This window comes from Telmatherina bonti (genome assembly GCF_933228915.1).
Source record: "Telmatherina bonti genome assembly, chromosome: 14".
Lineage (NCBI taxonomy): Eukaryota > Metazoa > Chordata > Actinopteri > Atheriniformes > Telmatherinidae > Telmatherina > Telmatherina bonti.
The window spans coordinates 28,930,246-29,074,424 of NC_136612.1; the positions used below are offsets into that span (position 1 = coordinate 28,930,246).

Sequence of the window (144,179 nt, forward strand, 5' to 3'; positions counted from 1 at the left end):
CCCAGTCTGCCAATCCAGCGGCACTGTCCCCGATATCCATGCGATGCTGCAGAGGCATGTCAGCCAGGACAGTCCCACAGCTTCCAGAGCCTTAAGGAACTCGTCCACCCCTGGGGCCTTGCCGCCAAGGAGCTTTTTGACTACCTCAGCGACTTCAGCCCCAGAGATAGGAGAGTCCACCCCTGAGCTCCCCAGCTCTGCTTCCTCATCGGAAGATGTGTTGGTAGGATTGAGGAGGTCTTCGAAGTATTCCTTCCACCGACCCACTACGTCCCGAGTTGAGGTCAGCAGCTCCCCACCTCCACTGTACACAGTGTTGATTCCCCCTCCTGAGCTGCCGGATGGTGGACCAGAATCGCCTCGAAGCCATCCGGAAGTCTTTCTCCATGGCCTCGCCGAACTCCTTGGCAAGTTTTTGCCTTGGCAAGAGCTGAAGCCGTATGCCGATTAGCCTGTCGGTACCCATCAGCTGCCTCCGGAGTCCCACAGGCCAAGAAGGCCCGATAGGACTCCTTCTTCAGCTTGACGGCATCCCTCACTGCTGGTGTCCACCAACGAGTCCTGGGATTACTGCCACGACAGGCACCAACGACCTTACAGCCACAGCTCCGGCTGGCCACCTCAGCAATAGAGGCACGGAACACAGCCCATTCGGACTCAATGTCCCCCACCTCACTCGGGACATAGTTGAAGCTCTGCTGAAGGTGGGAGTTGAAGCTCGCTCTGACAGGGGACTCAGCCAGACGTTCCCAGCAGACCCTCACAACACGTTTGGGCCTGCCAGATCTGACCGGCTTCCTCCCCCACCATCTGAGCCAACTCACCAGCAGGTGGTGATCAGTTGACAGCTCCGCCCCCCTCTTCACCCGAGTGTCCAAGGCATGTGGCCGCAGGTCCAACGATACGACTACAAAATCGATCATCGAACTGCGACCCAGGGAATCCTGATGCCAGGTCTACATATGGACACTCTTATGTTGGAACATGGTGTTCGTTATGGACAATCCATGACGGGCACAGAAGTCCAATAACAAAACACCATTTGGGTTCAGAGGGGGGGGACCATGCCTCCCAATCACTCCCCTCCAGGTCTCATTGTCATTGCCCACGTGAGCATTGAAGTCCCCCAGCAGAACTATGGAGTCCCCAGAAGGAGCACCCTCCAGCACTCGCTCCAAGAACTCCAGAAAGGGTGGGTACTCTGAACTGCTGTTCGGCGCATAAGCACAGACAACAATCAGGACCCGTCTCCCCACCCGAAGTCGGAGGGAAACTACCCTTTCGTCCACCGGGGTAAACCCCAACGTGCAGGCACCAAGCTGGGGACTGTTGAGAATGCCCACACCTGCTTGGTGCCTGTCCTCATGAGTAACTCCAGAGTGGAAGAAAGTCCAGCCCCTCTCGAGGGTACTGGTTCCAGAGCCCAAGCCATGCGTCGAGGTGAGTCCAACTATATCTAGCCAAAACCGCTCAACCTCGCACACAAGCTCAGGCTCCTTCCCCACAAGAGAGGTGACATTCCACGTCCCTAGAGCCAGCTTCTGCAGCCGGGGATCGGACCGCCAGGGTCCCCGCCCCTTGCTGCCGCCCAGCTCACACTGCACCCGACCCCTATGGCTCCTCCCGCAGATGGTGAGCCCATGGGAGGGGGGTAATTTCTACACTACTAATTTAAGGCCTTTAATTACTTTGCAAAAGAGAGCAATAAGAATAATTAATAAAAATTCTCCTAAAGAGCATACAACAGAATTGTTCTGGAAGTCAGGATTGTTAAAACTGCAAGATTTGGTTGTGTTGAAAACATTAATAATCATGCATTAAGCTAAACAATTCTTACCACCAGGGCTGCAATTTCTTTTTATTTTAAATGATGAAACAAGTAGACGTAATAGTGATTTTTAAACAACCTTTTACAAGAACTACACTCAAACAAATGAGTAATTCAGTGGTTGATGTAAAACAATGGAATGCACTTAAAAGCGATTTTAAAAGTTGTTCAAATCCTCCTCAATTTAAATTGAAATATAAAGAGTGCATACTAAGACTGTATTAAAAAAACTGATTAAAAAAAAGAGAAAAAGGGAAAAAAAAAAAAGAGTATTTCGTACCTGTGTTTTGTTCTTACTGTTTGCCGTAGATGATGCCATCCTGTTGGTTTACATTGAAATGAGGATGGGGTAGGGTTTATAAGATTAATTCTTCTTCCTCCTCCAATTTTTTCTACTTTACATAAAATGTACTACAGTGGTTGTGTAGTAGTTGTAACTCTGGAGAATATTTTCTGGTGTCGTTTTTTGGATTTGCCAATGTATTATGGAAAAAAAGAGAATGATTTTATCATGATTTTAATTGAGATCGCTGCTATCTTTTGCTACTTTTTACTATTTAATACTTTTACACCATCTTTAATGTGTTTAATGCTTTATTTAAAGGCCTTTCAATTGTCTTGTTAATTAAATGTGCTAAATTTTTATTGCCTTATGTAAGTGTGATAAGATCTATGCAAACCATGCAATTGCCAACTCTAAGACTGGGGTTACTTTGTTGTGCACACTTGAAAAAACCGTTTACTAGAAGAGGAAGAGCAAGCTGAGATTTTGCAGATCGCATGAGGTGCAGGTATGATCATGTGTTTCCTATCTATAACTGAAAATGAAGACTACAAGCCTATCTTCCCCCCGGTACACTGCAGTGTCTCTAAATAAATGTAATCCTGTTTTGCTCTGTAATACTGTAGTATGTCGAATTAATTTTTGGAATTGATTTGTGGATTTTTTTAAGAATCAAAAATTACTTGGTGATGCCTATCGTGGCAGTAATCCCAGGACTTGTTGGACACCTGCAATGAGGGCCATTTTTTATACTTGAAAATGTCACAAGAACTTGAAGTGACAAGAAATCTTACAATAGTGATATATTTATTGCAGACAGTGGGTTTAATATAACAGTCATTGATCAGGAACACAAAATGTTTTCATTTGAATTTAACACAACATTGGGGCTAGAGCAACTGAAGGTATCTGCAGAAGAAATGTGCATATGCACACAGTTCAGCCATATTTTTCTGTTTAGCAGATCTAGTGTTAGACGTATTTCAGAGTCAGATAGGTGGTAACTTACTTGAGATAGTGTTTGGTGAAATTTCACATGCCAGGATAAACATAGTGTCAGTGAGAAATGTTATCAAACTGATTACACTTCTTCATATCACTTGTTTCATTCTTGCCAAAGGGGAGGTATAATGCTCACTCTAAATTTGTGCTGATTTATTTTCATAAGTGAATACCAGAATAGTTGTAGCAGCAAAAACAACCACAAGTGGTTTCACAGTAGCTCGGACACTTTCCTAAGATGCAGAAGCAAGCGTGAGGAACAAAACCGCTGTTCATAACTCTGATATGCTATTAAATGTTTGAAACACAACAAAGAGGAGACGATTAACAAATATGTGCTTTGAATATTAAAGCTACATCTGGAAAAGCTGACTTGGTCCTAAACAAGACATGCAGCCACGCATAAGAAAATACATTTTATTTTCTCTTGGAGGTGATTTAAAAATGATTATAATGCGCTTCTAAATGCATTTTTGTTGGGTGCTATACAATGTTTTATGCCACATAACTGCAGCTACAGCAGGTTGGGATTGTCCTGCTTCAAAGTGAGGTGTTACCAACTGGGTGTGTTCATTTCAAACTCAGTACAGTCTCCTGGAGATTAACTGCATTTATCAGTACCAGAACAGTAAGGAAATGACATCATTGTCCTCTTGAGACTTAGTTAAGCTGGCTGGAGCCTCAGAGGCTTCACACGTGTTCAGTGAATACAAATTGCTGATAAATTTGGTCTGCTGTGAATAAAAAATGTGGATTATATTAATTACATTTGTCACAACAGGAATTATAATACATTAAAGGAAATTGACAGACCTAATATGAAGTTAGTTAGTCGTAATACTTTGGTATCAGATATGATATCTAAGGCTGACCACAACTCTGTGTGGCGCTTTTTGCCTGCTATGCCTAAGACATCTCATGCCAAGGAAAAGAAAGGAAGACTCGTGTTTTAACTTCTAAAATGTGCATTTTTGTTGTATAAATTTGTCCTTGTTAAACCACATGGAGATGTTGCTCTTGGCTTCAGGTCGTCAGAGAAGAAGCGCTTTTGATTACAGTACTAAGATTAACTTCTTCAGTCCTATGGATAGATGGACGGGAAAATTCATATTAACCAGCTGCTCACGATTTTACGTATGTACAAATATTAACACTAAGATAATTCATTAAAATAAATTAGAGTACCAAAGATTGAAGAAGTGACTGTTGTGGGTCTGATGGCTGAGGGGACAAAAGATCTCCTGAACCTCTCAGTCCTACACTGCAGGGTGTTATGGAGGGGGTTTTTATTATTATTGTCCATAATGCCCTGTCGTTTCCTCCTCATCTGCTGCTCCACCACACTTGTAATAGGGTCCAGCTCCCTACGCAGCAACCTTTCTTCTCATTTAGTCCAGATGTCTACACTTATTCTCCGTAGTGCTGCTGCCACAGCAGACAACAGCATAGAAAAGCACACTTGCAATAACGGTGTGATAAAACATCTGCAGCATGTCACTGCAGACACTGAAAGATCTGAGGCACCTGAAAAAGAAAAGGCAACTTTGTCCCTTCCTATATGATGTGTCTGTGTTGGAAACCACTCCAGCTTCTGATCTAGATCTACACGCCATGTATCAGTAGTTTTGCACAGTATCCGTTTCCTCTCCATCAATGCAAACTGGCTCGCTAGGTGTTTAAGATCTCCAGAAATCCACCACAGATTCTTAGTTTTAGTGGTGTTCAGGAGAAGACAGTTCTTTTTACTACTGATGTAACTAACAATAAAGGACACCGGTTGCTTCGGGGGCTTTGGACCTGTTGTATTTCAAGCAGGCTATTCTTATTTGTCAAATGAACCACTTAAACGATATGGTGTTGAGCTGCAATTGTATAAAATTTTAAAAGGTCCAACTTAACATTCAAATCTGTGGTTTGGTTGTTTCTCTCTCATTTGGCCCATGAATGACACCTCCACTGGTACACATCATGAGCTCTGAAGCAGTTTCTAGAATAATTTAGTGATTTGCTCAAGCGGTGAGCTCTTAGGTCGTTAAGTCCCCGCACCTTCCTCAGGGGGGCAGTAATGGGGTCATGTGGCTGAGGAACAGCTGATCCCTGTACATTCCACAGCTGCTTACCATGAGGCCTGGTGCCCTCATACTTGTGTGAACTATTGCCACCCTGAATGTCTCAGAAGCACCCACAAGCATAAAATGAAGCAGACAAAAGGCTTTAGTAAAAACACACACAGTTTGTCCAAACCTGTAGCCCACACAGTATATAAGAACCTAAATGATCTTTTAGTAGGGCTCATAAATTATTTAAACATCCTGTAATGGCTGTAATGGACATGAAAGCTCTCCACAGAAACATATTACAAATGAATTTTTGATGAATCAGACCAAACAAACAAGCAGGACAAAGTGTAAAAGCTGCTGGTGCACCTCGCCAGTTTCTTACTCCAGTTCCCCAAAGCTGAAACGGACACCAGGTTCAGCTGGTTCAGCTGACAGAAAACCTGTCAGGAGCGTTTAACTTAATCTAAACAGCAGATGCTGCAGTTATACATGTACCTTAAAACTGGTTGATGTTTACAAGTATGTAACCTCTAGATTTTTAATTTCATAATGCCAAAGGAACTTGGATTGACAGATTTATTTTGTGAATCTTTAACATCTAAATAATCACTTTAGTTTTGACTGATTAATAGCCACTCAGGTTAGACTTCTCACAGCTGCTACATCCACTAGATGGCAGAAAACCCATGTAAATTAAAATGTATGTTTAGGTTAACAAATCCCTAAATATAATTTTTTAAAAACATTTCACGTTTGAAAATAGTTGAAAACTGCTGTTTGCATGTGGTGCTCTGAGATGATTTACTGGACAAACCACACGGTCCTTATAATAACAGGATTATAACTCGTTAAGCAGGAAATAGAATTATAGTTGGCAAATAAACCAGAATCTTGACAAATCATTCATATGATTCAAAACAAGTTTAGCAGAAAACAAACTTAAAGGTTTCTAAGCTGTGGGAACTCTGATACAACTTTGTCATTTTTCATTTATCCGAGGGTTTTATGTGACCCACCAGAAGATGCCTGTTCAGCCTAATTTAGTCTGCAGTCTGACAGTCACGACCAGAATTTTTTTGATCAAATAAATAGGTTATTATCAACTGTCTAACTTATTTTTAGGATGCCATAAAATATTTTTATTAAAGCTGCAGGATTGTGGCTGTCAGGGACTGAACTTAGAGATCCCCTCCTTTTATTAGCTTATCTTTAGTTTGCTTTCTCCATGTTAAAAGTATTCAAAGCCTCATGACAGCATGGTCCATAATGTTCAGTCACCATTGTCTCTCATAGGCCTGCATACTAAAGAAATACACTATTACACAATGTCACTCCCTTACAACACGGATTAATATTCTATTCCAGTCTTTCTGCTGAAGTAGTTTAAACACAATAGAACATGAATGAGACTTTCTGTGACTTTATGTACACTTTTATTGTCGGCACTTGACAGGTGGCACAGTCAGGCAGGACACAAAGAGCCCATTCACTTCTTGGTCTCCTCCTCTTTGGACAAGTTCTTGATGATCTCTTCCTTCTTGGCCTGGAGACGCTCCTCTCTGCGCTTGCGGGCCTCCTTTGTCTTGGTACGACGAGCCTCAGCCTGATCACTGGACAACAAGAAAAGAGAAGGTTGTATTCAGTAAGACTGATCCTAAGCTGGGAATATCCATGTAAAAATAAATACCAACTATTTAAATCGTTCATTCAAATCAACCGAACATCTAAAAGCTTTGTAAATATGACTCTTCACTGACTGGATCCCTAAATGTTCCTCGTTCCTCCAGTGATGCAATTAAATGTGAAAGAAGGTATTTTACCTCCAAATGAAAAAGTCTGATTCAGAGATGTGGAGAAGAATACTTACGCCAGGAGCTTCTTGCGGGCCTTGTCAGCCTTCAGCTTGTGGATGTGCTCCATAAGGATGCGCTTATTCTTGAACACATTACCCTTGGCTCTCAGGTAGAGGCTGTGATACCTGAAGGAGTAAAAAAGAGGAAAATAAATGTTATAAATAAATGATGGCTACTTAAAAGTAATAAGTGGAAACATTTCACAAATTTGAACTTCAATTCTGTTGAATTTGTGCTTAGCGACAAAGGTGAGACTTGACCAAATAAACCCAGTGGAAAAATAATCATGTTACCCTCTTATTTTCTGTTAAAATTGATCATTGAAGTAAAACAAAAACATACATGTGCCTGTCAATCTTCTTGGACTCCCTGTAGCGACGCAGCAGCCGGCGCAGGATCCTCATACGGCGCATCCAAGACAGCTTCTCCGGCATACGGGCATTTGCTGTACCCTTTCTCTTACCTGGGTACAGAGATTAAGAAAATATTAAGTTAATAGGCAGACATGCACTTATTTCAGATTAATTTTGTCATTCAAATTGTTCCTTGCCATTAACCCCCATCTTTCTCAAAGGTGTGTCTCAACATACCGACTCCCATGTGTCTCCCCTTGCGACGTGCAAGTGTGTTCTTGCGGCAGCGGGCCCTAGAGTGGACCGTAACAGGTTTGCGAATGATGAGACCATCCTTTACCAGTTTACGGATCTGCTGGCCTGGAAACAAAGTGTTGAGTTACCAAACTGCGTAAAATGAATAGAACGAGAACACCAAAGAATATTTATCCCTACAACTTTCACACTAACAAAAAGAACAGAGGAAAAAGTTTCTCTGCTTATTCTTGTCCAAACCAAAGAAAAACAATGTTTTTGGCAAATAGTTGAGATGTTAAGAAAAGGTAATTCAATTCAACTTTATTTATATAGTGTCAAATCACGGCAATGCCATCTCAAGACGCTTTACAGACAGAGGGGAAAACATAATGAAAGCCTAATAATAGTGTCACAACAGTGAAATGGTTCAAATTTGAAACAGTGGCGTTATTAACCCCTAATTTGGTTTTACATATGCAAACCATTTGGTAGAGATGGCTGAGGCAGGTTTTTTTTTTTTTTTTTTTTTTTTTTTTTTAAATTAATCAGTTACTGCAAATTTACCTTTACCACATGGTAGACCCACACATTAAAGGGTTACAACCAATAACCAGTATGAAGGTGTCAACAGAAGGAGATTTTATTCAACTACGTAATGTCAAACTTCAAGTCAAATGTATATCACTATACTAATTGGATCTAGGCTTTTATAAAGGTTTGGTCCAGGACATCTCAGCCTAGGGTGTCAATATTACAGTTAACAGTACAGTGAACATCTGAATCCATCATTTACTTCAATTATGTGCAGAATAAGATGTAATAAACCATTAGCATTAACACAGCACATTAACATTAGATTTAGATAGTTCTTTATTTCAGCCAAAATAAAACAATTTAATCAACAGGTTAAAAAAGTAGCAATTATTATAGAGTCCGAAAAGGAGCAGGATGAAGCAATGCTCATGTATTCCTGTCCCCCTTTACAATTATGATCTTTTCTTCCTTGCAGTTGTTAAAATAATCCCTTAAATAGTCCGTTTTCTTCTTTTTTTAATGGAAAAGTAATAACTAAATGCAAAATATAATAAATATAGACATGTACACACACATACTCGTGTACACATCTGCATATATACATACACATATACATATGCACATACACTCCCAGGCACAAAGCAATAACATGTATACCTTTATAGGTGATCATACACCTATCTATACACCTATCACATATATATTTATGTACATATCCACATCATACAACTACAGATAAACTTGCAGTTGCACATACCCCGACACATGTGCATATACTTACATACATTCAGTTTTATTAAAAGTATAACTTTATATACCTATTTATCCTATTGGTTTATACGTTCATTTACATTTTCTAAATAACTTTTGACTTTTTTCTTAAAATGGATGATGGAGGAATAGTCTTTAATCACTTGCTTTTGGAGGACTGTGATGAAGCCTTTGGAGCTGGACAAAGCAGCCACGGATTTTACCAGTGTGTAAAGAGAAACCAGTTCAAACTGGTGCAATACTTACGGGAATTGGCGTTGGCGATCTCATTGGTCTCATTGGGGTCCAACCAGACCTTCTTCTTCCCGCAGCGCAGGACGCTGGAGGCAAGCCTCTTCTGGAGCCTGAGCATGCTGCAGGCCAAAAGAGACAGACACTCTTTCGGTAAATATTGGTGTGTTGAACTGGAATAAAAAATGTTGCACCACTAAAACCAGTATGTGTTAGCCGTTCAGTTACTATCCAGCCGGTGGACTGCCAACATGGCCGATCCGTCAGCTACATCGTGTCATTTAAAATCACGATTAAATGTAGGGTTTGGGGTTCAGAGCGGCCAAGTTATTGTAGAATAATAATGCAGAATGAATTCGGGTGTCGTAATAAATAAGATCTAGTGGTCATGTATGTGTTTAAACTGTTTATTTGAGACTTTTGTTGAGCCATTAACATCACTCCTACCTCATGGCTGCTACTTCAATAGGAAAAGGAAGGTTTGGGGGACGGACTGGAATGAACCATTTTACAGGAGAGTCCAACTGAGATCATAAAACAACTTGATGGAATACGCGCCATATTTTATGGCTCTCATACTTGTTCATACCACAAAATGTAATGGATAAAAAGATGGATGGACAGAAAGTAAACCTGTAAATGTTTTTTTTGTAAGTTAACTTCGATAAAGCCCCCCCATAGAAATAATGGTAATAACCAGTATCTGAACAATGCATTGTGGGTAAAGTAGTGGAGTTGTGTAGTCTGTTGTTGAACCGCGTGAGGGCGCTGTTGACCACACAAATATCAGTTCTGCTAATTAACAGGATTATGTATGTTTTATGTTGCGTTAATGCTGAGTGTTATATCAGTAAAAGTAAGTTCCTTTTTGTTGTTGTTGTTGTTCATATTTATTTTTATTGTATCTATATTTGTGTGATTAATCAAAATCCAAAAAATGTAATTCTACCAGCTCTTTTGCAGAGCTTTTTGACGTGAAGCTTTTAGATTTGCGATGGAGCAGCTCTTCAAACATGTAATTAAACTGGCCCAGCTTGTTATAAGTAAGGTAATAAACATAAATATAATAGTTAGAATAGAATGTTTCAATGTTATATTAAAATATGTAAACACTAAGAAGGTTATATCTTATTAAAAATGTCATTCTTGTCTGTTTTCATATCTGGTTAGTGTTGATAATAATACGTATTATTTTTTTTATTTTTATTTTTTTAAAACGCGCTTAATGCCTCAAAAATATGTTTTAAAAAGAGAATATTCTGGCTTTAAAAAGGCTTTAAAAAGCAAGAATATTCTCTGAGCTTTACCTGTACCTTTGAAAGGTGTTTTCTTTTTTTTTTTTTAAAGGAAACTTTGCAAGTAATTGAAGTGCATGACATCAAAACTAAAAATATCCAAATACAAAGATAATGTCTAAAAAAATGCTGCTCTTCTACAGTAAAAACAAAACAATAAATAAATAAAATATTTTGAACAGCTCAGAAAATGTAAAAAGATTAGAAAATGGTGCTTTTGCATCTTTGAGTGGCCACTACTAAGAGAAAAAAAAATGTGGAAACAGTGTGCTGGTGTAGTAGGTGGGTACTTATGAAGAATCATGTAAAAATAGGCAACTGGTACGTTGCCATTTGACCAGCTACTTGTAAAGGTCTGTTTTTTTTTGCACCCTTAACCCTCTAAAGCAGCAGTCCATCACCATAGCAATACGGTGTGGGTGCATGAGGACCACTTGTGTGACTTCTTCACGGCAGGTAACCAAGAATACCAAATGAAATCATCAAGATCTGGAAAAGCGTTCAACAGCTTCAACTGTAGTCTCTGCAGAAGAATGCGTCATCCAGCAGGACAGCTGCACTATAAAGGCCATAAAGAAGCAAAAATGTATGCTGACCCATTGTCCTTTCCTGCTTCCATCATGCTTCTTTGGTTTTGTCATCATCTTGCAGTGTTACATGAAAAAGCAGCTAGAAAATTAACTTCAAGCTTTGGCTGTGCAGCCAAAACATAAATATCTTACCTGAAGAAGCTGTGAACAAATAACTGCAAAATGTTGATGAAGTATCTGGTTTGCATTATGAGGACAAAGTACCCAAGACCAGTTAAATCTGAGCCTATTTCTCCAACATGGGATCAGAGCCATACTTAATGAGTGTACATAGCTGTGTTTTGTCTTATTACTGCTGAATACTCTGTTAACTTGTTGAACTTATCCCTGACACTGATGCACTCATCTTGATTTTTATGCAGTTTATTCTCACATCTTGGTCTGATCTCGCCCATTCAACTTGTTTAGAAATCAAATACAATGAAAATATCAAAATATCCACGCTCTAAATTGAGTCATGCCTTACCTATGGTGAAAGGTCATCCATATCTAGTTTATTTTCAGTGACCATCCAACATACTGGTGTGCCAATTTAACCACATAACCACCTCAGCAGAGATGAAAAGTTCCCTATCCTTCAAAAGACGTATGAATCACTGCTGTTCAGAAACGGTGGCAACAATATGACCCACATCGTACAACATTATTTAATTGCTCAGATGTTTTAGTAAGGCATCAGTGTCTTCTGAATCTGAGGTCACTTCGTACCACCAGTTTCAAGGAAGCAGCAGCGAAGACACTCAACACATAAAGAAAGAAAATCAAGTGGGTCATAAGGTTACTATGGACCCATTTTCCAGAGTGGTTTAATTCTCGATTTACCAGGATGTGTCTATGATAGTGTCTCTGAAGTGACATCTACAGATGATTATTTCATTGTTCATGAGCTATAAAGTAATTATTTAACTGCACAAAGAAGGAAACGATAGTGTGAGAAAAAAAAAGTCTAAAACAACATGAGGAAATAAAAAGGTATATTTACATGATGGTATTGCTCATGGTGGTGACTTTATACCTATTCAGTTCCTGCAGTTGTGAAGACAAGCATCAGTAAAAGGCCAGAGACATCATTGTACACTGAAGACAGTCTTCTCTGACTCATCACACTCACCTTGGGCAGAGAAATGAAAAAGAGCAATCCATCTGAGAATAAGTGAATTGTGCTGCACATAAGGCTTTTTCTCTAAAGGAGTACGTCGACCAGCTGCTGCTGCTGCAGAGCCGTACGGACTCAGAGAAACATGACTCTTATCAATGTACACTATGATGATGAATCACTGCTTTACAAAAAAAAAAGAAAAACTTTGTATGATGCTTCCTCCCACTAGTTCACCGAAAGATTCAGCTGCAGCAGAGAAGGAGGAGGTTGTGGGTGCTCTGTCCAACGCCATCAGCTCCGTTGGCAACGTCACACACATTAGATGTCACACTATGCTTTGTAATTTCTGTGAGGAGTGGGTGATTGCCTTTTTAGTTTATTTAAATTTGCATAATCCATATGATATCATCAGTGATTTAGGGCTTTGTAGTAATTCAGTTTCATTTGCTGTTTTTTGTTATCAAAGAATCAGCAAACTTTCTTGAGGATCAGCCACCCTGATGTCCCAGTTTTTAGCTTGGCATGTTGAGTGAACATGACAAATTTACATTATAGAAGTTAACAATTGCTTATCATGTTACTCTATTTTTTGTTTTTTATTTGTTTTGTTTTACATAATTTTACACAATTTTCAGTGTGTTTCTACTTATGGTTTCGGCGTCTCCTTGACTTTGTTGTTTACACTAATTAATTTGTAAATCACTGTTGATCAGCCAAACTGCACAAACTGATTTTGTATTTTTTACGGCATAAAGGAAAGCAGCAGATCGAAACATGCTTATATCTGACCAACGGCAACAAGGCATTTCTACCAGCATCTTTGTTTTGCTTTAGGCGGCGATGTCTTGGAGTATAGCTAAGGGTGCAGCATAAATGCTGTCTAGTTCAACAACTTATAAACAGTTGTTCACTGTGATCACTACACATGAAAGGAGTCAGGTATCATCAAAGTTTTTTTTAATTGTATCAAATGCAAATGACAGTAGGTACAATGTAAGTTCAGTCTCTTGTCCAATGATACATTTAAATGTGGGCTCAGCAAGATGGGGATCAAAACATCGTCCTTGGATTGATGCACAGACTCTCTATCTCCTGACTCATTTTTCTTTTGTCCAGCTATAATAAATCTTGCTATATCTTGAGACTGTGTCATGAAATGGCTCTAAGAGTCATGGAAGGTGCCAGAAATGTTGTCATCAATTCATCAAAATAGGCAAAGATAAAATATCACCTAACTGGCTTGTGCAACTTCGGTGGCAAATAATGACAAAAAATAAAAAGTAAATCTGCTTAGAAAATTTCAGCAATTTAAAAAAAAATGCTCCCTGAATCAAAATCAGAAATTACTTTATTAACAAGTAAATGAAATTAAATGAAAAATACTTTATTAATCCCCAAAGGGAAATTCAATGAAACGATCAAATAAATTCATAAAACGATGCGTTCAAGGAGCAATAAATGAATAAATACACAAATCATGCCCAGTTTGTGAGTTTTTACCACATTGACACAATTTTCTTTTATTTTTGAGTAATACTCACAAAACAGTGTTTAAAAAATGTCCAAAACCTTTGTTTAGACATCTTCCTGAAACTTAAGATATTCTTGCTTTCTCCTGTTTCTGTATCCGGACTTTTCTTATATCGCTTTTGTCTGTACAGTTTAAAATGAACCAGCAAACTGTCCTCCGAGAAATATCATGATGTTTTATTTTTAAACAACATAGAACATTTCATTGATTTTAAATGTTTCTCTACATACATTAAGGCCAATGTTGGTATATTTACCTTTTATTCAGTAAGGCAGAAATCTGGGAGCTGTTCAACAACTCACTCAGAGGCCTTTAAACTGTACATATTGATAATTCCCTATATTTTTTCAGGACACCAGCAAAGCTCTGTCTCTGCTGGAACATTCAGTCAGCCCTAATCCCATCCACAGTGGGGTCAGTGTTAGGTCAGTTGTGGACCTGGGTCCCCGGAGAGCCTGTGTGTTTTGCTTAAGGCAACATCAGCATGAGTCTCCTCTTCTTTAAATCTCATTGGCTTTGGACACAGAATCTCCCTGCTGCTGCAAAAAGCTTAAGATAAAGCTGAGCTATTCTCCCCTTCCAATCAGCCCTGCAGGAACTCGGGTTTTTGAATGTCAATGTGGAGAGAGCATTGGGCTGAATGTCTCCAGCCTTCATCACTGGAGCTCTGCTGCTTCCCCATCACTCAGTAAGTAAAAGGTGGCGTTTATTCAACGGGGCGTGGACCTCGGCTCCAGCTGGAGTCTGTGGAGCACAGAGGGGACAGAAACGACGTCAAGACACGCAGAAAGCCACAGAAACACACCGGAAGTCAAAGGACTCTGCTTTCAGAATTAAATCAGCCTGATTTCTCTCATGGACGCTGTTTTCAGCAGTTTGCTGGATCCGATTTTAAGTAGTTTCCCCGACAGTTCTCATGTAAATTTGGCTTTTTTTTCTTTTTTTTTTTTCTTTAGTGTTTGTAACCTTTGTCTCTTTATGTCATCCTATACTGGATGGAGATCAGGGTTTAACAGGATTAAAGTAGTCTGCTTATTCCTCTTGTTTTAATTTGCCCTCTGTTCTGCTGAACAAATTTATTTACTATCGATCAAACGGTTCTATCATCATATCCTGCTGCTGAAACCCGTCTTGAGGGAAACACAAATTGATGCAATTATTACTTTATTGTATTATTTGTTCTTCTAGGTCTAAGTCTCAACTGAGTCCACACTTGATAGGTTCATTAAATTGGTGAAACAAGTTTCCTTTCCATGAGTTTTACTTCCATAACCGGATGCGTGTTTGCGTCATTCCGCTATCTTGACTCTGTGTTCAGGCTCGGTGCGCCAGTGTGTAAAGCTCCAGGCAGCTGTTGCCATTATTTTACCAGCCAGCTCACATACATCAGCGGCCTTACCCTTCCTGGACAGAACAGAAAAAAAGAAGATGAGACAGTCGGCACCATCATAAACACACGAAACTGAAATAGATTTTTTTTTCTCCCCAAAAAAGTGAAATCAAATGGTACAGAAAAGTAGTATGTCCAGGACGCCTTCGACCTCAACCCAGGAGATCCAAATGGACATGTTTGACCATCATCCACACACCCAGGTAAGACCACAGACTTAGGTTTTTGTTTTGTTTTGTTTTTTTTTAAAAAAAAAAAGGGGATTAGATTTATTAAATTAGATGATTAAATTACGCAAATTAAAATAGGAAACACATTGTTTTTAGTTCTGATCCATTTATGCAACAGATGCTTTTCAGCAGCAGCAAAGCTGCTTCACTTGTGAATTAACAGGTTGTTCGACAAGCAAGTCGCCGAAAATGCTTGTGAACACGGAATATAGCATTTATTTAGTCATATTAGCTGTTTTAAAATAAAGAATAATAATAATATGTTGTATGTTTCCTGTGTTCGACATAACTGCGTCTCTGGTGTGTGTTGTCTGTACTTCTGTCGGGTTTGAGTCGCTGCTGTGATGTAAGGATTGTGTTTATGATGTCTGACCAACAGCTTCTTAGGAAAACCACACCTTTATTTAATCAGACTGGGATTAAGCTGAAAAACTGTTCTAAGATAAACAGATGGAGGAGATTCTGCTTTATGTTATCTGTCACAGGATGTTATGCTTTTCACTTATGTTAGGGAGAATAATTGTTTTGTTTTTTTTTAATTTAAAGACATGAAATCTGTTTTCTTTTCTAGTTGTAAACTAGAATAGAAATTTCTCTCATGCTGTTTCCACTTTTTCAAAAGTTGACACAGTTATTCACAATTTCATTTCTCCTGCCTTGATAGTGTCAGTCTTTTTATAGCCACAAGTAGGTTCTGGCTTTTTAGAAGTCGCTTGGACGTTTTTGGGCATGTTTAGTCATAAATCTGTAAATGGATGAAAAAAAGTAAGATGAGAAAATCTAGAACAAACACACCCACGCTGAGCTCAGTCATTGTCTCTCTGGAGAAGGAAAAAAAGAAACATCTCATCACAGACTACCAGCGCTTCAAACCATGCCAAGTCCTGCTCTCTCCTCTTTACTCCCACTCTTCCCAGCTCCCTCTCATCTCCTTCTTCCCCCTCAGCTCTTATGATTCCTGCTCCATCCTTTTGGAGTTTGCCTGCTGCTCTCACCATCTCACCTTATCGTATCTGTTTTTAGCAGTCAGATCTTCATCTGCTGAGAGGCTGCAGTGAGAAACAGATGGACAACCTCCTTGTGCCAGGCAGCAGGGGTTGTATACGTGTGTTTTTATGTGTGTGCTTGGCACTTCTGATCAATCAAACAGAAAGCTCATGTTGCCACGCAGGAGGTCACACTACTGAATGCATTTGTAGAAAGTGCAGCTATAATATCCTGTAAGGGAAGATCAGATTTTTTTCTGCTCTGACTCAGAAGTAGACATTAACATTACCCGAGAACTCATCCAAATTCAGCGCTTGAAGGTATCTTAGATTAAAGATTGTACCTGCTGGCCAAAGTTAGATTGCAGATCAGTGTGAATATCTGTGAGCAGAATAATGTTTGTAGGATATTCATGAGCACGCTGCCAAGACCCCCCCTTTTTTTTTTTTAAAAGCCCCCTGTTCACTAAAAACACCCTCTTTAATTATACTGTTAATCTGGGAGGATGTTTACCAACAGGAAACCTCCCCGCCCCACTTCCCTGGCATTTCTCTGACCTTTCCTGATCCCTTACAGGAACCACCACCATTCAGTTGCAGAGGGACCACTAAACATGCACACTTAGATATGAAGCGGTACCCAGACACAGAACTTCCAGTAAAGCATAAGTTTACTTCATCCACTGATTTCCTGTGAATTTGGTCTTATTGCAGTTTCTTAATATGGATATTGCATTATTTGTTCTTTTTTTTTTTTACATTTCTGTTGCTGAGATAAAACATCTACAAAAAATTATGGTTTCACATCCATTTCACTGCATCTCAGTTGAATTAAATTTGTTCACGAGCTATAAGGCTAATTTTTCAAACACTTCACATCTTCAGGTCTTAGAAAATAAAACGGTGAGCGATCCGCATTTTAGATGAAATTCTCTTAGTTTTTTTTTTTTCTTGTGCACTAATTCATATTTCAGATAAGAAATGATAAATAGTCGTCTAAGTTGGTTTAAAGAAAAACACATCACCTAACACAACTAAATGGCATCACCACCTTAAGCATGTTTTTTTTATGTGTGATTTCTATGGTTTTAAACTGTTTGAATGTCACTTGATGGCAAAAAAAAAATTATGCAAAAAGTTTGGAATCAAGGCTAAATGTGTTTCCTGAATATTTCAATTAATAATTCCTGTAAATCTTAATGAACTCGAAGGTTTTGGGGGGGGTTAGAACCATACAAGTTGTCTTGTTTTTACACAGTGAGTCTGAGAGCAACAAAGAATCCTCTCTGAGGAAGAAAAAAGGGAACCTTTATATAACTAAATGAATAAAAAAAGGTGCTGTTAAGGTTCTAGCAAAAGAAAGAAAGACAATCAACTTGATACATTTAAAAGGAAAAATAGTAAACTAACATGGAGACCAACAAGAAGTGAGCCAGGATCTTCGGATTTAGACATTATTCTGTATCTCTTCAATTATTAACAAGCCAATAGCTTTGATCTTAATTGTGAACATCAATATACTATTAAATTGGAAGATGTGTTTTAAGACAAAGCATGTGAAATAGACATGCAAAAATCAGCTCCTTTGTTTGGCAGTGAAACTTGACCCCATTTTCCTTTTTCGAGTTCTGTCAACAAGAGCTGCGCAGAAGAAATCATCACCTTTGCCACAGATCAGAATATGTGTCCATTAATGCAGCGGTGCAGCATCATGCAATCTGCGGTGTGAAAAGAAAGGACTGAACCAGTGTAAAAGTTAGGAACTTTTCTTTGACACCACTGTCTCACTAAATTTTGCACATGGACACAAACAAACTGGTCTCCATTTTATTTGGTTGATGAAATGTTGCTACCAGTGCACAGCATTTTTTTTTTTTTTTTAGAGATTTAATGCAAGTGGTCACAATTGCCAACAGTGATGTCATGCTCTGCTTTTGCATTAGCGTCTCACTGAACACCAGTAGCTGCTGTTGGGTATATCACTGTGATTCGGCTGAAATCACAGTTTTCCTGTGAGAAAATCAGAAAAAGAAAGTCTGCACAGCAAAACGGGTTGGGAACAGAACCTGCTGTGCTACAGGAGGTTTTGGACAAATTCAGATGAATGAATGGTCTTTGTTTTTGGAGAGCAGCAGCTTGTAACAGATGTGGTTCTCTTTTATCTGTTGTCACTGAAAACCTCTTGGCTGCGGTTTGTTTTTAACATTTGCAGCAGCAAGTGCAACAGGCAATGTTTGTTTAAAGGCAGGCGCGACGGCCTCATTCATCTGAAGACCTCAGTGTGCTCCGCTGAGCATCGTGTGACAGCAATAACAAAAAATACTGAGTAGACAGCAATGATTAGGGTTTGCTTGTGAATCCGTTACCAGGTATCTGCTGCAGGTATAAGAAGTGTGCAGCTTCCCCTGTGTTTACATAGGTGTGCATGTTTGTGTGGGAGATTGTGGGTCTGACGGGTGTACTATAAAAAGCATATGTGACAAGTTGCGGATGAAGATAATTGCTTCTCATAGTGTGAGTGATGAACCAAACGCTGTACAGATTGTTGCCGTGAGGTGACTCATACATAGTTGAAGTGCAGCTTAGATATGTTTAATCTACTGAATTTGATTATGAGTAACATCAGGTGCAGGAGCTGCGTGCAAACACAACTTAATGTGCATTGTTTTCAGACCAATACACATGAAGCTAAAAAGCTTTGAACCACAGAGGGGGTATCTGGACTTGAACCAGAGACCTCTTGATCTGCAGTCAAATGCTCTACCACTGAGCTATACCCCCAGCTGTCTATACCTTTTAGTGACAAATTTTTATATAATCTATTACCTGCCCTTATTTCATGTTTGAATGGCCAGTTTTCTCATGGCTAACAAATGTGATTTGTCAGCATTGTGTATCCATGGCAATGTAGGCTGCATGGGCCCACATCACCATGATGCAACGCGTGGCCTCTGCCAAACCCAAACAGGCCATTTTCCCGAGCTCACATTACAAGTCCCAGTTTGCATCAGAACATGAAAAATGTCATGTGATGAACGCTGTTCATGAACGCAGTGGGTTCGTTTTCTCTAGTTGACTTCCTCCGTGGTCTGGAACTCTTGCTGCTTTTATCTCTGGCTCAATCTTACAGCCTGATCATGTTCCGGAGCTTTTACCAACGCTACTGCAAATGTGAAGAGCGAGCAAGCTCCCTGGAAACAAGATTTTCTGAAAAATATGTTAAGTTAATTATTGGACAGAAGCACAATTAAACCGTCTCTGTTTTTTCTCTATCTTTCCACCCCCACCCCCCACCCCCCCTCTCTTGCTCTTTGACTTTTCAGGGAAAGTATGCCAAAAGGAAGAGCCGATTTAAGCGCTCAGATGGAAGCACCTCCTCTGACACCACCTCAAACAGCTTTGTCCGACAGGTAATCTTTTCCTTAGACTGCTAATCGGAGCACCAGACGTCAACTCTGCTCCCATCTCATTCAATGAAAAATGGTTTAGTTCACTTTAATTAAAGTGAGGGCTTTCAGTGCCAGGAAGTCAGTGGCTTTGCATCACATTGGAATACTGTACATAACTTCTTTGTCTCTGCAAAGAACATGTTGAGAATGATTATATCAGCTAAACTTTCTGGAAGGAAAACCTTAAATTGCCCAGTAGAACTTTCTAATCATTAAAAACAGGTTAAATCTGCAGCTTTCAGTGTAAATTCACGGCCTTTTGGTTTTTTGAGCTGAACTTTTGATAAGCATTGCTTCTCAGACATGAAAACTTCCTGTTTGTCTCTGCTATTTATTGTCACATTTGTACTGTAGCTATAGACCAGGTCCACTCAATTCGATTCTACAAGAGCCGCGGCCTGGCAGCTTTTTCTGCAGTTATCCCTCAAATGTACGAGTCATTGCGCAGAACTTCATTGGTTGTTGGATGCTAGATGCCCGAACAAGCAAAGACGTCATTTCAGAATGACGTCTTTTCACAAAAACTGCAACAATCAAGGAGTATCTCATATTGAGTAATTGAAATCGGGTGTGTTGAAGCAGAGAAACATTGAGAATTTTCTGGGCTGTGGGCTTTGTAGGGCTGAGTTGAACATGCTGTAGAATAAAGATTTCAGCTTTTCAACTACTAATCTAAAGAAAAAAACAAGCAAAGTGATGCCCATTTGACATTCTTAATATATAGTTTTTCCTTGTAATAAACATGTGATAATTGGCTAAAACTGTCATGATGTCCTCACAATACAACATGAGACAGGAGGAAATCTGATTCCTTATTGTGCTCCTGATGCCATTTGCAAGAATCCACCGTGCATTAATTAAAACCAGTTAGAGCCAAGAGGAGTGTCTAATTGCCACTTTTGCAGTTTCCATGGTTACAAGCTCTTGAGTGCAGAACAGCCTGTATTGCTAAGAGGGGATTTTGAGGAAGGACTGAAGCACAGCAGAGAGGGATAGAAGAGGTCTGCAGTTTTTTTCTACACAAATTTTAAAGTTCATGCTTTAACAATTAAAATTCATGGTCATTATAACATAAAACATGTCAGAATTTTATTTCTAAAACACACCCACACAGCTAAAACCAAATTAAATGGTGATAATGCATGACGTCTTTGCACAAAAACTGCAACAATCAAGGAGTATCTCATATCGAGTAACTATTCATTCATTTCTGTCAGGTGTGTTGGAGCATGGAGACAAAAAAAAACCTTGAAGGATAGTGGCCCTCGAGGACTGGAGTTTGACACCTGTGCTCTAAACATTTTAGTCATGCAGTCAAGCCAGCTGAGAGTTTAGTTTCCTACATATGTTTTACTGACGGTAAAATCTCAAAAACTCACAAGGCAATCTTTAAATAATAAACAGGCTCCAGCTCTGGTGCTACAGAGAGCGGAAGGGATTTGTTTTTGCTGCACTGGTGGCATCTTCAGTCCTCGCTGTTATTACCACGTCACTTTCCATGCCAGATTGCCTATTTAGATAATACGGGTGCCAAAAACCCCTTTATTTTCCTGTCTTTAAACTAAACACACCTTTGCTGTCACGCTATTTTGCAACAAGCAGCTCACAGTCTTTGCGCATTACATGGTGTTGATATGATCACCAATAATTACTGAATCTCCTGTGGCTACACAGCAGATTTAGTTTAACACAGTTGAACGCGTCAGTAGAAATCCTCCTCCCCCCACAGCTACTGATAAAAACCATTTCTCAGGTGTTTAAACCCATCCCACATTTAGCCCATCTGACCTCGACCTCTTCTGCTGTGTGGATATATTGGCTTTGTTGATCAATAGGTTTAGACAAACCTGTAAATTGTCAGGGGGCAGAGATGAATTTTCCTAGTAATGGCTGAAGAGGAGGTTTGGTTCAGCCATTACACACTGGTGACCCAGGCAACAGTCCTTGTCTGGACATGACATTTCTCAGAGCCACGCTGTGTCTCAGTTAACCGAGCTTCCCCTTTTCCGCCTGACCTCTTCATTTGCGAGAGGAAATGATGTGCCCCGCGCTGAATGACATTTACTTGTTCGTCGCTGGTGTTGCTTTAATAAAAAAAAAAAAAAAAAAAATCTTACCGCTGTTGGTGAACACAGGGATCTGAACTCTCCCGTGGCTTCTAAAGGTTAGCTGCATTCTCACCTGCATATATCCCCCTCCCACTGCCTTGTCCTTCATTAGCTCAGGCTGGAGAAGAACTCCACGTATTCAAGTCTGTAGGGTGGGAGGAGTCATAATCTTTCTCGCCGTATGAGGGCCATGTCACTTGTTGGAAGAATTAAATATGCTTCCATGTCCAGTGTTACTGCTCTTCATATTACTCATCTTTGCTGGCATTGGGAGGGTCACTGCATTGAGGCTTTTTCCATGTGAACACAAATCATCATATAGTGTAGGATTTGGTCCATATAGCTGATATTAGCAGAACAACTGAAAGCAGGGCGCTCTATAGGCTCTACAGTCTCACACACGCCTACGCAGGCGCACACTCATTCACTGCACACACAAACACACGAAAGCCACAGTCAACCAACGGTAGAGCCGGCTGGTACACTCGGCCTGGTTTCCATAGCAACCGGGCTACTGAATCTCCTTGTGTGCAGGCACAGTGGGATGGAGAGACGAAGCAGTGGATGTTTCGATGGGTTTGTGTTTGCTTCTGAGTGTGTATGTGTGTGTGTGTGTGTGTGTGTGAGAGAGAGAGAGAGAGCATGTGTGGGTGCGGCCTACGTGTTTGTGCTGTGTTAGTTTGTGTGTCATGTTCAATAAATACATACTCTGTCTCCAGGTGTGCAAAATCAGACTGAATGGTGCTGCTGGGTGAAGTAGACAGCAGGTTTCCTGTTGTTTTAGGCAAAGTTGTTAGAGAAACAAAAAATTGATTCTCTGAATCTGTGAAATCAGCAATTACACATGAAAACAATCATAAAATCACCATCAAGTAGCATAAAATCACAGTGTTAGTTTGGAAAAACTCATATCAGGTGTCAATAGATTCCCTAAAAGATGAGGCCCACACAAACAGTCCTTCAGAAGACCTAAAAGCCAAACTCAGCTTGCAAATTAGACTAAAAGCAGCTAATGTGATCTATTTAACAATTTGAGTGGAAATCATTGATAAAAACAATGTGGGTAAAATTTGCAATATGGATACAAACATGGAAGTCAGTATATAAAGCTGAGGTGGAAAAACAAAACCTCTTGTATTGGTCAAAAATAAAAAAAAATTAAAAAAAAAAAATTAGGACTTTGATATTGTTGTTCAGTAAATAAAGGGATTCATATAAATCCTATTAGAACAGAAGGAGCCATTTGTTGTCCTCAATAAAGAAGTTCAGGATTTTAAGGGTTGATGTGTTGAATTTATTTAGACTCAGTTGTTCCCTCCACTGGCAGCTTCAGGAGAAGATTGATTGTTAGCAGTTCTGTTTTTTCACATTTCACAGCCGATTGTATCGTCAGCATCATTAAATATAGGGGAGGATGAGGCTGCTGGGGTTATGTCCACAAAAACTATTGGCTTTGTGTCAAATGTCGCCCTCTAGTGTTCAGATTAGACCGCTCTTCCATGGTCACCATCAGCCTTTCAGCCACAGGTTTCTGATTATGTACTGCCCTCATTTTTGTACTTTACAATTTCGTACAACAAACTGATCCCCAAAGTATATCTTACAGTTAGTGTTGAGGAAATAAGTAATATTTATCAGAAGTACAAGAGGTTATGGATAACATATTTTGAGCTGCAATATTAAACAAATACTTCAAAGACTCAAACCATCAAGCACCAGTTGCTTCAAAGTGATTATTTTCTTTTCTTGTTGTACTGAACCACAACCCCCCCACCCCCCACCCCCCACCCCTGGTCTTATCCCCTTTTCTAGAGTAGAGACATAAAGATGTTGGTAAGAATGAAATCAGGACAGAGGCCAAGAAGAATGGCACAAAAAGACTGGAGGGGGGGGGGGGGGGGGGGGGGGTTTCCCTGGGTACTGCCCAGTTCTCTCCCACGTCAGATGGGTCATCAAACGGCTGACGGGTGCATACCAAGCCTCCTTCTGGGTCTCAGTGCGTTCACGTCCCTGTTTCTGCCCAGCCAGGGCTAAATATATTCCCCCAGTTTGCACATGTAGCACAAGTCCTGCAACCTGACCCCCAGCCAGCTCTAGCTCCCTTCCTCTACACAAGGTTCACGTTCCTCTGGGTGGTGGAGGTGAAGGGGGTGGGCGTGTGTGTGTGTGTGTGTGTGTGAAGTGGTTGGAGGTTAAGAGAGCGGTCTCTTAGTTTCACACATACAGCGCTCTTTTCTGGCTTTCTCTCTTATCATACACACTACACACACACATTCACAAACATATACTTGCACTTGTTAAGCTGACAGGCAGATATTTCATACACACACACACACACACACTCAACACTGTAACTCTGTCCGTGGAGTCTGGCGTTGACTCCTTGGTTTGCCGTGGTGTGGCAAACGTGGTATGGAGAGGACTGAGAGGATTCAAAGGCCCGTAATGGTAAGAAGACTGGAAAAGTCGCCAAGCCGTGCACGTTTGGCCGCATCTGACTGTACTGGAAGCATGTTATGAAACTATGTGGAAATGAGTTTCTTGCCTAGTGTGTCAGAGAAATTAGTTTCAAGCTTTGGTTAACGTTTTTGCTTAGAAATACGAGTGTCTGTCATGTTCTGATGGTGTTTTCCATCCTTCTCTGTGACTCTGTACTCTCCCTCTTCCCAACATACTGTGTGATTCCATTTTGGGTCGGGCCACAGCTGCTGGAAAGGCGCTGTGTTTTTAATTAGACTTCCAGTCCCACTGGTTGCCTCTGCTGCTATGTGCACTGTCTGTCCTATCACAGCATTGTGGCCATTATAGGGGGCTTCTTTCTACGCTGATCCCCCTGTCACTGACAAGCCTGGGTTGGATCTGATTGTCATGACACTGAGACACAAGAATGACACAAAGTCCAGTTTCATGGTTTAATTTCTTTCATTTGGCCATTGTTTATAAATTCTGGTTCCTGTTTAACATCTGGAACAGTTATTTTTTTATCCACTTATAAATCTGAGCTGTCCAGTAATGAGTTGATTAACATAACTTTAGAACAAGTGATTGAAAAGTAACATCACCAGTTTTATACTCAGTATTTCCAGCTTTAACATAAAGTTTTCTCCACTCTCACCGAGCCTGAACGCGGCAGTGGTGCGAATAGTAGGCAGAGTCATTTAGATCCAGCATCTCAATTACACAGTGAATATGAACACAACGGGGTTTTTTGCATGTTAATCTAAAATTGTTAATAAAGTTAATGACTGCTGAGTATGTTCATGCAGCTCATTAACCAGCAAATGATTGCTGATAATATTCCTCTCCCTGGAACACCATTGTCTTGTTATCAGTTAACAACACAGTAAACTATGTTCCCTCTGACAGAACATGACTGTTTTGAGGTGATGCCTTCACCGACCAACAAACATTTTTCCTTGATTTTAAGACGTGAAATTCTCCTTTGTGCTCATCATCCCCCTTAGTGAGCTTATGCCTAGTTGATGGAGGAGACTGATTTCCATGGGGGAGTGGTGTTTGTGTTTTTTTTCCCCTGACTAATCCATAGAAACCAAAGCATCCACCTAAATTTAACATAATCTTCAATGAACATATGTCACCTATCAGTGAATTTCTATACTATTAGTTATCTTAAATCATAACTAATCTTTTCTACATAAAATGATATTGATGTTGACTCAATAATTCAGATATAAACAGCTAAATAATATTTATAGTTGGATTTTGTTACCAAAAAGTCATTAAAACTGCTTGAACTGCCCCTGCTCTTGGATTCCCTCCTGTGCTTTGTGAAAATGGGGATTTCAGCTCAGTCCAGTACATGACTCATCTTTCTGGTTATTTCCACAACGTCCAGCTGGTTGCCATGACACTGCCGTGACAGAAAAAAAGGAATATGGTCACTTGAAGCCACCAGCCAGAGCTTCAGACAGGAAACCTGTCCTTTGTACGTGTGGCCGTCCCGTGGGACAGATATTTCTTCTCTTCCCCTTTTTACGCCAGCTTCTTCTTTCTTAATCTGGGATGTGCATATATACAGCAGAGCTGAGGATAGATTGAGACGATGTTTTCCTCTTTTCTGTAGCGTGTGATGACTGCGCATCTGAGGAGACATGGAGATAAACCAAGAAAAGATAACAAATGTTCTCACTTTTGCTTCTTTTTTAAAATTTTCACTTCATCTGAAGTGAGAAGTGTGAATATATTTTTATCTGTGTAATTGTCAGGGCAGAAGGTTGCAGTATGTGTTAGCTCTCTGGTGGTAATCACTTCTTAGTCATGCATTGCAAAGTCTGACAACACCTCCAGCGATGTTCTTGCGGCTTCTGCCACTAACAGCTTCGAATCTTTCAACTCTGCCCTGTTACGTGGGACAAATACAGAGACGGTGTCAATGTTTTGCTATGCTTTCTAAATAACTGAAATAGAAGAATGATTACAAAACTATCCTGCAAAATTATTTTTTTTCATAGTCTTGTTAAAAAAAAAAAAAAAAAAAAAAGCTTTACTTCATCCAGCTGCTCCTTTCCTTCTCATTTCCTTTTATTGTTGTATCAGGGGAAAAAAACTGCTGAACTGGGTTCCTTGCTGGAGGGTGACCCTTTTCAGCTCTCATTATTTAAAACATTTGTCTTTTGCCATCCCGCCCTCACTCCTTATCCTATTACCCCGGTCTGTTCTGTTGCTCCCTTTTCCTGAATCCATTTATTCAACATCAGTGTTCAGGAGGTGTAAATCTATCATGGTGGCAGCCATTCTGCAGAAAATGGAGTAAACAGTTCATCACCTTTTGCCATTAGATTTAAACTTCAATTTAAAAAAAAGAGAAAAGATAGTTTCCTGTTTGAAAAGGCGATCGAATGCCATCGTGTTGTGCTAGACTCAAACCTCCATGGCTTCACCTCTGTAACCCTTTCCTTGCGAGAACCAGAGAGCTAACATGCAGCTTCCTTGCTGTTTGTTTTATTAATTTATTTGTACTTATTCTTTGTTTCTAAAACTTCTCTCCATCCCCTTCCTCTTGCAGCCCCTACTGGGTGCCTGTGACAAGCTGCAGTATGGTTACTATGACACTGCTGAGGTCTCTTCTGTGGCCCGACCAATAGGAAAGCAGCTCTGCCATCAGGTGGCCTGTAGTTATTTTGAACAGGAGCTGAATGTGAGGTGAAGCAAGCAGCTAAATTAGAGACACAGCCAAATGACATAAGATAGAAGAAGAAGAAGACGGCATGAAAAGTCTCAGAAATTACAATGTGCCGTTCATGCGTGCGTTAACTTTGTCAGCACATTCTGCTGGGTTTCAGGGCAGAACAGTCGATTTTACTCACTAGTTTTTACTCAGTACTCTCTCTCGTTCTTCTCTTTCAATGTGGCGTGAATCGAATAGATGGGTGATTCAGAGATACAATAATAGACGTAATTGTTGGTCACCCTTCCTACTTCATCTCGCTCTGGCTGTATCATCACCTCTGGTAGCAAGCGGGTTAGTCCAAGATTTTCTTTTATATGTCATTTCATCCTTTTTTTTTCTCTAAAAACCATCCCTGTGGGTTTCCCGTCAACCTCCTCAGTGCTCTGTGCAGGGATGCACCTGCATGGTTCACAACATGACTCAGTCACTAAGTGGGGGCTGCTGTTGTTGTCCTCATCAGATGCTGTATGACACTCGCAGTATCAGTCCTCCTACTTGAGTGGGATGTCGACCATCACTTTGAGTGCTTGGGTAAATGAAACAGGAAGTGGGAATGGTTGTGAATGCTGGAGGATGCGCCGAGTAACCAGCCATCACCGTGGTAATGGGGAGTGTCTACATTCAATGCACTGTTGCCAAGTCACTGAGCGGCTCGATGCGACAGGTGGCAGAGCTAGAATCAACAATAGTGTTTGTCGTTTCATTTCAAATCATGCAGAGACACATGGATGGTAATGAGAGGCGTAGAAAGGATTAATCACACGTAAATGCATGTACAAACACTCACACACACACACACACACACACACACACACACACACACACACACACACAAGATGTTTCACACATGACCAGTTTTTTCTCTGAATATATTTATACACATGAATTAATTTGAGTATTTATTCTCTATAAGATGCTTTTTTTTTTTTTTTTTTTTTTTTTAAAGATTTTTTTATGCACTTCAGCGTTTTGCTTCTACTTGAAAGTCATTTGTAAAAGGAAACATGGCCAGCGAGAGAAGATATATGGCCCGCAATAAAGACTTTGAGCTGAAATCAAACCCGAGGCGCTGCAGTGACACAGTATGCACTTTACCAAAAGGCTTCCAGGATATCTTTAGAATCAGACACAACAAAATGCAGATATTAGAGTTTAAATGAAATCTCTGTGCTTACAAGAGCGATTTTGCAGTTTAGGCTCAAGATGCTCAGGACAATTAGAGGAAGTGTTCGAAACTGATGGCTCAGGCCATGTTCCAGACCATCATTGTCATATTTTCCAATAATCTTTACCCAAATCCGCCCTCGTCTGCATTAAAGGTTTGCCTTCCCACAGATTCCACAAAAGCATTTCTTCCAGATCTAAGGGAGAAAAAAAACAGTAAAAATACATTTTCGTCATTAAAGAAACATTCCAGGTCATCTTTTAAGCTACATGTCTACATCTCCCATGAACCAAATGTATGCGAGTATAACACTAAAGCGCCAGACCTTCCCTACTGGTCTTGGGAGTCACCTTTTCATGGACCTGACCCAGAATGTTTACAACTGAGCAACACATATTTCTGTTCCTCAGAAGTACTGCAACAAAGCAAGACTTTACATGGAGTGGTGTTGATTGTTGCAATTTACGCAAGAATCCACAGCTTATGCATGTGCAACATGAAGTAAAGTTGCTTTTTACTGACTGAGAATGAAGAAAGTTGCATGGTTTAAAAGCTTCAGTTTATTTCAGTAACACTGCAGCGGTACTGAGCCCTGCAGCATCGACAAAAATCATTCATTTTATGCTACTTTTCTTTTTCACATCATGTCTGTTACATAACTGAGCTCATTGAAATATTTGCAAAAGAATTCACCAGAAAATGTGACTTTGACAAATCTGAAACATGTGAATGTGTAAACTGATGCAGAACTCTACTACGGGTCGCTGAATACAGGCACGATTTTACGGAAACATCAGCAGACCTATAGATATAAGGTTTTTTCCTCAGCTGATAGTTGTTATATATAAGCAGATTAGCTTATCAGTTGTGATTTTCTGATCACAAGTGGAGGATCCAAGTAGAGAAGCATTTTAATACCAGAAATGTTAAAACTTGGAAAGCCCTCCACTAATTAATCGTATTATTATAAATATTAACCTTAATTCATTCATTTGTTTTCTACACCGCTTAGTCCAATTCAGGGTATTATGAAATGTTAATCTCTATTAAAGAACAAACTCACAAAAAGAGCCAAGAAGGTGTATGAAATGGATTTATATTTGCAGTCTTATTTGTTTTTTTAAAACGTGTCACAACAGCGATTTCATCTGGAATAGTTGTGGAGGTCAGTATCTTTCTTAAAGATGCTCAAACATGTAGACTAGTGAGGCAGAGGATTACCAACCCTCCAGTTAGTACCAGACCCGCTCTGTTTCCTGAATCACAGCCACCTCTGTAACCAGAGAAAGTGCATATCCAAAATAGTCCAAACATGTGACCAAGCAAGCTAATAAAATAAAACTAAAAAAGACAGATGGCATAATTTTATTTAAAAAATAAAAAGAAAAAAGAAAATGGAAAAATAAAAAACTCTGTGCCTTGACCTGAAAATACATCTGTATAAAAGAAAGCTGCATTTGTGCAATATTTACTGGTTAGAAAAGAGTTAATTCTTTATCTATAATGTTGTGGTTTTCAGTAATAAACATCTTATTATCATCTTGACAACATTTGTTATTAACCCTGGGTACTGCTAAACCATGCGGTAATAAAGACTGAAAGGTGGATTATGGCTTAGTTTTCCTTCAAGAGGCCTGAGAAATAAGTTTAAAAAAAAAGAAAAGTAAATGATCATGACTTTGTTCAAATTTCTGGATTTCTTTTTAACTTTATGTACAATAATTCTGGTTCCTCTTCTAACGTCAACGTTTATGTGGCTTCTGTTTTAAAGTCATTTACAGTAGCAGAGTTTGAACTTACTCTTCTATGTTAACCTGCAGTGTCAAGTGTCAAGTAGGGGCGCTAGTTCTTCTGATCAGGGTCCAATGGGAAACATTGCTGCATACAGCTGCACATAAGCAAGATGTTCAGGTTTGAAGTGGTTTTCTGTAAAACTTGAAATACATAGAAAATATCTTTGTCCCCTAACTGGAAAAAGTTTTCATACTTGGTCATATTTGACTTAAATTGTCTCATAAACATTTTGAAAATGTATCAAACTTCAAATTATACTGAATTTAGGAACTTTTTCTGCAGTGATGCACTGAATAAAACGGTCTGAAACACATTCCTGACGCTGAATCAAAGTTCTGAAACAAATCTCTAAACAATGCCGGGCAACAAACCAGAGACATCTGTCGTTCTCGCTGAGTGTGAATTTTCAATCATCATTACATATGGTTTGTGTCATCTTCATGCATTCTCACCTCTATTTTAAAAACCTACACCTAATGACTCACTTCTTCTGCCTAGCACATTCAGCTGTTCACATTCCTGTCAGTACCTCCCACAGAGTGCTGAACAGTCTGTCATTTAGAAAAAAAAACCAGCAACAGGAGAACAAGTGGGATTGTTATATAAATCGAACAGTCAAACTCTTCAGAAGTCGAACGGTACATGCAGGCTCAGAAGAGCTGCAGGGCTTTATTGTGGCATGAGAGTCTAGATCAGGGTCAGCAGGAGAGTGTCAAGTTACAGTTCATGAGTGGTGGATGTGTTGGAAACTGTAGCCACTTCATGAGAAATTTATATCCTTACTGATATTATAAGCGGTCGTTAGAACATTTTTTTCCTCTCTGTCCATGTTCCTGTACTTGACACACCCACGTGCTGAATCTATTGTCTCTTTGCATAAAAGTTTAAGACCTGAACAGCTCTGGAGCTGCAGTGAAAATTGTGTTCAGTTGTTATACATCCTTTCCACCTGCAATTACACAGAGTCAGCTTACATGCAATATGAAGGCCAGGGGGCCCCTTTTGTGTTTGTGTAGGTTTCACTTATCGAAGCAGTCTTGACAGCTCAGGACCGGGATGTGTGTGTGAATGTACAGTAGAATGCAATCCAAGACAACAGCAGTCGAGAAGGAATAGGAGATGAACGAATGGCTCATCTGGTCAGACTTTCAGTACGTGGAGCTCCACAAGGCGATTTATTCTTGTGTTCTTCTCTTATCAGTTTTTTTTTTTTCATTCTTGTGTATTTCAGGGCTCTGCAGACTCCTACACCAGCAGGCCGTCGGACTCGGATGTGTCCCTGGAGGAGGATCCTGAGGCTTTGAGGAAGGAGGCTGACAGACAGGCTCTTGCCACACTTGAGAAAGCAAAGGTGTGGCACATTGCTCATCTGTGGCACATGAATCACATGCACAGCGTGCTTATTGTTTACGTTGAAAACTTTGACACTGCTACAACTCTTCAGGACCCCCTAAATGCCACGTTTCTGTTTTTTCTATCACGGCTTTCAGACCAAACCAGTGGCATTTGCTGTGCGCACAAACGTCGGGTACAACCCAGGCCCCAATGATGATGTTCCTGTGCAGGGCATGGCCATTTCCTTTGAAGCCAAAGACTTCTTACACATTAAAGAGGTTTGAACAGCCAAACATGGTATTTTGAGCGCTTGTACCATCATTTAAAAACACAGCTCTCACTCAACTACAGATTTTTATTAGACAGTAGTTTGTGAAATTCAGAACTTAAATTTCATCTAAAGCTAGCACACTTTCAGAAGACCCTGGATGGTGCCGGGTGGAGGATTTCAAGATCGGGGCTTCAGGCTTCTCTCCATTTAAGCAACTGGCAGAGATAGTGGGTGGAAAGCCAACAAAGGTTCATGCTTTGCTGCATCTTACTGCACATAGCCAGGCTATGAGTGGGTGTTGGCAGGAACACAAGCTGCAGTGCAGCGACAGATAGGTGATCCAAATACAGTGGAAATAAATAAGTTTTCAGAAATCCATATTGTGGCAGCCATGTGAGGACCAGAGTGTAACTTTGTGCTGATTACAGAAATGAGTGTTTAATTCGTGTAACAAAATACTAGTGGTAAACTCTACCGAATGTGTGGGACAAAACTAATTTGTTTACTGCTGCCTGGTGTGTTATGCAGAAGTACAACAACGACTGGTGGATTGGCCGTCTAGTGAAAGAGGGCTGCGAGGTGGGCTTCATTCCCAGCCCAGTCAAACTGGAGAACACCCGTCTGCTGCAGGAGCAACGGATGAGACAAAACCGGCTCAGCTCCAGGTAAATATGAAAGGTGCTCTTTATCTACAGTGTCAGTAGTGCAAACATGAGTCATTCTTCATCTACCTGGCAATGTAAATCATCCTGAAATAGACAAAAGCGCTGCCATGACTCACTTTATTCCTCTGTGAAACTACAGTATGTACACGAGTCTCTCTAGCCTCTGTCGATACAGAGTCCTGGGTTTTCTGTATTTATTATAATGGTTTTAATAATATTTACTATGACCTGGATTGATATGATCATCATGTTTATGATTGCAGTAAATCAGGAGGAAGTTCAAGTCTTGATGTTGCTACAGGAACCCGCAGGCCCACCCCTCCTGGTACAGGTAAGATCACATGGTCTCCCCTTCCAGTCTCATCATTTCTAAGCAGTTCTGACAGTGAAAGCGAGGGATATTAAACTAACGCCGGATATTTAGATGAAGATATTAATTGTCTGGTTATTCAGGCATGATGATAAATCACAGCGTGTCTCAGTGGATTGCTGTGTGAGAGGTCTTAGGAGGTCTGTCATTAGCACGCAGGATGCGACTGAAATAGAAATGTGAATAATCCACGTTGATTAAACTTGTTAAGCATGTCTGGCTTGTGTGAGTGTGCATCTGGGGTGACACAGAGCTGCCTCTCGGAAGTGAAAATAGGGGAAAACAAATATCTGGGATAGGCTATCAATGGTGTGAACTATAGAATCACTGAGCTGAAGTTTATAGTGGAAACTACATCAGTCTGGTACATCTGAAGATGCTGACCTGACTTCAGGTTAACCCTCTGGTAAATAAATTATTTAAAAAAAAAAAAACAATCCCACATTGATTTCACAGGCAATATTTTACTTCTACAGACATGCACAGAGACACTTTCTTTTGTCTTTAATGTTGTTTGACTTTATTTTTGGTTTATATATCATTCTTATAGAAATATTTATTAAATAATATATTGTTGTTTCTATATAGTAGAAATATTCTATAAAAAAATGACTTGTATAATTTTGTTGTCTTCAGTGAGTGGCAGTGTGTTGGGTTACTCTCCTAATGTCTACTGAAGTGGCAATACTGCAAACAAAGGGTCAAAAAGTTCAAATTTCAGGAAACGTATTCAAGTTCTGAGCATTAAATATGAAGTCACCTTCAGAAGTCTGCTTGTTGTGGCTTATGTTACAGGTATGTAGATTTAATCACAGTTTGAAGCTGCCAGTCTCTCCTGTTTCCAGTTTTTTGTGGTGATGCTGACAAGCTATTGGCCAAACTTGTTATATCAATGTCTGCCCTTATATTCAGTCCCTAAGTTAATCTTTAAAATAAGATTCCTGTCATACCAACCCACCAACAACAACAAAACCCTACAGTCCTTCTTAGCTTGGTTCCTTTTTTCCCTCCATCTACATTCTCTCAGATTCATCGCAGCCCTTCCTCTTTCCACACTTTTTTCACATCAACACTTCAAGTTTCGTTGCTTTCACACTGAATTCACTTTCTTTGCCGTTCTTATTACACGCTACATCTGTGCTTTGCTTCATGATTATCTGATGTGTTCTTTCTTTAAGCTGTTTAAATCATACTATTTCTCCCTTTTCAATTGCTATCTTGCCATCTCTTTCCCCCGTGTGGGTTTCTCTCACATCCTTCCTTTTATTCATTCTCCCCCCTTTTGCTTTTCCTTTCTTATTTCTTCCCTGTCCTTTCCCTTCTCTTCATGCTGCTCTCTCCTCTTCATCGTCTTCTGCGGTCTCTGTTCCACCAAACCACCCCATCATCAGCTCACGTGGACATGTCCACGGTGGCCTTTGACGTTGACCCCCTCGACCTGGATGCTGAGGAGCCCCCTGAGTCCCAGGGTGACCCTCGCTCCTCCAAGGGCATGTCAGGCAGTGTAACGTCCCCCCAGGCCAACGTCCACCGACTGCCCTTCTTTAAGAAGGTAACATTAGGGGCCTGACGCTTATCTTCTAAGCCCCCTTTCCATCCTGCACTTGTTCTGAAAGATGTGGTCAGGTGTCATTTTTCCTTCCCTTCCCAGTTTCTCACTAATATTTCTCAACTTAACTATCCTTCACACTACTTTAGCCTCCAAAGCTAACCCCATTTGGCTCCTCAGGTTTAGGTCTCGAAGGTTTTGCCGACATATGTTTGGATGTGTGGTTCTGTGCTTGATCAGCTGGGAGAGGCATTGAACTAACAGATACTCTCAGTAATGGCTGTTGCTTGATATTAATCAGAGGCAGCCAGTCTTCTCTAATCAATAAACAGCTCCTCTCCCAATTTTTCCCCCTCATCCTAACCTGTTAATAAATAAATGTGCTCTTGTGTTTTGTGCTTTTTTTTTGTCTCCTGTTGCTTTTATGTGGAATGACACTGTAGGTGGCCCAGCTAAACAGAAACAGAAGTCGGTGAGTGTGGTTTGCTCTCATCACTAACCTCTAACATATATTCTTGTTGCTCTTCATCCTTCATTGTCTCACATAGTCCCTCTTGTGGTGGCTTGTGGTGGTTACTCAGCTTTTTATGGTTCCAAATTTACCAGAATATCCAGAGAATCATTTGTAAGTCATGGTGACACTTATCTCATGTCCGTTGAGATTGTATCGCAGCTGTTAGTGTGAAGATCCAGGTGCAGATCTGTCCTACACGCTTTTAGTCAGAGTGAGGCTATAATGCATCCTGACATACTCTCATTTTAATTCACGACGGCTGCTTTGAGTGGCACCAGCGCACATTCTGTTGTTTTTTATGCATAATTCACACTCAACGTATGATGTCTGAGGGTTATTTTCGTAGTAAGCAATATGAACAATAATATAGCTGTAGGAATACAGCATCAGCACAATGTTGGAGATGATATTATATCTCAGCAAAATGCAGCTAAGAAGCTATGATCAATATTTATTCACACATATATGTATATGTATATGTATGTGTATATATATATATATATATATATATAACAACAAAGTGGTGTAAATAAATAAATAAAACATGTGATTTGTCCTAACATACACCCAAAATCTGGGATAAGTTCACAACACATTTTTTAGCCTTTAGGTTTAAAAATGAGCAGCTGTCCTGCTATTTTCAACCAATTACAGCAGACAAGGACATTTGGAAACACTACATAAGCTTCTGACCTTAAAATGCTGTGCTTCTGATTTGTTTTGATGGCACACTGACATTCATTATGCATGTTGGAGCTGTTGCTACCCTGCAGCATCCTGCAGCTGAGAAACCACACTTCACAAGTTTTTTTTTCCCCCAAACCGGAGCATCAAGTGACAGCTGTGTTTTGAACTGCGGCACCAAATCACACACCAGCAACTGGATATCAACATGCGGGGCGTTTTGAAAGTGTACCATGGCTTATGCAGCAAAGAACGAGAAAAAGGGAAAGATCTAGAGATATGGCAGTAGTCAGCTTTGGACTGACTTTAACTGGCTAGAGAGAGCTCAGAGAAGAAACAGGATGCAATATGGATGCCAAATTAACCAAAGTAAGAGAATCTGCCAAAGTTCTGCAGATTTGCAATACAGACGCACTATAGAACTATCACTGATTATCTCAGTACGCCTGCTACTGATGACTAACTCGGCATCCATCTTGCATACTACCTGTAAAGTGAGCTCTCTCCAACCAGTCAAAGAAAAGCTTATCTTGACTCTTGTCTCATCTTTTGATCCATCCCTCTCTCTCTTGCTTTTCCTCTCTTCCTCCGAGCGTCTTCTTGAACATCTTTGCTGAATCAGCAATGGTCTGTGTTCAGAACAGCTGAAGTTTATATCCATTTGTTTGCATGTGACTTGTTGCATAAAGCAAAACTCAGCTACAACGTTGTTTGGAAAAAAACATTGTATAGTGCCGTTTCTAAGTGTGGGGATACTACTGGGCAGCAACTGCTTCAGAAACACACATAATAGATGTCATTGTGCGATAAAACGAGTCCAGAGAGCAGCACTTTGAGGTCTGAAAGTTACATAGTGCATCTTTAAATAGACAGGATTCAAAATTAAACATTTCCTGGCCCCTTTCTGCAGTGTTCTGCAGTATGACATGATTTTGTTTTGGTTTTTTTTGTTTGTTTGTTTGTTTCTTTGTTTTGCACAAATCATATAAGCCTCTTCTAGTATTTACTGAAAAGAAAAGAAAGTTTATTGTTTTATGGTTTATTTAATTTAATGCAGTATTTAATTTATCCCTTATAAACATGGAAACTCCCATGTACACTATCATCCCTGCTACCTATCATTATGAACTGTCCTCTTGCTAGTCAAAAGGAATGAGTAGCATTCTTTTGTTAAGTAGTCCAGCTTTGCCCTCTATTGACAAGAGCAGTTTTGAAGCTTTTAAACTATGTATTTTTAGCTCCTGTGAATACAAATGAGGTGAAATGAGCTTCCGTTGTTCAGCTTTATATAATGTAATGTAGTGGAGCAGGTCACTGCAGTGCTTACTGCTGCCTGAAGTGCTGTACAGCACACACAGCGGAGTGGGCAAGCCTGGAATACAAATCTAAAAACAAAAAAACAAAACAACCAGTTTCATTGTTGTCAGACTATATAAGACGTGACTGTTCACTTGAAGCAGGCAGTGCATATGGATCTTGTATAAATGAGTCATTCCTTACAATATACAAATAAGCCTTAAATTCATGTCCAGTATAGACTGCTTGTCTGTGGGTGTTTAGGAAAAAAATTTGACATTTAAAAACTAAACAGATCTTTCAAAAATTCCAAGTTCGTATTTTTTTCTTTATTCACTATTTCTTCCGTTCTTACACATAACATATCCATCCATCCATCCATCTTCTGCCGCTTATCCGGGGTCGGGTCGCGGGGGTAGCAGCCTAAGCAGGGAAGCCCAGACTTCCCTCTCCCCAGCCACATTTGCCAACTCTGCGGGGGGGATCCCGAGGCGTTCCCAGGCCAGCCGAGAGATATAATCCCTCCAGTGTGTCCTGGGTCTTCCCCGGGGTCTCCTCCCCGAGGGACGTGCCTAGAACACCTCACCAGGGAGGCGTCCAGGAGGCATCCTGACCAGATGCCCGAGCCACCTCAACTGGTTCCTCTCGATGCGGAGGAGCAGCGGCTCTACTCTGAGCCCCTCCCGGATGACTGAGCTCCTCACCCTATCTCTAAGGGAGAGCCCGGCCACCCTGCGGAGGAAACTCATTTCAGCCGCCTGTATACGAGATCTCGTTCTTTCGGTCACGACCCACAGCTCATGACCATAGTGGGTCACATAACATATAAACATATTTATACACTGACACACAACAGTTATCCATAAAAAATGTTGTTTTGTTTCACCATTATTATTTGACAGTTTCCACCCAATCTTGATGCATAGAAAATAATCCTTTTGAAAATGATGCTTTTTGTGAAGAGCTACAGCACAGTCACGAGAGCTCTTCTGACACCCTGGCGTCTGGTTTAATTATAGACTCTTTAATTATGCGTGACTGCAGAATTAGAAATACAGGCCACTGCTCTCAATTCAAAATTGATCCTTTCTACTGAAGACTCACAAACACTCAATAAAACAAATGGACTATGACATCCTAAACTTGCCATCCATCAATGTAACCTCTCACATGAGAGGAAGAGGACGGAGATTTATGCATGAGTGTAACTGTGACTGCAGATCTGTGTAAGCTTTGTGAGCGTGTTCGTGCAAGCACACAACAACAACATGACTCAAACCAATTCTGGTGCTGTTCTTTCCTGGCTTAGATGGAGCATGTCCCTCCGTACGATGTAGTTCCCTCCATGAGACCCATCATTCTCGTCGGACCGTCGCTCAAAGGTTATGAGGTGAGGAAGAAAACCTATGCTTCACACCAGATGCTTCTTCCACAGATCGTTTCTAATGTAAGATGTTGTGCTGCAGGTGACAGACATGATGCAGAAAGCACTTTTTGACTTTCTGAAACACAAGTTTGAAGGCAGGTAAGAATGAAAGCTCCTTATCATCATATGACTTACAAATGGATGGATGTGTTTGTATGAACCCTGTAACATGCATGCTCTTCGCTCCAGGATATCCATCACACGGGTAACGGCAGACATTTCTCTGGCCAAACGCTCGGTTCTGAACAACCCCAGCAAGCACACTATCATCGAGCGCTCCAGTACTCGCTCCAGCCTGGGTGAGACAAGCTACTTTCTTTACCACTGGATACAAAGCTGAAAAAAATGGCATTTAGATGAGACTTTACGGAAGACTGGCAACCTGTATAGAGTGTACCCTGCCTCTTATTGCAGGAACAAGCTACAGCTTCCTCTTGACCCTAAATTGGACGTTATAAATTGAAGCGGTATAGAAAATGAATGGATGACATTAGGATCTTATTAAACAAGTGTACAATTAAGAACTGTGGAGAGAATAACAGGAAAGTAGACGACTTTTCTGTTCATCGTGTTGTGTTGCTGAACATCATCCACTATATGTGTTTCATAACTATATCGTTTTAAGTGTTTCCTTTTTAGTTGGGCTGGTAGATAAACTGAGACCCAGTTCTGAAATGCTGGAATTAAAAAGAAGTGTAACTGAGGCAAGTGAAAACAGGGTATCTGGAAAATGTGGGCTTACGTCAACATACCAAATGTTGCAGACATTCGATTTTGCATACACAGATATGCTTTAGTCTTTGAAAAAAATTCAATTTTACCAGATTAGTTTTGAGTTTACCATAAGGCTCATTTGCTATTTAACAACAAAAAAAACTACATTTAGAATGCATCTGTAACTCATTTTATTTAGTCTAAATAAAGTTGGAAGTTTATTTGTTATTTGATGCACCTGTTGCACCACCCAGCCACAGTCCTTGAATCCATCTTTCAGTCAGCGAGGTGAAAGTAGAAAAGAACATTTGCTTTATAATTTGACATGACAAATCTGAGGACGTTCTGGACACTGGTGTGGCTGGACTGATGGACAGAGCATGCACCTGAAGCATCAATGTATCTCATCAAAAAAAAAACCTACAAGCTTTTAAACCTACATTGATTAAGTCTGATCTGGCCTCCTCTCTCTTTTCATCCTGTCTTTTCTGCCCTTCACCCATCCTCCCTCTTGCTCTCCCACCACTACCCTCCTCCTCTTCTGTCTTTTGATTCAGACGTACTGGGTACGTATGGTCTGCTTGCAACAAAACAATGAAGCATCTCTGCCTCCCCCCCTTTTTTTTTCCTTCTAACTGTATTCATCATCCGCTCATACATTGTTTGTCTGCCTGTCTGCTTGCCTGTCAGTTTCTCTGTTCCTCATGCTTCCGCGTGACAGCCTGTAGTTTTTAACATAAAGGAAAAAAATGACACAAAAGCCAAGCAGGAAGAGATCCGTGGGAGGAAAGAAAAGCCGCTCTATAAATGTAAACTGGATTGAGCAGAGAGATCTTTCAAATGCAGCCATTCCTGTTAAGATGTGACCCATGATGCTAAGCCTTCTCTGTGTGTCTGCAGTCGTATCTCAGGGTAGCGTCCATGGCAGCTGGACCTCACCTCATGAGCTCAGTCTTCCCATGGTGGGAAGGAAAGTTTATCTCTGCAACTTAATTCAAATACACAGAGATTTTGCAGCACTTAAAGGAAACTTTGCGTGCTATTTCTTCATATGAGTTAAAGGTCAGATTACTTACCAATCTGCAGAAGCCCTGTTTGGCCTCCATCTTTATTTCACCATTCTTCCACCGTCTTGACGCTGCTGAAACGTGTGCAGGCGGTGCATCTGTGGAGATTGCCTTGTCCCTGTTATCTCTCCCTGCCGCTGGATTGGCTGCACACGCACCATGGAGGCCATTATGTTTGACCAGGCAGGCGATTCATATTCTGGTTTTCACTTCTTAATCTCTGTCCCTACATGTCAATGGGCTGATGAAATGAGGAGCTGTGTTTGAAATGCTAAGTGACAAGCTCTTGTAGGCTGCTGTGAGAAACAATGAAAACAAAACGCCCAAGTCACCAGACTTGAGTTGCTCACCTGATGGAATAATTACTGCCGTGCTTAGTAGTGCTAACAAAAACTGACGATCCGTGTTTTTTTCTTTTGTTTTTTTTTCTTTTCATGTTTGTTTGGGTTTATTGGTGTCATTTCTGTTTTTAGTGAGAAATTGTGCCCTTATTTTAAGCTATTCTAAGTACCACAGGCAACTCATTTCTAAGTGCCTCCTTCCTTCACAATTTTAAATTAAAGGCAATCCGAAGCACTTAAGAAAATCTGAAATGTCTGGAGGTGGCAACTGAATGAGTATGCTGCAGTGCTCCATTTCGCTTTGCGTAAATGGAACTTAACATGTGGTCCAATCGAATTCATATGCTTGGAAGTTTCATTTCCTTCTCTTTTTTTTCAACTCAGGCATGCATGAGAAAATACTAACATGTCACTTATGTATTTATGTACAAAGCAAAGGAGGAATGGCTTATTGTAGAAAGCTGCATCTCTTCAAATGCTGGCTGCTTCTTGTTCTGGTGTGTTCATGTGTTTTGTTTTCTGGGTCTCCAGCTGAGGTGCAGAGTGAGATCGAGCGTATCTTCGAGCTGGCCAGAACCCTCCAGCTTGTCGCGCTGGATGCAGACACCATCAACCACCCCTCTCAGCTAGCTAAGACCTCCCTCGCACCCATCATTGTCTATATCAAAATAGCTTCACCTAAGGTAGGAAAACCAGTGACTTAATAACAAATCTTCTATTTTCTTAAATAAACTTTTTTTTTCGCTTTTTAGTTGGTGATCTTTCAGTAACACCTTTTTCTTGGATTAGTGGTGGCTGTTGAATGAGTTGACAGTGCTGTTAATTCCCTGCAGGTTCTCCAGAGGCTCATTAAGTCCAGAGGGAAGTCCCAGGCTAAACATTTAAATGTGCAGATGGTTGCAGCAGACAAGTTGGCTCAATGCCCACCAGTGAGTTCTGCCTGCAGACCTAATGACTCTTGGTTAAAAAATTCCACCTCTGTAACATAAGCTAATAGTTGCAATGTGGTGCTGCAGGAACTGTTTGACATCATCCTGGATGAAAACCAGCTGGAGGATGCCTGCGAACACCTGGCTGACTACCTGGAGGCCTACTGGAAGGCGACACACCCGCCAAGCAGCAACCCTCCCAATCCTCTGCTCAACCGCACCATGGCCACGGCCGCCCTGGCTGCCTCCCCCGAGCCCGTCTCCAATCTGCAGGTACAGGTCCTCACCTCCCTGCGCAGAAATATGGATCTGTGGCCTGACATGGACGGCGCCATAGCCAGTGAGGGGAAAGAGGAAGAGCATGCTCTCTGAAGTCCAACAGAAAGGAGTGGCACTCCAGCAACTTGATCCAAACTCGGAAGCTTGCTCTCTTTAAATGAGAAGGAAGAGTGTAATAAAACCCTGTTTATGCTGTATATAATAACACAAGACGAAGATTCACACAACTACACCTATTTAGGAAATGACACATTTGCTAATGAGAAGCCAATTCCTCACACATGAACAGCTAGTTTAAGAACACCTACAAGTAAATCTTTTAGTTGTATCTTAGCAGTCAGCGCCTCCTTCTGTGCACTGTTTGGAACTGTGAAAACACAACTCAAAGCTTTGGACTTGGTGCCTCTGCCCCCGAGGCCCCTTCCCTTTCACAAGTAAAATAATATCTGCTGCCCCCACCCTGCCCTCGTTAGCTCTGTGGCCTCGTTTCTCCAGCACTTTTTCTTCTCTGAGAGGCTGAATCTGGTTTGCTGTCCTCCTCCATGTTGCCATGGTACCGCCCCTGAAAACAGCAAGTCATGTCCGCCTCTTCAAATAGAAAGGCTTAGAGTTTAGTGAGGCTGTTTTTTTCTAACACTTCGTCTTGTTTAATCAGTTTATCATAAAGACTAATCACTGTTGTTTCTACATCAGTCCTTACTGGCTACTCATTAGCCGTAATGAGATGCAGATTGTCAAATATATTCATGTCTGTGACCGCATGGCACCACAGGGATGTCAAGTATTTTTACACAAGCAGTTATGAGACAGCACCAACATTAAATGCAAAACAGAACATGACTTATTCATGTTTTAAATTAGTTTGTTTTTCTTAATTTATGTTTGACAGTTTTAATGTAAAGATCACCTGACACATTCATTTGATAATTAAAGGGGAAATTGCCGCCTTGTTTTGCTTTGAGCTCGATCAGCCAGCAGATGAAACTGTTGAACTGGTAAATGTTCTGTTTAGCATGATGAAGGAGGAGTTGGGTTTGCTTTCATTTGCACAGAAATGGAATAATTTTAGATTAACAAATTAAAAGAACTAATCTGTTTTACTAACTGAGTAAATACTGGACATGTCACTATTTGCACGTTGTGTATGCTAATGTTTGTGTACAAGGTGCAAATTTTGAATGTGCTTTGAGGACACATGTTTTTTTATAGTCTGTTTCTTCTTTCTGTTTGCTAATCCTGCTGACTAATTTACTCACAGTTTGGTTTGCTGTTTGTGTCTTTGCATGGTTTTGTTTTTTGTGGCATGGGTGTGACTCGCTGCAGGGTCCTTACCTGGTGCACGGAGAGCAGAAGCGGGAAGGGGGTCTGTCAGAGTGTGGTGGGAGCAGCACTCTGCATGACTATCAGGCAGACCTGGGAGGAAAGCCTCAGCAGCAGCAGCAGCATCAGCAGCAGGCGTACCTGCGATCATCTCGTGGTCAGCTACGAGGAGGGAGCGGGCGAGGCCTGTCACGCCAGGACACCTTTGATTCCGAGACCCAGGGAAGCCGGGACTCTGCCTACACCGAAGCCGGTGACTCCTGCATGGATATTGAGACTGACCCTTATGAAGAACCAGAGCCCTACCGAGGGGGTGGTGGCAGCCGCCTCCACCTGGCGCAGCATCATGGCCGACAGGCCTCTTGGGAAGATGAAGGTGCTGAGCCGGACCAGGAAAACCTGAACCACCCTCCTATACCAAGCCAGACGCAGCCGCATGGACGTGCCAAGCTGAGGGAACGTTACTGCCAGGACCCTGCAGACACAGGGGCCAACATGAGCCGTAACAAGAACCAAGATGACTGGGGGAGGGACGTGTACATCCGCTGAGCACTCGTGTCACCACAGAGACGAGGAGGCTACAGACTGAGGACAGAGGAAAGGGGAGGGGAGGGAGAGGAAAGTGAACTGAAGTGTGGGTTTGGGGCCATGCCAGTCAGGCTAACAAAAATCTGTTTACATCCCAGTACAATGTAAAGATATACATCAGCTGCCAGATGCCATTCTCATCAAGTTCTTCTAAAAAAAAAAAAAAACTTATTTACATTTCAAAGAAATGATATTGTTCTGTTTTTGTTTCCTATGTTAATACTGCATGAATATCATGGATTTCTATTCTGACAGCACAAGGACAGTTATAGTTACGATCGTGAACCTATATGACCCAATCTCTCCTTTAGTTGTAGAGTGTGAAGGCTGGTGGAGCTGTGGTCTGTCATGTCTGTCCTCTGCAGTCTTAAACAGGGTCTAATATCACCGTTCCCATGTACAGTGTCAGGGTTTCTCTCTACCTTTATCGTACTCACTACTTTTGTGGCTTTCAGGGTTTCTTCCCATAAAGAGATCCAGAAGTTTTGAGTCTTGCCTCCACTCTATTATCACCCAGACCTTAAAAAGCTGGTGGAGAGGTTGCCATATATTAACAAATTTCGATGTTGCTACACTAATTTCAGCTCAATTGCAACAGTTACACTCCAAAGATGTTTACTTCTTCCCTGAGCTGGATCAGCCTGTGTATGTATCTGATCCAGTCCTCATATTTCTGTTTTCTTCATGGGTGCTGGGGGGCACCTGCAGTATTTGCTCGTGGTGCAGATTGAAAGCTGTATTCAGTGCAGCAGTTGTAGTTGTGTGAATGATGTGTCCTGCCTTAGTCTCTCCTACATAAAAAAACAAAAACAAAAAAAACACCTTTATCCGATCACAAGTGCCGGAATGTCTCACCAAGCCATGTCCACCACTGGGTGGGATGTCTTAACTCTTGCTACGCTGCTTTTCATACCATGTCTTTGTCTTTTCGTGTCTCCAGCGCGTTGATCATGTCGTTTTCTTTGCACCAGCTTCACAGTCTGTTATTCAGGGCTAATGGTGATAGAAAAAGTACTTGTGTGTGTGTGGTTCATCACTCCCAACTTCCACTTAAAGTAAACTGCTAGCTTGTCTGATATTAAATACCACTCTCTTCTTACTCCTGATTTCTGACTGAATTAGTGTTGTTTTGTTTTGGTTCTTTTTTCTTTCTGTGGACATTTTGCAACTTTTTTAAACTCTTCAGTTCTTGTGAAGTAGTAAGAGGAGCATCGTGCAGGGAAGGGGGGATAGGATCTGCTATGGTCTTCACTTGGTTTATCTATAATGGAAAATCCATGAATGTCTTTGGTGGGCGCTTCAGCTCACCGCTGTCTTCAGTTGAATAAATAAGTATTAAATAATGATCAGTAAATAATGTTATTGTTGAGTTATCGCAATTGTTAAAAATGATGAAAACACATGTATCATTGGTGCCTGACTGTAGCTACATTTTGCTTTTTCTGCCTTTCATTTTTAATCTGTGGATAAATTCGTATTTTAATTAAAAATGTAATCAGAAGATGTGTTTGTGTCACTTCATCTAAAATGGTAACACAGGGTTATCAAACCCAGCTTTCTAGATGCAAAATCTGCACATGCATAATTTTCATGCACCCAAACTATGCTGATGTGTCTCAGTACACTGGTTTATTTGTTTTATGCCAAAGGAATTATGAGAACAAACTGATGTAAACTACTCTGTTTTTATTCCAGTCTGCTGGTAAAAACCATCTGTCTTGTCACTGTGTTTTAATGGGTATTATTTAGGATAGCAAGAAAACACTTCCTAACTTCAAATTAAAAACATCTCTTTATTATTTCTTATGTGTTTACAGGAACTGATTATTTCCAAAGTTCTTTTGTATTCTGACAGAGTTAAAGTCTCTGAACAATTGAACCTAATATACTGAAGTTGGAACTAGCAGGATGTGGTTTTTAGATCTTACTCAGTTTCTCGTAATATCATCATCATTATCTGTATCTGTGCCTGCACTGGTGGAAATGTCACATTAATGGTTTTCAGTTGAAGCTTAAACAAGACTTTTATCAGTTTTATTTAATAAACAATCAAGTTAACTGTTATATCAAACAATGAAGTCATTGCAACAAATATTTTTAAAATTATTGTTATTATTAACAGTAGTATTGTCATCGTCATCATTTAATTGATCTATTAATGGATCAGTTTATTATTGCCTCGGTTGCCCGTACTTGCTGATTTGCTCTCTACAACATCAAGAGAATCAGACCGTTCCTGACAGAACACACGACTCAGCTTTTGGTTCAGGTTCTGGTCATTTCACGCTTCGATTACTGCAATTTCCTACTGGCAGGTCTGCCTGCATGCTCTGTTAAACCTCTGCACATGATCCAGAACGCTGCAGCGCGTCTGGTTTTTAACCAACCCAAACGAGCTCATGTCACTCCGCTGCTAATCACACTTCACTGGCTTCCGGCCACAGCGCACATCAAATTTAAAGCTTTGCTTCTGGCTTACAAAACAACTCAAATGACTCCTGTCTACTTTCACTCCTTAATCCAGATCTACACTCTCTTGACAGCTACGTGCCACCAGTGAAAGACGCCTCGTGTTACCACCAATACATGGGACTAAATCACTAGCCAGACTCTTTTCCTCTGTCGTACCACAATGGTGGAATGATCTCCCAAACTGTGTCCACTCTGCAGAGTCCTTGTCTACTTTTAGGAGCAAGCTGAAGACTCAGCTCTTCAAGAAGCACTTCCACACTTAGTTTCGCCATATTTGTCTGAAAAGTTTGAGAACTTAGCCCAGTTTTTTGCAACAAACATTATGGTATTAATACTTTGAATTTTAACATTGGTAATATTGTGAGGTGGGAAGGGAGAAAAACAAAAACAAAAATAAAGTCTGTTGCACTTCATGTAAGGACCTGCGTCCAACTGGACGGGGCCACTAGCACTTTCCTATGACGTCCTACACTGTTTCATTTCATGCTTGTGTTGATCTCACTCATATGTCAGTCGCTTTGAATAAAAGCGTCTGCTAAATGACTATAGAATAGAATAGAATATTGTATTTGTTTTGGTGAAATGATCATTTTCATAGTCTGGAGTAATTTTTTTATTGTAATTGTTCAGGTCTTCATCTTGGGAAAACATAAATTATACTTAGGTTTTAGAGAATCTCACAGCCGTTTGACCAAAATAAGAAATATTGCAAAAAATTATGTAAATGATTTAACATTAAATTTTAATTAAATTGGAACACATCTCACATTTTTATTAAGAATACTTAAAGGTAGATATATTACATATTTAAATAAATGTTATAACATTTATGGGAATTTGCCGAATAAGTAAGTTTCTGGAAATACCAGAAAAGTCGGTGATTTCTGTTCTGTGTTGTTTTGGGTTTTGTTTTTTTTTTCCCTCACTACCGTGTTTTTGCTTTCTGTTTTCCCATGACAGTTCCTAAATCATACAAAAGGTGGAAACAGTTTCACTTCCTTGTCCATATATGGGCTGGAAACGTGCGTATGTCCCCATTGCGTCATCACCCACTCGTGCCGTCGGTGTGACAGAGAATTGTAAGCTGCTTTCAGGTACTCCTGGCCGAGCTCAGACATTTAAGATCATCAGTACGTCAGTGAAACTTAAAAGTATTGGCAGGTCAGTTTTTTTTTTTTACTCATTTTATGTTTAAAAACACAATCAAGCATACATTACCATGTCAAAAGAAAAAGGTTAGATGAGTATTTATGAATAATGCTGAGAATCAAATCCGGAAACCAAATTATTAGAAGCACAGTGAGTACTTCTAGACTATTTAAAGAACATGTTTGCCAAATGATAGGTAACAATAATAAAGCTTGATAAATAAAGCTAAATATGGCACTTTTCTTAAAACATCTCTTACACATTTCTTTACAGAAAAATAAAGTAAAGTAAATATAAATCTAGATAGCAGTAAAAACAACAAGAAATAACGGCAGGCAAACAAGAAAATAAAAAATGTATAAAGCAAACTAATCAATACAATCTGAAATTTAAGAAAAATGCACCATGGAAAAGTTCTAAATGAGTGATTCATAAGAGATCTCTGGTTTCACTAGCATTATTTGTACTAGAAGCTCATGCTACAACTTTTTCCCTCCCAGTAAAACATCTGTCATCTCATCTAGCCTTGTTTCAGGTACAAAAGAGACTCGCCTACTAGAAGTACTCAGCGACAGTGCGAGCTTGTACAAGACTGGAGTGTAACACGTAACTGGATGAGAGGCCAATAAGAGCCTTAAAGGTCAAAATGCAAATCTTAAAACATATTGTAAGCTGGTATGAAGAAGCAAACATCAGTAGCCAACGCCTGCTGTTTGTTGCACTCCTGTTATGTTCATTTCTCAGAAACAGCAATAATATTCCAGTCAATTTGACGAGGGTCATATTTACAATATAAAAACCTGAAAAAATTACTATAAACATGGTTTATGCCTCATGATTAACTATTACTAACCATTTGATTCAATATTTAATACAATGTAAAATACATAAACATGAAGGGAGTAATTTCAGCTAATATTAGCATAAATTAGCCTCACTTGATGGATGAAGCAATCTTGAAAAGAGAGAAAAGACTGCTGTGTAAGTAAACCTGGTGATAAGTGTTGCAAAGGCTTTATCTAACGAAACTAAATATTTCCCACGGAACCTAAACGCATCAGAGCTGTGAAGTACCCAGGAGTTTTCTTCATTAGAAGCGCCACCCATGAACGCGAGCGAGTTAGAGATCATTTGACGCCTTACCAAAAGTTGTCTCTCAGTCAGCTGTTGACAGAGACTGAAGTCTGTCTTCCAATAGACACCTTTTGTGGATTTGTTTTGGTTTTGTGGCTACGCTTTCAAACACTTGTTGCACATGGGGTTATTTCTAACCAAGATGATGGCTGTGTTCGGGGACGCAGGTACGGTCGAAGAACTTTATTTCCTGTGTTTCTTTATTTGTTTTATTACCAGGTAAATCCATTTCAGGTGAGAAGATCTCTTATTTACTATATTAAGAGATTGATTTCCTAAATGAAAGTAAAATACGTGAAAATAGTCTCTGTAATTCATTTAACTTCACTAAGTTTTTCAGATTGATTGTAATAGTTTAGGGTTACTAAAAGGTCAAACGAAATGCTGCGTTTGCATTCCCGCATTGTTGTGACATTACATTCTGCTTAGTACATTGCATTCACGTACCTGTGGTAATCTTATCTGAGTTTGTACTGTGTGGTGATGCTGGTAGGCACATGCGTTATGCAACTCATCCAGTTTGTGCTCATGTAAAATCAACATGTTTAACTTTCCTTCAGAGCACAAAGTCATCATTGTGGGTTTGGACAATGCTGGGAAGACAACCATCCTCTACCAGTTGTAAGCAGCCTCATTACTTTTTGTGCTTTTTTTGTATCTGTTCTTAGTTTAACCTTTTCAGTGTGCTCAAATGTGTGTGTTTTTTCACAGTCTGACAAAAGAGGCCGTCCACACATCACCAACTATTGGAAGCAACGTTGAGGAGATTACTGTTCGTAACACTCACTTCATGGTTTGGGATATTGGAGGGCAGGACAATCTCAGAGCCAGCTGGTACTCGTACTACTGCAACACAGAGGTACAGCTTATATACATTTTACAGGTTCAAAACTCCCAATAAAAGTCATACTAAAGCGGATTGGCCTGCACATAAATGTTTTTGATGTAACTGATAATTATCGAGTTCTGAAATTGTAATACACAGTATAGGGTATTCTTCAGTAAATAATGAAACTGAAATCTTTGCACTGATTGAGTTTTTGCACACTGACCTTTTGTAACTGGGTTAATAATTAACATTATATTGAGCATGTATGATGGGGATTACCAGATGTCTTGCACTCCTTCAATATAATTTGGTCCCTGATAATGTGGTTTTTATGTAACATACAGTATACTACTGCCTTTTCAGATTGTCATTCTGGTTGTGGACAGCACAGACCGTGAAAGACTGACTGTAACCAAAGAAGAGCTGCACCGAATGCTTGCGCATGAGGTATTTACCCCACATTCCCACCTTATTTCAATATCTTAATATACTGTATTTGTCACAATGTGACTTTAACTGTATGGGCTACATTATAATCTAATTTTAAATAGGTGCAGAGCGTTTTATGAATTCATTGTTTAGCATTTAACCACCATTATGTGAAGGCTACCTTGACGTGAAACTCTTTTGTTAATCTACAAAGCAGTTCATGCCCTGGTATTCATGATTTGATGTTTAAAACACTCCTATGACTCATTGTGGCACAAATGTAGAGGCAGCATATCAACTCATGACAGACCATGATGAGGAAGTCGACTGTGTGACTCAGCGTCTTTTAAATGTTCCGCTGAGGTTGTTGTTTATCACTGTCAAAGTTTATATTTTGAGGTTTCAAATGGAAATATTCCACATCTACAATACATCACATCATCCTTTAATTGTTTTGTTTCTTGCTCTTTTTTTTTCCATAGGATCTGCAGAATGCAGCAATTCTTGTTATGGCTAATAAACAAGATATGAAGGGCTCCATGACAGCAGTAGAGATCTCCCAATACCTCACACTGGACTCCATTACTACACACCCGTGGCATGTCCAAGCCTGTTGTGCCTTAACAGGAGAAGGGTGAGAACGCACTTTCTATGATACCAGTTCTTGTTAAATACATCCTTTGTATCGCTTGCGGTTTCTCAAAATACTTCCTTCTTTCCTTTCTCTCCCTACAGCCTACCTGCCAGTCTAGACTGGATGAAATCACAAGTTGTGGCAAACTGAAAACACCTTTCAGTGGATCAAACTTCCTCAAACTGAGCCAACCTCTGCACTACAGAGGCCACATTGTCAGTATGATTTACAGTGTTTCAGGCCTGTGTGATAGCACCTACGATGGAGCCTGCCTGCCACACCTAGTGTCTGTCTGGGAGTCTGCAAACAGCTGCTTCCCTTTGCTCTCAGCCTCAGGGTGGATGAACAACAGAGGCACCCAGACGATTTACGGGTTCAAGGATTTTTTTTTCTGGTTCTCTCGTCTTAACGAGATGTCCAGGGAAGACATCTCAATGGTTATTGTCATCTGAATACATACCCTGTGTACAAAACTAATGGAAAATGCCCTACACGACCAGTAATATCACATTCCATTTGTATGCGTTAGAGTTCCTTCATGTCACTGCAGTTTATTATGAGTCAAAAGCTCCCTGCATTAGTGAAATGCTACATTGTGACGTAAAAATCCTTCTCTCATTACAAGAGCTGTCAACGTTCTAGCATTGAAGTTAAAAACAAACCTCGGTGATAGAGTATCTGGAAAAGAGAGCGATTTATCACTAAAGAACATATTTTACATTTGAAGACTTGTAGTGTTGGTTAATGAATGTGAGATTTCACTGGAACTTCACTGGAACCTGAACCAGCACAGCCCTATTTTGGCATTTGATTGTTCATTCATGTCAGTTTTCCTCAGTATACCAAGCCTTGATCATCCGTCTGTCATGCCACGTTTTGTCTAAAAGTCACTTTTTGATCATAATTGTGTAGCATTACAAAAAAAAAAAAAAAAAAAAAAAAAAAAACTCTATGAAAGACATTTGCACAATAACATAATTTTAAAGGTACTCAGTCCTTCCCTTTCTCCAGACCTCTGTATTATTGTACAAAAAAGTTTACAGCACAAGAATAGATTAATATTTTATGCTAGATGTTAGCATAAAACTTATGTTATGTTTAAGTTGAAAGAAAAAAAAAAAAACCTTCAGTCATATACTGTATATTACAGAAATGATGCCAGCTGCTAGAATGTAAAATGTACATGCTGTATTTTGTAAATATATTAAATAAATATAATTATATGCTATATTTTTGCACAGGAATTTTTGAAAGAGTGAATGTGAAAACAAGATATATTACTCTGTAAATCTTTTTTGTGACCAAATTATTTATTAATATTTAAACAGAAAAAAAAACAATGTACACAATTGTAAAAACACACACACACACACACATATATATATACATATATATATATATATATATACATATATATATATATATATATATAATATATATATATGTATAATTGATTTATGAATGTGCATAACGAAAAATAATAGGCTAGATGAAGAAATACATGAGAGGGGTAGTCATTAGCTAAATAAGGCTTTTTGATTCTCTAAAATCTGTAACGAGTTGAATAACGTTTTTTTGTAGTCCCTATGATAGCAAAAATCTGTAAATATGCTGGTGGTTGTTAGGTTTCTCTTTCTTTTTGTAATTTAACAACTGCACGCTAATTCTTGCTCGTAACTATGTATTTCCGGAATTAAATGCAGTCTTAACAGTTGCATAATTCCATTAATATTATGATCAGGAACGTTTAAAAGAAAATCATACAATGAAGGGAATAAATACAAAGTTGAAAAGGGGGCATCCGGATTTGAACCGGAGACCTCTTGATCTGCAGTCAAATGCTCTACCACTGAGCTATACCCCCTCGATCATACAGCGCGGACCATTTATATATGAACAGTCAAACAGGTGTTATGTTTTTTTTTACATCTTTTTCCTGAAATTCTTTTTCGTGTTTCTCTGTTGTTATAGTTTTATTTATTTTTTGTTTTTATTTATTTCATGACGGACTTTGTATGTCTTTATCTTGACCACTAGGTGGTGAAATACGTTCCGGTGTTACTGTTCCTGCATTTAGACTCCTCATTGCACGAAAACCAAAAGTTTAATTTTGGGTTTAACAGGACAACCCACCTACAATAAATTAAAAAAAAAAAAAAGAAAAAAAAAAAGACAAGTAAATTTACCATGCTATTGCTGCATGCAAAAGAAGTTAGGAAACATCAAGTTTAAGAGCTGTCTTTAAAGTGACAAATAGGTCCGATTAAGTTGTACTCCTTTGGTTGAAACATGTCAATTCCCCATAAAGTTTTACTGATTTTCTAAAGCTGCTCGCTTAAAATATGTGTGGACAAAAACATGCCAAATAGACTCTGGTAGCTTAAAGGTCAAAAGCCAAATCTTAAAACACATTGTAAGCTGGTATGAAGAAGCCAACATCAGTAGCCTACACCTGCTGTTTGTTGTCATGTTCAATTCTCAGGAACAGCAATAATATTCCACTCAATTTGACCAGGGTCATGTTTACAATATAAAAACCTGAAAAAATACTATAAACATGGTTTATGCCTCTAACTATTAGTAACCATTTGATTCAATATTTAATACAATGAAAAATGCATAAATATCAAGGGAATAATTTCAGCTAATATTAGCATAAATTAGCCACACTTGATGGATGAAGCATTCTTGAAAAGACTCACACACATCTGTATAAACATTCATTTGTTTACATCGTCACGTGACAGCAATCTTAACTCTGGATGTTTGACGGGCAGAAAGATGATGTTGTTAAGTTGAGTCAAAGGTGTGGTTTAATGGACAAAAGACCAAAGAAACCATCAGGCGCCCAGTTCAGAAAGCGGAGAAACACTAAAAAGATGCAGGTCTGTATGAGTGACTTTACCTTGCATGTTTGAAACAGTAGCATGTACACTATTGATTATCCTCTTCCTAATATTGCCACTTCACCACAGAAAACTACTAGTTTTTGGCTTTGCTGCAGCAACGATTAAAATCTGAGTTATGAAGTCATGCAGTAAATTTCACCAATAAGCTGGTTTGTGTTTACCACACAACATGCATGTGTAAGTTCACATGTTAGTCTGATGATGGGTGGTTCGCCCATGGCGCAAAACTAGAGTCCTCTGTATGTCTGAACAGGATAAACACACTCTATATTTCACCAAGTTTTAATAGGTAAATATAAATATAGTTGCCAAGGAAACCATGAGAAAGTGCAACAGGGAGGGAGGAAATACAAACGTTTCATCCTTCAATTCTCTCAACAGACTGTGCTTTACTAATAAGATGCATCAACAAGTCATTCATGAAAGTGGCCTGCTGGATGCAGCCTGTTAGTTGGACTTCTGACGAGAACATCTGGAAATAACTGCAGTGACATCTTCTGGTTGAAATTATGAACAATCAAATGCAAACAACAAGTGGAACATGAGGATAGAAACGTGTTTTGTGTGCTTTAAGTCAATCAAAATGGAAAATTGTAACCTTAAAAAAATACTAATCTTAACAGTGCTTCATTTTTCTCTGTAGGTTCATCTGTCCCATTGATAAAATAAAGTCACAATTTTAAATTCCATCTTATCAACACAACAGAAATATTGTCTTATTAAATATTACTGTCCTGCTGCTGCCATTCAGTGATGAATTGCAGGGAATTAATTACTGACATGAATGATTGCTCACAATTTACATTAGCTTCAAATGACCTTTAAAGACTGTCAGTGCATAAAACATGGCTTGTGAACTTCAAAATGATTTAAGGTAGTGTGTCTCTTTGTAGCAAAAAGACTGCAAAATTAATAGGCCTTGTAATGCACATATGGATATGTCAGCATTGTCAGAGTGTAATATTTAAAGCCAAATTCAGTTGAGCGGAGTCTCTTTTGGCAGATAATACTTATTGCTGAGTAAGTATTTATATTTTTCCTTTTGTAATTTCTATAAAATTCTCTTGAACTATTGCTTTATTTTTTCCTACCTCAGAAATCAAGATCACTTTTGCCCAATTTTTTCTGCACAGTAATATGTTAATTTCCAGCAGAATCAGCAAATATGAAAGGTTTGTGTTGTCTGTTGTTAGTAATCATGTCCTTCTCCCTCTCTGAAAACTGACACCTGCTGCTGTGATACTATATCTAGCATTTACAATCCGGATTATGGGAAATGATTGCCTTTCCATCTGTAAGTTCAACAAACCCCAAGCTGCCTTGTTCTGTGCCAAGGACTCCGTGTTTGCTCCCAAAGCAGATAGAAATGATGAAAGTGGTGGCTATGAGAGGTGGTGGAGTCCGCCACAGAGCTTGTAAAGTTTGCTTTTTGTCAGTTTTACATGCCATAAAGCACACGCCTTTTACATGCCCACTGGAAATTAAACTGCAACAGAGACTTTTCTGTTCCATAAGACCTACAAAAGGATGATGCTTTTGAGCATGCCAGCTGGAAATTAAATTCAAGCTGACATAACTTTAGATTCATTTAGATTGATATGAATATTCAGTGTCAGAAATCTTTATGTTCTTGCTGCTTGTTTGGTCAGAAGGAGGCGCAATACTGCTGCTTGTCGTATGAACTCATCGTTACTCTGTGATGCTGTGATCCCTGGTAGAAAAATATCTTACAGTTTACAAAAACAGTGAGGGAATAACTTCATTTTTAGGCTGTTGATGTGGCATGAAGATGGTAAACATTCTCTTCTCCCGTCTAAAGTCTCATCCGCTGATTCTTTTGTCTTTGGGATCACTATGGTAACAGAGGAACACCACTAAGGAGGAGAGAAGGGGTGTAGTTCGAAGCTGGGTGGTGTGTTTCTAGCAGAGACGGTGGAAGTGGGAGAAAAAATTTGTTTTTGGAAAGAGAAGACGAAAGAGAGGAAATCAGGAGAGAAGACTGAAGGCTTTTTTTTCCCTAACATGTGCTGTAGTTTGGTGATGCTTTTTCTCTTTCTCTTCCAAACAGAGCTGCTAAAAGTTTGGGCTCATCAGCAGACAGGTGAGCCGTGTGTTTTTCCTGCTTAGCCTTGCGTCTGCTTATTGCCTCTTCTCTGACTCGTGCAAATATGCTTAACATTTCAGATGCTGTTCAATTTGGTTTACAGCATCTGAATGTTATGTCTTTTACTGGATATATATCAAAATAAACTTATCCAATCCAATCCAACTCTACATGTAGCTGATCAACCTTATTTACTTTAGCTTTTTAATGATTCTTAAAGCTTGAAAGATGTGTTGTAGTTTTCATAGTTTGTTTATTGCCCACTTGTGTTCAAGCTAAAGGAGTAGTTATCATCCTTATTCATTTTCAAGCAGATGCTTCAGCGTGTGCCGCTCTGTCTTCTACTATATTTTAATGTGCTTTGAACCACAGGGCTTCTGTAGGAATCTTTATGGAGCAGCAAATAGGCACGCCATGCCTTTTACACTTTACACACAAAAGTGAATAAAGTAGTTTACAATAAAGTGCACAATAAAAATACCCTTTTCCGCACGCATGCAAGTGAGTTGAAACAACAACCACAAACAGCCTGTCCCAAGCTTAAAATTAGATTTGGACTTGTTTTTCTTCTTGCCTCGCTGCTATAGTCTGGTCATTTTCAAGAGGCTGTGACAGACATAAAAAATGATTTTTTTGGTGTTTGTATACTGCTTTTCTTCATTTAAATGCTTTCTTTTGCAAAAAAAAAAGTGTGTGGGTGGTATTTATAAAGAATTAAATAAAGCTTGTGTCACTGGGATTGATGTTGATGTCCTCTAAAAGAGGTGTTTTAATCTTTCCTTTCCTCCGATAAGTAACTTCTGTTCTGACCAAAAAAGCTGCCTGTGATGAGAAGAAAAAAAGTTTGCTTGAAAATTTTTTGTAACATTTTATTTATTTCATGTTCATTTATTAAGATAATGCCAGAGATTATCGCCCAGTTCTTCTGCATTGGGAAATGTGTTGCACTGAAAACTGTGCAGGAGGCGTTTGCAACATAAGGGGTCAGCCGTCAGCACTGACCCAGTGCAATACTCCTTCCCCTTTATCATTTTTTTTATCGGCCTTGGCACTCAACAGTAAATACAGTTCTGTTTTTAAAAATGGCCTCGGTCCTACGAGAGTCATTGACACCATCTGAGCTAGATTGTAAAAACAAAGAGCCTCGAGCTGAAAATGAATTATGCATCCTGTAATGACCTGAGGAGTTTATTCAGAGCCTGAAAGTGATCCAGACATGCTGGATTAAACAAAAAACAAAATAAATGAAAAAGACAGAAACTGAGTTAAAGCCATTGTTTTGTAAGATGAAACCACTGTTAGGATGTTGTCGTCTCTGGATCCCACATCGGCTCTTACTTGTACAAGACATGTCCAATTTGATTTGTAATACAAAAGCATACATGTGTTTTAGGAATCTGCAAGACCGAAAACAACTCAACTTGTTCTATAAATTCTAAAACAACTTGGAGCAGCGTTAGTACGGGAAATAGTTCTGCACTAAAACATGCCTCTTTCACTTATCAGACATTGAAAAGCAAAAATAATCTGTCTCTTCCACCCAGAGTTGCTTTCTCTTGTAAAAGAAGTGACACAATCAGAACACTTGTGTTTTCTTTACAAAGCATGGCTAAAGAGTTGTCTTTATAAGGGATGCTATGATTTTTACATGGTTTCTTCTCCTTCTTTTCTTTCTTTTAAGTCTTGTGGTGTTATTTTTTGAAGTGGGGTCCTTGATTATCATTAATCACCATTGTAATGGCTCTAGTTTGTCAGCAGCTTGGTTACTGGCCAAAGTACACACTTTCAGTTTCTTCAGTCTCACATTCTTGAGCATTAATGAAAGACTGTGAGTTCAGTTAAATCTGTTCTTTGTTAGATATAAAGCAGTCGATAAGACATTAAGACAAATGCTTCTTAATTTAGGCAAAACTCATTTTGGCAAAGTGAAACAAGGAAAAATGTACATCTGCATTGTAGCCACACTAAGAACTCTAGATGTTTATTGTGGATGATGGTCAGGAGTCCCTGCCAGCTCCTCCAGCCTCTGTTCAGGAAGGGTGCGTCCACTGTAACCGGGCTATGCTGACCACTTACAGAAAAAGGCAGCTAAATTGAGGTTCGGTAGCTCCTAAAAGAGCATGCAGAGGTCAGTTTTTCAGCCAAAATAGCTGGCCTTTTAGTGCCTGTGCATTTAGAAAATTTCTCTGTCACCTCAGTAGTCTTTTCTGCATGCTTATCTTGCTGTGCCTCGATTTGTCCAAAAATCATTTATATCTTTTGATCTAGTCAGTTTCAGCAATGTCAGGTCACAACCAGACAGTCTGAGAGGCTATATTGCTGTAAATGAGGATCAACCCTGTGCTTTTTCCTAAAGGAAGAACAGATGTACAAATCACATTTTTACTTTGATTCACCACATTGGTATTGTGTTGCAATCCTCTCCCAGTTGCATGTGTGAGATTTCATTTTTTTCTTTAATTCATTCTTTCAAGTGGCAGTTTTATGATGCAGGCAAACTGTTTGGTATTTTGGCAAAGAAAGAAATCTTTAAACACAAAAGCATTTCAGTTAAAATAAAATCATATTAATTCATTTCAATCTCAGCCAAAAAAAGTTACATTTTGACAATATGACAGTGGAACAAAAGGCTCTCTGAAACCTGCATGTTATAGTTTACATATTTGTACATACATCTGCATTATAACTAATTTGACACACATTATAAATTTGGAGCAAATGTAAAAGACTAATAATTCAGTCTCATACTAAATTCACTTCACTTATGTTTATTGGTTTTCCTTGAGCTTATAGAATTGGGCTTGCATTTGAATGATTTCATTTTCTGCCCCTGAACTCAACTATTTGGGGGAGTGCTGACATTAACAGATCTGTCACAACCTCATATGGAGCATCTGCACACACCCCAGTTCTCATAAGCCAGAGTGTATCTTCTGCACAGACCTTCTCAACTGCACAGGAATTGTTTCTCCTCTTACCTCATGGATGACTTAGCAGGGTGGACTCCCTGCTTAATCTAGGTTTGCGGTAACATATTAACTGTTAGAAATGCTTTGACACGCCACTTAATTAAATAAAAGGATGAAGAAAACCAAATACAACTGCCTCATGAGATCAAGACATTTGGGTCTTCACTTCAATGACTTGTTATAGATGTGATGACTGTGGAAAACATCAGTATTTTTAACCGTGTGCATGCAAAGTGATGTTGAAAGCAGGCCTTGCCAATGTCCCACAGTCTGAACTGTGTGGGTTTGGCACAAGACACAGGACCGCGTTTTGCTGCCACATTCAGGGAGAAATACAGGCAAGATCAGCTAAAAATTTACTGGGGAAAAAGAGCTTCAATGGGTACTGGCACCCATAGTAGCCCGCAGAGGTTCATGGAAATGGTGAAATACAGAATATATTATCTAAACTAATATCTCTAAACTAGTGTTAGCCCTTTGACTAAATTGCTTTGAACTTATAGTCTCAACTGGGATGCCATATATTTAATAATGAACATCTGCTAGACTGCAGCTAATTTTACATAAACTGTCAATAACAAGGAAGAATTGTGGGAGGTATGGCCGCATTCAAGGAATATCATGTACTTTGCTCATGCTTGGATAAATCAGCTGCTTCAGAAACAGCTCAATATTAGGACAGCTGCTTTTTCAATTCTGATTTCCCTTCATACCCACTCTAAACCCAACTTTCTATTGTCTACAGTGCCGCATATCGTCGGAATAATGTCGGAAACCAACTTTGATGCTTAGTGGAACTTTATGGGGATGGGGTCTCGCGATGTGTTAGTTAGCATTAGCGTGACCGGCAATGAGAGACAAAACATGTGCATTCATTAACAAACAAAATGGTTAACTTCAAACAGTTTAGCATGTGTTTGAGCTTTGGCTTTCTGAACGAACAACTGGAAGTCCGACAGGGTCACCTTGCTCAGTTTTAATCTGCTCAGTTGATGAGACTTCCAGCATTAAACACCGGAGCAACAGAGACAAACTCTTCGCGGCAGCCGAGCTGACCACGGCGCTACAATCACGGTGTTTCACGCCGGAAACTGAGCACGACGGGGTGATTTTCCAGGCTTTTTTTTTTTCCTCCCGAAGACACTCGCAACGCTGCGTTCTCCTGTAGTCTGCTGAAAGCCTGGAACAACAAAACAGCACACGATAAGTACAGGAGAAGACCCTTATTTAGGGTTAGATGAGACACCCCGCGAAAAGTCTGCGTCGCTCCGGGCTTATATAGGCAGCCTGTGACGTCACTATAGTGTCCCATTTGACCAAAAAGTACAACGTAACTTAGGTATATTATTTTTCTCATATCAACACCTGATTTTCTTGTTTTTGTTTTTAATTAAACCTCAGATCTTGCTCATTAAAATAGTCCATTTTCAACAAAGCTGCTTTAATTTGATTTGAGTCGTTGCAGCCTTATATACACTATAAGCACTTGTCAGAGTCCTGCAAACAACAGTAAAGTTTCTCAGTGTATTGGCTTTATACTGTAGACAGTTAAATACGATTTGATTATTTTCCAGAGTTACATTTACTTTTAATTGATATTTGAAACAAGGTTGTACTTTTAAATTTAACTGATTACATTAATCTTAAACAAAATATAAGTTGTCTAATCTTTTATTACACGACTTACATTTACCACAAGACAATGTTGAACGTTTTTTCAAAATAAATGTCTTCCAATATTCGTAAGATCAACATTTTCCTCAAAAAGAAAGGTTTTCCAGCAGCACAAATGTTTGCATATCAATAACAAAATAACTCATTGGAGCTCAGTCAAGCCCCCTTTGTGCAGATGGTTCAAATTAGGTTGTGTAAGGACAAAGATGTCCACAAGTCAAGATCCAATTGTCAGTATAAACATACCAGCGCACATCCATTTACCACATTCCATATAAATCACAGCGTGGTGAAAAAATAAACATCTAACGTAAACTAGGAAAATGTGGGTTGAAGGCATCAATTAAAACACCCAAATCTGTAAAAACAAAGGCTACCTACCTCAGTTTGCTTACCAGATAGTTTTACTTTGCTTGTACACTTTGACAGGTATTTCTGAGTACCAGTAAATAATCTTTGAATTATTTCTGCCTTGATTCAACAATGAATGCAGCTGACAGGGATAAAGTAGACAGATTCAAAAGCAAATTGTAATTCCTCTTTCTGCCAAAAGACTCTGCACAAAACCACAACTGTATATCAGGAGCAAATAAAACCCAAATTAACCCAAAATCTTTTGCAAATATTTTGCTCTCAGTTCTTGGAATTATTTATAAAAGTACATTTGTATTTTGGGATCAGATATCGTCCCATTTGTCAACAAGATGCTAACCTGTGCAACAGTGAAAGCTGATGTGCATTATTTTCAACAGAAGAATGGTACAGTGTGATCCCACAACAGCATGAGGAGCCGTCTCTTGGTGATGGAGCCCAGACATCATCTACAGGCCACACCAGGAAAAGCAGAGCAGCTCTGGGTGGAGGAGTGACAATCACTACACTTCCAGACAACATGACACACGTCGTGGTGAGAGTTGTACCGCAGTGCTCCTTATGACGTTAATGGTTTAAGGCATTTATTATGACTGGCCTGAAACCTGAGGTATTTGTTTTAGTTAGATTTAAACACTGCCCTCTTTTCGAAAGAAACAGTTACACTCCACCGACTTGGATAAGCATTAAAGAGCATATGACTAAAGCATTTTCACTATGAGCTCTTGATGACATGCTTTCTGGACACATGTTCTGTCTTAACAACCTCTGAGCTTATGAAAATCCTGTCTGAAAGGAGGATTCTGGCAAATACTACACGTGGCGAAGCTTTGGCCCTGAGGATCCGCAGTCCCAGGACCTGTGGGTCGACATGAGTGATGTCCAGCACGGCCAAGTCAGAGTGCATGGGATTTTATCCAATTCATACAAACAGGCCGCGGTGAGTTTCGCACTCAAAAAGTATATTTAACCATTTAATCACAATAAAGTAAATTTTTTTAATCATAACTCACATCAATCATTGATTACTTGTGTGAGGCTAGGGATAAATACATGAAAAGGATGGCTTTCACAGATTTTTAATGAAAATGTAAGAATAAGAATTTCCCTACGTTACTGACCATAATGAAAACATGAAAGCTAAGAGTAAATTAAATTAAGTTCATCATCAGATTTCTTATTCAGTATTTTTTAAATATGTGTGAGACTGTCACATTGATTTGGGGTTGGTTATTGATAAAAAAAACAATTTGGTAAAGTCAGTATTTATCAAATTATTAGGGGGCACCCAGATTTGAACTGGAGACCTCTTGATCTGCAGTCAAATGCTCTATCACTGAGCTATACCCCCACACAAGAGGTGGTGGGAATATTATAATAAATGATGATGAACTGTACCCATGACAGCTCTTGTGTGAACAAGAGTGAGATTTACAGGCTTCACTGTGCGTGACAAACAAAACTCATCCACTTCCCTCAATCAGACATGTTTTTTTTTTCCTGCAGTGCAAACAACAAAAATCAGTGATAGTTTCAGTCGTCTTATTAGAAACTATTTATGTTATTAAGCCATCCCTAAGCCATGACATTAGACTTTTAAAAGATAATCTTTCAATATTATTCAAATCTAGCAAGAAACTTTAATCACCTTTCTGTAATCACCTAAATCCCACCTCTAGAGTGGATTATGTGCAATTTCAATAATTCAGTCATGGAGGTCATGGCAGTCCTGAGAGGTTCAGTTAAAGCAGCTGTACTTCTTCTCTAGGTTTCTTTCATATATTTAATCTTTCACATAAAATACTTCTTGTGTTCAAACTTCCCATGAAGAGATTTAACTAATATGTAAACTGCCATTCACATTTGAAGGGCTGTTAAGATCACATGAATTGTCATTGTCACTGAGTTGTTTAGCTGCCAAACCAAACTTTTTTTCCCCCTCAAAATCCAACATATGAATGTTTATGATGAGATGAGAGTCAAGGATGCATTGTAGGTGTTGGATTAGACCTCTAAAAAGACCACTACCCTTGTTCATAGAGAATTTTCCAGTTTAACATAAAAGATTTTGTTGACACAAACAAAACCATCTACCCTCTCTGTCTGAATTTGAAAGAAGAAAAAATCTAACTAGTTTGCCAAGTTATATTAAAGCAATTGACTTTATCAAGTTACACTGAATTTATATCTCAAGGATCGCATACATTTTAACTGGTTTTGAACTTGTTACTTTCCATTTTCTCAATACAACATGATGACCTGTACATATGTTTTATAAAGAGTATGCATGATCTGCTTGATTTGCATCAAGTGTGTTGAAGCAAAGAGGCATCTAAAACCTGCAGGGCAGTTGCCCTCAAGGTTGGAGTACCCTGCTCTGTAGATTCAAGGTCTTGCATCAAAGTGTGATAATAAATCTGTCCAATAACAAACCCTTTTTATCACAGACATTTGGTCAGTTTTTGTGGTTGACTTCATTTCAGCAGCTGTTTACGGAAGAGCATGACCAAAAAAACAAATCCCTCTATGTTCATGAAGCAGCTTTTAACATATATAGCACATCATGTTCAAGCATCTCTCTTTCTCTGTGTGTTTGTTTGTATCTATTTCTTTTGCAGAGGGTTGTCCTGTCTTTTGACTTTCCTTTTTATGGACATTACCTGAGGCAGATCATTGTAGCAACAGGAGGTAAAGTTTGGTTGCCTAGCAGATGCTCGAGTCACCTTTCCTCCATATGTTGAGAGCGCAGAGGTGTTTTTGTATCAAGGTTAACATCTTTTTCCTTATGGTCATTTTCAGGGTTTATCTTTACCGGGGATCTCACCCACCGTATGCTGACCACCACACAGTACATAGCCCCTCTAATGGCTAATTTTGATCCAGGCTACTCTAAAGAATCCACAGTGCAATACCTGGATAATGGTATGACACCACCTGATGTATTAAACATTTTAATGTCACTCACATTTTCTGACTGTCTGATTCTTGTTCGACTTGTTTTTAGGAGAGGTGTTTGTGGTTCAGTGGGAGCGGGTCATACTTCCAGGCAGAGAGTCAGAGGGTGCCTTTACATTTCAGGCTGCGCTTCACCAAACAGGGGAAATCACTTTCAGCTATAGAGACGTGAGACCCATCTCTCCCAGTGGCTTTTTGTACCAACCTAAAATCTTATTCAAGCACAAATGTCATCTGTTCACCAGATACCTTTGCCATTAGATGTGATCGGATCGGCTGAACATCCAGTGAAGGCCGGTTTGTCTGATGCCTTCATGGTCATGTCACCATCTTCTCAAGCAGCGGGTTGTTATTAACAGTTATTTTTTCCATTTTGATACTGTCATTATGTCTTTCCATGTGTAAAAATCATTTATCTTCCTTTCAGATGCAGCTCAGAAAATAATCTATGAATACCATCGAGTTGAGCTGGACATAAAAAAGATTACCAGTTACTCTGCAGTTCAGTTCACACCACTGCCTAGTAAGTAAATGTCCAAATGTGTGAAGCTTGAATAAACCAAAGTTATTTGTACCATTTAACATAATAATATCTGCATTCAAATGTTTAATTTACCTTCTCTCCCTCTGTTAAGCTTGTCTTCAGCAAGACAGCTGTGAGCTCTGCCTTTCATCCAACAAGACTTCTGGCTGCAGCTGGTGCAATGTTTTGCAGAGGTGAGCAGATTATTCTGCAACCCCAACATAGCTTTGCCATGTAGTTTCACCCAATTTTATATGAATGTTGTGTTTCAGGTGTTCAGATGGCATGGATCGACACAGACAAGAATGGTTGGATTTTAGCTGTTCGGAAGAGGTAAAGTTCGAGAACTAATATCACACTATTATTTGTTTTGGCTTGTTTTTATTATAAGCTCACTGTTTTATTTTGCTGTGGATGGGCAGAGCAAAGATGCAACCTGTGATGATTACTTCAGGGATGACAATTTCACTGGTTCACCAAAGATAGGTGATGCCACCTCTTTGACTCCGCTACAAAAAGACTGTAAAAGTTACGGTGAGGACACATGCAGCACATGCTAGATATGAAACATAGTCACACTGCAAGACTCAGTTTTGTTGCTCAATAAATGATGTAATGTGTAACTAAAGAACCATAATCATTTCTTCATTACAGATGATACTGTACATGACATCTTAAAGACTGGCCACGGTGAGTTGGTGTGCTGCTCATAGAAACTACACTGCTCTAAAAAGATAAAGGGAATGCATAAAATGCCCATTTAGGAAGCAACACTGATATTGAATTAATTTAATCTGCTTTTGTACAAACTAAGCACACAATGGGTGGAAATGAGAGGAAGACAACTGCTATAAAGAAATGGTCCTGTAGGTGGTGAGCACAGATCATTTCCTTGTGAACTGGAGATGGTGTCTGTAAAGCCACAGAAGTTAGTCAGGCATTGAAGCTCATCCAGAATGGCACATCGATGCTGAAATGTTTCATTCATCAAGATCGAGGGTGTGTTGCTTCAGCGTTCGCTTTATTGTTTTGAGCTGTTTATTGCGATCACGCCTTATGATTGGATTAATAATGACATGTTTCTGTCTTGGCTACAGATGTGGAAACAGATTCTTCTACCAAGAATACAGGGATGTCTAACGCCGGACTGATAGTTGGTATAGCATCTGCTCTGGTGCTCCTTTTGGCTCTACTACTTGTTGCTCTTTGTATCAGTTGCAATGCCACTGCTACTTTACCACTTTACCAGGTAAGCCACAGAATACCACCTGATCTTGAAGTCGACGCTCGGTCACATCATGATGTTTTGTCATTGTTCCTGCCTCACAGAGACGCAAGTGTTACTGGCCTTCCTTGAAGTTTCAACAGCAGCAAACTGGATACACAGAGGTGGAGGGAGAAGGTCATGAAAAATACAGCATTGTTGAAGCTGGACCGTGCTGAAGGCACAAATGAAAGTTAATGGATCACAATGTCTGAATTCAAGCAATGTGTTTGAAATGGCATTGAAAGAAGATTGCATTGTTGGAAAAGTTTGAGTTCAGTGTACTGAGTGATACATGTATGATAATGAAATGTTGCATTACCAAACACTTGAGTACATCACTTAATTTTGAATTTTAAATAGGTCTATATGTCACTGCTGATTTTTTTTGTTGTTTTATTTTTTGCTTTAACACCAAACATAAAAACATGGATATAGGATGTGGTTTAAACACAATACAAAGTTCCTGAGTTTAGGATATTATGAAGTGTTCATGCTTTACCTTAAAGATGTGATATTTTGTGTTATTTGAAGCTGTAGCAGGAAATAAACATAAAAAAAAACAATGGCCTGGAGGTACAAAACAAACGTTAGATCATTTGTTTTTGCTCTAGCGTTGCATTAAAGTAAATTTCTGATATTTGGTTTTGTTGTGTGTGTGTGTTGTGTTACTAACATGTTGTTTATCAATGTGTTTTTATAAAGGTGTTAATTATAGTTGTACATTCCATGTTTTTAATGAAAATGTTTTAGTTTATTGCATTTTACTTTATTTTTGTTTTCCATTATGCGAGGAGAGAATATCTCAGAGTAAACCCCCAGCAGGTGTCGCTCCAACCAAATATATCCGGCAGAGCTCAAGTAGGCCATGCAGTGAACGTGGCAGATGTGTAAAAATTTGATTTGAGAGCATTGGATTGGTAAGGCCACAAAAAACCTGCAAAATGATCACATGAGTTTGCTATGCAAGCACAGATGGAGCGAGGACAGATACACTGGACATGCACGTGCACATGGCTCGGTTGGATTTCTTCACAGTTGACACAGAACTGCGCTTGACTTGACACGTACAATAAATAGACAGTTTACTTCCCCATTCTCAATATTATCATTATTCCAGGGAAGAAAAAAAAAGATCCTCCCACACTTCATCTTCCTCTGTTCGGATGTGCGCGCGACAGGGAGGGGAGGGAGAGGAGGAGGGCAGCGGGAGCGCGCTTTCCGTGTCTGGTTAGTGGACTGACAGCCAGCTGTGCGACTATATCAACAATCTCCTGGATTTGCTACGTACAATTGTATTGTTGTTGGTTTGCGGCTGATTATAATCATACGTTATAGCTGTTTCTTAAAGTTAGTACTCGAGAGCACACATCTAAAACCAGTTTATCGGCGGTTTCTGTGCTAACTAGCTAGAAGAGCAGTCCTCCAACATGAATCCGTTGTGTAGCAGATGTAATCTAGTCGTTTACCCCACGGAAAAAGTGAATTGTCTGGACAAGGTAAGAGCATAAAAACCTTTCATTTTGTTTAATTGCTATTTCAAAATACTTAAAACAAGCCGCTGTGTTTTGAACTAAAGCCGAAGTTATTTTTGTATCCTTAAAACGGGAGCGTTCACAATTTTTTGTGAATGAATTGAACAAGCCAAGAGAACAGGTATGTCGTTAGCTTGGCAGGCTAGCAGCGAGCTAACGCCTGGAGAACCGATGGCACAACAGCAAGACGTAAAACCGAAATCACGCAGGATGGTATAAATGATGAACCACTTTGATAATTTGTGTTTTCAATCTTATTTAAAATTAGTTCTTTTTTTTTTTTTTTTTTTTTTTTATTGATTTACCCTAAAGCATAGCTTCACATTGCTTCCGACAGCCGAGCCTGGTCTGGGCCTGGCTGACACCTCTGCTTTCAAGACGACTGATTTATTACGTGTAATCTAAACCAAAGACGTACTCCGAGAACATTGTATTTTCCTCTCTGTGTCGGAAACTATGCAAAATCTAAACAGGATTTAATATTTTTCTCTTCGTGTACAAAACTGCCCACGAAAACTTGGGCAGATTTGGACGGGTTTGTGTCCAATTCACTGATTAATCCAAGTCTGGGATGATTAGCTGCACACGGTGATTTGGTTTTACCCAAAAGCACACGCCTAATCTCTGTCAAGGTGATAATCTCATCAATTTTGGCCAGTGTTTGTGTGGAGGTCAGTAATTCACAGGGGAGGGAAAACCCCATGTAGCACGGTGCTGCTGCACATCCTGTTTGGGTTTCCTCTCAAACTTTAAGAGACAAATCTGACCATACATTAAAAAATTGATTTTATTAGAATTTGATACAGGCAATTGAAATGTAACTTTGCAACGAGATAAAGCATACATGCAGCACACTTGAGGCTACCTGGGTGGGGTCTCTTTGCTTTTTATAGGGATGGCTGGATCTCTTCTTCTTCTTTTGTTAAACCTAAGATGTACTAGGAGCGAGCAGATAATTTGTGTAATGGACATCTCAATGACTGTTGAAAATCAATCCCTGTTGAGATATGCTTATCTTTCAGGCCTGACAAACTATAGAAACCAAATCACTTCATCTAAAGTAACATCAGCACCTGACTAGATGCATTACTTCTCTACTACATAAATATAATTTACGCTTTTTCACTGTATTCTGAATTACAATTGATTTAGCTCAGAAACCATCTTCCTGCAGAGGCCATGCAACATGAAGAGGCACATTAAACCTGTTCATCTAAGTAATGTTGGAGTGTTAGATGGCCGGTATTGATAAAAATCTAATTGCCACAAGTGCAGCCTGAGTTTGCTGTGGAATCTTTCCCTGAAGCAGATTGCATTCCAGCAGACAGACACTCCTATGAAATGTGCTCTGTCAGAGGCCTGCTGTACTATCTCCCCCTTTGAACCAAGCAAAACAAGGTAGGCTACCGTGTATCGTCGCTGCCTTTCTGCATCAGTGTTCACCCATTCAGATACAGCAAAACACCCTCCCCTTTCCTTCCTTTGCCTTTCGTGTTTGCTTAAAGCAACCGAGGCTACGTTGGCTTAGCATTTTTATATGTGCTGTTCTAGCTCAGGTGAAAGTTTAGGAACTGGGGGAGCATTATAACATTGTATAACTATACCTGGCATTATCCTGTGAAAGCTTGAGACGGTTTGCCACAGAGGCTTGTTTGTGTGTCTGCTGCATTCCAGTGTGTATAACAGGGCTGGGCGAAGCAAGAGGAATGGGTTAGCTGTACACGTGAAGACAGGAAGTCAGCTTTGGTTGAGGCTCTGGTTGGTAACAGGCTTCTCATTTTGTTTTCTTTTTGCACTTAAAATACTAACCACTGGTGAAGAGTTTGAAAGTCATATGCAACTCATTTATCATACATTTTTTATAGCTTCATTTGAGGGTGGATCCTAAAGCCTATCAGATAACACTTGCAACAAGGAAGTGTTTTTTTTTTTTTTAGTTTTCTTTTTGTATTTGTTTGTTTGTTTTGTGTATGTGTCACTTTAAGATTAATAGTCATTTGAGCACTTTGGGAGGACAAGTATGTATCAAGATAAATTGAGTCTGCAGAGTGGTCAGGCCTGAACTCATTTCTCACTGAAACACTTGTCTTGGCTGGAGTGTCTGTGTGTCTACTTCTGCTATATGCTTTCTGCATTTTGTATGGACCTCAGGTAAAGATACTCTGCTCTACATCTTTGAGCAGATGTATTCATATTTTACTGTGGCACATGTCATTGTGATGTAAAATCACTAGGTATTGTACCTGAGAGGATTATTTGCTTATATTCAATTTTCTTTGAATAATTTGTGAAGCTGACATGCATAGTCTGGCTGCTTGCCTTAAAAAAGTATGAAAATAAAACAAATGTTTCTTCTGGCTCTTAAACTTGTTTGTTTGTTAGCTTGCAAATATGATGATGAAAAACATCTGGAGTAGTGTTTTGGTAGAGGAAAATTTATTTTTCTCAGACCACTTTTATGCAACGCATTGTCTCCCACTTGGCAACAACTTTGACTGGCAAGTCCCAGCCTCATGCCACTTGCAAAATGGAAAACATTTTCAGTCATATTCACAAGCAGGAGGCCATACAACCATGTATTTATTAGTTTTATATGGACTCAGTTAAAACTCTTGTAGTACTGAACTATCTTTCACATATATGGCAAATCAATGTTCTGTGCATTTCGTAACAGTTTGGTTTCTGTTATCTGGCTGCTGAGTATGATTTCTGTAAGCCTAAGTTGTGTTAGCCTGCCTTCAATCCCAGGAAATCATCAGCAAGGATCAGGTCATCTTTGAGTTATAATACACAATGCAGTCTTTAAAGTATGAAAGACCTTATGTCATGCCTCCCATGATTAAATCAGTTATGCAAAATAAAAATAGTTCTTATTAAAGATCCATATAATGCGTTGCGATGGAATTAGTTAGTAAAATGTCTTTACTGTGTTTGCATGTACAAGAAGTAAATGAGTATTTGTTTTTGTACTCTGTTATACCTTTGTTAACACTTTTCACCTGATCTTAGTTTTAGTGGAGTTTGTCTAGTAAATGGTCTCTATATTTAGTCAGGTTATTTTGAGAGCTGAGTCATGTCCAAATGCCAAAGACGGTGAAGAATTAGTGAAGCCACAATAAGTCCCCTCCCATTTGTGACTCAGTCTCAAACAAACAGCACAGTCAGAATCACTTGAGATGTTGATTCAACAACCAGGTACTTTATTTCATATTTGATCCTGAAAAAAAAAGGAACAGTAAAGATTGTTTGCTATCCTGATCTTTTACAGCCTTATTTGATGTACCTAAATTATGGCTTTAATATTTGCATAGCTGTGCACTAAAATTCAAATATTGTAAGACAAAGAGACATTTATAGCCTGCACAAGATATAGGATCACATTTTATAAGAATATATGTCCTGACAAAGCAGAAGTGTCTGGATGTTTCATTCCACTTGTCTTTCTCACTTGGCTTTTTTTTTTGTGTCACTGGATTGGAAATGTGTAACTAAGTACACATAAAATATAGAGTTGTTTGAAAAGTTCATTTCAAACCCTGCTGTAACAGAGCATATCTGTTCAAATCACTGCCTGCCTGCAGTTAGCAATGAAGCCCTGGAGACTGATTAAATAAATGGCATTAGGTAGGTTGATAATTAACCGGCATTCATTAATGAGTTGCTTTTCCCCTTTTAGCACCAGACAGATGTTGGTTTCTTTTGGCACACTAGCTTGGAAAATAATTATTTTTCACACTCTGCTTGTGTTGTGGTCTACTGTTTATTTATGGGTGTTTGTGAATGTTTAGTTTTATGTAGTCACCACCTGAGTCTTGAACCATTGCGGTATTTTACACTGTTAGCTTAGCCTGTTGGAATACTGAAAGCATAAAAAAGTTGCTGTGAAATTAACTGATTTTTGACTTTTGATTTATAAGGCACAGATTTTCTCAGATTTTTATGAAGTACCAATCACCAGAGGACCAGAACATGCAGGTTCATTTAACTTTGCTTCAAGATTTGAAGGCATTATTCTGATATAAAATAGCATACTATCAGAAATGTCCAATGATTGGGTGGAAACTATAATTCCAGCATCATAATTTTATTTTCTTTACATTAGTAGGATCCTCTTTTTTTTATTTTTCTTCCTCTCTTTTACCACCTCAGTCAAATGAGAGTAATTGTTTGGTTCATATGTTGCTATGGTTATTGGACCAGCACGATTAGTAATTTGTCCTGTACATGTTACATGCTCACACTGTCATAGGAAGTGGTTAACAGAACATGATGATAGACTTTTAACACTTTAGGCCACATTTTAGATTTTTTTGTTACTGACTTGTCAGAGTACCCAACAGTTCTGAAGGATACAGTGGCATGAGATTTTTTATGTGATAATTATCACAGACTTTATCCCAGAATGTCACCATTTCAAGGCATATCTTAATTGTTTCTATTGTTTCAAATTACATTGACCTTAAACTACTGATATAAAGGTAGGGATATTCAACTTTAGGTTAATAATGTAAAAAGTTCCTGCTACACTGATTATTATGTTATGAAACTGATAACGGTCTGATGATGCCAAAATGTGAATAGTATGATGGAAGAGTTTTGTTTAAATACAAGTTGTCTTTGAACCAGAACATTTAGTGGTCGATAAATTAATCAGTTTTGTTTGTTGTGTGGTTAATCTCCTTATGAAGAGAGCAGTAATACAGTAGCTATGTAAACATTGAGCAATTGTATATGTGCATTCAAAAATGTCCCCCGTAGAAGATTGTGTGCATTTTAGGTACACTCCAATATCATACAAAAAGCTGATCATCCCTACATTTTCTTTAGAGTAGTGTATGTGTTAAACTTGACTTTTTTATATATATATAATGGAACTTTTAAAAGCTCTTCAATTTTAATGAAAGTGTGAGTCAAAAGTTCACAAGTTTGACCAGCAACAGTGGAGGAGGTGTGAGATCTGTATGCAGCTCAGATGGTCTGTTCTTTTGCATTTAGCTCTAATAATATGGATAAACACGTGTAAAACTATATATCTGCAGTTCTAGCCTCTTATTAACTGTCCTTCATTGTGAACTGAAGTTTTTTGGCATCCCTTGTTAGCACCGGGGTTCTGTCCAGGATCACGGTATTTCTTTCTCACTGAGCGCGAGTATCGTGGCTGACTGAGCATTTTTGCTGTTGACTGAAGTCTTGGGTCATCACTAACATACAAACAAAATTCACAGAGACATATAACCTACATACAGCACTACACGCGTGTGTGAATGTACTGTAAATACTCACATACACATACAAGAAGAAAATACACATGTGCCCTTGAGCTAAGCTGATGCAAGGATAGAGAGTTTTTTTTTTTTTAAATCAGTGTTTTATTTCTAGGGCTGCTGCTCTGCAGTGTCCTCATTTTCCAGCTGACTGTCAGATTCTGTCTTGGTATCCAAGAGCCAGGGTTTCCTGGAAATGGACAAGGCTAACAGCTGGATGGCCTCTGTAACATGCATTTATGCGTCTCATCTCTGTTTGTTTCTCCCTCTGAATAGATATAATTTAAGTCTCTATGTATATATTTGTGAGACACTGTTGCATATTCAGGATCCCATGGCTCAGAAATAGATCTGTTGTTTATTTATGGAATTAAAATGCATCCCATAACATGTCTCTGGGGAACCATCTGTGTTAATATTTTATTATTATGTGCATATTTGACTTAAAACATCAACCACTTATTCACAACACAGAAAATTATTTGCAAGCCTTGTATATTGGCAAATGATGTATGATTTACCTTTACAAGTGAGGGAACTTTGCTGCAGGTATGGACTATTTCTGTTATGACTTCTAGGACAGTATTTATGCTTGCTTTGTTTGATTCAGCAGTGAGTTATCTTTATTTCATGAACACTGCAAGGACCTCTGCTAGTCTTAATAGTTACCTTGTAACAATAGTTTTACTTAAATAAAACTATTGAAAGGAGAAAAAAAACACATTCATGTTTTTTCATTTCAATAAAGCAAACCTGGCAAAGTTTTCAGGTACTTCAAAATCTTGAGTAGATATTTTATCCTGGTTCTGTACTGCTAATGAATAACCAATAGTCATAATCTCGGGCTGTTTCCTTCAGCATGAGGCACCAAATGACAGAAGTTTGGAGGCTGTTGTAATGTTTCCTCTGCTTACTTTAAATTGTCCGACCTTGCAGAAAAGCACTGGTGTGCTTGTCTTTGCTGGTTGCCCTGTCTTTAGCTCCAAGAAGTGTGCTTGTGTTGTTTTTGTTTTAGTAAAGATGGACATATGAGGTACTTAAACGTACTCACCCTCATACTACAGGTGGTTACCTTTCAGAAGCCGGAGAGGACAGCAATATGCATTTTAGCCAGCTTAAAAAAAAAATAAATAAAAAAAGGGGGGGGGGGGTGAACCTTCAAATAATCTAATATTTTTTATGATTTATAAATCTGATCACCTGCTGAAGACGTTTAACATATAAAGTATCTATTCACATTCTTCAAATGATCACTGCTCATCCTTTCACATACCTTCTTTAGTTGTGAAGTTGCAGATGCAGTACCAACTTTTAACATGAGTCTAAGGGAATAAACTGTACAACATACTGAGATAAAATTTAAAAGACCCTTTTTTTGGGCAAATTTGAGACGGATTAAAACGTCTGCATTGTCATTTTTGCTGCTGTGAAAATTCTTCCAGTGCTGTTGGCATTACAAGACCTAAATGTTGTAAATTGACATTTTAATGGTTCAGATGAACATCTGGCTGTTTTAGATTAAATTTATGAACACAGATCTTTTCGTTTTGTAATTCCTGATAGAGTTGGAGAAACACACAGTAAAGTTTCTCCTTCCTACACACAGCAAAGGAGAAACAACTTGCCTTTTTCACATGAGGCCAGAATTGTTTGAATTGATCATGGCAGATCTTCAGATCTAACTAATGTTTCCTGAGAAAAAACATGAAGGACTAAAAGTACCAGCTCATTTTGTCCAAAAGATGGTCACAAAAAATGTCAGCCTTTTGACTTTTATGCTGACATAGGGTGAGATTACACCACATTTTTAGAATCAGCAAAAGTCAGCAGTGTCACTTCAGCACTCAGCCAGTGATGCTCGAGAATGTGAAGCTGTGTTGCTCCGAGCAACCATACTGCTGGAAAAGACGCCAACAGTGGCAGTATCAGCATGTCCTTTGTTCTTCTCGGCACCTGAGTCCAAATTTTCCGCCTTATGATTAGTTAATGCCAAAAGGATGTTTTGTTTTCAACATTTCATCAAGGACATGTGTAACCTGTCACCTAAGGTCATGTTTTCTATGTAAGCATGGTGGTTGAGGAGGGATGCCCTGTTGGAATGTGAGCTTGCTGGTTTGTAGAGGCATAGAAGTTTGTTAAACAGTTGAGTTCAGCAGTGTTTCTTTCGATAATAGGTCCAAGGTCAATATTTATTTTGGAAAACACCTGGAATTTCTAAGCCCATCCCAGTTTTATAGACACACCTGTTCCTTAAAGACTCATTACATAACTTTCTGACCCTAAAAGTCCATGTTCCAGATTTGTTTGATGACACATTGACATCTATCGTGTGTATTTCTGGAGCCGTTGCTGCCCAGCAGCGTCCCAAGACTGAGAAACTGCTCTACGCAACTTTTACATCCGGGTCTGCTGCGTGACGTTGCAGCAGGGTTTCCGTCACGCTAGAAAACACACTGGCTGTTATGAACACGCAAGGTCGCTGATTCAGCAAAGAAACGCGAGAAGATTAAAAGAGAGAGAGGGACAAAACAAGAGTCATTATAAGATTCGTTTGCAGGGTGGAGAGAGCTAACAGGTCTGGTAGGTAGGATGCAAGATGGATGCTGAAATAGCCGTAGGTAGGAGGCATGTGATGGGGAAAATGGCAAAAGTTCTGTAAGAAGTTGGTTGTTTTGGCAGATAGTATGATACTAAGCTGCTGTATTTTGAGAATATAAGATGGATGGCACTGATCACAGCAGCTGCCACTCAGCTGAAACTAGAAGAAATGTAATCTGTCTGTGCTGTTCTGTTGTTTGTGAAGGGGATCAGCCTTTGCTATTCTAGACAGAACAATAAGAAGGAGCAATAGGAAGAGTAACATGATGTGTCCATCTGCAACGCCCTCAAGGCCCAACTGGGTTGTAGTGGGATAAGGAGTTTGCATTGGAAGGCTTGGCCAAGTGTGTTTGGCTGTGGATCACAGCTCTTCTGATTAGAGCCAAGGCCTTGTTTCCACTGTGAGCCCTCTCTTTTGTATGCTTCAGTACAATATTGCTTGCCTGCAGCTACTAACCCCTACACACACTTGCTTGTTGTCAGTGTATGTCATCCAGGGTGGTCCAAACTTGCAGATAGAGCAGGAAAGTCTGTTCCTGAAAGTAGCCTGAAGCTATATTTTAAAACTATTTGGTACTGTGTCTAAGTGAACTTCTCATTGCACTGCTACGTTTGCGATTCCATACGTAGCCACGCTATATTTGCATTTATAATCATAAACGGTTGTCACAGACACTAAATCTTGACATCCTGACAGTTTATTCCCTAGTTGTTTACCATGTTACACATGCAACATTATCACTGCGTGCAAGGAAATGATGGAGTTTCCTGTCAGCGAGGCCCGCCTTTTTGTCTGAAAAGAGCCTGTTAGACCAAATTTGCATTGTGCATGTGAAACATTGACAGGGATTTTTCATGTCATTGCATTTTGAACCTCTGTTTTGAATCATCTCGCTGTGTCCATTTGTTTTGGAAATTCTTGTGTGGGCAATATCAAATTCACAGAGTGGGTGAGAGAATGAGAAGGATGGCAAAGAGCCTTTAGGGCATGTTTACCTTTTTAACCTTTTTTCTGTTTCTTACACTCCCCCCTCCTTCCCACCCTTCCCTTGTCTGCCAGATCTTTGCTTCCTTCTCTGCTGTGTACTTTTTCTTACTCACCCTTTACTGCTTGCTGTCTTCATTCTGATCTCCCCCAGCTCATTATTTTCATCCCTTCTTTTGAATTTGTCCAATCCTCCGTCCTTCAGTCTCTCTTTGAATCCTCAGGCCACAGATCAGCCCAGTGCTAGGAGGATGAAGGAAAGGGGTCAAGCAGTTGGGAAAAATGAAGGCTCCTGAAAGAGATGGAGGCCCCAGCTCTCATAATGATAAACAGATTGTGAAAACATGCAAATAAACAGTCAGATAGAAAGCCAACGGATGGCCTTCGAATCAACTGCAGCATATATTGTTGTTTTGTTTTTGAATTATAAAAGCTGTGAAAACACTTTAACAGAAATGGACAACAGAAACCAAAATACGTTGCCATCAGTTGCAAGTTGAGCTGGCTGCAGTCATTGTTGTTTGCATGACTGGAGCAAGCTCAATCTAAATAGCAACTATACAGTTTGCTAGCTAAGGGGAAGTTGGTGTCTTTGTAACCATTCAGTTCCAGCATACACAAGCTGCATTGCTTCACTTTTGTTTCACACAGTCTTAACAGTCAGTACTTTTTTTTCTATTTGCATCCAGATCCTGTCATTGTGAAACCTCAGGGAATTAAAAAGTAGCTCTGGCCTTGCTCATTCAAACAGTTTTCCTGTGCACATTGGTGTTTTATAGACTGATTCTCTCTTTAGAAGTGTGAAGTAAACAAATTTTACTTTTCTCCCTTACTAAACATGTTCTGTCCTCTGGTATGTGTTTTTTTTCTCAGTACTGGCATAAAGGATGCTTCAGCTGCGAAGTCTGCAAAATGACTCTAAACATGAAGAATTACAAAGGCTTCGAGAAGAGACCATATTGCAATGCGTAAGTTGTCCCTTGTTCATTTTTCTTTGTTTGTCAGTGGTCATGTCTCATGTTTTACATGCAAGGGCTTCATCCTGAATCCCAAAGACACTGTCAGCAGTGTTTAATCTGTCCACGGCCTGAAATAGGACTCTAAATGTTTGTGCAAGTGTGTGTTGCAACCCAACTATGGCCCCTCTCTCCCTCCTTTGCTGTTTATCTGTGACTACTCCAGCTCGCCCCTCAGAGAAAAAGCCTATGGTTGGTGTGGGAAAGTGCATCCCTCCATCCTCTTCTCATTAGGGAAGGGGGGGCTATCAACAAAGGAAATTCCTAAAGTTCCTCTACAGTGACAGCGGTGGACACTCTGAAACTAACTTGTCCACTCATGCTTCAGTCCATAGTCACACACTAAAGGCTCATCAGGAATCTGTGGAATCTCCCTCTCATTACGAGCAATAATTTTCTCTTCCTGAGTACGTTTGTCAGAGTTGGAGAGCGATTGTGTGTTCTGAGTGGGAATGCATTGCTTCATGTTCTGGCAAGCTCATTTGCTGAGCTGCCATCTTATTGACAGAAGTGAATCAAGAAGTCATGCTAGCGTTGTCAATGTCAGCCTCAGGGATCTCCTTGGTAAAAGTACCTGTGTAGTGTAAAAATTTGCTCTCCATGACTGAAATTGGGGAGAAGTCCAGAAGCTTGATACTTTTCCTCCACATGTTAAACATTGACCACATATTTGGCTGGCAGAGTAGCTGAAATACTGAATCAGTCACTGTTTTTGAGCAAATGTTCATGTTTAACTTTTGTTTTGTTTTTGTTTTTTTCTTTTTGGCAAGGTGTACTCCTATTAAACTAAGAAACACTAAACTCCTGATGTTTCTTTTTTCCCTTTTTAACTCAAGAGCTTCTTTCCTGCCTCTCTAGTTGGAGTTGATCCAATTTTCTCAGGAAAATTATCTTCAGTGGTGAAACTTTTAGCCTTACCAAAGGCTGCCTTGCAACCTGAGAGAACCAGATAAAAACTAAAAGATCTGATAAACAAAAATTCTTAAGAAATTCAGACTATTTTAAGATTTACCAAATAAGTTGATGTGTTTCTATAAGTCACATGCTTGTACATGCATTTCTATACTTAGCATGTATAGTATAATGCTAAGTATACCGAACATATGTGTATCTTCATTTGGAAAAACTACACATAGAGAAATATATGTATTTTTTGGTCTGTATTTATTAATATAATTTCCTTTTTGCTTTATGGAAGAATTGAATGACAAATATTTAGTGAAACAACTACAAGGGTGAGCAAATTATGACCAGTAAAGGGGGTGTGAATTACAAATGTATATAAAACCCTCTTGATAAAATCTGAATGTGCTATAATTTTTGTCCTAAAAACACACAATACAGAGACCATATAACAGAAGTAGATACATAAAAGTACCTATAGTCAGTTTTGTAATTTTATATTAGTGTTTTTTTCTTCTGTAACACACCCTCAATACCTGTGGCTTTGTAACTGTTAATATAAAGGGAACAAAGTTACAGTCTGTGCACTGCTTCCCATCAATATGACAAAGCAGCACACCTACTGTATAAAAGACTTACACAGGTGTTGTCAGCTGTTATGACTGAGCCTAAATGATACCTCTGACTTTCCAGTTGACTAACACACACTTGCTGGGTCAGCACTGCAGCGTCATGATTTGTTTTGAATGTGAGTTTTGGTGACCACAGCAGAACTGTACAGGCCTTCAGCCCAATAAATAACAAATTAGCCAGTTAAAACACTCATTTTCAGGTACTAATTTAAGATTACATTAATTTGACCATCATACTTTAAAAATGACTGAATTATTGACCAACATTATTCCAATAGAATATGTTATAATTTGAATACATTTTGATTTAGTTGGTTACCTGAGCTGGTGTCATTCAACCATAAACATTGTTCACCTACCTCTTTTCCATGTCCTGCTTCCGGTGTTCCCTTTGCATGGGAGCAAAGCCTTTCAGATCATGTTTATTTTGTCTCTTTCTGTTTGTTTAAAACAACTTGCCATAGAGTAAACTGCAGTCATTGGATGGACCTGCTGCTTCAGGGAAGGAATGCAGGCCACATTCTCCATTATCCTGTGGGATAGCTACTTTATCGTTACTCCTCTTTATTTGACCTTGATAATTGATATAGGCGTTATTTGTTTTTACAGTGTTCCCACCCTCTTCCCTGAGAGTTTCAGCCATATTTATATGATACAGTCTAAGGTTGTGGGAGACTAATCAAGGCATATAAGCAGACGGGAAAATTCTAGCTTTTTCCAAGAGACTGCGTGAGCCAATGTTGGTACACTGACTCAAAAACCCCACATTCATTTGGAAATCAGTTTGGTGTGATGAAAACGTGATGCAAATGTCTTAATTTACTGGTGTCATTTATAGTACTCATTTGGTATCCCTTCCATGTTGGAGCACGTGGGATTATGTTGTGTTGGTACGTTGTTAATAAACAGCCAGTCACGATCAAAACACCTCAGTGTGGTCTGGGTCCCTGTGCAGACTTTATTGGTAATTTCTTTATCTCTTTATTGCAAACTGACCGCTAGAGAGGTCAAGTTAGCAAAATATCAGGTGGACTCTGACCTGAGCTTCATTTACCAGCAGATTATACCAGTCAAGCACAGGAGCTACATCAGACCATCCTTGTGTTCCAAACAAATGTACCTTTTATATGTACCAGGCACTAGATATGAACACATGGTCTATTTTTTTTTTTTTTTCCCGTGACTGTAATTCCAGTTCTACATCTATCAATTATAGCCAAACAAATTTTACAACTTGCTGTACCTCAGTCAGTTCTGTAACCTCTGTTGTGTAGAATGATGTGTTCATGTAAATGAGATGTTCCTGCTGAATGATGTATTGCAACCTTTCTAGGTCTCATGGGGTCATGCGGGCCTCAACATCTCTTGGTTCCACTATGCAAACAGGCCTGTCCTCCTACACAGTAGGGAGCTTGTGTGTGTGTGTGTGTGTGTGTGTGTGTGTGTGTGTGTGTGTGTGTGTGTGTATGTATATGTGTGTGATTACATGAGTAGCCTAGTATGCCCAAAGCTGTACCTTTTCTGTTATTTTGCTCACTCCTTTAGCCTTTGTGCATGTGTCATCCTCTCTGTGTCTTTGTAGCTTGTCTCATTATACAGTCTGACACTTGGACGAGCGTTCTTGTGACTCGCACTGTCAGACATTAAAACAGGCTGCACACAGAGATGCACACCACATATAATATGCAGCCTTGTTGCATGTTTGCAGAGTATTTTACTGACCCATAACTGTAACACTGCCAAAGTAGCATGTTTTCTTTTTTTTTTTTCCTCCAGAAGCATGTTGGAAATGAAATGAACACAGATGCTGATTGTGATCATGCATGCTCATATTCCACACCCAGTGTCTCAGGCTACCAGGGGATTTTGGTTGTTGTGATGTTTCACCACAAGCCAGACACTCCCAACTCCACTTTCCCCACTTTGTTGTCAGACAAACTAAGGGGTTTAATACTGGTCATGTATGTCATATACGTATCAGCATTGTCTACATGTATTTAGGAATTTATCAAATGCAGCTGTTGTATTTTTTTTTGTTTTTTTTGTTTTTTTTAACTTTGCGACTACAAGAAGCCATTTCATTTTATTTCTGTAAGGGTCCCATGAATTCATTCATTCATTTTCTATACTGTTTAATCCAACTCTAGGTCAAAGGGGGGCTGAAACCAATCAAAGCATTAGAAGGTGAGAGGTAGGGTACATCCTGGACAGATCGCCAGTACACAAAAGGGCTAACACAGAGAGGCAACCATTCACGCTCACACTCATTCCTAGGGAGAATTGAGAGTGACCAATTCACCTGACAGGCTTATCTTTGGATGGTGGGGGCCTTTGATGTTAGACATAAATGGAAATTAAAAGCATTACTACAGACTTGATGGAACAGAACTTTTACACTCAGCACAGGCAAGAGTCACTTGTGTGTGCTGAACAAATTAGACCCTGTTATGCCCTCAATGGAACAACTCTTTATGCTTCTGTGATTGGATATCTCACATTAGATATCTTCTATTTGCATTGCTGCCCTGCCTACTGTTCACTTGGCAAAGCACTACTTCTGAATATTGCAGATAACAGCTGTTGTAGTTAAATGAGTTGTAGCAGTTGTAAAAAGGTCAATGGGAGCACAGACCTGACTTACTGATGGCGAAAGATCAGATGTTTGAATTTTTGGGCATGTTGGATCTTGAAATGTTAACCTCAGCTCTTGCTAAACTGACTCTTCGTCCATCTTGAAATTTTTTTCTTAGGATTTCCCTCAGAGTTGCTCTTACTTCTTCAATGCTTGGTGTAAAATCCATCAAACAGTTTTTTAATGTAATATCCTGTAATCACATCAGGAGAAATGCTTATAAAGTTTGTTTACCGTGTTGCCTAGGAAACTGTAAACATATTGCCTAAGTGGGTTACCCAGAGGCATGGATAGTGGTTGAAGATTTTTGAGGACATTCAGGACCCTGCGGCAGGCTGGGAACTACAGTCCATATGAGCTGTCAGATAAGCAGTTAGGGCTCTTCTCCCGCTGGAGTTGTGGCGTTTGTTTGGGCTGCCTTAAGGACCTCATTGAACTGGCTGGCATAATTACTTGTGGACCTGGGGCTGCTTTTGATTGGAAGTCTCCAGCGCATAATAACACTGGCTTATGTGATGCACATATTAACCACTGATAGTAGTTAAGTAGGTCTGTGAGGAATGATGCTTGTTGTGCTGCATGCCTGCACGGAAGCTGTTTGTTTACGCTCTCTCAAGTATGTTGATATTTGTTATATTTGTTTCAGAAAATGTCCCCTGGGTGGAAGGAAGTTGGGGATAAATGCATCTGAGGCCGTCAAAAAATGTCCAGTGTCCATTCAGAAAATGACTTGCATTCATTCTTGGCGATAGGGGGCTGCCCATGACATCATTGCATTTGCCTGCTATCCACCCCTGTGACCCCATTGCTGTGTCTGCTGCATGCTGTTCCGCTTCCTGTTATCCCGACAGAGCTGTGCCCACAAGTAGCAGAGTACTGCTAGTTTGTACTGTGCTTTGTAAGCTCATAAAGCTTTTTTTTCCACACCTGCTATGGCTCACATCCAACCTCTGGAAACCCTGAAGCTCTCTTACCCCTTGCACAGCCCCTGCCTGCACCTCCCCTTTTCAAGGCTACCTTTGCTCTCACTGACAGATTATTGTGTGATACACAGGAAATGCTTATTGTCTACAGGGCCTCCTAACTCAACCCCAGGACCACCTTGAATAACAAATGCCTCCACAATGGGGCCACAGAGTTTGCACTGCTTGATTTATGTTGTTTTCTCTTAGAAGCCAGGCCTGAGCATCACAGTGGGAGTCTGAGTTGAAGCTGGCATGCGTGCGTGTGAGTGTGTGTGTTGTTGCATTTAGCTTCACTGCTGTTGTCCATGTTTATTTTACAGACACTACCCCAAGACAAACTTCACCTGCGTGGCTGACACTCCAGAGAACCTCCGCCTCAAACAGCAGAGCAAGATGCAGAGCCAGGTAACGTGAACTGAACTCCAGATTTACCATAAAAGGAAACTTTTTGATAAACTCGCACAGTAACACTTCCTCAGTTGGATTAAAAACAATAAGTTTTTACTTGCTTGTTTTAAAACGAAGCTTTCTGTCTTTACATCGGCTTTGGGGAAATAATCACGAAGGCACTGCAGTATTAATGCCTTCATAAATAAATAGGCCCATTTATTTTAGCTTGCTGAAGACCGCAGAAAGCATGGGCTTCAGCTGATTATTGTAATTATGCTTGAGCCTGCTTCTAAGCTCATCCTGAAAAGTAATTGTTGTAAACAGGGAGATACTGTATATTTTCTTCAGAAACTGCTGCTGCTTCTTTTTGTTTGTTTGGGGTAAAAACTTTTTCCCCTATATGTGTGTGTTTTTAATCAGAACTGGGTGGATCACAGTGGTTAAAAATGGTTGCGTTTTAACATTTCACATGTTCAAGAATACCGAAGAGTCTTTATTTAAACATTACAACTTTCCTGCTGGAACAACAGTCTTATTTCACACGGCTGCTGTATATATCGCTGATTATAGCTGGAAAAATGAAGAGCTTTTCGTGATGTGCCATGTTGATGGTAATGTTGTGCATTACTGTTGCACTATTACAATTTCCATTTTGGAGTAGTACCAATTCTGATTGTATCATTTTTAATTTACTTTTTCATTTAAAAAATAAAATAGAATAAACGGTACTTATATTTGTCCAGATGATTCCCCACTGAAGTTTTTTTTTTTTTTTTTTTTTAGAGATTTGGCATTTAGAAGTTACCGGTTCACTTATTTTTATGTCTTCCTGCACTGAAGTACCATGCAAGTTGTTTTGCTTCTTGGTGCACTCGTTATAAATAATAAAAAGTGCCTTGTCTTCTGCTATAGACCTGATATTACTGCTGTATAATTTTAAACATGGCAGATTCACATATGATGACGTTCCTAGACAACCTCTGGAGCATTTCTTTTAGTGATTGTGTATAGGAAGTACAACTAAGGTAATTGTCTAATTTATAATCCCAAACAACACTATACTACAGCTGGTCCTGATGTTTGAGCTACAATCATGACAAGATCCAAATATATGCCATGATTTAAAAGTAGGGGGAAAAAAGGAAACCTCAATAACCAAAATATCCATCTTAAATGGGTCATTTGTTATTGCCTTCATAAAAACGTCCCTGATAGATGAAGAGATTTCTACCCATCCTTTAGACATTTTAACAATGCTTTTCAGCTTTAACTGCCTGCAGTTATATCAAGATGACAAATCACATCGATGGTTTGTATGAAATATTGTTCATTTTTTGTTGGCAAACCTTTGAGGCACAACCTTTAAAAGTGCTGTGAGGTTTCACTTCTCCTAATTGTATCTTGTCTCAGCTGTGTTGTTGGTATTCAAGGAACTTGTCTGTAAAGGCAATTACATCAGTAACCACAGGAAAACTGGATTTCACTAAATGGTTACAAGTGTAGTTTCAACACAGTTTCAAGTAGTTATCAGCCTCTTAAATGAAAAATTGACTAGGCACCCTGTTGCAAATCTGTACAGTAAGAAGCAGGAAAGCATGCACAGGAAAAAGCCATGTAGTAAAGGAGGGAAAGTGTTCAGGCAGGAAGCGGGGCATATCAACATTCATCGTTCCACTTAAATGTTATTGTCAAACATGACTGATAAGATTTGGGTGGGGTGGGTGTGTGTGAGAAGTAGGTTTGTAGAGTGGGGTTAGTGGTCATATGGGGAGGGGAATGACAGTGATCAAGGGACAGATGGTGTTTTTCTACATGGTCTGCGCATCTAAAACAGCCCCCCACAAACAATCATATCTGAAGAGACAGTTGTTTTCTTTATACTATAGTAAGAGTCAGATTATAACGATGATAGTATTGAGGCATGATCATGCATTATAACTGCAGTTGATGTTATACTGCAGAGAAATGAGTTCATATGAAAATAATACATGTAACAATAGAAAAAGAAAAAGACATGAGTAGATTTTTCTAAAACCACATCATACAATATACAATATATCATACAAAGTCCACTTCGGATAAATTTTTACGGCAATCATGTGCTTTTGTTTACAAAAAAAATACAAATTTAAAGGGAAGATTTTGAAATAATTTTATGTTAAATATTTTTTTAGATTCAATATTTTTCCAGTCATTTTAAATGTTCCTTTTGTTTTAAGTTAAATTTCTATTTTTAAAAAAAACAAAACAAAACAAACTGTGTGTCCAAAGGGCTTTTGAATCATCGGCAAAAAGTTAATTGTGCTTACAGAAAACAGTGATCGTCACCATCACTGCTGTGTTGCTACGGGAACCCTATTGCTATGGTAGCAGGGTAGAGGTTTGTCACACCTCATTACAAGTCTTTGCGGGGGGAGACAGAAACAAGACACAGAAAGAGGGAAATAAAGAACCTGAAGAGAGCCCATTGGGGAGGAGGACGGGGAAAGCAATGAGCCACACGTGAACTGGGTGGGGGGATGAATGGGACAGGAAGGCACCATCACAGAAAAATGGTGAGGAGTGCAGCGTGAAAGAGGAAGAGATAAAAGTGAAATCCCCAGAGAGGGAAGGCTAGAGGAATGCCAATGTAAGCGGGGAGAAAGATTATAATATGGGGACGCTTTAGCTCCACGGGATGATTGTCTGTTGATGTTAAAAGCAGTAAAATATGAATGAATGAGAAAGAAGCTTTGAGAGGAAGGATTGTGGGAGGGGAAAGAAAACAGGATCATGATTGGTGGAGAGGAAGCTGTGGCATAGACCCTGAAAGACAAAGGAGATGTGCTTTAGAAATGGGAAAAAAACGGGGCGGGGGGGGGGGTGATGTCTTGACTGAGAAGACTAATAATAAAGGGCAAAGATGAGTCGCAGCCATGGTAATCTTGATGACTTGTCTTCTTTAGAGCACTCATGACCTGTGTGTAATTTTACAGGGAACGCGGATCAGCTGTATTTTATCGCTGAACGTCACACCAGGGTGATAACTGATACGGGCGTATCACAGTGCATCACACATACACTCATTTAGTCAGCTATGAATCACGACCATGTCATCTCATCACAGGACCTCAGTAGATGAGAGGAGGATGGGTCAGCACTCTGTTTAGCGGTGTCGGACATCATTTAGACTCCTGGAAGGAGAAAATGCAGGGTTGAAGCTTTGTTTTCTGTCAGTGGACTGTGCAGTCCTGGAGCTCAGCAGAAAACTATCAGTCACCATGGAAGCAGGCGGGAGCGAGGGTGTGGTGTGAGGAGGTGGACTTGAAACATCTTTGCAGGTGGCAAGTGCATCAGATGAGGAAGAGATGGTGTGCGTTGCTTTCAGTTTATTTTTAAAAAATAACACCTGTAAACGTCTTACTGTTTCAGTTTTGTGAAGTGGTTTTAAGTCCTCATGATGAGCCATAGGGCAGCAGTGTGGTGGAGTTCCTTCCATTTTAGATTTGGATATCGATGTATTGTTTGGGCTGGACACTTCCTCCTTTGCTCTTGGGGTCAGACTGGGGTGGTATTACTGGAAACACACAAACTCTCTTCTTCACTCACCACCTCTCGTTTTGACCTTATATGGTTTCAAGCACGCCCTGTATGTAAGGCTTTCATTTCTAACCAAACAGGAAGTTAACATCACAAAGCGATTATACACAGGACCCACCTTACTTTGTTAGCATAAATAATAAGGAAAAAGGGAAATAAAACTTATTTTAAGTACACTTACTGATTAAAAAAAGAAAAAAAATTTTCAGCAGCAAAGCTTCATGCTTTAAATATCCAAACTGAATTTCTGCTTTTTAATGGAAAATGAGTCAAATACAATTCTAGAAAACTGTAGTAGTGTGTCAGGTTTCATCAAACATGAGCAAAGATTTAATGTAATTTCTAACTAAAAATGAAAAACATTTGCAGTGTTCATTTCAATAGATTCAACAGTGTTTTCATTCTGGATCATTTATGGATGTTGAGCTGTAAAAGAACCCCAGTAAAACCATTTTCCTGCTGCTATAAAAGTATTTTATTACCTCAATTAAAACCAGGAATGACATTTTGCTAAACCCTAGAGCAAGTTGGAAAACATGAAGAGCATTGCATTATTTCTTTCTGGGTTCTGTTGTCAACTCTTCATGTTGAAAGAATTTAGGTCAAAGCATCTTTATAAGATAACTTGCTCTTCACTTGTTGGATTTAGCTTGTTGACTCTTCCTCACACACATAAGCTGAATGTGTAATTGTTTTCAATACTGCTGTGTCATTGTTGCACGTTTCAACCTTCTGCAGGTTCTCTACAGGGAGGATTTTGAGAAGAATAAAGGAAAAGGTTTCAGCGTGGTCGCAGACACGCCGGAGATGCAGAGAATTAAGAAAACACAAGACCAAATCAGCAATGTAAGTATCAGCAGCACAGTTAGACAAATGGTTAGTAAATGAAAAGCAGGCCACTCATTTGGATCTCTTCTCCTTTTGTTTTCTTTCTCATGGGCCTGTTTGAAGCCAGTCTGCTCTGAATTGATTAGTTTTTCTACACTGCCGTGATCTCCTTGCCAATACTGCAAGGATTTGAGTTGTGGAGGATAAATGTTGCAGGCATTGTATGCTGGGAAGCCTCCGTAATTCCTTAACAATAACTGATTTCACAGCGTGAAACTAACTCTTTGTCTCTATTAATAACATTGTTTTAACAACTTGATTAAAAAAAAAAAAAAAAAAAAAATTGTCGAAACTGTCAGAGCAAGGGAGATTTATTTATTGAAGAATTTATTCATTTCTAATATTTCCTGGTTGCTTTTCTCCCAAAACCTCTGAGAGCATCAGCAGATTAAGATCTTAAGCTATTGTAGTGTCTTTTATCTTCTGTCATTTATTTCTTGCTTGTAATGAAATTCTCAAGTCATTCTCCACAGGAGATCATTTCCTTTCACCTCCACGTTGCTCTCCCTTTGCTCCACTAATTGATTTGCCATCTTTCTGTAAATACAGCACAGCCGTGTAGAAGTACACTCTGTGACTACCTTTGTCTTTGGTCTTAAATTCCTCTGTGCAGGTTTTATTTGCTTGTGGAACACCCTCATACACAAAAAACACATGATGATACATAACCAGCTCTGCACCGGCCTCACTAATGGCATAATTAGTGTGGAGGGTGATGGATAATTACTGCTTTCATGCAATGAAAGGTCTTGCATGTCTGAGATCAAGGAAATGTTTAAGGCAGAAAAAGAGGACACATATATACATGTACTTATTTATGGATACACACACACAAACCACAGCCATGTAACAAGGGCACCATAGCAGAGGTTGTGCTCTGAATTTTTTTTTTAGTTACAACTGATAAAACATCTGCTTGCAATCAGTGCATCGTTGTCAGCCAATCATAGGGACAGCGCTCCACGTGTGTGCTGATTTTTCTTTTTTCTGTATTTCCTCTCCTGGACTCTGAGAGTCTAGGCTCGACTTGCGCTTTATTCCTGTTCTATCACCTTTTATTTTCTGTCACTGTCGTCTTTTTCAGCAGCAAAGATTCATTTAGGTCGGGGTCAGCAGCAGCTAGGGCACTTCCTGTAAAATCCACTCACACACGCACCATCTGTTCAACTTCAAACCCTCAAAATAAACTAAAATAATCTCCCGCACACACACTCACTCAGCATATTGCACTTGAGAATAGCCACTGTGTTCTCGCAGGGACTTGCTTCACTGTCCTTGCATAAACACTCTGTGATCCCATCCAGTTCGTGAATACACTCCCCGCTAAAGCCGCCAAGACAGTGGGCTCTTTGAGCTTGTGTGGAAGTGGGGACAGAGTCAGGGTTGTAAATCTTGAGCAAAGCACTGTGAATCAGTCTGGTATCTGGGTGGTAATGTGGGGAGGGGGTTGTCATTTAGTGCAGTCATAGAGTAGTCACTTAGTTTAATTTGTGTGACCAGTTTTGTGTAAAATGCTGCTTGTGTCACACTGTTTGCAAATGTTTTAGGCTGATGACATTTACCTGAAATTGTAGCTCTGGAGACCTTTTTGTCCAGTTACATGTGTGCATCTTTCCCATTTAAAAGGCTCCCAGGAAATTACTTTTACACCTGATATGGTAGTTTGTGTGTTGTAAGTTACATGTGGTTTGTTTACTCCACTTCTCTTGTTTCCTGCTGAATCTTGCTGCCTCATTCTTGCCCTGAATTTTAAGCTTAGTTCCCTCCCCCCTTTTTCCTCACCTGTGTTTTTGTGATGTGTCAACGATGGTTGCTATGCAACTCTGAGCTCACAATACTTCCGACTGTTCAGATGTCTTTTCCTCTTAGCTTCAAGTCGCTTCCCAAGCCCTGGCTGCACGTAACCCGCCCCACCTATCAACAGAGACTGGAGAGCATGTGGGAGACCCCTGGTGGACAGAAAATTAACTACATGAAGTGGCTACTTCCTGGAAAGAAAACTTCACATGAGCCCTTTGACCTTACACAGTTTATGCTTTTGTGTTTCAGATTAAATACCATGAGGAGTTTGAGAAGAGGAAGATGGGAGGAGAGGGCCCACAACACCAACCAAGCAGCCCAAACCCAGGTATTTAATCCCTCCTATATTCACACACATTAAATACTTAGAAACTTGAAGTGCATCCAGTTTGGAGAATAATCAACTGGCTGAGTAGTTTTAGTAATTGTAAAATAGTAGAAATAGTTGTGAAATGAGCAGAAATGTAGTTGTTAGGGAGGCTTGAAGCTTCTTGACTTGTCTGTGCTACAGGCTATAGGATTCCTGGTCACACCTCCTAAGCATTTTGGTTAGAACTTGTTCACTGCTCTCCCCTGCTATTTAGCTTTAAATCACTGCATTACTGAAGAAATGACTTCATGAGTGTGGTGTCCCATATCATGAGTAAATTATTTGATCTCTTTTATTACTCAAGCCAACTATCATTGCTCAAGCTCAAACTCAGCAGCTTTGAGGCAAACGGTCTCTACAAACATGTGTAAACCTCACTTACAGCTGAGTGTCATCTCAGTTCCTGACATGATGGTGTTGTGAAGTTGAACTAAACAAATAAAGCTGAAATGAATTGAAATGGCAAATGTTCCAACACAGCAGAAAGAGTGAACTTGTAGATATTTTACTTGCCTAATTTGCAAATCAAGCATGTGGGGAAAATGAAGAAGAGACAGAGGGTTATTGTTTCAAAGGTTGTGCAACATGCAGCCATAGGCATTGCGTGCATGTCTCGACTTGCCATAATTTTCAAATCTTTGTAGGAAGAACCGGTGCAAACATACAGGCAGGAGGTAATGCAATATAATGTAACAATTTGCTCTCTGTATTGATAAGTAAAGGCTGGATTAAGTGGAAATGTGTGGAGTTTTTTGTCACATAACAGAAAAATATGTATTTTAACTACTCTGTCAATCATAAATGATGAATGAGAAAATGAGCAGTACTCTGCTATAAAATGCTGGGTGCATGTCTGCACAAGACCCTGAGTGACAGACCTCAAGTCTATTTTAATGAAAAAACAGGACAAACGAAGCAGAATTAACTCTTTTAAAAAAATTTTACTTAGATATTAAATATCAAACACACAGCAGATATTACGTGTTTTCAAAGTCGTCAGCATTATCAAATGGGGATGCTTGTATTCCCATTTGGGTGGGAGGGTTGCACATCATGTTCTAGGATCACTCGTCTCCAAGAATTGAGATTGGTTATGATATTTATGCATTTTCTAAGCAGTACATTCCAGATAAAGCATCAAGGATGAAGAGTCGGGAGAGTTTGCTTGAATTGTTGGAAATTTTGCATCCAACTCTACTTTACAGAATACTGGGTTCATCCTATTTTACAAACAAGGAAAAATTCCTGGTGAATATCATCATCTGACGGCAGATCAAGCCTGATGCAGAAAAGTTCCTCTTCTACCTGATCGGTCACTGAAACCCTCGCGGATTGGTTCTAGCGCCATGCGACAGTGACAAAAGTTGGACATTTTTCAAGTTGCGACGCCGTCCCCCATGTGCAGATCTATGTGAAGAAGGGCAAAATTTTACATGCACAATGTCGACTGTCGCTTGGCTGGAGGAGGGCAGCTGATTTCACCTCATCACACAACTTCCATACAGAGCAGATAGAGTAGAAACAAGCCCTTTGTGGCGAGCATGTCCTGCAGACAGCAGACATGCACCAGTACAGCGAGAGCACGACATCAGAGGAGCGAGATACTTAATCTGGTGGTGACAGTGGACCCACCTGTCTCTGATCAAAGTTGGCAGAAGTACCAGGTGACTTTTAACCTGGTTTTAGGAGTAATTTGAGCTCTCTATCACTGCAGCTCTGCACAAGTTTAATGCCCAATAGTTATTTCTGAAGCTCGGTTCGCCCAGCAGGAGAACGTTTCGCAGTTGGAGAATCACTCTGCTCTTATATTACTGCTTGTGTGTACCGAGGTCTGCAGCAGTGCTGCATTTCAGCCTCAATTTTGCCTTTTTTTCATAGTTTTTTTTGTATAGTTTCATAGACTGTAGTAGACTAGAATAGGTCTACTAGTTGTAGCATCTTATAAAGACACATCGTGGTGAAGGGAGAACAGTTAGCTTGCTGGTTGCTTGTCGGGAGCTAATGCATCACAGCAGGCTTGTTTTTCATGTTTCAGCCTCAGGGTGGGTCTGCTTTAGTTTGCTTTATATAAACAATCCCATTGCTTTGTGGATTTATGATTTTTATACCTGCTGATGGGAAAAACAGCCTAATAATCTCACTCCGCATTTCAGTAAAACACAATCTGTTGCTTCTTTACAGATTTTCAGCAGCTACTGTCTTCCACATACAACTTGTCCATGAAAATTAGCTTTACGCTGACTTTAAAGAAGCTTGCCACTTCAGTAAATTTCTGCTTATTTCCCAGTGGGTTCCATGTCTTAGATCCGATTTTTAAGGAAACTGTGTTTGTAGCTCATTAATTTGGCCTCTTTTCCATTTATCAGGAGCTTACCAGCAGCCTGCAGCCTCCCAGAACTACCACTATGAGCCTGCTCCTGAACCAGTGCGCCAGGCGGCTGCTGCCCCACCTCCCAGCTCTGGAGTAAGTCCTGTGCCGTGAAGACTGTTTAATTATGAGAAAAATCAATCCTGCATTTTAACAGTAATATCTACTGATTATGAGTTCAATTATAAGTTGCAATTCTCCCTAAAAAGATGTCTGTGAAGAATATATATAGTGAAAGGCATGTTCATGTTCAGGGACTGAGGTGTTCTGACACATTAAATCATTAAGTTGCTGTGAGTACGCCATTTTTAGCAAATGTAACCTCTTTCTGTGACTAACTCGACACTCCGTTGTTGTTGTTTTGGAACAGAAACGATACAGGGCAGTTTACGACTACTCTGCAGCTGACGAGGATGAGGTGTCCTTTATGGATGGAGATGTGATTGTCGACGTGCAGCAGATCGACGAAGGCTGGATGTATGGGCGCGTGGAGCGCACCGGCCAGCAGGGAATGCTTCCTGCCAACTACGTGGAGGCCATTTGAGCAAGAGGGACAGAAAAAGAGGAAGAGAAGGAGGAGGAGATAGAAAGGGAGGGAGAGAAGGAAAGGATAAGCCCAGTGCCATCTCATCTTAACACCGCTTTCTCTTAATTTTACTCTTGTTCCTTAATCTGCCCTGTGAGACCCTAAAACCTTTCCCCCTCTGCATCCCTGCTCTCGCTGTCCGCCAACCTCAGACACCCTCAGTTTGTCTGTCCTTGTCCGTCTGTCTGCCTGCTTCTCTGTCTATCTGTGCTGATGTCTGTTTCATATTTGCCATTTTATCTCCACTTTTGTGCAAGTGGAAACTGAAAGTCTTAAAAGATAAACTCACAGTTCATAGCAGTATGTCAGGGGTCATGCCATGTCGCAGCTCCATCCTAGCTGTTGCACTTAACAAACCTGATGCAAAAAAAAAAGAAGAAAAAAAAAAGAATAGAATTAATATAAAGATTAAATAAATGCCCCCACAAGTGAAACACTGCAAACAGTTTTCTGTGGAGAAAATCAGCTTTTTCCCCTTGCTGTCTTTGATTTTGCAGCTTGATCTTGGCCAGACTGGAAACTCTGTGTTGAATCTCAGTCTATCAGGTGGAAGCTTGAATGTTACTTTGACTTGTGTACATTCCTTTAACCTCGAACTCTGTATCTGTTGCACCAAATCAGCCACTTATCAGTCAGAACAGAGAGGTTTTAATATATTTATAGATAGACACACATCTCGCTGTTGTCAGCACACGTAGGCACCCTCGTGTTTAACACTGCATTGTGGGTATTCTTGTAAAACTGGAATTGTAGCCTAACTGAAGAGCACCTCCTGTCATTGCCGGTTTCTGGCGTCTTGGATACAGGAGGGATCAGGGACAAGTTAGGGGACACTATCAGTCTATCTCTTGCAGCCACACTGATTGCACCACCTCAGTTAGTGTGTTTTTGTTCTGTGTTATACACCTTTATTACTGTGTTTTGCAGCCTAAATGCCTTCAAGTCCTGAGAGAATCACAAAGATGTGGCAATTCTTAAACAGTTTAGTAAAAAGAATATTGGAAATGTGAAGAAAATGCATTTATAAAAAAAGGAGGCCAAGCACAAATTTCTATTCTGTTAGATTTATTCCACTGTTCCATTTAATGTGAGACACATTTGTTGAATCATTTGCTGTGGTAAATGTTTATCTCATGCTGTTCTTCCAGCTGTTTTCTTTGCTCCATTTAAAAAAAAAAAAAAAAAAAAAAGACAAATCTTCCAGTGTACTAATTACGTAAAGCAGTCAATTTTGGGAACCAAGAAAACAAAGTTTATGTAGTTTTGCGGTTGCAGTATTTGATCAGTTATTGGATTGATCAGCTTGTAGTTTTACTTCTAGATAAAACTGCTTGTTGATGCTTGTTTCTGATCAGTCAAAAAATAGACAAAAATATACTACTATTGTGTGGTTTGGTCTTCTTTTCTCAAATATGGCTAGTCGCAGTCTGCTGCTTAAAAATGGAAAAATAAGACTGGAAAAACCATCTTTCTTCCACTGCAGATAGAGTAACTGAGGATTTTAACAAAGTTTAAAAAAAAAGAAAAAAAGAAAGCTATTTAGTCATTTCTCTGTGTCGTAAACATGATTGCCATACCGCTGACCACACTCTTCCCCTGTTTTTTTTTTTTATGTCTCATTCTCCTGTGATGCACTCTGACCGTCGTTGGCGTGATCAGGGCAGTGCATTTTGAGCTCGGGCAGGTTGACGTGGGAAGCCAAGAATGTTCGGCTTTATCAAATGAAACGAGGCTCTCACTATGTAGCTAGATCACATTGTATATTTGTATATGCATCATAAAGGTAAGTTAGAGGAAAGGTTTTCACAGGTCATGGTGCTTCTTTGGAAAGGGGCTTGCCTGCAGGTGAAAGTGGGTCATAATTTTGTGAATGTGGGAAAACAATGCGTTTTTTTGTTTGTTTTTTTAAAAGTTGACTATTGAAAAGTACACTTGAGTGGAAGTTATCTGTAGGTGTTAAACATAAAACTTGGAACCCTTAAAAGGCGTGTTTAGGCTCTGAAAAACCATGAGACACTCGGCAGGGCAGTCCACATGCCTGCTTTTTGCATCAATCGCTCTCTGACAACAGGAGATTTAACAAACAGATGCTCGGATGGAAAACTGATTCAAAGCCTAGTTGTTTGACCAAAATGTTGGTTTTTCTAAGAGTGAAATAATGATCGCTTGGGTTTAAATTAAACATACTCATGTTGGAACCCTCTATCCAGTCCGGACATCTTTATTCTCAAGGGTACTGATGTTGTGAGTTAAGTTAAATTAAAAAATGGCCAAAGACAGCCAGTGTTAAGTGTGACTCAGGATGGGTTGGTAATGCGTATGATGATGCAAGTGTGTGGGGCTGCGGGCGACAGAGGGCAGATGCTCTCAATCGCCCGGCCTTTGAGGCAGGGCAAGTTGTTTGTCTGACCTGGATATTAGTCAGGAGTTGACCTCTTTGCCGCTCCTCTGCTCTGGCATCACTACTGAACCGTAATGTATCATTACCCCCCCCTCCCTTCCGTCACTTCCCAACTAGTGTCCTGACCCATCCTGCCCCCACCGCAGTTCCTCTTTCCTTCAGCCTTCATTGTAGGCTTCATCTTGCGCTTCTGATGAATCATTCCCTGCTTCTATGATACTGGTTATATACTGTAGACTTTGCAGAGTGAATCATATAATCCACAACTGCAGGTTAAGCATTCAGACCAGTTTTGTGCATTCCATCTTAATGTTTTGTTTTTGATATAATTTTGTTATTTTTTAAATAAAAAAGTAAAGATATCATATGCATATTGTCATACACATGTATTCAAAGCTCAGAATACATACTCAGATTAAGGACCTGATATCATTTCCTGTTGCCCTGTTACAGCACTTCAAATTGTACTTATAATTCCGCAGATTCAATAAAATGTCTTTTTTTTTTCTCAGACTGTGTGTTGTGTTTCCAGTCTTTCATAGTGGGAACGGAATATACTTCTAAGTCTTTCTTCCAACTCCCATAAACCAGTAGAAACATGTTTTTATTCTTTGTAAAAGCCATTTTGAGTAAAAGTTACTGTTAATATGTGCTTTGTATTGAAATGCAACTTGGAAAAGGGATTAGATACAGTATGAGTATCTATAGTATGAAGAATTCATTTTTTAAACGTCAGTCATGATCAAAACAGGAAAATGTTTGTTTTCCTTGGTATAATAAAACTTCTTAAATGCAGGAATCCATAATGAGCTCTTACTGCAGGGGTCTTCAGTTTCAGTGTTTTAACCTTTCATTTTGTCTCAAGCAAATAAAATAGATCAGGGTCAGGTGATTGACCCATCTATATAAATTATATTTTACGTTTTTTCCTTCACAACTATAAGTTGGGTTTTTGTTTTGTTTTTTCTTTTTAAATACATTTTGTATTATGATACCTGGTAAGTGCTGTGCATCATCCCCGGAGTATTTGGCTGAATCTTAATAAGCGTTCCTGTAGTTCATGCTCACAGTTCATCCAGCTGATGTTTTGTTTTTGTCATATGAACAAATAGTAGTGACCTTCTGCTGGTGGAAGTCTTGCATACCAGTAACCTAACTGTGTTTTTATGTTACATTCATATCTCTGCTCATCTATATATGTTTGTGTTTTTGCTTTGTTGTTCAAGGTGTTTTATAATATTTAAGGTTTTATCATCATGTTGTTTTTTCCCTGCATCATTCTAGTACAGTTTGATTGAACGCTGTTCCACTGCTGAGTTTGCCTTTTTTTTTTTTTTTTTTTAGAAAAAAAAAAAAAAAAAAAGCAAAATGGCCCTGCGATGGACTGGCGAGCTGTCCAGGGTGTACCCTGCCTGTTGCCCAAAGCCAGCTGGGATAGGCTCCAGCTTCCCCGCGACCCTGACTTGGAATAAGCGGTTCGGAAAATGAATGAATGAATGAAAAAGCAAAATGTTTGGGGGTTTTTTGGGTTTTTTTTTTTTTGTGGTAAAGTCTAATTTTTTTTTTATTTACAGTTCATAAATTAATTGCATCTTTGAGGCTTTAGTGTTTGTTTGGGTTGTCATATTTTCTATGGGGAACTTATGGAATTAATACCTTCCATGTAGAGAGCAGAGTTCTCTAAATCTGAAAAGAAATTGCAACCATCCATTACAGTTATAATCTGCAAATATTCTCTTAAAACAAGAATTTTAGCCTTCCTGATATCTGGGGGGCAAAACGTTGATGTAGTTCCAATTACTTGCATCAAAACTGGGCAATAAAATGGGTGTCCTTAAAATTTCTTTTTTGATAATTAGAATAAACCTTTAGTGGGACTTAAAGGGCTGGTGGAAACCTGATCATTTTATCCACAAGAAAATTTGTGCAGAAATGTGATGAGTTTCTAAGGGAATGGATAGAAACATTGAAAAAAGAGGCGTTTGACAAATGCTACTTTTTTGTTTCAAACCGTAGGATTGTCAAGTTGGGGTTAAAATACATATAAATATATAAAATGTATATGCCACATGCATATGGCAATGTTGTATTCCCAATCATTAACTATAGCAAGGGCACCTGTCTTGTTTAAACTTAGATTTCCAGCTAAGTTCTTTTGGCCTGCCCCTTGTAGAGAATGACTTAAAGCTTAATTTTCTCTACTGAGTCTATTTGTTGTCGGTGCTGGTATGTAATCATGTGCTGATTAGTTTGCTGGTTCGTTCAAAGAAGCTGCATTTGAAAATTGGCACAGTACACAGTAATGTCTCTATCCTGCCCATTGTCAGCCAAATAATATCAATAAAGTTGGGGAGGAAAATTCTGATCAATTGTGATCGACAATATTGCCAAACCAGAAGCAAAGATGCTTCTGTCCTGCAAAGTGGGTGAATGTAGACTAAGGTTGTAAGTCCATTTTAATGAAAGATACTGTATCAGTATATATTCTTATTTTGTACAGTCAATTTAAGTTATTTTCAAAATATCAGATATTTGGGTTAATATTCCAGTAAAAATTCAACTTTTCATCGCTCTTAAATGCAGAACTTTATCTACTTAAAATTTTTTGGACTCACTTCTAGATTTACAAGAGAATTTCGCTGTTAAACGCAAAAAAATATGCCTACTATCACCAGTTATTTTATTCCCCTTCCTTCCTGCTCTGGCTGGGCTACGTGGGCGTGGACCAGGCGTGTACTCGAGCCTCGAGCTCGAGCCGTCGTACTTCTCCGAACTGCTCCGATTTTGTCCGATCTCCCGCACAGGCGGTGGGGCTGTTGTTTGTACTGGGTGTCCTTTTTGCATCTTCACCTTCCATCTGTGACAGCGCTCCCATCATGGTCGACATACTGGTGTTGATGTTTTTCGCCATCATGGGCCTCGTCTTCCTCTCCTACATCATCTACATGCTGTGATGAAGCGGCGCGTGGCGCAGCAGGTCAGCCGGTGCACAGGGGGATGTGTTTACTGGCTCTCCTGCATCCCCGATGTCCATCATGGATGCTGGTGAGACGTTTTTCTTATAATAATTCGTATATTTTGCATGCATGCCCAGCGAATATTATGCACAACAGTGTGATCCAAATACATGCTCGTAATGCTAAAATTTGGGAATATGTGATATTTAGAATACACGAGTTAATCTAAAAAGGATTTTTATTTATTTTTAGTGACAAATAATTCATGCTTAGCTTGTTTCAGAGTGGAGAGCCTCTTCCAGGCGAAGATGCGTCTCCTTGTTGCTCTCAGGTGGGATGTGAGGAGTCCAGAGGAAAACAAATGGAGAATAGGAAGCTAACCTCTTTCTCACTCTCATCATCTCCCTCCTTCCTTCAATCAGGCCAGGATCTCCAACAACATTCCCACTGCAGGAGCCCCCATTTAATCATCTGCAGTCAGTTGGACTGGTTTATATTTTATGCTGCTTGTGTTTATTTTTAGAAGACCTGTGTTTCCTCTGCACAAGTCCAGTAAATCCGTTCATACGGATGCAGGATGTTTTTAAATTATTGAGTGAAATACAGGTGTAGAATATGCCTTTTTTTTCTTTTTAATAACACTGTGATCTTTTAGTTTGATGTGCAATGTTAGTTTAATAAAGTTACCTATATGATTTTATGTGCAATCAGGTCTTTTGCACAATCTGAGTCTTTCTAATTTAGTTGTCTTGTCCTTCATCTCAGTATTATAATTGAGGATTGCCAACATGTTTTTTCTAAATACAATCAGCATTGTTCACCAGGCCAGAGGGTACCAATGTCAGTGTCAAAGTCTGCAGCATACTGTAACTCTGATTTCTCCTGACTTCTGCTTTGTTCCTGTTTTATGTCTCGCTTAGCAAAAGATGACATGAAGAAAGATTGTTTAGAAATTAATCTGTCAACTCAGCTTTAACACCAAACTTTCTTTGTATTATTTTATTTAAATTGTGTTTCGTTTACAAATGCCCTGATAATTTGCTGAAATATATTTCACATATATTAAATAAAGATATACCCAGTTATTGTGGTGTTTGAGTTAGAAGTATAGTCCATGAGATTTTTTTTTAAGCCTTTTTAAGAGATAATTTTATGTAATGCTCTTAAGGTTTTTCTTATTGTTTCCTTTTAATGAGTGTGTTTTTACATCATATATCTGACATATTTAAGGCTTTTGGGGTCCTGCAGATGGCGCTGTTTAGCTGCACAAGGCTAAACATTGAACTGCGTGCATTAAACTCAGAAGATGAAGTTATGATGTGAGAAGGAAATGTTTAATAGCAGAGTGATGTCAGTTACAAGCAGCAAAAGAGCGGCCTAATTAGGCCTGATGAGTCTTCATTTCAACTGGGATGTTCAGACGGTAGGGTCAGCATCAAAGCAAGGACCAGTTTAGCTTTGGTTCAGGTTGGTGATGGTGTAAGGGCTTTGGGAATATTGTCTTGGGACACCCCAAGTCCCTTAGTGCCAAATAATCATCATTTAACCACCACAGCCTACCTGAGCATCTATCCTACCATCTTCTGATGGCTGCCTGCAGCTGAATAACGCAGCATGTCACTAAGATTAAATCATCGCCAAATGGTTTCTTGAGCATGACGATGGGTTCACTATGGCCAGTGACCACCACAGCAACCAGATCTTTATCCAGAAGATTATTTTTGGGATGTGGGAGATTCTTATTACCAACATGCAGTCATTAAATGTGCAGCAACTGCACATATCATGTCAATATGGAGCAAAATCTTTCTAGTCCTAATCACTAGTACTGGACTCTAATTCAGTATTAGCAAGGTGCCCCCAATGAACTGGTAATTGAGAGTAATTAAGCACTTTGTTCTTCTTGTTTCAGAATATTTTATTTAATACGTGTTACGTTTTCCAGATTGATCAAATAAAACGTATAAACTGAGACACAAATCAGTTTAGAAGCAATACCAAATGTTTCATTTAGCTTGTTTTACATGCTGTCATTTCACCATTTAATTAACTTAACCTTTTAATTTACTGTATATCCATGATAAATATTTATGTATATATTGATGTTGTGATGTTAAAAATAAATTGTCATGACATAGTGTCTTTTAGATAAATGTATTAATAAATTATATTACTTCTAGTGTAAACATCATAAAAACTCATACATTTTAGCTGGGTGTGGGGTTGGCTTGCTCAGATTTGCTCAACTTCCACATGCTTTTCCATTACAAGTACTAAATGTCTGTTTTATCAAAAGACCAAGAATGATGTTAAGAGATATATATAAGATGCAGTATAAGTAATGCTACAAAATATCTGCTGCTAATCACTAAACTGTTTATACTGTTTATACTAGTAGTTTATACTTTTGCTACAGATCATTGCCATGGAAATAATTATGACAGAGATAAGATGGAAAAAAAAAAAAAAAAGAAATTCACTGATCTCCAAAGGTAAACCATTCAAAACAAGAGTAAACAACCGCAGCAGAAACATTTGAGGAATGTTGGTTTCTTACCCGTTCATTTATTCTAAGAAAACGTTTTGAGTGACAGAACAGCGATAGATAAACTGAGACAAAGCTGGAAAATAAAGTTTAATTAAAGACATTTTATGATGTACTGATATGACTCTGGATGAACTGAAATAAAAGATGATTAACTGTGTTCAGTTGATTATAATTAATGACTTTGCTTTAGTTGTCAAATAGGAAATATCTAAGATGTTACAATGAGTGCATGTAAACCACACTGGCTGAGAATTAGCTGCTAATACACTTTTTTAAGCACACACAACACAGCTTAAGAGAAAATTGGATCTTTATTTTATTTTTTTTATTTTATTGCAATTCATTCTTAGGAAAAATGAATCAGTAATAATTAAACTGATCATTTAATTCAACTAATAACCTTTTGTTCCTCAGTTGAACTAAATTTCAAGTATTGTTTATTATTACACTTAAAGTCTTCTTCATAGCTTGAAGTGCTAACTTGATTTCATTCAGTAAGAACATATTTATGTTATTACATGAATAAATTAGACTCTTCTCTCTTACATCACCTGGAGTGTTGTTGAGCTTGTCCATCTGTCTCCAAGCTCTCATACAAGATGCTTATCTACTGCAGAAACTCAGAGAAACATGAGACAATAGACATCACACTCATGTCTGTACTGTAAAGATAAAGCTTATATCAGCCAACTAACGGAGGAAACAGAGGAAGCTAACCTCACTCTATCTGACAGAAATAGTCTTGCATCTCATAACTCCAAATGTCAGGATGTTCCTTTTAAATGTTCCAAACAAATAAGATGTAACTTGTGAGTGAAAGTGTTTTCCCAACGTTTTTATTGGCAAAACCAGTCTCTTTAATTCAGCCTCTGCTAACCAGTGAACCTCAGATTTAGCAGGCTGATTTAAAAGCAATATCAAGTTTCTAATCCAACTTTTGGCAATAAACCATGTGAGCATATTTGCCAAAATGTCAAACTATCAATTTATTCAACCCCCCTGCCTCCGCCTCCTCCAACCACTTAGCTAAAGTTTCTCCCTCATGTGTGCAGACATCCACTCTGGGAAATAATTAGAATTCCTCTGCTGATAGTATAATCTGCCACTTTCACCAATACAATACACCCACTGTTCCATTTAAGAGCAACCTCCCCCCATACACACAGATTCACTGGCAGTCATCTCGCTTGAAACACATCTTCCACCTCTGCCGGATCAAATGATACCGCAGCAAGCTGATTTTACAGTAGGAGGCGTTCAGTTGTCAGACAGACTGATGCATTGAAGTTGTAGGAGGCGGGACGGCGTTTGGTTGGTTGTTGTCAGCTCTGTGTGCAGCATGGATGGCTAAATGTAAGCCTGCATTCCTGACTCCGCCACCTTCCTACAACCTTCACCCCTCACTCACTCACTCCTGCTCACCACAGATCAGATCGTGTCACAGCTATGTTGTGTGTCCATTGAATCACAGCAAGACGGAGCAGGTGCACTTTTGTTTTTCAGCTGCACAGGCCTTGAGTTTTCCCCTGGAGCTATATTTTTGGTCACAGTCATTGATACATGACATTTTTATGTGTTTATAATAACTCTAAAAGAAAAAAAATCCACCGGTTTGGTCATTTTACAGCTGCTGGTAGCATTCCTTACAAAGTGCATTTCATATTCTGATTAATTCTTCCTGGCAAAATGTGCAAAATGTGACAAAACTTTGAAGGACAAACAGTGATAATCAGGGTTTTTTTTAGTGCACAAAAATAAAAAGATGTCACTTTTGCAATCCGTTTTATTAGACGTTGAATCTTTTCCTTTTTTGCAGCATTTTTTCATTTGCATAACAGAACAAAACAATTTCTCACTGAAAGAAAACTGGAGGTAAAGTGGACAAACAACCATGATGATTGAAAGTATTTTTTTTGTACAATATCCCCTGGAATGCAGGAACATAATGATGCATTGTCTTGAAATAGTAGCATCCCAGTGTGGCTTTTTGTCTTCAAATTGATGCTGCACAGTGTGATCCATGAGACAAAGTGAGTTTGTAATAACATCTCCCCTCTGTAGAACCTGTAACCTCCTGCAACCTTCACTGGAATGCCAGTGAGATGGACTTTTTAGGGGGGTGGTGAGGGCAGAGCAGCGTGGAATAAAGTGTAATGATACAATAGCTGGATAAGGAGGAGGAGGGGGGGGGGGGGGGGGGGGGGGGGGGGGGGGGGGGCGCACAGGACAGAAACATAGCAAATAAAGAAAAAGGAGACAATGAAGGAAAAAAAGAAACAAGGGGAGGGAGAGGTTTGAAGCTGTGCTTAGGCATGGCCTTCAGCTGTGAAGTTCCTGTTGTGGGCTGGGAGTTTCCCTCTGTGCGGGCCTAGAGGGAAACGGCAGAGGATGTCTTTTTCCTGACTGACCAAGAATGCCCGGGCCTCGAGTCTTTCCCTCCTTTCATGTGTGTATTTTAAAAAGGTTTATGCCTGAGTGTTCGTGTTCATGATATGGATTTTGGCCAGTGTGGCTCTGATGCATAAACATTTCTGCAGGGAGGTGAAAGCAGGGTGAAACATTCCTCGCAGAGAAACGGGGATGTCTGCCCTCCACACAGATCGGACTACATGTCCCAACATGCGCCCCGCACAATGGGAGGCGGGCATCATAAATCCTGCCAGCCAATGGCTTTGTGTGGGGATCTGTGGTTGGTGGGTTGCACAGCAGCTGTTGTCAATGGCAACAGAGGTTTGCAGGGAAGCATGAGCTGGACAGCTGGTAGAGGGCCCCTCAGTCCCCTGCTAGGGGTCACATGGCATCCTGGCAGCCAATCTCAGCCCTCAGCCCTCCTCTCTGACTCACTCCCTCTCTCTCATTTGCTCATTCTAGCTCTCTTTAGCTGCAGCAGAAGGGGGAGGGGAGCTGGAAAGAGAGGAGGGAAGTGGTGACAGAGAGAGAGAGAGAGAGGGAAGGAGGGAGGGGAGGCGAGGGGCCAGCTTACACAGGGAACGAGTGAAAGAGCTTGAGAACGAAAGCAGAGAGCGGGAGTCTCTTCCTTCTGCCTGGTTATCAAGGAGATAGGTGAGGATCCCACACGCACCCTGTTTCCTCTCCATCAGCCGCCCAGACCAGCGGAGGAAGACGAGGAGACAGAGCAAAGGACAAGAGATGAATGTCTAGTTGGATGTATCAGGCTGTCACAGTCAGAAGCAGAGGGAGAGGCAGAATCATGCCTCTGTGGAGGGGCGCACAAGCGTCTGTCGGCTGCCAGGCTGCCTCGCCTGTGTGAGGAGAGGAGGATTGTATTTCTGTGGGGAATACTGAAGAAGGACACAAGAAGAAAAGAAGAGAGGAAGCCGGTGATCTTGTGCCATGACTGGGAGCAGGAGGAGGGAGGAGGCTTGCTGAAATCATGGACCAGGTGAGGATGGAGAGAATGCAGGGAGGGAGGGATGGGGCTGAAGTGATGAGACCGCCACCTTTTCTGTGCTTCATTTATCCACACCTTACTGACATGAAAACACACACAGGCCAGCAGCTGCTCTATTCATAACATCAATCATCCCCCCTTTCCATTTCCTCAAGGCAAAAACAAACAGCACAGCATGCTACATATCCTGCAATGTGTTTTACGTTCACCCCCCGGCAAGCCAGTTTTTTACACCGGGAGCAGGAGGGGCACGGGGAGGAGGGCAGGAGAGGTGATGCCACTGGCAAGTGCAAGGCCTCTGGAGAGATGACACAGTTAAAAACATCACCAGTTTATCTTGGATGCTGGGGTTTAGCTCTACAGCTGGGAGGAAGATGGAAGAAAAAAGGCATAAAACAGGGGTGTGGCTGTCATAAAGCAACTGGCACCCTCATCCAGAGTCAGCCAGGATGCAGACAGGAGATGGGATGTCACGTAACACTGTTCACATCCAAAGATCTGAATGTGTATTTCATGCAGAGACTGTTTACTGCATTGTGTACTCATGTCACATCCCTGCTGCAGAAAATCAGCAGCAGCTCTGCTTGTTTAGCAGAACTGTGACAGCAAGGATGCTTCCACTTGAACTTCCCTCTCTTGCTCTTTAAAGTGTTTGGGAGAGTTTTCAAATATCTGGTGTGTTTTACAGCCTGTTTGCCAGGCACTTTGAGTCAGTGCAGGCTGGAGGAAAGCAGCTGTGGCTGGTTGAGGTGATGGATGCTTCAGAGGAGGAGAGAGTGTCCCTCCTCTTCATGTCTCCCCTTCATTGCCCTCGTCGCACTGCCAGCGTGTGTCCTGTTCATTGATTACCTCATCCCCCCCCTTCCTCACCCTCCCTCTGTCTCCTCTGTTGCTTTTCGTCCTTTCGTCTCATGAGGTGGAAGTGGCGTGAGCATCAGGGTTGGGATCAAAAGGAGGGTGGAATAAGGGGGACACACCCTGGCTTGGCCCTTCTTTTGGCTGAATTATGTATTTGTCCACCTAGTCAAGGTCTGGGTAAGCCCCCCATTATAGAGATGATGTCATCACTCTTGCAAGGCAGACTGTGTGTTTGGGTGTGTATGGGTAAAGACTAGTTTAGATACAGTTTGGTTTCATGTTCCTAATTTATCTCCTAACCTAATTTCTCCAAATTAGAAACTTGGCTTTATGTATTTGGAGATACATAAACACAAATCGTGTATCTGTTGTTACCTCAGTGAGACACACACACACACACACTCATACATACACACATATTCAGGGTTCATATTCAGGGCCAAAAATAACAAGGTGTAGCTTACTTCTCAGTATAGCTCTCAGGAAACAACAACCATTTATAAGACTGCACAGTGCTGTGAAATGCTGACATGGCGTGGCCTTGGTGCAGAGCTCAGGCTGGGTCATTGTCATTTTTATACGTCGACCACACTGTGACATAATATGATTATTGCACTTCCTGTTCGTCACATGACTGCATGTTATTGTAATTTGGGGCAGTAAGTGCTGTCAGGCTTTTATCTCCGTTGGTGTTTCCTGCTTCAGGCCTGAGGAACATCCAAGAATCTGCTGTCAGATGGAAGCTCAAACATGCACTAACCCCGCTGCACGAACATAAACACAGGCGTGTGCTGTTTATTACAGTCATGGAAAGTTTTAAGTTAACTGTCAGGCCATGTCTGAGCTCCTCTGTATAATTTTTTTCTCTCTGTGTAAGAAGTAAGATTGCAAGCAACACACACTTGCATGCACAATCATGGCGATAAGGAGGACAGTGGCTCAGAGAGGAGCAATGAAAGGCTTGCTGTATAAAGGGCAGTAGTGGGACACCTCTCGCTCTCTGAGTCCATCTACAATTCATTCCTCTGTGTCAGAGTGATGCTGCCCTCCATCCACTGCAAACGCTGTATATCATCCTCCCAGGATACAACTGGTTTTACAGGTTTATAACAGTTTTCACAGTAGAGTACTTGGCTTAGGACGATTTGAGTCAACTGGAATCATTAGAGCTTCGTGATCAATAGTCATTAAGGCAGACAAGGGTAGGGCTGTGGTGACTCCGGGGTTTGTATGTACATGGAGCTGCATGACCGTGTCCATTAGAGAGAAACATGAAGCATTCTCTGATTTAAAAGCCTGAGTTCATAAAAGCTAGAAAAGATGCACTTTTAAAGCCACAGTTTGGATGCAAGCTTTTATTTTATTCTTTATGCGTGCACTGCGAGATCAGCAGTGGGAATCCCTCAGATCTCCTGTAAAATCCACATTAATGTGAACACGGGCAACCCTTGTGTTCATGCCACTGTCTCGACAAAAATACCCCAGAGGCTTGTTTGGTATAAACAAGGCGACATGTCTAACTTTAATATGTGCGTGTTTGAGTTTGTGTTTGTGTGTCTGTGGCTCTCAGCCAGAGTTATCTTGCAAACTGTTTTGTCTGTTTCCCATAGATGTGAGTGAAATGGAATGCAGTCAGAATTAGCTCAGAGCGAAACAGCCATGCAGGGAGATATTTTATGAGAGCGAAAGTATGTGTGTGTGTGTGTGTGTGTTCGAGAAGAAAGGGTCTTATTAAGTTTCAGACGAGATAGTGAGAGGGAATGTGGAAAGAGGCAAGTGTGTGAGAGGGACAGATGAAGGAAAAGAATGAGAGCGGAACAGGTGGTCTAATCACAGACCCCACCCAGGACACTCTGAGCCCCCCTGCCTTTGGCCTTCCAAACTTTGCACTCTTAAGAATTTCTTCCCCTATTGTTCAGAGTGGTTGTCACTTTTAAACACTGCATTTTGTGTTAGTTTTTTGCATCCAAATAAGCATTTTTCTGCAGCTTCTCTGATCTGTATTTCTATAATAATAGGGAATTATCATGAAACTTAACAAAGCTATAGTTGGTATGCAGGGTGTTTAAGCTGTTTTTGTGTGTGGTGAGAAAAAACACTCACAGGTCTCTGGGGATGTAAGTGGGACATGGGGCTCTGGGACTGACCCTGGGCACCATTAAAATGTCTCTGTAATAGATTAAAGGCATGCATGCTGCTCTGCCATGCAAGAAAAACATCACTCAACACTCTTCCATCAAGATAAAGGCATCAGGCTTAAATACTACATCTGCAACAGTGTGGTACTTTTAATGCATGACTGCTGAATCCCTCATCTGCTGTTTTTATACACTCCTATTTCTGCAAAATTGTCTCTTTGCTTGAGCAGGAGGAATCTTAAGCAAGCATTGATGAGTGATCGCCAGCTCAGCTCCTCATGCAACGAAGATGCATGTGAAGAATGTTAGCACGGGGTTTGTTTTCTCATATCCACCTCCATTAGATTGTGATGTGGGCAATACCCAACTGGTAGATGCCTGAGGGAAAACAATGGAAAAATTGTTCTGTAAAGAAACTAGAGCGCCCATCTCCAAGAAGTAAACATCTCTGTGTACGTTAAGGACAGCTGCTTCGGACCTTTACCTTAATGCTTGATGCAGATGGCACTAGAGGAGAGGGTTTTCTCTCACGAGGGTCAGAGGTCAGCCAACGTGGTTAAAGCTCTTCCTGTCAGCAGCACTTTGCGTCAGTCAGAGCCATGTCTGGGATATGTGGGATGATGACACAGGATGAAGTGGGATAAACAGAACAAAACAGAGGGATGAGTTTTATCAGTAGCGTGAGGCAGCCATCCAATTAGGAGCATCTTTGCTGCTGAGTCCAATTCACTTTAATGGGTTTGTTTTGAGTAAATGCATCATTTCATAACAGAATATTTATATCCCTTAGATTTACTTGTTCAGCCTCCCACTCCTTTGGTCTTCCAGCTGTTGACATCAGTGTGCAGGGTCTATGTGAAGATGTCAGATTGTGATGAACAGCTGTGTGGCTCCTGCCTCTGGTTTCATAACTTTGATCATTAAACTGGCCTCAGATATGCCCTGCAGTTAATGTGCATCACAGCTGTAGCACAGTAATGAACAGGGTTTCGTGTGCCACTGACCTCTTGGCCTATTTTTCAAACTGGTGCCCTTGTTTTGAGTATCATCACACCACTTTGCCCCATCTTTCTCTGCCACTCAGTCTGACTGAGTTGACCCAGCTTTTACATCACACGATATTAAACGCTCAAGCGGAAGTCTTGAGAGAACATGCTGTTCCTTTATCTCTTCCTCTGCCACATGTTTTACATATTTTGTGCTCATTTTGCGCTTTAAATCCCACAGATTTGGATGAAATGAAAGCTGCACTCACATGAGCTGAAGTTAGTATTTAATTCTCCACATGTTCTCTTGAACATGCGGAGCCCCCTTGTGGCAACCAGATGCAACTGTGGCTCAGCTTCCGTCCGTATCAGGAGGATTGGGGATTAACTCTTTGGGGAAATCTGTGCAGCAAGCAGCACAGGAACAGATGGCTGTCTTTCCACAGAATTCATACGACAATAAGAAGATTCTTGCTTATATTGCTATTAACACTGATGACAATGCACATTTATAAATAATTCCACACAACACATATAATCTTCTCAGGACTCACAACGTTGTAGAAAAGAGCATAGTCTCATTGACTCGAACTTACTGGTTTCCCTCATTTTGAGAATTAAAAATCCTAATTTACGGATTTGTTAAACTCAGATGTTAGCTATTAAAGAATAATGCAAATATATTTGTATGAATCAACATTTTCTTTCTCCTCACATCCTTGTTTATGTGAGTAATGACAACCCTTTGTAATGTTGTGCATACACAGTCTGTATGACTTATTACCACTAATTATAACACTAATTATAATTTCATGTGACTGACAGCTGTAGGATTTAGGATATGAGAGCTATATGTTTTACCACACTTAAAGAAACTTTGGACCTTTTTGAAGGTTGAAAATCTATCAAAGCATTCCTCTCCTGCAGCCTTCTGTCCTCCAAAAGGAGAACACCCTGTTTTAAGGCCATGTCTAGACAAACTTATCTCTCAGTTTTAAGGACGGAGAAACCCTGGGATTAGGATATGATCCTCTCGGGCGAGCAGGATTATTCAGTTAACTGTATATTCTGTCAGAGGTGTAGTTTGAAGCTTGTGTTGCACCACACATGCTTACTGGCCATAAGGTCCCACATTAAGACCTTGAGATTTGTCTCATTATACAATGATGCATAAATATTAAAATGAGTTATGTGTACTGGATGATAAAATGAAACACCCATATCTTTGATCATTTTCAACTGAACTGAATTTTAGTTGTTTTGTTTTTTTTTTTCATTTTAGATCAGTTTTGTATAAAATTGTTTTTTTCGTGAGATATTAGAAAGCTGTAGGAAATAAAACTTTAAAAAAAAAATGCTGTCCTTTCACAAGTCACAATGAATTGGGATGGAGCAAAAAATTATGATTTAGATCTTTAGAGAATATTTTATGCTTTATTATCATATAATTTCTTTCTTTTTTTTTTTTGTTAGTTTAGTTTTGTAGACAGAATACCGAAAATGTCTGCAAGAACTTTACCTGTTGGAAGCAGACGTCGTGTGGCTGAGACATGACAAATAACTATGTATTTTACTCCCTTCCACCACCTAAACATGTTTTACACCAATGTAAAACTAAGATTCTTGAGATTTGAACGATGTGCACCTTTCCAAGTTACAATAAAAACAGTAGATTCAGTAAACACTTATTTCTGATGTGCTGCAAAAGGAATTTAATATTTGAAGCCATTCTGTCCTCCAGTAGAAGATGCTACTGCAACAAAAACAGCTCAGTGCAAGTATTTCTTCAGATTAATGTTCCCACAATACACATTTCCACTGTGCCCATCCTCAATGCATCTGGTTAAAACAATGCTTAACTGATCAGTAACATTAATGTCTAAAATGCAAAACATTGGTCCATATGAACAAATGACATGAATTAGACAGCATAGAAAATAAATTATCGTTTGCATGGATGAATAAATATCAACATAAATTACATTGCTAACAGTAATCATTGCATTTGTATTGCATTTACTGTATCTTTACAACTTTTTCTTCACCCCCACATTAAAGAAAAATCATGTAAGTATCCTGGAGCAACCATAAATGGTCACATCTGAGGCGGTGAGATCACATCAGGTCAGAGGCATTTCCCAAAAGTACCACAAAAGGTCTAAACCATCTTTCAGTTGTTATGTTAACGTTTTTGTTTCTGTGTCTGTGTATTAAGAAAACACGCCCAGCAATCTATTAATAGACAGACTAATTTTATTAGTTATTTGAGTTGTTTGAGGATGTCCATGTCTCATCAGAGACTACACCCGAGAAACGGACAGTTTCCCAAATGTGTTTTGAAAAGTTCTTTGCAGCTCATTTCCATTGTCTCGCCTCATCAGGAAGTCGAACTGTGAAAGGTAAAGAAGCTGTACTGTGAAGTGCTGGGCGGCAGGAAGGAAACCCAATGAGCGGCTACTGGAACCATGAGACACTGTTTATTTTCTTTCTCTGTCTCTAAGGGGAGGTTTAGGGGAAAAGAAAAGGTGAACTGGGATGCCTTGCCTGTGGGGGGTGTCTTTTGAAGAATGTGTGCCAAGCAGTTATAGTAATACTGGCTATTTATAGAAACGGAGGAATTCCCTGGATGTGACTCACTTGTTGCTGTTTTCTGTGTTTGCCTGGAGCTTTGAGGAATAATTGATGCAGACAACCTGGAGACTCTCAAGGGATGACTCAGTGGTCATTGTGCAAATAACGACACCTGAACATCCATTAGTCTTCTCGTTAGTCTCGGGGAACTTCCTTCTCTTTGTTGCTTTATCTCACACTCTCACTGTTGCTCTAATCAGCTGGTTGCATGTTCAGGCCGGCTTCTGCACCAGAAAGAAAACTGGATGGCGTGGCGGCTCAGGAGTTCATATTAGGGGATGAGATAGTGTTATCAGCTTGTACAGAAAGATAAAGCTTCAACAGCTGTGGAACATTTCTAATAAAAGGCTTTTTCCACTGAAATATTATCTTGTAGCAGATGTTGATGCAAGTGGCTGTTATCAGTTGTGGAAACTGGACCATGTACAGTAGGACTGGTAAACTAGCTCATTCATTGACTGCTGGCAGGCTTTGGCTCATATGTATTGGTGTGACTGAAATTAGTCATTCTGTCCAGCATTGTACCCAGCTTAACCCTTTGACCGGCGCACAGAGCTGTAATCTGCCCATTTTGTAAGATATTTGGAGTTGTTGATGTTAGTTTTGATGCAGCTTCTTGCTGAGAAGAGATTATAATGAAATGAAGCGGTGGGTGAAGCGCTGGCTTTAAAAAAGGTCAGTAGGTCAACAGAGGGATTGTGGAAGAGCAAAGGCAGAGAGAAAAAAATATTCTGGCTCAAACTGAGCACAGCTAATGTAATGTAAGTCCGTTCCTGAACATGTGTAGCGCCTACAAAACAATCATCTGTAAATTTTCTTCTAATTTCCCTTTGTGCCTTGTCACTTAGCATGTGCTAACTGAACCTATTCAGATATTACCCAGTTAACTTTTGACAGCTGAATATGTGCATATTGCCTTAACTGTAGACTATACATAGAAAATAGAGTCTGTTAGTAATAAAAGGAGCCGAGTTGTGATTTGTCTTAAAACTGCAGAACAGGGGCTGCTGTGGATGCAAAAAAGTTCAGCTGTGTAGAATTGCATTAAAGAGGTGATTTCTCGCTATTACACTTACCTCGGGAACAATTGCCCGGTCACATTATGTCATATCTTGATGATTTCTTCTTTTATAGAGCACAATGCTCATTTAGTAAATTATGGCCTCATATAGAATAAAACAGTTGTTAAAGAAGATGCTCCAGGGCTCAGGTTGTCCCGCCATCCCTTCACAGGCTGAAAAGGTCCTCAGGTGAGACGGCGATTCGCTGTTATCTCCTTACTGTCATTATATGATATTTTGTGTTCCTCCTGAGTTCTGGTTTCCTGTTTTGGTTTGTAGTTTTCCTTGTTTAGTTGTCTCATGTCTAGATTCCTGTTTATTAGTTCACCTGGTTTGATTTGTGTCTAGTTTCTTCTTCTGTGTATTTATACCCCTTGGTTTGCGTTGTCAGTTGCTGATTAATTTTGTTAGTTTAGCCCTCACTTTGTTCATGGATTAAAAGTATGTCTACTTCCTGCATCCTGGCACAATAGCACAATGCTGATTTTTATGCATTCTAAACTCTTAGCATTTTATTTTACACGATTAAAATGATATGCCAAATGATGAAAAACAGCTTAAGGGTGCGATGCTAGTATGCACCGTAAACTGACACAAAAAACTGCAAAAATGCAAACTGATAACACATGTTATGAGTTGTTGTGTAACAGATACGATTTTTTTTAATGAGACCATGTTGTTTAAATCACATTACATTCAGTGTGTTTGTTTTTGTGCCCAAGGTCAAATGGTGAAGCTTTAACCAGCGACCCTTTGTCTGAAATATGACCATTATACACTCTGAGATGCAGCTTTTCTGACTATTTTTGAACCCAAAACTTCCACCTAGTAATGAGCCCAGCAGATTGGCTTACGCCAGCTGTGCTGTGTTGCACTGACTCAGTCTAATGATCCCTGGAAAAGAAACATTACATCAGTGAATAAGTCTACTTTTTGCAGTTGGGTTAAAGTTGCATACACTTTGTAAACTGAGATTCTTGCTAACTGGATTACCACTCAGTGGTAATGGCACAACATATTTCATATAGACTGTGAGGAATCACGCAATTCGATGAATTTATTCTGTTTATGTAATCACAGAATAACGTACGTGCATTCCTAATCTAAAGGCAGAGATGAACAGCATATTCCTTTTGTTTTTGCTGGGGCTTTAATTAGATTTCTAATCAAATGATCATGAAGGTCATTTGTAAGACTTTGACATGACATAAAGACTAACTGGGAAGGATCCTCTGGATATAACTCAAGCAGGGCTCAAGGTCAGCAAATAGAAGATCTCTAACAAAAGTTTTAAAGTTGCATCTGAACAATTCCTGTATCCAAACTCATCACCCAGGATTGCGTTTGTCTGTAGAGTCCCGTTGTAATGCCTTTCTTCCCGTCTGCGCTGACTAGTCAGCTGTTTCCTCCTCTCGTGCCAGTTGTCCGGCCCAGACAAAGAGGGCTCCTCTGTCAGTGCATGGGAGAGGGGGAATTTACAGCTCTGGCTGGAATCCATGCAGGACTGGGATTGCCGCTCTCCCCCTCAACCTTCCCACAACCCCCTTCAAAGGAGTGCCACAGAAGCCTCTATGTCAACAGGCAGCCAGACACAAGCACTCAGCAGAATCCCTCACATATCTTTACTTCTGTCACATAAATACACAAACTTCTCTTTCACGCAGCTTTGACATCCACGTCTCCATCTCACGAGTCATATATGTGTTCATACATACTTAGCAATAAGCAGCTGAACAGTACTTACAAGCGTCAGCATTTGGGCATGTGTAGTCACGTTTCTCTGGATTCTAACCCTGATAGCCACTCGCAGCTTTCACCGAACATATTTCACATCATGGGGCCCAGACGGTGTTAATCACCTTCTGATTTCATTTGAGACAAAGACAGATACAAGTCTGCTCATTATATTAGATCAGAGAGAGAGAGAGAAGATGATACCACAGCTTTGGCAGGATTTAAAGATCATGTCCATTTTGCTCTTAGCTGTAAGGAAATCTCCCAAGCACCTTGATTAAACTCAGCCGCATCAAGTAGAGGGATAGTGGGGCCGAAAAACAGAGAGCCGAGTGTTACAGACTGAAGAGGCTTGAAGTGAATGATGTTGAAAAGTTGTGGCAGCTACACTCCTTAGACTGCAAGTATCTATACAGAAGGGCTGGCAGACATTTACTGAAAGGACAGACTCAATAACTTGAGGGAACTGGAGTGAAACAGAGGAAATACGAAAGAATGAGGGAGCAGAAGCCTCGGAGGCGGGTTGACTTGGAATACATGGAGTGACCACAATTAATAGTAGCATACTAGGTTCTGTGAAGTGGCCTAGAATGGTATTAGGGATGGCCACCCACTGTTTCTTCCATCTCTGAAGCCTCAGCGCCTCACTCCACCCAGGCTGGGCTGGCAGTCCGAGCAAGACCAGAAGAGCGAGGTGGGAATGTGAGGTGAAGGGAAACGCAGTGGAGTGAGTAAATGGGATGATGGGTGTTTATGGTTTGTCCTATAAGGCGCCAGGTTGCGTGTGTGATTATGTAATGACTGAAGGGAGACTGAATGCTTCCTGCTCATCCTCATCCGGCCCTCAAGGGGAGAAGATTTCAGCAAGTCACCTCACATCAATCTCAGATGGGAGGCTTAGCTAGTCAGTCAGGGGGACATACCCAATGCCAGAGGCTGTGTGTCAGAGAGTAAGGCTGACCCAGAGACACAGCAAGAGGAAGACTGAGTCCCAAAACAACACTCTGAGCTCTCAAGTGCAGGCATAAAAGAGGACAAAAAAACTGATTTCAAATGGATAAACCATGAAATATGCTCCCACAATGTGCTCAGATGTGACACAGAAGTCTCATTTCCTTCGTCTGTACCTCTCACTTTCAGATGTCCAGCAGCCATCAATAATAGAAGGCCCATTTTGTTTGCCTGACAGGAAAATTGATGCGTAGCATGAGCTTGTATCTGCATGCAATTAAGGAGATGCTGGGAAACTGTAACGCAGGAGAAGACAGCACTGACATAAGATCTTTCTTCCCACAGAAAAGTGCCAGGGCACAGACTGATTTATCCCTCCCTCTGCTGGAATAGAAAACACATTGGCTGCAGAAAAAGCCAGAGAGCCTGCAGACTCAGATCCAGGTCAGAGAGGATATAAAATGCCCAGCTGTGATACCCCTCAAACTGAAGAAAGCTCTCACAGTCCCACTGTTTGCATTGTTGACCTTCTTATTTGTAGAGACCATCTGCCCTCCTCTCTTACTATAAGACCAGGATACCCCTGCTAAGTCTCTCCAGGCTCTCCCTCTGCCATGGTGGATTTCCAGACGATCTAGGATTCACAGATACTACTTGGGCCTCACTGTATGTGTAACCTAAAAGGGGATTTAGGCCACATATGGTAATTATCTGCATCAAATGGGAGATAAGTGAAGGTCATACCTCAGATTTTCGAAGATGTCTCCTAAGCCCTCAGCAGGGATTTTGGGTCTTGGAGCAGGTCGGAAGCAGAATTTGGAGGCCGTCGTGAGAGGGTGAGCAGAAATAGCAGGCATGTTGGGATGAAGGCTAACTTGGCAGTAGCTGATCTTGGCGTGGGAACACTTCTGTAAGCTTCTTTTTCCCTCTATGACTCCAGACTGTTTCCCCATAGGCAGGCTTTTGAAGTGGCTCTGATACCTCTCAGGGTAATAGTAGCCACATGGGCCCAGCTTTGAGCCACCACAGCAGATAAAACCAGGACTATGTCTCCACATTTTTTATCTTTTTCCCTCTCTTTAGCTTGAAGGTCATTTCCACACCCACTTCACATGACGACAAAGCAGCCATGGATATCATATAGTTTATATTGTAGTGTAACTTCTTGGTAGCAGTCTGAAGTTCCTTTCCTGGTGATGAGTAAGCTTCCCCTGACTGTGTGCCCATTGATATACATGGTCAGTATTTATCAATAGCCAAAGCAGCTAAAAATACAAGACTGCCATCACTTTTCCGAGAACATATGATCTATTTTCTATGTCTAGCCTGTGTGGAAAGAATTTGGGCATCTTGCAGTGAGCTATGTTTTCAGTCATTGTTCAACCCTTCTGTTGAGTCCATGTGATACCATGAGTCACCCAGTTTATGGGTAACTATGTGACTCTTTGTTGACCTGAAGTTTATGTGTGATACACCTCATTTTTTCAGCAGCATGTTAAAGATGTGATGGATTTCTTCTGTGTGACCAGATATTTTTAAGCTAATTTAAAGTTTCCATTAAACACAATGACAAATGTTCAGTTTTGAACATTGGTTACACAAAATAAGGTTCTTAAAATGAACTTTTGGGGTTGGAAAATTGTAAGGAGTATTACAATTCTCTCTTATATACCTTATTAATAGGCCCATATGACAGAAAAATAACCACAAGTGTTTACAGTTCTGTTTTCAAAACATTTACAGAGATAAATTATCACTATGACACAATATATATATATAAAAAAAACATTTTATTTACAAAGTTTGGATATAGCCTAATAACTGGAAATAGCATGATTTCCTTTGAATGGTAGATTTTTAACAAGCTTAATATGGTTTTACAAGGAGTTTCTGAACCTGTTAAGTAATTTTTTCAGCTGAAATTAATTGATAACACAGTTCTACCCGAGAGCCTAAACATCCTTTTAAAATGAGTGCTGAGTCCTCCAGAATTTGTTAATAATTTTATGTGGCCTGTTGTGACTATATCATATGATACAATTTATCTAATTAGCAGAACAATGGAAATGGTTTTAAACGTCCCTGAGAGGTAAATCCTTGCTAATATTTATATTTAAAATATTCAGGTGTCTGGTTTGGTTATAAATGTAAAAAAATCAGACGTAAGCACCGCACCAACGCGAAATAGTGTCATAGTGTTGATAAAGAGTAATATGCTAGCATAATAGCTGTCATGCATATTTGATTGCGCATTATTTCATTATTTGTATGTGTTTCTTAACCGTGTGGCCATAAATACCTGTTTATTTCCTCTGCTGAAGGGCTCCCTTCAGTAAAAGCATCTCCTCTGCAGGGTTTGCTGGCAGCTACAAATGTTTTGGCGCAGCCAGAGGGAGCCCGCACGCTGCGGGTTTACAGGGCAGAGTGCACAGATTTATCTAACGCACCCTCATCCAAGCTTCACGATGCGTTAAGTTTCCCAATATATATGTACCAGTTCTGGTCCTGGAGGCTCATTACAAACGGGGCGGGAGCACAACTAGATATTAAAAAGCATTTTAAGTGGCTCAAAGTTTTAACTCTCCATATAAATGCTGATCCTGATTCCCTCTCCACTGACTGAACGCACAAATCACGAGGTAACCTCAATCCCTTTGGTTTCTGTACGTGTCTAAAAGTAAACATTTAAATGAAGGAAAACCCACACATGAGAAAGGCCTCCCCCACTAGTGTTTACCTGCGCTTTCCAGTCATGTTTCCATCTGTTCTGGTTTAAATAAGAGACACATTCCTGCTTTGGGTTTTACATTGAAGGCTGGCTTTCTCACTTCCTGCGTGGCCGCGTGTTTTGACGCTGCTGCAGTCATTTTTCCAGGCAGGCCGAGCGTGCGCGCACACGCACACACGTACACACGTAAGGATTTAGAAATGCACAACTGATGCGGTCTGGCGGAAGAAGAAGAAGAGGAGGAGGCGGAGGAGGCGGGGGGCCAGCGCACTGGACGTCCCGAAACAACGGGAACAGAGTTGGACTTTTTCCCCCTTTCTTTTAGGAGGAAGGAAGCTGGAAAAGTGTTGAAGCTATAAGTTTGTGTTTGGCCGGAGCAGTGTTACTCTCACAGCCCACCGCCTGCCTCTGCTGCCGCTCGTGCAGCAACAAACCTGCGTCTCCTTGTTGCAGCCAAACAGTTTCTGCTGTCCAATGAATGGAGTTGCTTTTTGCCTTGTTGGAATACCACCCTACTCTGAGAACCATGTAAGTACATGAAGCTGACTCTGTTATTTGGCCTTTTTTAAAGGCCGTTTTTGTCGTATTGATACCTGGACTTTGCTGCCGAGTTGAATTTGAAGCGCTGCGCCGTGGGGCTGGTCAGAGAGCGTGATTTCCTAAGAGGCTTAACTAACTCTAGTTTACACAGCCACCGTGTACACACACACACACACCGACATACTGTACAGAAAGCATGTGGTTTGGACGTTTTCCCTGACAATGTGTGTACTGTTGTCGAGTGAATTGAGAAGAGTCCCATTTTAGCAGCCGCTGCTGCAGGACGAAGACGGGACGTCCCAACTGGGATGGTACTCCCCAACTTCAAAACCAGTGGAGGGTTTGTTTTTAAATCAGAAATCACACATGTAACGTAGTGATCCATCTGTAATATAAAAACCAAGAAGTTTAGACCGCTCTGCTGCACATGAAGGAGGGCAGCAAATGAGAAGATTGGGAATGTGTGACCTGCAGACAGTTCACATCACAAGACTTTTCAGACTCCTCATTTCTGTTTGCACCTCCTCTGCTCCCCCAGACTCGAATCATACACTTCACAAGTTTGATACTTTGATGAAATAAAAGAAAAAAGCCGCCAAATCAGCTCCACCCTGTTGCTGAACTGCTAAAGTAAAAAAAAAAATGTTTACTGGAAGTGTCAATAAAGATTCAAGCTTTTTAAGTGAGACTCAAGAAATGTTTATGGAAGCATTTCTGTGTCGTAGTAAAGCCATGAGGTAGGAGACATATGGTTTGGTATTTTGATCTGGTTCTGTTCAGATGTAGCCTCGTCTTTATCTTTGTTGTAAGTTAATGTGTGAGGCAGATGCAGAGATAGATGATACTTCCTTTTCCCCTCTACTGTGTGTGTGTGTGTGTGTGTGTGTGTGCTTGACAGGGTTATGGGGTTCTGTTTACCACTGACTCTTTGTGCTCATTCTTGCTGTAATTAGGATTCTGAGTGTTTTTGCTCTCCTTTTTTCAGACACTGTCTCTTTTTTATTTGTTGTGTGCAAAGTTTATCCCCTCCAGCAAAGAATAACATTTCCTCTTCTGTGGTCACACTTTAATTGAAACCTCTGGTTGCTTGCTGCTGCGATAAAGCTGTGAATGTTCCTTCAAACGCATTGGATTCACTTTCATCTGTTCAATTCGGCCTCTTCTGCAGAGATGAAACACTTTGAAGGAAACGGCTGCCATGTGTGTCTCCACAAAACTGTCATTTTAGTCAACAGGAACTCGTAAAACTCTCCAAGTTTTTAAAATCCTCCAGTTTTAATCTCTTTTTTTCTTTCTTTCTTTATCTATGTCTTGTTTCATATTTAAACTTGAACCCAGGCTGAGCTTCTCTCTGTCTCAACTCATTGTACTTGTACCAGACAAAAATTTGACTGTATTAATGTTTGTGTTATTTGACAACACTGCAAGTAAACTGAACACATCATTGTACCACTTTTTCTTTTCCCTGATACATTTTGAGGAAATGATTTAAACCAATTGAACTGATACAAACCAAGCGAGATACAGAACTACACAAGAATCCAATTAAATATTTAATTTGCAGAAATGAAGCGTAAAGTGTGTCAGGCCTCGGGTGTTGCTTCTGCATCCAAAGTCAGCGAGGAAGAGAGGAAGGTATCAGATGAGAGCAGTTGTGAGGATGTCCGGTGGGACTGCTGTAATGATGTTAGCGGTCCTGCTTTAATGTAGCAGTGTGGTGTTTGTGTGGGAGATCAATAAAGGCAGAAAGGGTGAGCAGCGCCCCTGATGTCCAGTGCTGCATCGTGCCATGTGATGCTGGAGTATATTGATGATGGGAAACATGAGAATGCTTTTATGAAAATCTTATTCTGAGCCGGTCGATGTTAAAGCCCTTCGTTTAGGCCCTCTGTGGCGTGTGTTATCACTCGGCCTGTTTGTTCTCAGATGCTGTAAGCTAACGCGGCGTCATCCTGCAGCCTGGCTCGCTCATAGCTTCCCTGAGATTTATGTGTGGCTGTCAAAGCCAAGACTTCATAGATTCACCTTCCTGATCAAGCCGATCACAGGACAGTCACCTCAGAGAGGCCGCAGACTTCAAAACCACAGGCCAGTCAGCAGGTCCAGGATCAGTTTCTGGTCAAGGCGACTGTAACTGGAAACAGCTGCAAGATGCTGCAGAGGAAAGCATTTACTGATCATTAGCAGATGGCTTCACCACGTAGTAGGCACATTCTGTACTCTAGCAGGTATTGCAGTGCTGAGTGAGATTTAAGGAGCTGTCACTGTTTTGCTTTTCTATCTACATTCAAACCTCTCAGTTTTATTTGGTTTTATAGATGTTTTTTTTTTTAGCATTACGGGCTTCAAGATGACTCTGGGCATGTATGACTAAAGCATTTGCTTTGTGTCGACAATGTATTAACAATACTTGTAAATAATTTGATACATATATATTTAAATAAAAAGACAACAGAACAAATTAAACCCTTTAGGAGGTCGTGAAGTCGTAAGAATAGTCAGAAATAGCTCATGTGTTGTCATTTAGGTAAACTGTCAAGTGAATCTAAAATGGACATTTACATTTTATGTTTATACTACTTGTTATATAGTAAATAAACTTAGCTGTGAATTGTTGCAAAAGGATGGCTGTAAAATCTCCCATCTCATTCAGAGCACTTAAAATAGCTCCTCCTATCATGGTTCTCAATAATCAATGCAACATTAATAAAAACTCTTGCTGCTTCATGAGTTGTTGTTACACATTCATTCTACCCAGAACCTCCTTAATAGATTTCAGTTTCATAGCTCGTTCACAGTGTTATCTTTCTCTGTAGAAGCTGTCTTTTATCAATTTATTAAATATTTATTGAGTGTTTGTGTTATGCTCCCTGCTTTGTCAAGACTGATAGTTCAGTTTTGTTGTGCTTGTGGAAAAAGTATTGAAAGTGTTGGGAAATCTTTAAAAGCTATTCTCCCAAACAGGATTTCTTAATGTACACTGGAAAGGCAGGGCCAAACGGTTGGCCTAGGAGGGCACAGGTCACCCTTAAATCTGACTGGCTCCACCAGGTGCCAAAAATAGACAATGAGATTCTTATATTTAGTGTAAACTGACCGCTACCTGGTAAACCTCAGATGTTAGTAAATGCAGCATTTCGTGTAATTTATATGTTCCACATCAACACTAACATGTCCTTGATCATAATGCGGCATTTGCACAACTTCTCGTGCGTTTGTGTGGGTGTGTGTGAGTGGGAAGGTGGGTGGGTTGGGCTGTTTTTAAATGTGTAAAATACTTTGTGCTATATTTTTATTATATGAAAAATGCTTTATAAATAAAGTTTGAATTGAATAGACTTTTTTTACAGAATAATCTTACCAGCAGCCTACATGGGTGATAATCATAGACTGTATATAATCATGTCGTCTCTCCCGGAAAATACACAAATGGGCAAAAAGCATACCTGTTAAGTATCCCGTTTTGGCCGGGAAACTTACATGTCTTTCATGCATTGTTATTTTCCCATAATTATGATACGGAGAGAAAATAAACCAACATGAGGGGAGCACTGACATGTTTGTGCAGCAATAATACAATATAGGGTCTTCCTAAGTAAAAAAAATTATGGATTTAAAAATAAAAAAACTTTACTCATTATGTTGTCTGACCGCGTTAGTACTACTAATCAGTTATTCTCAAAATCTACTTTTTTTTTTTTTTTTTTTTTTCTTTTCTTCAAAGGTCTCATTTACACACAGCACCCTTTTCCCACTCTGTGTCCCTGCCTAGGCCCCTCATCAACAATGTTCTAGACCCACCCCTGATACTTCTATGTTCCTGATGAAATGACTGAACTCTATCCACAACACATTTGAACTCTTGAATTTCCCCTCAGGGATGAATAAAGTATCTTTGATTTGATTTGATTGATTTGGAAATTTGGTTGTGTGTATAATATGACTGATTGTAATGCTTATACTTATATGACACCAAAAGTATAAAACTGTCATCAAAAGTCTTTTTCCCCACATGTTCCTCCTTCAGCTGTGCATTTTATTGTTGGACTCAACTCCAAATCAAATGAAGGATCGCCCTATCACGGTGGGTATGTGGACACACATACCCACCGTGCGCAACCACTGTAAAACAGTGACATGTGTGTTACAGAGTGTCGTGCCTCAGTCCATTAACACCATTAATACATTTCTCACGCCTCCACGCCTCCATCCCTTTGCTTCAACACTGTCACCCTTGCTGCATTCCTCTGCTGTGGAGACAACAGCTGTACGATCACTCAGACCTCGCACTCACTAACCTGGAGAGTGTGTGTGTTGACACACTTAAATCGCACATGCAGGCAAACACAGGTGCTCACAAATACTGCCACTCCAGCATGTTGACAATCACACTTAAAGGGTCAGAGGTGAATGTGAAGCTCGTAACCTTGGTGCAGGTGCATGAAAAGTGGAAACACGCACACATGGATTCTTTCTGAGGGAAAATCAGATTTTTGGAGAGTCTTGGATATTTAGCCTTGTCTGCTTATGTTTGCTTGTCCTTGCTGTTGTACAAACATACAGCCGGTAAACAGGTGAGCGAAGGACATCTGTCACTACCGACCTTGTTTGCTGTGGGAAGAGGGAAGTGGCTTCTGCAGTGCGCCTCTAAAACAGCCATGTTTCTGTTGCTAATGGCTTTTTATTGATCTGCCTTAAGTCGGTCACTTTACCAGGAAAAGGCTTTGCAGTAAAGTCATTTTTTTGTTTTGCAAAGTGATTGTTATATACATATGCATGGATTCATTTTCATCAATCCTCCGTCTTGGTCTCCTTCGGGTGTCCCAGCTGGTGATTTTGATGTGGCGTCTGACTGGCAGGCTGTGGGAGGTTCGGTGTGAAACAAAGCCTCTCTCAGAAAGCAATGAGAGCTAATTAGATTCAGCCTGTAGAGGGTCTGGCATGTGTCAGTGCCTCTTTGTATTTGCGCCTGCAGAGACGCTGCATGTGTGTGTGTGTGTGTGTGTTTGTGTGTGTCAGAGTGTTGTTTCTGTTGAGGAAAATATGAGGTTTGTGTACAGTATGTGATGCCCAACATATAGAAGGAATGGAGAGCGAGCCAGGTCTTGTTCAGAAATGCAGACTTGACTCTGTTTGTATCTGTTTGAGGGATTAGCCTGAAGGCAGGTACGACTAACTGGAATAAAGGCCAAAGTTCGAAGGTTAGGACCCCTGTCCCCCTCCATCTCATGGACTTGGCCTCCCATAATGAGGCTAAAGAGGCAGGAGGGGACTCCTGTCACTGTGGGCGGCAGTAGCTAACAGGGTTAAACAGGGGCCGCCAATGACTGATTTGCATTCAGAAGATCTGATCCTAAATCTTGTTTCGCACATCCCATTATCGATTTATTCCTAATACAATATAAATGTGTGCACATTATTTACAATGACGTTTTGACCACTGACAGTGAGTTATGAGTGTGTTTGCAGATGTCCATATGTATTAATCCCATATGCAGTTTTTTTTTTTTTATAAGCAGCAGGGATTACACAGGAATGAGAAATCCCTGCAGAGAAGCAAGAGGAACAGGAGAAGGAATGAGAATGGGTAAAGGATGAGAAAATATAGAGAATTCAGATGAGTCATGAGAGGAGAATGATGCCACAGAGAGGCAATAAAAAGAGGACAAGCGAGAGGAAAGCTGGATCCCCCCCTTTATGACTTGCATTAAAGCTGCCAAATCTGACTCTGCATTCACAAAGTAATGTTTTATCTGGTTGTGAGTCACTGAGAAAACATAATAGTTTTTTTTTTTTTTTTTGTTTTTTTTTGATTCTCCATAGAGGAACTGGAGAACTTTATATTTGAGGTCAGCAATGGGGAAAAATGTTGCGCACTTTCAGTTTTACTGTAAAGTCTTTTGCATCACTTTCTTAATCAGTTGATCCGTGGTCTTAAGTCATTGTTAATTTCCGTAATAGAGTTAAACTCATTGCATCCTTCCCTATTCATGTGACATGCATGGACTTCTTTAAAGTGTATGTGGGTGTATCCTCCCATTAAAACGAGTCCGGGAATCCTGTTTCTTTGCTCCTCTCTCCTCTGGTTGCACTTTAGGAAATGAGGTGTGCTTCAGAATATTTAGCCGTGAAACATTTTCAGGACACTTGTTAGATTGACGTACACTTGGCTTTATGAGGCAGGACGGGACATTGCTGGCTGCTCGCATGTAGACTCCCAGTCTTTATTGCATTTTTATTTAAATACATTTTTAACTAATTTGCGCAACACTGATATATTTTTCATGAATATTTACACATGCACAGACATCATCATCACAGTGTTTTCATAGGCTGAATACTTCACTCCTCAGTCGAGTTGCAGGGACAGTTCCTTGTAAATTATTGCACACCACATCATGTATGTGTCATCTGCACTAGCTGCAGAAGGTAATACATTACACATGCCTTTAAAAATGACACAACTAACCAGGCTGATGGGGGGGGGGGTTAGTTTGTCATGTGCTCATTTATTAAAGTAAGCAGTCGGTCAACGTCGTCGGTGATGCGAACTTGCGAAATGTGCAGCGTCAGACGAAGAGTTCTGTTCTCATCAGTGACATGAAGGTAGCTTTCTGTACATAACGCTCTTATCAAGGAGTGATGCTCTGGGTCTGTTTATGCTGTAAATGGCAGCGAGCCAGCTTCAAACCATCAAAGCTCTGCTGGAGAGTTGATGAACTGTGAATAGCAGGTCACACACAGTGACGCTTCATCAGGGTTACAGCGCTGACTCACTGACCTCTATCTCTTCGTCACTGTGCTGCAGAGTGCATGAAAAACCATGAGGACAGTCTGTCTTATTGTTTGAAAGCAGTCTCAGGGCCACGGGGGAGGTTGTTTTGACAGTCGAGCAAAAATCATGGGATAGAGATTATCAGGAGGCTAAAGAGGAGCTGGGGATACTGGGCAGAGATAGAGCGCTGTGGTTTCCCTGATGACTGCTTTTTAGTACAACACCATCTCTGTGTACATGTCCGCGCAGAGGAAAATTACTATAGGCTGAAATCATCTCTTGGCAGTAGATCTTGCAGTTCATCTTGACTTTGTCTTTCTTTGTTACTACGAGTGCGCTTGAGAAACATTTGGTTTATGTTTAGACAACTCTTCTGAGCGACAAGGGAAACTTAAGTTACGTTTATGGCTGCTGTTTGCACATGTATTATCTGGCACGCTGTGTTCTTTGCTGTCGTCGGAGGCATTCCTGCACTTCCAGAGTGTTGTAATTTGTCACGTGTGTGAATTTCACGCTTGAAAATCAGAAGAGAAGATGAGTAGATTTGTCTCTACATGCATTTGTGCAACCCATCCAAAGCAAATACAGACCTATTAATGTGAGTGTGACAAAACGTTTCAGATGGAAACGGCAGGATATGCCTCAAGCATCAATATAGTGACATCGTAGCAATGTCGCAATTTTCTTCTGCAATAACTAAGAAAACTAAGGCCTGCTGATCATCTTGCACTGAAAGTGCTGCAGAACAGGCGTGAACACCAAAACCACAACAAGTTTGCCAAATGACTTCAAAGTCAACATTTTCTCATTTTTTTTGTCAACACACCTGAGAAGTAGGGATGTCACAATTGTAGATTTTCATGTTACTATTATTGTCAAAGAAATAATCAAAATCTTATGGCCATCCCTATAATTATATGTTAGTTACTGTACATGTGTAACATCACATGAACGCTCCTTACAGGTCTTTTTGTTGTATTTATTTCTCTTTTGATGCCAACAGGAGAAAAAAAAAAAACACATTTACCAAGATATCTCATTCCAATTAAATCCCCTCTGCCGTGTAAACATTCATTTCATTCATTTGTTCATTCATTCAAACCTTTACAATGATATTTCCCCATTCTCACCAAAGGTGGCGCTGCACTCGTATTTAGTAAAAGTTAGGACAAGACCAGCATGAAGAAGAAAAAACTGCGAGTTAAACATGGAGCCCAAATCTACCACTGTGTTTGGTTTTTTATTTTATCTTATGCAAGTATACTGCAGAAATACACGACAACAATGGACACAGTATAAACACCAGACAAGGCAGAGGACTCTTAATGCGATCTATATGTATTTACCCACAATGCAATGCTACTTCAAATGCAGGAAGTGACTTTTTTTCTAGTCCACTTCCTGTATTTGGTCCACTTTTGGCCGAGACCTGCATTTGTAGGTGGACCGAGTCCGCTTCTTTGGTCTGAATTGGAATACGTTTGGCACATTTACATTTACTCAAATGAAACAAACTTTCCGAGCAAATGGACTCTGATTCAGGCGAGACAATAAACCTAATTTAATTGTTTCATTTAGTTTTAAGGAAACAAAGTTGTCAAATGAACTGTGATAAAGGTGGTTTAGTTTTCTTGTGTCTTTTGAAATATTTGCATGTACACAACGCATGGTTGTTCGTGATGCTGCTTTGCTAAAGCTCAGTAAACAGCAGGTGTTCGGGGTTTGCCTGGGTGTAAAATGAGCTCTCACAAGTATCACCTTAACAGGAAGACCATGCACATGCAAATCCACTAACTGCTCACACTGAGCTTTGTTCCCACTCATATCTCTTCCAGCTTCTTCCTTGTCTTTTGCTTTTTGTTTCCTTTTCTCATCTGTGCGACACCTTTACTGTTAATTGGGAAATTTCTATATTTTTTTTTTTTTTTTTTTAATGTTCCCCAGTTTTCCAGTGTTTCCTCATTCGCCGAAACCTTTAGCAGTTACTTTCCTCTTTGGCTCCCTTTCTGTTCCCTTTTTTGGTCATCTGCTTTGAGGATACTCCTCTGTTGCTTTCATTTTTCCAGTTTTGTCTGAACATGCACCCAGAGCCTGCTTCTAACTCTCAGATTGAAAGCAGGAGGTATTTATTTGTACCATAAAAGGTTTGTTTCATTATGATTCTCCTACACTCACCTTCTTTTTCTTCACTCATTTGGTTTTATAGAAGAGAAACGAACTGCTCAGTATGTTTCTGTTACCTCTTCTCGTTGCGCCGAGCCAAGCCTGCATGGCTTTCATCTGAATAACTGAGTGAAACCATATGCAAGTGTGTGACGCTCGTGTCACAGTGCTTTGGCATCCAGTGGGTTGGCAAAACAAGAAGACCCAGCTTCGCTGGAGGCCACGAGCCTGACCTTCTTTTCTAGAGATGAAGCCTGACATGAAGCCACAGAGGTCAGTTTTTTTCTGCAGGGTGAACAAACTCCGTGTCTGAGCCTGGACCGCTAATGCAGGGTGACAGAGGCTAAAGACAGTGGCGGTATCATCATCAGCTTGGCATATGAATCTCATCATCATGTTAAAGAACCAAAGGGCACTTCTGCTGGGATCAGCTGGAAAGCTATGAGGACACCACCATCGTCTCTCCGGCTGGGTGTTACGGTCTGCAGTGTGTCAACAGGAAGGAGCAGATGAAACGATAGCGTTGCACAAACCTCCTGTATTCAAAATTCGCCAGGCGGTATCTGTGCAGCTTCTTTGTGATGTTGGGAGGGAAAAGAGGAGGAAACATGCAAGGGTCCTTTGGGTTTAATCTGAAGATCAGAGGGCTAATCGGCCCATACAGAGTGTGAGAAAAGAAACCGCAACTTGCTCGGCCTTTGCTTGACACGAGATCTGCCTCGTTTTAGTCTTCATACCAGACCAGACCAGAAAGTAATTCAATTTCACAGGAGAGAAGTACTGATTTGTCAGCCCCAAAATTCAAAGTAATTGATTATCTTGTGTGGATATCTTCATCTGTGCTGCACTCAAATAGATCTGTGCTGTCATGTGACCAGATAACTGCTGCAGGCCCGAGGTACAAAAACAACAACATGAGACTCGATACCATTCCAAGACCAAAAACAACGTTTCAGAAAGCTGAGGATACAGAAAACACAGCTACGTTAAAGAAAACAAGAAGGAAAGAGCAGATACAGGGAGAACGGAATGACAACAGCAGATCAGAAAACAGTATTTCAGAGAGAAACAACAAACTGATGGCACAACATGGTTTTGGAAAGCATCAAACAAAACATTTTGAAAAAAAAGAAAACACCCCGACATTTCAGAAAAATAAAAATCAAACTTTAGTTTAGAGGTAAAAATTTCAGAGAACAATTAAACAAAAATTGTGGGGAAAAAAAAAAACAAGAGTCCAAAATTTAAGAAAACGTTTTTAAAAGGACAAGAAGATTCCAGAAAACACAACAAATAAAATCCATAATGTGAAATTCTTCTCTCAGTAATGTTTTTTTCCCTGTTTTGTGAAGAAACATGTTTTCTCTTTTGTTGTCTGAATTCTTGTTGTGTTTTTTAAATATTGTTTTACTGGTTTCATTTCCTGATATTTTATGGTGCCTTTGTGAAATGAAGTCCTCTTGGTTTTGTTGCTGTCTGCCACCTCAGAGTCTCCACAGAAACCTGCTTCATCTGGTTGTCGAGACCCGGCATCCTGCAGGCAGAAGATTTCCTGCTTCAACACACTTGATTCAACTAGATACTTCATTAACAGACTTGAAACAAACTGTTTGAATCAAGTGTGTTGTATCAGGGAAACAACTATAACCTGCAGGACCAGAGCTGCTGATCCCGGCTCTGATAGGATGGGCTAAAGAAATATTTTGATAAATCTATTGAGAGGTCAGAATTAAGTTTCGAACTTCATCTACACACTGACATGTCTGCAAATCCAGTTAAATATACTTGTATATCCCCTGGTATTCTTGAACAATCCATCCGTGAGGCCTAAATATAGAGTACTTCTATTAGATTAAACAGTTTTTCACTGCTTCAAAAGCACCTTGAATGGTTATTCTGGACCCCTGACTCCACTTTGAGGATTACTGGACTGTACAGTCCTGAGTGAGCAGAGCGATGGAGGACTTCCTCAGACTAGTGTGAGCGGCGGTGCATAGCAGGAATGTAAAAACCAGATGACCTCAAATGGAAACTCAGGGGCTGATGGAGGCAGCAAGCAGGCCATCTCATTTGCTCTAATAAACACACAGACTCCCCTCTGCAGTCTTTTTCTCTCTTTCTTTTCACCCGCTTGGCTCTTGTAGTTTCCCAACCTGGCTAAGCATCGTCCCCACCACGCCCCAGATGCTGGACTGCCGCCTGGTTTTGGGCCTGAGATGCAAGCAGTGGTCCAGCTTCACCCAAGGAGAACAGCAACGTCATCTTTTAGTCTCAAAGTTGTAATTTTCACGTTAATTACACAGAAGCAGAGAAGGAGCTAGCTAAATATATACATATGGGCATGTGGGGGAGGAGTTAAACGGAGAGAAAGAAGGGGCTTGGAGTGGCTGTTCCTCCAGTGGCTGGGGGGGGGGGGGGTAGGAGAGAGCCAGGCTGCCTGCTGGAGCTCTGTGGTTTTTCTGCTGCTAAGGCCTGCTTCTGAAAACAACCAGGAAAGAAAGAGAAGAAAAGAGAAAAAGATGAGGGGTGGGGGCTCTTCTTGCAGTGGAGCTCAGACGTGACGCTCTGATTGCTCCCAGCGGTTGTGGTCAGCTCAGAGAGGGAGGAGGGGTACAGTGCTGGGAGATGAGGGCCAGCTTTTCGCCAGATGCCGTCATCAGCCCCAATGTTGTTGAGGCGGTATACAAGCATCGGGAGACAGACGTATCCACTCCACAGAAAGTCCAGCTGAGGGGTTTACCTGGCAGCACTTCTCCGCTGCTTTACTGCAGCTGAGAAACAGCAGGATGTTTAAACTGCGAGGGCTTGCTGCTCCAATATGCATCACATATTTAGCTGAAACCGGTTTGTTTAATTCAAGCATTGGAGTCACAACCAAAAAGTATGTTTAGCTCACAAGAAAGTGGAACATTTTGGATTGTCCACACCTTTGCAGACTTGTGTGTGATAGTCAGGCTTGGATCTCAATGCAGGAGCTGCTTTGCAGTGTGAAACAGCATAAACATCTCAGCCATGAAGTTGTTTTGCTACAGGTTTTTTTTCATGCTGAACAGTGGCATCTTGTTCGTTCTCATGGTAACTTTCAGCATAAATGTGATGGATGTCAAGCTACATTATAGAAACGGATCCCTTTGCTGACTGATATCCATATTTTCCTGGGGAAGCTGTTATATTTAGATAAACTATGCAAAATTACTGCTTTTGAAATGAAATTTCTTTCCAGTGCATGTCAATCATTTGGTTCGATTTCCATTAAATGTCAAAAACCTGACACATAAAATCTAAAAGTTTAGCAAAAGAAGTAGCTTTGCCTTTACTGATTTTTTTCAGCACAGACCTGAACATGAAGAATTTTCCCTGTTAGAGGAGCCACTCCCTGCTAATTAGGTTAAAGTAGAGCACCATCTCTCCACTTAGTGTGCCAGAGGACATGATGTGTGTGTCTACAGCTGTGTGTGGCAATATGTTCCCCTCTCACACGCATAGAAACTTAGTTCTCCTCATTTTTGAATGCAGATTTTCTCTCACCACCATGAAATTTGAGACTTTAATTGCACAAGAGATTTGCTGAAAGTCTGTCCTCTAAGATGTGTGGCAGGTGTGTTTTCTTCAAGTCTTGCCTTCTGTGTCTGTATCAGCATTTGTTGCTCTAAACTTATTCAAGAGTCCTTGTTACAAATGAGGCAAAAGAGAAGAGATGTCAAGGAGGTAATTGCTCTAATTTTTGTGTAAATATGTCACTGCTGTTAGAGCCTCATTCCGTTCTCCATCTGCTCTCTTGTTTCTGCATTACATCGCTCTTTGCGATATTTCCCCCTTGTGCTCCAGCATCTGTCAACATCCCCCACCTCTATGTTTCCTTCCCACTCTCTTATCTGGCATTTTTGTCTATGTTGAAACTTTGCTGGCTGGATCATGTATTCCACTTTCCCCCTGGGACACTCGGACATCGACAAACCCTGACTCTTTGTGTGTGAGTGTGTTATAAATCACAAAGAGTTGTTGGTTTTTATAGGACATCAAGATTTTGCAAGAAATCTTTTCACTTTTATTAGTCTTGTCATATTTTGGATTATCATAAATGTATTGTTTAGTCTGCAAGATGTTTCAGGCCATTGAGGAATGCTAATCATAAATTCTCATCTGCAAGATATTCTCACCACTAAGCCTCTTTTAATCTTATTGTCACTCTTTCAGCAGATGAAGTTTATGTGTTTAGGAAACTCAGGATTTATAAGTTACCCAAAGCACTAAGATTTTCCCCACAAAGAAGCAGGATCCTGGTTTTTTGTTTCAGGCATGGGCTAAAATTTCATATGTATTTGTTATCTGCAGTAGTGAGCATGCTGAATGATGGATTTATGTTATCGATCAGGATTGTTTACCGACTAAAAGCTTTATCTGAAATGGTGATTCAAGTGCTTGCAGCAAAACAAGATATTGGAAGATGTTAGCTTGTTTTCATGGCATTTCTAATCGACATTTTTAATGTTTTCTGATATCTTCCGAGCTAAAAAGAAAGATCAGGTTCACAACTAATGAGAACAATTATTATCTTGGGCCTGTTGTTTTAACAGTAGTATAAATGTCACTGACTAATAACCATTGATTTCTGTAAATGATTAAGAACAAGTCCTACACAGATTAACTTGGTGTAAGTGAGAGGGCGACTTTAGGAGTGAGCACTTATTTCCGAAACTTATGGTGCAAAAAAGTGTTTCCACACGGAAAGAGCTCGCACAACACACACACACATTAGTAGGCACATGTAAAGAATGCATGCGTAATGCGTTAGCTACCCACAGAAGGAGCACATGGTCAGGTGGGCTGCTTTAATCCTCTGCAGAAGTGAGCCGTTGCTGCATCAGTCCTCTGGTCAGTCAGTCTGGGAAAGAGGGAGGGCTTGTGGACCACCCAGCTCCCCTTCAGCTGTGGGCTGGTGGAATATCAGACCCCTGAATATTTTGTCTCCACCTGCTGTTGCCCTCCAGACTTTGCTTGCAACCCAAAGCCCAGTACAGGTGTGACCTCTCTGATCTCCAACCACCATCTTCCAGCTCTCATCTCATTACTACTCATGTACAACCGCAGGTTATAAGTTAATGCTTACAGGTTGCCATCTTGCATCCACTCATCCTGCATGTTCACCCATTTTAGTATAAGTGTATGACTTTCTTGTCTTTGCTCTGACTCGTGTGCCACATTGCCCTCTGAGCTTTCCCCACATATTCGCTGCCAGACTTTGGGTTGTAGCTGCCCTCTAGTGTCCAAAGCTGGTAACTACACCCTGAATGCCGTCGAAAGCCTATAGGTTCACTGGGATTGGGATTTACGGAAGATTAAAGTTAAAATTAACCTGTTTAAAACAGCTACGCCCGTTTTTCACCCAAGAGCTTGCTTTTGTGTGAGCCAATTTGACAGATTACTCATGCTGACTGTCTAGATGAGGAAATTTGACTCTGATAATTGTATTGAGATTAGTTACTGAGTCTCAGCATCTTTGCAGCTCTAAAAGAAATGTGTCCATATAGACTCAAGTGTTGAAATCCCTGTTTGTATTTGAAGCTTGGATCATTAATTCCGTCTGAAGGTAGATTTTCTTACCTTTATGTCTGCACTGTTGTTACACAGTTGATCTGGTTTTAAAGAAATGTGTGAAGTTATTTTGACTCTTTTGTGTCCCCTCAGATTCATCTTGCAAACCAGTCGTGGATTTTATTAGCCATTTAGCCATTACTGTGCTTTCACACGTCTCTTTAATTGATGGCACAGAAAAGTGGAGGTGTGGGTGTTTTAACACCCCTTCTGCCATATGTTGAATGAAGAGTGTGTCAGCAAAGTGTTTCTCTTACCAGAATATGGATCAGAATTCATGCTGTGAGCTTTACTTCAGAATCTACTTGAAGTAAAGTCTTTTTTATGCCTGTGTGGTTTTTGTTATGTTGGTTTTTCATTGTGAGCATCAAACTTACTGTCTCTCTGTGACCCTTTCCTGAATTGTAGAAGGTTGTGATGAAGGAAAACATCCCACCAATTTAGAGCTCATTCAACAGTCTAAAACTTTTTATTCTTCTCTTTCCTGTGTGTTCCCTGTCAAGCATCTGCTTTAGTTCTTACAACTGAGTTAATGAGGATAAAGACTTTGTTTTGTCTTGTGAGGAAGCTGCTGTGGGGGGGAAAAAAGTGAAAAGACTGTTGTGTTAATCTACTGGCTAATGGTCATGTTTAGGTCTGCAGGGGATTAAAATACACCAGCAATCTAATCTGACCATTACACCGGCAAATGTGCTTGGCTTTATCCTGCGTTACCTCCCTCCCTACCCGTCTCACTTTCCACAGATGTGTTTGTTGACAGAGCAGCGGGATCCAGGCAGGAGGCACGAGGCATGAGATTAGCAGCACATGTCGGCCTTTGATTTCCTGACTTCCAGAGCTTTGTGTCAGCAGGTTATGATAAAAAAAAAAGCAGCTAATGTGAAGTCTAGATGTCTTCAAGGTGCTGCCAGTCGGCTTGTTGCAGGTTAAATAAGAAAGATATTCTCTGGCACTGCAGGCTGAGCCCATGTGCAGCTGCCAGCTTGCTCTGGCATGTTTTACTCAAACAGCAGACAGCGATCCACCAATGGGATGTATGCTATTGTCACAGTTCTTCACCTGTGACTGTGTGTCCATTATGTAAAGTGTAACTCAATGCCTTTCTGTTCTTTTTTCGTCATGCTCATACTTCTGCTCTATAAACGTCTCCATGGTCCATGGGGATGAGAAAAATAAAAAAGGAGTTGGACAGACTCAGAAAATTTGTTTCCACATTTGGGAATGATCCCTTCATGTCAAAACTTTGACTGTGAAAAATGTTATATGCAACCCCCTTGTCCTCAGGAATCAAACAAGCTGGTGTATTGTCATGTTTGGCTTTTAATCAGACTCACTGATCCTTGTGTTGCCCAGTTCATTGGTGGTCTGGTGCGTTTTCATTACGGCCACACGGGTGTGGTCTTTTCTCTCACATTTCTCACCCTGAAATGAGAATCAGACCTCCTCTTGCAACCCCTGGATGGTGATCCTACAAGGGCTGTGTTGAACCCAGAGCTCTTGTCTGAACAACACAGAGAAGAGACCCCCCCCCCCACACACACACCTCCACCACAGTCAAAGCTTTCTGAATTTAAGAGCAACCATAATTACACAGCCTTGTGTATTTATACTCAGCTGTGACTCAGAGGGACATGTGGCATGTGTTTGTGTGAATGTCCACCCACAGCATAGGTTGCCTTTGTGTTAATGTGTAACATTGTGTGCACGTATGAGTACACGTATCAATAAACTCTTTAAAACTCTTTAAACCAAGGATGAAGAAAGGTGTGGGTCTCACATAAGTGTAGTCCGTTATTTTTGCTGAAAAGTTTAGAAACTGATGAAATATAGCGCCCGCCCCTCAGAAATTCACATTTTATTCGTTTGCTATAAAAACACAATTTTGTAACTTGTGTGACCAAAAACAGATATAGGCTATTATTTATTTTTTATTATTAATATTTTAGCTTTTTTTTTTTTTTTTAATCTCAGAAAGAGTACAACATAGCCAGGACACTTAAATGTTCCCTGTGGGAAATTCTGCTAAGCTATTTTTGCTAAAATTCATCATAGAGCTCGCATACAACTCTGACTAACATGCCAATTAAGTCATTTTCTTTCCTGATTGAAGCCTTTTTAAAACTTCTGTTTTATTTATTTATTTTTAAGTTTATAGACTGCCTTTGTTAGCTGACAGTCTTATACATCTTCTTGTGAGCACATGCTTGCAAGTAAACACTGCAACAGAAAGAGCCGCAATCTTCATCTGATGTTTAACTCCACTGACTCTGAATTGATGGGTTTAAATGTCACATTTTTGTTCTGTTAAACACATATTTTACACACATTTTTGTCTGGCTGATGGAAAATAGCACAAGTTGATAAAATGAACCTCCTGCTAAATGTTACATAGCTAATAATGTTGCTCATTGTCTTTCAGCAAGTTCCACAAAACTTGCAAGAACATCAATGCTGGTGGAATATAACAAATAACCATTTAAACAAAAGATGTATTTTAGTGTCCTCTAAACTGGAGTGAAAAGTCTGTTGTGTATAAATGTAAGGCTAACGTTACCATAGCTTTGCTAAAGCTATGGTAACGTAAAGGTATGAAATCTAATTTTATATGCTACACCAATGGTTGTATTAATACATTGCATTTCATATACTTAGTAACAGCAACCATTGTTACATCCGTCCATCCATCCAGTCCCAAATGATGTTTAACTCCAACACTAATTCAATATTAAAACTTGGCTGCCAGACCTCCTACAGACTGGAACTGATATTTATTCTTCTGAAAGATTAATGTTGCGGTGTGTTTGCCTGTTCATTCATATACTGTAAGTATGCAGAGAATGGATAAAAAGGGACCCACTTATAGAGCTTTTACCCCTGTTTACAGTCATTATAACCATGTTAAAGTTGTTTATTAGGGTAAAAAGCCTCAGATCTTGTCAAGAGTAGAAAAGATTGGAGAAAAAAAGGAAAAGTAGATAGACTTAATCTTATCATGCTAGTGCTGGCAATTTCTAATAAACAAACTGGCACTGAAATTTGTTGCCCAACAAAACTATACCACCATTTGTGGTTAATTTAACAAAGTTAAAATAATGTATTTATTTTATCATGTAGGAGTTTTTATGAGTCATTGCATGAACAAATAAGATAATAAAGATTAATAAAGGTGTATTTTCCATTAAAACTACTTATAAATGTTTAGTCTTTAACATGCACTGCAGAAATATTTCTTGGCATTGTTTAAGTATTGAATATATACTGAGATAGTATCCTGGAGGCTGAGCCTATAGTTACAGAGTCTGTGCATAGAAAAAGTATGAATGCAGTATAGTGTCTAAACAAACCGACGTGCAGTGTTAACTTCATAATCGCCATAGAAGATACCATCAGAGATCAGAAAACTCCACAAAGAAACGTTAAATTCTCTTCTGTTGATTCTTTTCTTAGTATAATCTGTGTATTATACTCAATTGTGACTCAGCTCTTATTGAAGTGCCATATTAAAGTGCTGCAGGGCATTGCTTTCCACACATTTTACCTGTAATTTGTATTTTAATTTATCATTTTGTTGTCATACACTTTTTGCCTAACTTGGCAAACTGAAGTCACAAACAGTTAATTAGTAAACAATAGTGATCTCTCATTCCTTTTATTCTCCCAAATTGTCTTTACTTCATCGCTGTGGATTAAACAGTTCAAGCCTGCTGTGTGTTTTGTTGCTGGCTGGTTGCAGCATATCCAGAGGGTACAGTCTCTGTACGCATGACGTCCCTCTCCAATCGAGTTGAAACTTGCCCCGCTGTGTGGCAGGTGAAACCTGTCTAACCTCACTGGTAACGGATGCACAGCTTATTGACAATGATAAGCGTTGGAGGAGAGCAACATGGTCACCTGTTTGCCCGTCTCACATGAATCTTGGACTCCCCGCTGTTTGGTGAGAACCGTACGGGCAACCGGACGGGGGAGGGGGCAGGAATTACTGGTGAGGTGTTTGCTTGTCACCGTGGCGAATGAGTGTATTATTTGAGCAGGAATATGAGAGCGGGGGAGTTGATGTTTGAAAGAGAGGTCGTGTTGACATGCTGTAGTTTTTATTTCAGAGCTTGTAAGACTTGTCGCGGCAGCTTTTTTCTGAGTTCTCCTAATATTATCCTCTCCTATTTTATTTTTCCATTTTCTCCTTTTTTTCCTCCAAAAAGAGAGAGTGAAACGCTGAATGTTGCGGCAAAATGTTTTCTCTTTGTGCCTTTCTTCTTTTTTTGTTTGTCTCCCCACTGTGTGGACGGGAGGCAGTAGAGGCAGGGCTGGCTTTTGTGAAGTTTAGCACTGGGATCACAGCTTTGTCACTCTGTTTGTGCAACCTCACACACATGCAGCACATGTGCAGGCACTGGGGTTTCTCTTCATGCAGAGGATTTGGACAAATCAACAGGAGAAATCTTCGTCGACAGACTTCATCCCTGACGGCTGAAGTTCAAGTTGTTTGCCTACAAATGACAGTTGAACCGGTTTTTGTGGAAGTGTTGAGTGATTGTTAAGATATAGCTTGAAAAAGAAAAACAAAAGAAGAACGAGAACACTTAAGACAAAAGATAGGAGTGAAGGATGAAGTAGTTGGCTCATGTTGTGGGGAAGACACAACAGTTTGGGACTGGCACGAGTGCAAGATGAAGAGATTTGGATGGAATTAGAGATATAGAGGGAGGGTGAAAGGAGACAGAAAGCAGAGAGAAGGCAGTGGGAGGGAGGAGAGACAGATGATCCAGCCCTATGGGACAGCAGTGTGTGTTTTGGGGGTGGACAGAGAGGCTTTGTATGCAGAACATCATCGGACACCGATGGGAGGGAGGCTGTCAGTTGTTCTCTGTGTGTGTCTGTAGTGCAACCAGACCTACCTCTGATCCCTGTGCCACACACACTCCTCCATCTGCTACCCAGGAGTCTGCCTTCTGCTTCCTCTGGACTGGACCCCCTCTGATTGTCTGCGAACGTCTTGCAGATCTGATTCACAGGGGTCAGGAACGACAGGTTGCGATGTGGAAAATGTGGGATTAAACTTTCCGAAGCCGGAGCAGTGACAGCCATGGATTGGAGCCAGGAGACAAAAAGTTCAGACTCTTGAGTGAATGACTGGAGGATCCCAGAGGAAAACTTGTGCCGATTTGTATTTCTGCGTCTGGACATTGTCCACGACTTTTAGTCTTTCAGTGTGTGTAGCTCATGGTGGTGGTGAACGATGCGGATCTGACTGAACTTGGCGCCCCGATGCCCGCTGCTATGCTCCCGTGTCCTGCACCAGCCGGGTCTGACTGGAGTTTCCAGAACCCGGTGGGGGTGGACTGCAGCTCCCCAGAGCCTCGCTGCATTTGGCTGGCGGTTCTTCGTGGAGCCACGGGCCCGTTGCCATCACCTACACAACCCGCCATGCCTGCTGAGCACAGTCAGGGCTCTCATCAGCTCAGGGTAAGGGGACGTCACCCCTCTTCACCAGTGCAGTGGTTAGACATGGATATTGGAAGCATCAGTCAGGGGCTGCGGTTAAATGATGATTTTTAATTAATTTCTTATTGGATAATAAGAGCATAAATGAACTTTTATTTCAGATTAATCAAAGAACACAAAGATTCTAAATGTAAGGATAAATTCACCGAATTGTCATTTTCCAGTATTTTATTTTATTTTGTTTATTTTATTTTTAAAAGATTTGATTCTGAAAAAGCAATTGCACGGGCACTTAAATGGTGTTGTATTTTACAAAACAGCATGTCGTAAATACATTTTTTGTTGCAGATGGTAACTTTTTTTGTGTTCGTTTTTGTAGAATTGGCACTCCAAATGATGACTGAAAACTGTTGAGTGTAATTTGCTGACAGATTCTTTAACCTTTCAGTGATTATCAGCAGACAGTCGTGTTGCCTTCAGGCGTTTTCTTCAGGCTCTGACTGGCTTTTGGGAAACTTCTTTGTCTCTTTGCACTGATGTACTATAGTCACATGTTTATGTAGCTGTTACCTGTCGTTAAAGCTGCAGTGGTCTGCAAAGAGCTGTTGCATACCAATTTAAGTTTGTTTAGACTAGGCACATGACTTTATATTATCTGATTATTTAGGGTTTTTCTTTAAGCCAGTGTTCAGCGAGAATATTGTCCCTGATGGGGAAAGATAGGAGGACATTCCTCAGATGATATCTGTAGGTTTTTCAGCGAGTCACACAGAGGTAAATAACAACTTGAGATCTTTCTAGGTAGGCGGATTATCAAAAAAGGTTATTTTTTTTATGATCAATTTCCTATGCTGCTTTGGATATATTTTAACTTAAATGTATGTATGCAGTGTTGTCAAACTAAAGGCAGTTTGGGGTGGCTGTGAGAAAAATCTAGAGTCAGAGATAAATTAATGTGACATAATTGGCAAATAAACTACAGCTATCTGATACTATCCAGCTGACCAATAAAAATCAGCTTGGCTTTATTTGGTCCTAGTTCATTATGATCTACTCTAATTAGAGATAAAATTGAGCTGAGCTGGACGCTGATCTGTACCTCTGGGTTCTACTTTTTGTTTTTAGACTGCACACATATGCATACATATTGCAACTGTATGGCAAGCTGCCCCTTTTATTCTTCCCAAGGTTTCTAATTAGCACTAAAGACAGAAGAAAGAGGTTGTTAAGTGGCACTTTTGGCGAGGTGTTGTAGAAGCAGCAAGCTGTGGGAGCTGTGTGACTTGCATCCCCACCCCCTATGAAATGCCCTCACAATTTAGGGCATTCGCTTCCTCGCATGATTTCATTTTCACATGGGCATTTATGTGGAATATGACTTCCCTTTAATTCCCCCGTTTCTCAGTTCTCACATCTGACTCATTGACATAGTTAAGAAATGCCACAATCAGGAATATTGAGAGTGGGGGAAGGAGACAAAGAAGCTGTACACAGCTGAGACACTTCAGGAGAGATGTGTCTCTAATAATTTCCCTGGAAGCGAAGAGGAAAAGCAGTTCCACTTAGTTGACACCATCTACTGGTGCTGATGTTGAATTTCTGAGTTTCTGTATCAATTTATCAGATCAGTCTGGAATGTTATCTCCATGGAGTTGCCCTTGTGTTGAAAAAACACATTATGCAGTCAGATAGGAATCCCATTATAATAAAAAATGCCCAAAGATCAGTTTAAGTCATATAAGACGGGGTAAAACATGACATAAGAGAACATTTAAATGAAAACGGTTGGTTCTGAGTACCTTTTCCCTCATAATGTACCTAAGCCTAGTTTTTCTGATGGTTTTTTTGGTGAAAAGTAGAAACAGCACGGATAAAAAGTCCCTGGCCACATTTAGGTCCACGTCATGTACTAACTGCATGCCTCTGCCCACTCTGCTACCACCAAGTCATGCCGTAAAAGTTATTCTGAAACTGCAGCTCCTCCTGGAAACAATTTCTGGGTCCAGGATTGAATGAAAATAACCAGAATGACCATCCTCTCTGGCAGTGAGGTATGTTTCAGTTAGTTACAGGACAGTACAAAAAGTTTGCTGTTAAAGTAGAAAACCCTGTTCAGCTGGCATTGCATCATACCCTGCAGGCCTGAACTTACTATGGGGTTAGACTGGTTTTTGAGCATACACACTATACTCACATTGGCACAGAGGTGCGAACACACACAATTACACATCCTTGGCTAAAGCAGCATCTTGTTTAAATTGCAGCGCTGCTGTCAGTATTTGTGCATGGGCCGTTTTTATTTAGACACAGTTGGAGCGTCAAACCTCCAGCAGGATATTCAGCCATGAATTTCCTTCTAAAGACATAGGATGCATTTGGACCTGCAGACGCGATGGAGCATTCCCTCTGCGTGACAGGAGAGTCCAGGAATTATCAGCACAAGATGGTTTGGCTTTTCAGTGTCCCTCTCCCGTTCCCTCTTGGCAGCCCAGCTCAGGGCTGTGGGCGCAGACAGCCATGACTGTCAGGATTAGAGGCCTGTCAGCATTTGCACCAGCCGTAAAGCTCCACTTTTCAAACAGGTTGCAGCTCTCAGCTGTTTAAAAGAGCATTATTGTTCTGTTCTGCTGGGCTTTTAGCAGGAGCCAGGCTCCCTGATGGCCATTGCATACCTCTGTTCTGCTTTACCTCTGGATGGAGTTAGGAGAGAAGTGTTGGCAGCTTTACAACTTTATCATGCAGCAGAAAAGCTAATTAGATCCTTTATTACTGGATTTTTTATGAAATATCTCAAATAACTGCGTATTTTTAGTTTTTCTGTTTTCATATTAAGCTACAATGGCTTCAGATTTTGTCACATTAATGTAAAAATCAAGCATTGACTCTGAGTAGATGCAGCATTATAAGAAAACAGATACGTTGGGTATGCTGTGTTGCTCTATTGAGTCATGCATGGTGACTCTATGGTTCTTAATTGAAATCAGGAGGAGAACTCCAGGAAAGACGTAGCCGCTGCTGTTTCAGTCTGTGTGTGTGTGTGTGTGTCACCACCTCTAAACACCCACTTGAAGCAGGAAGCTGTGGTGATATGTCAAACTGCTATGCGTTTTCAGCTGTGAAGCTTTTCTGTGTGTGTTTTAGTGACGTGGTCATCAGGTGTTAATGGGAGCTCCGAGCGATCTCTCTAATGAGCAATCAAGTGCTTTTTCTCACAATAATTGGCTTCAGAAGGCAATAACTTTTCCGAGTTTAACGTAAGAAACTGTTGAGATTTCCACTAAGAGAGAGAAGGAAGTAACTTCTTTTCTCAGGAAAACAAGGTTTTCCTCGTCTCTGTTGGCCTAAAAAACCACAGAAAAAAATTCCGAGCTGTCTTGGCTAAACATAATGTCCTGGAGTGGCCAGAGCATGGCAGCATGGAGGCTTTTCTTTCTTTTTTTTTTTTTTTTTCTGAGGTCGTGAGAGATAACACAGATCGTTAGAGGCTGCATTAGAGGTGACGATCTGGCCTGAAGGGGGGAAAGGTCGACTGTAGGTTCAGTAGAATAGCCGAGCAGAAATACACAACCCACACGGTCCAGAACAGCCGAGTGGGTTTCATTCCTGGCTCGGAGACCCAGTCAGACCCTGTGTGTTTTGGGTAATCACAGGGTTTGGTATTCCCAGCGCCGGGAGGGGCCATGTGGTCGAAACCGGCGTGCTGGAGCCTGTCCCTCGCTGGGGCCTGATACTCCTCCTCCTTCACTCCATCCTCCTCATCCTTCTTCTCTCTTTCACTCTCCCCTCCTATGCCAGTGTGTGTTTCAACTTGTCCAAACCAAACCGCTCCCTCTGAGGAATTCACTCTACTCTCTTCCTCCTTTCACCCCTTTGCTCTTTCATTTCCTCTTCTTCTCCTCTTTGCCTTTTCTTTATCGTTCTAATTTGACACTGAATGCTCCTTCCTCATGCACTCCTTTATGTGGCTCTTATGCCACACAATAAGACTTGCTGAATGCCTCTGAGACAACATAGCATGGGTTACTTTATATTGTTTAGACTGTCAGACTAAAGATCAGGCTTTTAGCATCATAGATTTATTGATGTCAATTTGCAGAATACACACTGGATGTGTGTAAATCTCTCCAACATGTATCTGCAAACTCAAAAAGCCTATTTCAGACTGAAGCTTGTTTGCACAAGGTTGTCTTCCCTTCTCCCCCCCACTGGAATATAAAAGTCATGGAAAAAATATGTGGTAAAAGTCAGCGCAGACGGATTTCCATTGCTTGAACCCATGTGGTGAGGGAGGAAGAGGAGGTGGAAGGGAGGAGAGAGGAAGGAAGGAGAAACAGGAGTGAAGGAATGGGAAGTGCTTCTCTGATGAAGAGTATATATTTATAGGAGCAGCTGGTTATCCCGCCCCGCAGTGTTAACCAACTTCCTGCATTGAGGCTGCCACTTCCTGTTGTTGTGTGGCCGCGCACAGACCTGCCAGGTCAAGTGTGTGTCCGTGTTTGTGTGTAAGCATATGGTTTTGCTATGTACTAGTGTGTGTTTGTATGTAGAGGGGTGACAGGAAGTGGGATGAGGAGATATGGGGCCGGGGGGTGTCTAGACACGTTCCCCTCTCCCTTCTAACATAAAAACACACATTGTCACACTGAAAACAAACCATAATATATAATATTATTCTGAAACTTCTTAGTAATGAGACAGACGGATGTTTCACACATGTGATTGTCGTAAACCCCGCAGCCTTGTCTTTTTTATTTGGCTGCTTTTAGGAAAGAAAAGGGCCTTTTACATCAAATCACATATAGAATGAGGTAGTCGTGGATTACTGAGTGATGAGATGTGCTTTATTTGCTGCTCGTAGGAATTCAAACAATGAAAATTACAAGTTGTGTCTTCTAGACATGTCAGCCTACCTTCATCCCAAGAGACGATGGCAGATGGGGGACATGATGTCGGAGTCCATGTGACTCATGTTTGCAGCTGCTGGTTTGTTTGTTGCTGAGTGATGTGAACTTTTGATTATTCTAGTGAAAGAAAACCAACTAAGGCGATTATCACCAATACGAGAGCCAGCATATATGTACTTAATACAATTAAAATAAATTTAGTTTCATCATACAATTAAATAATTAGTCCATTTTGTAAGAACCTTTTTTTTTTTTGTAAAAGCCAAAGTCAGAAAATAATTGCCAAGCTGAGGAAACAAGTTTCCAACAAAACCAGGCTCTGCAAGGCCGGCCATCTACCTACCAACATGCACCATGACTAAACCAGCGAGGCCTGCTGAGAAACAGAGAAAAGCACAAGTTAATGACAAAAATATTGTCAAATATTTATACATGGTGAGTAAAGAGAGAGAAACAAAGGATGTAATGGAGCGTCCTGCAGCTGTCTAAGCCTTTAACAGCATCACTAAAGGGATAAGCCAAGTCAGCCTTAACTATTAGCTTTATTAAAACAGCAACTTTTAAGCATCATCTTTACATTAGAGAAGTTGTCTCCTCCTAAACCCAAACTGGGAACTGGTTTCAAAAGAAACAGGCTTGCAGACCCTGCTTCACTTTCTGCTTTCAGAAACTTTAAGAAGCACAAGGAAACTAGCAGCCTGAAAACAAAGTCTTCTGTTGGGAAAATATCAAACGTTGAGATCTTTAAGACCCAGCAGAGCTTGGTCACAATTATGTTAAATGTGAGCATAAAAATGTCAGATTTGGCCCAGTATTCAACAAGGAGCCAATGAAAAAGATGGTAGAAGATTGTCAAATTAGAAAAAAAATAAGTTAAAGTTAAAAAAAAAACTACATTATCAGTAGCTGAGCTTCCTGTGTGAAAAATATTGTCAAAAATGTGCAGAAGAGTTTTTATTTAGCATGTCTTGATGAAACAGTCTCTATTTTCTTTTTGGAGATAATCCCTACAGTATTATTTTTTCCCTCTTCATGAGCTCAAATTTCTCATTGTGACAACTTCTGCTGAGTTACCAACCACTGGCATGTGGCCCCAGTGTGGCCCACTCTGGCAATATAACCAGGCTCTGTTTATTTCCATCTCACTAGTCTAGTTAAAAGCATGTCTGATTCTCATTTATTTTTTGCTGATTTCAAAAGACTGTTACTGTTTTGCCTCCCTGATAAACAGAAACTCAACTAGCCCGCATGATGAATCAGTTGTGCATGAGTTACACTGTCCAACCCATTAAGTCCAAACATATTTAGCATGCAATAACCCGCGACCATGAAAACCACAAATTTGAACATTTTTGTACAAAAGATAGCACACCAAAGAGGAAAGACAAGTTTAAACCTTTTTTAGTATAATATCAGAAGTTAATTTAGTTGCTTTTCGATCCGGCTGGTTTTGTCCACTGAAAAAAAAGAAACAATAAACGTTTTTTTGCTTGGGAAAGGTACAAAAGTCAATATCAATAAAAGGTAAAAGGACAATGGAAACAGATTAATAAGGCAAGCGATTAATGCACCGATCAGCAAAGTCATCCAGGAGTACACAGTTGTTATATTTGTTATTCTGATGTTTCACTTTCCATTTCTGCACTTTGTCAACAGGAATTAAATTGTTGTAATTCACTGTTGACTTCTTGTGGGGCAAAATTTGGGAGAAGGAATAATTACGAAGATTGAAAGATCTTTCATCCATTAGCCAATACTCTGTCTCAGCTGGCACTGACCAAAGGCTTGAATGGACCGTCTGTCTGACTCTACTTGACCTTTAAACTCTATGCAGTTTGTTTTTTCTGAGTGCAAGCTATGCTACAAGTTTCAAACTCCAGTTTTAGTTTCTGTGGATGATCCAGACAGATGCGGCTTTGCATAAAATTTTTTTGGTAAAAGTAATGGAAAGACATCAGATGGTGATTAATGAATCTCATGAAACTTTTCCCCCAAAGTCGGGTGACGTTTCAAAGCTGCAACACAGCAGAGCAGAGCCGACCTCTGACCACTGACGTGCCCACCCTCCTGTCATCTTCCTCCTCCTTCCTGCTCCTGCCTGTTTGGTCAGGTGATTGTATTTGACTGACAGATGTGGGTTGTCGGGGCAGCACGATGGTGATAGTTCTCACGTGTGTCTGTCAGCTAAGCTCACTGGGCTTATTTACTCAGCAGCAGGAATGAGTTATTTAGAGGGTGGGTGGAAATCTGCCTTTACTCTCCACTAAGAGCTCAGTGGAGTTTGAACTTTTCTCCCTGTCATCAGACCACGGTCACTGTGCTCTAAAATGGGAGAAGCACCACATTCTCTCCTTGGCCCTGTCTAGACATGGGCCCTTCCTCATTACAGACCCCCGCAAGTGTTCTTTTGGACTATTGTTCTCAGGGCCGTCGGCATGTGACTGACCTGGCTGAGCTACATTCAGGAGGAAGCGGCTAATTAACTATCCAGCACTCGAGAGTTAATGTCACTGAGTTGGGTTGCATCTGGAAAACTGTTGTATTTTTATTTTGTGGTGGTGCTAATAATAGCTAAAACATGCAATTTCCTCCTTTTTGACAAACAATTTCTACTATTAATACAGTGATCTAAAGTCTTTGTGTGGACTTCCTCACATTTCTTTGCTGCAGATTTGATATCCCAAATGAGTCTTTTTATGATACATCATACCCGGATATAATTTATTTGGCTGAATCTCTGTTTGCGTGTTAACAGGCTAAGGGGCAGAGGGATGGCCTCTCCTCAGCTGATGAGAACCCTCGACCTCCGATGGCAACCCGGCCTGGAAGGGAAGGGGTCGGTGTGGGCTGGAAGGGTCCCCGAACGCTGATTCTACATAAGAACTCCCAGGGTTTTGGTTTCACGCTACGCCACTTCATCGTTTACCCCCCAGAGTCCGCCCTGCACACCAACCTCAAGGTGAGGCCTGCAGATGTCTGCAGCATCTCAACTAAGTATCCAGTGTTAAATGATTTTGAAATGGGCCTTTGTCTTTGTTTTGATAAGTCGTAATGTCAACTTCCATATGTATTTCCACAGCTCACATTGTCTCTAAAAGG

General features: G+C 40.2%; 6 protein-coding genes across 6 annotated transcripts in view; 5 read left to right on the forward strand and 1 right to left on the reverse strand.

The window, feature by feature from the left end:
* Positions 1-6,593: 6,593 nt before the first annotated feature.
* Positions 6,594-9,615, reverse strand: rpl19 (ribosomal protein L19). The gene is made up of 6 exons (XM_079252295.1): positions 9,600-9,615; positions 9,168-9,274; positions 7,617-7,739; positions 7,369-7,489; positions 7,041-7,151; positions 6,594-6,783 (listed from the first exon to the last, which is right to left on the reverse strand). Exons 1-6 carry the CDS (start codon positions 9,602-9,604, stop codon positions 6,660-6,662), a joined length of 591 nt encoding a protein of 196 aa, XP_079108421.1. The 5' UTR covers positions 9,605-9,615; the 3' UTR covers positions 6,594-6,659.
* A 14,374-nt stretch (positions 9,616-23,989) lies between these two features.
* Positions 23,990-45,330, forward strand: cacnb1 (calcium channel, voltage-dependent, beta 1 subunit). Its single transcript, XM_079253603.1, has 13 exons — positions 23,990-24,278; positions 31,212-31,331; positions 31,471-31,593; positions 32,115-32,251; positions 32,515-32,582; positions 34,013-34,173; positions 37,974-38,054; positions 38,131-38,189; positions 38,280-38,389; positions 40,744-40,895; positions 41,046-41,141; positions 41,229-41,420; positions 42,744-45,330. Exons 1-13 carry the CDS (start codon positions 24,243-24,245, stop codon positions 43,287-43,289), a joined length of 1,881 nt encoding a protein of 626 aa, XP_079109729.1. The 5' UTR covers positions 23,990-24,242; the 3' UTR covers positions 43,290-45,330.
* A 2,547-nt stretch (positions 45,331-47,877) lies between these two features.
* Positions 47,878-50,829, forward strand: arl5c (ADP-ribosylation factor-like 5C). The gene is made up of 6 exons (XM_079253301.1): positions 47,878-48,250; positions 48,644-48,704; positions 48,795-48,942; positions 49,276-49,359; positions 49,824-49,975; positions 50,077-50,829. Exons 1-6 carry the CDS (start codon positions 48,205-48,207, stop codon positions 50,123-50,125), a joined length of 540 nt encoding a protein of 179 aa, XP_079109427.1. The 5' UTR covers positions 47,878-48,204; the 3' UTR covers positions 50,126-50,829.
* A 4,077-nt stretch (positions 50,830-54,906) lies between these two features.
* On the forward strand, positions 54,907-64,924 carry LOC306765634 (plexin domain-containing protein 1-like; the record flags this gene model as incomplete). Its single annotated transcript, XM_079253117.1, has 13 exons — positions 54,907-54,985; positions 60,384-60,538; positions 60,800-60,943; positions 62,622-62,691; positions 62,803-62,925; positions 63,008-63,126; positions 63,204-63,303; positions 63,386-63,481; positions 63,594-63,675; positions 63,754-63,814; positions 63,904-64,015; positions 64,579-64,730; positions 64,811-64,924. The coding sequence occupies 13 exons, from the start codon at positions 54,907-54,909 to the stop codon at positions 64,922-64,924; spliced, it is 1,407 nt and encodes a 468-aa protein (XP_079109243.1).
* Positions 64,925-65,975: 1,051 nt separating this feature from the next.
* Positions 65,976-94,131, forward strand: lasp1 (LIM and SH3 protein 1). The gene is made up of 7 exons (XM_079252240.1): positions 65,976-66,244; positions 76,001-76,095; positions 81,596-81,680; positions 85,983-86,090; positions 88,182-88,260; positions 90,669-90,766; positions 91,041-94,131. The coding sequence occupies exons 1-7, from the start codon at positions 66,176-66,178 to the stop codon at positions 91,212-91,214; spliced, it is 708 nt and encodes a 235-aa protein (XP_079108366.1). The 5' UTR covers positions 65,976-66,175; the 3' UTR covers positions 91,215-94,131.
* A 41,823-nt stretch (positions 94,132-135,954) lies between these two features.
* Positions 135,955-144,179, forward strand: part of arhgap23a (Rho GTPase activating protein 23a) — a gene marked incomplete at its 5' end in the record, with an annotated part of 33,310 nt that continues 25,085 nt past the window's right edge. Inside the window, 2 exons of the mRNA XM_079253198.1 lie at positions 135,955-136,197; positions 143,836-144,039. Of these exons, the coding sequence (XP_079109324.1) occupies positions 135,955-136,197; positions 143,836-144,039 (447 nt within the window). The remainder of the gene's footprint in view (positions 136,198-143,835; positions 144,040-144,179) is intronic.

Excerpts from the sequence above, each read along its gene's own strand:
- rpl19 (XM_079252295.1), bottom strand. Across the intron at positions 7,740-9,167 it reads GATCGCCAACGCCAATTCCC|GCCAGCAGATCCGTAAACTG; the intron begins GTAAGTATTGCA and ends CTTTGTTTCCAG. Across the intron at positions 6,784-7,040 it reads GCCCGCAAGAAGCTCCTGGC|TGATCAGGCTGAGGCTCGTC; the intron begins GTAAGTATTCTT and ends CTTGTTGTCCAG.
- cacnb1 (XM_079253603.1), top strand. The coding sequence starts at position 24,243 with ATGGAGAGGACTGAGAGGATTCAAAGGCCCGTAATG. Across the intron at positions 31,332-31,470 it reads CCACACTTGAGAAAGCAAAG|ACCAAACCAGTGGCATTTGC; the intron begins GTGTGGCACATT and ends CACGGCTTTCAG. Across the intron at positions 40,896-41,045 it reads TCAAAATAGCTTCACCTAAG|GTTCTCCAGAGGCTCATTAA; the intron begins GTAGGAAAACCA and ends AATTCCCTGCAG.
- arl5c (XM_079253301.1), top strand. The coding sequence starts at position 48,205 with ATGGGGTTATTTCTAACCAAGATGATGGCTGTGTTCGGGGACGCAG. Across the intron at positions 48,705-48,794 it reads ACAACCATCCTCTACCAGTT|TCTGACAAAAGAGGCCGTCC; the intron begins GTAAGCAGCCTC and ends GTTTTTTCACAG. Across the intron at positions 48,943-49,275 it reads CGTACTACTGCAACACAGAG|ATTGTCATTCTGGTTGTGGA; the intron begins GTACAGCTTATA and ends CTGCCTTTTCAG.
- lasp1 (XM_079252240.1), top strand. The coding sequence starts at position 66,176 with ATGAATCCGTTGTGTAGCAGATGTAATCTAGTCGTTTACCCCACGGAA. Across the intron at positions 81,681-85,982 it reads AGAGCAAGATGCAGAGCCAG|GTTCTCTACAGGGAGGATTT; the intron begins GTAACGTGAACT and ends AACCTTCTGCAG. Across the intron at positions 90,767-91,040 it reads CCCCACCTCCCAGCTCTGGA|AAACGATACAGGGCAGTTTA; the intron begins GTAAGTCCTGTG and ends GTTTTGGAACAG.